The following is a 121,896-nucleotide window of genomic DNA, read 5'->3' as shown; positions in this document are numbered from 1 at the left end:
GCAGCTCTACTCTCCAAATTTCTTTCAATAGATTTTTTTTTTGTTGCTTCAGTTCACCTCACTACAATCTGGTGAGAAGAAAAATCCATTTTTTTAACTGGATTGTATGGGAACTGTTGAGTCATAGCCTGAACCACTGATTGCTCACCTGAGGCAAGCACTCAGCCATGGGAGCACAGGTGAAGGCGATTCAGCTGTGACCGAAGGGGTGGAGCCTGGCTGCACCTCCACTAGACCCCATTTAAGGGCTGACTGCCACAGGGGAAGGGTCTCTTGCTGGTGGAGCTTTTGTCTGTGAACCTGGAATCTTCTATATGGGTAAGCAGTCTTTTTCCTTATAGCACCTTTTCATTGTGCAGATCTTCCTGTTGTGTTGGTCTGCCCAATTGCCCCAAGGATGCATTATATCTGTTATGCTTCCCAAATGCTGCCAAATAAATTCATTATCAGTAAGCAGTTTTGGTGTTTTTGCAGTCAGGTTTGCTATCACTTAACTAGTTTGTATGGTAGAGTGTGTTTGAGTTTTGGCTTTTTTTAAGAGCTTTTGCTGAGAGACAGACTTTTTTTTCAGTTCCTGCCTTTATGAAGGTATCAGATGTGGCAGCATGAGTGAAGGGAAGGAGCCTGAGGTTGAACTACCACCATGATGGCAGAGGGTAGGGGGTGAGCTGCCTTGCAAACTGTGCTGAGTTGTGTTGTTGCCTGTGGGTCTCAGGTTGGACATGTCTGGTGTAACTGAAAGCATTGCAGAACCCAGACCTGCTAGCATCAAGCTGCAGCTCAGAGCAAGCAGGCAAGAAGGCTGCTTCTTGCTACAGTCCATGTGGGTGAGTAGGACAAGCTTTCTGCTTTTGCCTCCTGCCTTCATCCTTTCGCTCTGTATGAGCCTTTAGCAGTCCTAAAACGTTTTGAGAAATTGTTGTTTTAACTAAGGATTAATGCCATGGTTTGCTTACAGCTATGCATGTGTTATCGATGAGGCAGCAGGAATGATGGCTGCATCACACAGAAGCAGAGCTGGTCTGTGAAGTATCCTCTGAAAGAGAAGATCTTAGGAAAGATTTTAATTTAAAAAGAGGAAAAAAAAAAAAAAGGGAGGAAAGAGAAGGGCCAGTCAAGGCCATGTGGTGGCAGAGATTTCAGGTCGCCTGACTGCCACATAATAATGCCCAGTTCTGAAATACATTTGAAGTGTACATGGCTTAGCAAGTGCATTAAGACACAGCATGCAGGAAGCAGGATGTAAATGTCCTTAGTTGGAAAGGGACTCTCCTGAGAGCTTGTGCTTCTGCCTAAATGCAGCCTGATGTAAATTGTAGGTTCGCTTTCTCCTCTTCACATGAAACAGAAGCAAGCCAAAGCAAGATATGCTCCTATAGAGAAAGATAAGTACGGTATAAATCAGCAGATGATAATTATTTTGGGTGACAGGACTGAGCATTTTAGCCAGGTATAGCTAGAGCATGGCAGATTTTGGCAGAGAGGCAATAGGTACTTATGCTGGTAGAAGAGAGAATCTCATCTAGGTGGGTGTGTGACTGTACTTTAAGCCAGTGGAGTTGGCCCCATCTACACAAAAGCTAGATTTTGCTCATGCTCTGAGGAAACCTCTCTTTCAGAAAAAAACAAGTTTTGATATGGAAACAAGGTCATAAATTGCCCTTAAAATGTGATGCTGTGGTATGGAGCCATGCGAGCCATGCCCATGCAGTGCTATGAGACCTGATATCACACCATCTGGCAAGATTTTCTGAAGTTACTGTAGAAAAAGAGATTTGGGTACCACATGGATGGTGGAGCCTCTGTAGCTACAGGGTTAATCCATAGCTCTCACTTCCTGACTGTGTTTCATTGCTAAGGGTCAGACTTCTCAAAGACACCATTTGAACAGCGCTGAGGAGTTTAAGTCTAGGAAAGCATGTCACATCTGTGCCTGTTGTGAATTTTTGTTTGTCCACAATGACTTTGCCAAGCTGAGAATTGATCTGTGTGCAGCACCCTGCTGTTTCCTGAGCATTTTCTGCTACACAAGCCTTTCAGCTAAGGGATGCAGAAAGGAACAGAGACTTAACTTTAGGCAGATGTTTTGGTATCCCTACACTACTGCCCCAATCTTACAGGAGTTCTTCAAAACTAGAATGAGCTTGACAGGCATCTTTTCCTATTGGCATGTTTTTTGCTCATGAACTAAAACTCATCAGATATATCCTACAGATAAAGTCCAGGCACAAAATCTCTATTCCACTGACATCCTTTCCCCAGTTATTTTAAGGAGACTTGGGCTTGATTCTCTCTGATTAAGTTCTGGCTTCATTATTGTACTGGTTTTGGCTGGAGTTATTTATACTAACCTGTGTAATGCTATGCTTTGGATCTGTGACCAAAGCAGTGCAGGTAATTCACTGATGACTTCCCTGTTGCTGAGCAGTGCTAGACAGTGTCCAGGTTTCTCTGTATCTCACAATACCCCACCAGCGAGAAGCTGCCAGGGACACAGCAGAACAGATGACTCCAAACAGATATCCCATACCACATAATGTTGAGCTCAGCAATAAAACCTGGGGTAAAGAGGAGGAGGGGGTTGTTCAGGATTATGGCATTTGTCTTCCCAAGGAAGAATTCTATGTGATGAGCCATTTTTCAGGAAACCTGCCTGCTGGTGGGAAGTATTGAGAGGGTCCTTTATTTTAATTTACTTGCATGCAATTTTTGTTATATCTATTAAACTTTAATTCTTCCCATTCTCTTTTTCCTTCCCACCATTTTTGGGAGCTAAGAGTGAGTGAGTGGCTGAGTGAAGCTTAGCTGACAGCTGTGTTCACCCACAACAGTTGGTATCAGCTGTGGGCTAATTACACCCATTAGCTGTGGGGATGGGATGGCTGTAACCAATCCTTCCAAGAACTCATGGTTACTTTTCAGGAGGAAAGAATGAGAATGAGCTGAGTGGAGTGCTGGAGCTAGGTGCTGGTTAGTGCTGATTCCAGTTGTTATTGTCTCCCATGTTTCTGGTACGTAAGGATTTGTGATTGTTTTGGATCAGTTTTTGTGTTGATTCAACAAAGACGAGCTTTTCTACTGTAGTAAAAGGGGTACTGTATCAATCTGGATAGCTGTATGACATGGGTAACGTGCATGCTGGGGAAAAACTGAGAGCAACGATAGTATGAAGTTCCTGTATACCCAAAGCTGTTTCCTGCATTTGCACAAAGTTGGGCCCCTAGTCTTGTCTCCTGGTTCCCCAGTCATAGAATTATCACAGAATCATAGAATGGCTTGGGTTGGAAGGGTTCTCAAGGATCATAAAGATCCAACCCTGCTGCCACATGCAGGGTCATCAACCTTCCCATTTAATACCAGAACAGGCTGCCCAGGGTCCCATCCAACCTGGCCTTGAGCACCTCCACAAGGGCATCCACAACCTTTCTGGGCAGCTGTTCCAGCACCTCACCACTCATAGTAAAAAACTTCTCCCTGCTGTCCAACCTGAATCTTCCCTCCTTTAGTCATCTTAATACAGCTCGTAAAGACCTGGGTATGGATTATTGCTAAAATGTAGCCTGATCTTCAGGTCATGACTGTCCTCAGTCCTTGAACTATTGTACACTCAACTTCGTGCTTCACACAGCCCTGCTCCTGCCTGCTCCCATTTGTTTTGCCTCAGCTTGGCTGCCAGGCAGAGCCATCAGTTTCAGCAGTCTGCTGGTGTCTGTGTGTGTGGCAAATGCACTGCAGTTGTGGTGGGCTTCTAGGCTCGCCCACCCTGAAAGGTCTGTATTTCTGTATGATGAGTGCTAAAGAGGAGACCCTATCAGTGCAGCGGTGTATGAGGGCTGATAGTCAAGTGTCCTATTTTTGTAAAGTTGGCCTGTGATGTCAGAGGTGGATGTTGGTATGGAAGTAGGGGTTGAACCTTCCCCGACAATATTTTGTTACATGTTGCTGTGTGACAGACGGCAGCAGAGGGGTAGTCTGACAAAATGGCATTTGACACAGACGTGCATCTGAAGCAAATGTGTGATTTTGAATTCCTTCGTGTGGAAAAAATGGCACCCACTGATATCCATTGATGCTAGCTGAATGTTTCTGGAGACCAAACAGAAGATGTGTGCACAATGAAGCAGTAGGCATAGCATTTCAGCAATGACATCATCATAGCAGCTGTGAAACACTGGGACAACTGGGCTCCTACAGGTTTTTGAGCTCAGCATGCAGGCTCTTGTTCACTGCAAGCAAAAATGCACAGCTAATGGTGGTGACTGCATTGGGGAAAAAAATAGTGTTTTGTATCTGAGCATTTTCTCTATCAAATGGTGTTATTTTAGTATCTGTTTCTATGGGAATAAATAGGAGGCCTAACTTTTGGAGCAGTGTACATTAACACAAGTGTGTGTTGTCATTCTTCACAGTGCCCTAGCAATGGTGACTTATAAAGAACTAGCGTGTTCTCCTTTGATTGCTATTCTCATTAACAGTGGTCTGAAGGTTATTTTTTTCCTCTTGCTGACTCCCTACCAGAGCTATGTGGAAGTTGTTTATTTTCGTACTTTCAGGACTTCACTAATGTCCCCTTCTGTGCCTGTAGGAAACCTAGTGATAAATGTCAGACCGTATTTCTGACTAAGCCCTTTTAAAATTTACTATTTCCAAGTTTGTGAGTCTGAAAAAAGATTCTCCTAATATTATGGAATAGATAAAATAGTCATATAAATGGTTAATAACTCCACACATCTAGACTGATTAAGGTGGCAGCTGGTGTAGCAGAACAGCAGACCCTATGCTTTAGTGGTATTCAGGTGTGTTTAATAACTCATACTGGTTTCTGAGGTGTTTCTGCCCTGTGCAGAGAGCTGGCAGTTGGCAGTTAGGATGGGTTCCAAGGCTTTCCTCATGGTCACCAATAGCAATCTGAGGAGTTACCCAGTACAAATCTGTGTAAAACTAAGATGCAGAAACTTGGTCGTTTTGCCGGCTTATTTTAATGCACTCTGTTTTTTGTCAGGTTATCTACTTTAACTTCTGCCATGTGAGGGCACACATGTACAGCCAACTGGAGATTCCACAGCAGAATGTTTTCTCATTCAAAAGTACCAATTTGTCAGGGGTTGAGAGAAGTTTTAGACTGAAAAGAAACAAAGCTTCAGGTATCCCCTAGCAAAAACAAAGAGAACAACAACAAAAAGAACTAAAACCAACAGAAAAGCTCCCAAAACCTGGGCAGCTTTCTGGAAACAGGAAACTAGAGAACACACTGCTGTTTTTAACTTCAGTTACATTTGTCATAGGGTTTTAAAATTCCAACTTATAAAAAAAAGTCCAGACCAAACTACTATGAGGGAGTTGTTTTGGGATGCTTATTTTATTGACTTCTGTTTGATTTTCTTTTTTCTGTGATTTAAATCAGAGGGGCTCTGGGGAGTGTAGACAATATGAAGATCCTGGAGGTTTCTTGTATCAAGTAGGGTTATGTCTCTGCCTTACTGAAAGAGGAATAGCCATCCAAAAGAGGAATGAAGGACAAAGGGCCTTTAGTTGGCCCTTCTCTAGAGGAATACTTCCTTGGAGCAAGGGAAGCAGTGAGGGTGAAGCAGGGACAGGCATTGCTCCTGCAGATAACAAGAAAAAGTGGGGAAGGAGTAAGTAGCTCTTAAGGACCACTGCCTCCCTTAGCAAGGAAATCTGCATATGGGTATTGCAGTTGAAGGACCATCCCTTCTGGCTCTGGTAGTTTTTTGAAACAAGATTCACTTATGACATTTTTCTTAGGAATTGCTACCTGGGACTTTCTTTTTGTATGTAACCTTTTGTACCAGCTGAAGAGTGAGTTCCTTGTCATACATTTGTCCTATGGCAAATATTTTCTTTAAATCTTCCAGCTATGACCTTAGGTATTCTCTGTAGTCATCATGAAGTAAAAATGATCTATTTCTTATCCAGCTGTCTGCATTATAGGAAATGAGTGTGCCTGTAATTGGGCATGAAGTATTTTAAATTGGGCCATCAAATAGAGTGCATCTGTTGTTCTTATTGTTATTCATTACTCATCAGAGCCACTGATGTTGTATTTTCATTAATTTTTCTATTAACTTTCTCCATCAATGTGATTAAAGATTCATTAATCTGAAGCAAAGAGTAAAACAACCTGCTGCCACCCTGCATGCTGGAGACCACATCAAAAACATCCTGCATATAACATTAGGCAAGAACTAATTCAGCCTTATAAAAAATGAGATATCTCTGAAAACAGATCTGTTAGCAAAGGATTAGCTGTTCAAATGGTCAAGTCAAACAAGTCATAATCAGGGTTATCTTCACACCTTCTCCTCATCTCACTTCTGCCATCTATGATTTCATAGTTCTTTAGATGGCAGTTCAACTTAGTATCAATTATCTACTTATTTAATTTAGCTGTGTAATTGGCAGATATTTCCAACTTGGATAATTTTTATGTGCTGTGTATTTAATGTAATTGAAGGTTGTTTTGTTTTTACTCCCTCTTGTTAGTGAGTATTCCTGACTCATCTATTCCTGACTGCTATAATGTTGCTTTTAAATTTTGAGAAATACTGTTTTTAGCAACTTGTAAGAAATGGGAAAATGATGGAGGCTGAAGTCAGAATGCTTTCAGACATTGTATTTGTGTGTATTTAGTGACTGTAGATTTTAGGAACCCATTAGTAATTCTAGTTTCACTTCATTACTGTGCGAATAGCAGTCATGCCTTTTTCCTCAATATAAGACAATCTTAGAAAACTGCTACTATTCTCCTGTTTAAGCCACTCTAACTAAAGGTAATACAGCATTATCAGGCAATATTCTTCAAAAGTAAATTCTGGTCTTGCTGTTCAATTTTGAGTTCAGCTCATGTTTAAGCTTGTCTTTCTCAAAATCCTTCCCAGTCTTCACTGCCAAGCTAAGTTCACGTCAGTACTTTGAGGGAAGCTGATTAAGGGTTGGATGTGCTTTGTCTGAGGAACTTCTGGTGCTCACTGAGTTCAATACAGGAATTTGGGCAGGGATGCTAAACTTGGTTCAGAAGGCTGCTACCATGAATGGTAATGTTAATGCTAACAGCATTTTCCTGTTGGAACAGACAGCACAGAGCTCGAACTGGTAATACATGGTCAGAAATTGATCAGTGGATGAGCCATGGGGTGCCTGGGATTCCACTGAATCACCTGAGAACAGTGATTTCAGTTTCTGTATGACTGTCCTTCCTGAAAACGGGGACTTCTAGGTCCTGTGGTTGGTACCAGCCCTTTAGAAACGCTTGAGCAGATCATCTGTTAAGACTAAATGTAACTTGTTGTGAGGCAGAATCAGCAGAAATGTTAGACCAATAGGCAGAAATAACTCAGACAGACGCAAAATGTGTGTAGGTGCATATTCTGCAAATTACCTCTAGTTTCACCCTTCTAAAAGCCCATGGTCTGTGATCCAGGTCTCCAGCGAAACTTCAGTTACGGTTTTTTTATACTGTTTTTGTCAACTGGTTTGGGGAGAATTCTCTGCCTTTTTCTCTTTGGAGAGGCCTTCCGAGTCTGTAATTCATAAAGACTGTATTTAATTTAGTCATTGGGAGAGGTAAGTGAGGGAGCTTGTTTTGTCTCCCAGTCTTTGTTCCCAAGTATGTTGATTGTCCCTATTCAATTTTGAGAAGAGAAGAATGCTATTGTCCTCCAGGCATGGCTGGATAGAGCAGTCATCTAGTTGGGCAATTAAAAAAATACATTCTCTGAGTGTTAATGCAGCCTTATGATTGGCTGGGCAGTAATATGGCAGTAACAGCCTGTTTTGTACAGATGAATAAGTGAGACTTACGTGTGCCCTTTGTTCCTCTTTCTTGATAGAGGATATGTATGACAGTGGTCCAACAACTTTGAGGTGACAGGTCCTGCATGAGAAAATTCTTTAGCTGGCCTGATATTTAGACATGAAAGGTTATGACATTTTGGAGACAGATCTGTCTGGAAATCAAATAAACCAGGTCATACAAAATGACTTCAACACCAGCAGAAAACTTGTGCTACGTGAATCTCAGATACTAGAAAGGCTGTTATAGCCAGCAGTTGTAGGCCAACGTTGACTGAGATTATATGCTTATCAGTTTGGGTATTTTTAAAATGTTGATCTTGTAAGATCCTCTGCATAAATACTTTAAGTGAGGTCCAGGTTTGGATTTCTGTATGTATAATCTTCATTTAAACTTTTTGAGAAAAGCATGAGCCAGGTTTACTGGCAATGCTCAGTTTCACTTTGTACAGACTACTTTGTACCAGAGGTAGTGAAGCACAGCATGCCTGGAGGAAGTGCAAATAGATTTATCTAATATGGTGCTATACTGCTTACAGTGATGGAGAATAATTGTCTAGAAACTCTTAATTTCACTATAACTGAGTGCCAGAAGAAAAGATACGCTGACTAGCTCTGAAGTGGAAATGCCAGAGAAGTTGGTTTTATATGTACACATGTACAGTTTTAGTTCATCTGAAGTCTATGGGTATACTTGGTGCACAAGCAGAGCACTTCATAGCACGGTGCTGTTAAACTGGAAAGAATGGTTTAAGGCATAGCATCAAGGAGATGAAATGCAAACAAAACTGTTTGCAGCTCTGAGGAAACAACTAACACTTGGATGATGAAAAGTGAAAGCACGGATTTTAAAAGGAAATATTGCAGTCAATAGAGATATTGGTTCCCCTGGAGACAAATCAGAAGGAGTTATCCATGTATTGCCCTTCAGAGATGATGCCTTAGTCTATCTTGAGGAAAATGCACTATCTGAAAATAAGATGTCCAACTGTGACTCTTCTAACAAGACTGTTCTCTAGAAATGTGCTGTCTAAATTCTGTCTGGACCATTTAAGTCTTGCTGCTTGTTTTTCTTTAATTTATTCTAACTACATAAACACTATGTGGTACAGACAGCTGCAAAGGGATTTAACATGCAGCCGTGCAGGGAAGGAGTCCATCTTGAGGAGCAGAGGCAGGAAGGGCAGCTCAGTCCATTGCCAGAGATAGATTAATAAGGGATGAGGTACGGGGTGAAGCCTGAAAGCTAATGCTGACTAGAAATGGTTTCCCCATCAGATTTAAGAGCTTTGAAGTTAGCATCCAATTGTTAGCATGCATAACTTTGTTGGGATTGATTGCTTTTCTACGTGGAGCTGCAAATGAAAAAATGCTGGGACCTGACATTGCTGTGTTTTAACAGACAGTGAAAGAAGACCTTGAAAATGCTGCATCTTTAATGTTCATAAACTCACTTCTACTCCCCCGTGCTTATCCATCCCCCCTCAGGGTTTTAGCAATCAGATGCCTAAACAAACTTGTTATTTGTAAGTGCAGCGTAAATTACCTATTTCACACAAGTAACACAGAAGGGCTCATGAATTCACAGAGATTATTTTTGTAATTTCCTCAATTGAAAGCAAATTGATGAAATGGTTTGGCCCAACTCATTAATTAAGTGAACTGACCCCTGAAGGTTAATGTAGAGCTTCTGAAAGTGTCAGAGCAAAGAAAAAGGAAAGACAGTATCAGAGCAGCTATGACATGTGCAACAAATTACTGCCTTGGTGCACAGACAGCTGTGGGATGGGATTCAGACTTCTGTTTTTCCAGCACTTCCTGAATTCCAGAATAGTTTGTGCTCATACCCCTGGTGATAGTAAGCAGCTCTTTTCACCTATTCTCAAAAGAGCCACAGGCCTGAAAACTGAAGTGATGTTCATAACAGGGCAATGCATCGTTCAGTGGAAAAAAAGAAAAACAAACCACATGTAAAATAGTAGCTGTTAAATACATGTGGTTAACAAGTCAACTGGAGCCTACAATGGGTCTTTCTCCTCTCACATGTACCATTTCTTACAGTGGTGCAATTCTGCTGTTTGCATATACTTGAACCATTCTTCTGAGTAAGTTGAAGAGCAAGCTGGTGCCACTAGTATCATTTGCCACACGGATATTTTACGATGTGCCTAACAAAATATTTTTTTCTGCATAGGAGTTATTTCATGCAACTTGAAGTTGTCTGACTTATCTGGCCCAAGGAAGCGATCACCTGCCATTCATATGGGAAGCTCTTTAGCAGAGAAGACACCATCCACTTGTTTCTGTGGTCCCTAAAAATAGTTCTCAATCATCCATATAACAGGAAGAAAGAGTCAAGAGAGTTATCTGCTGAGATACAGCACCTGCTTAAATAGTTGCTGGCTCAATCTAGTTTGCAGAGAGAAGGGGGTAGTGTGGGAACAGCGACGAGCAGCCAGGAGAAGGGAGGTGGCAATGTCTCCAGCTGCTTGAAGAATTTCTGCCATCAAGCGTGTAGCTGAGGTCTGCAGATAGGCTTTGTAAAGTGCACTTCATGTTGATTTCTGTTTCACTTAGGCTGATGTTCAGTGTCGACAACAAGCTGTTCTGTAGTAGCTCTTGTTATTTTCCCAGACAGCACCCTTAGGACTGTGTAAATGGCAGCAACAGGAAAAAAATATTGAGAACATCATTATTCTCTAAGTGAGTTTCTGTTGTTGTTACAGAACATGGAGAGACTGGAGCACTGGGACTCATAAAAGTGTCTTTGATTATTAGTTTTTACAATTTAATCTCTTCTGTTATGTTGGAAATGAGCTGGGATCCTGACTGAAACATGCACTGAAGTTGATGGTATTTCCTTGTTTATGGAACACATGCTACCATATGATGAACTGGTATAATGCATTTATTTTGAGTGCTCAAAAAGATAGAAATCCTCACTTATTCTGCTCTTAAATAAAATCAGAGTTAGTTTAGAACCAAATTTAATTCCTAATGTTCATGGTTAGAGAAAACTTTGAGGGAAAGATGTTTCTTTATTTTTAACTTCAAAGCATTGAGAAAATGATCTTTTCAAAATTTAGAACTATACTAGCATCCTCTTCCATGCAAATCCAGATGTAGAAAGTACCTTTTTAATGAGTCAGCCTGCCTGTATTTCCAGATGTCACAGCTACAGTCTAAGATAGCTTGAGATGATGTGCTTATGGGCCAGTATTACTGATAGCGTGAATGTAATTGAGTACAAAATTTTATTTCCTGCTTGCAAAGGATTTAGGTAACATAATGCTGAGCAGGACACCAAACTTGTTCTTGCAAGAAAATGAAGTGAATTCTGAGGGGCAAGGGAACCACCTTCTGTTGGGTGGGACTGGACCTGCTCATGGGCACCCCGTACTGTCCATAACACCTCTAAACACCAGATGACATCCAGGCTCTAAGTAAAGACTCAGAGTACAACATGAGCCGTAACTGGGCTGCAACTTTCTGTACCTTCACTTCTTATCAGCAGCACCTTACTGTTCTTCAGCCTAGCGGGAGAGTACATAGTTGAGTTCCATCAACTTTTGTGTTCAGTCTCCAAGGCTTAGTGCTAAGGTTAGCCCATTGTATGTCAATGAGAGACAGGTTTTTTCACCTCCTAAGAATTAGCCAGGTCTTTTTTAATGCAATGTACTGAAAATGCATCATGAGTTTCTCCTTGCTTGTTTTAGAACATCTTGTATCTGAGTCAATCTGTAGAACCGTGTACTCAAGGTACAGTTAAGTAGTTACACAGTCTAAGGCTGGTCAGGTTGGACTGATGCTCTTAGGGCCTACCACCGCAAGGAGCTGTGAACACCACCAAAAGGCTGACCTACAGACATGGGGGGTCAGAAGCTTTGCATGGTAAGATGTCAGGAGACGCAATGCTCTGTGCCAGAGCAAAGTTTTCTTCCTATTTCCGGTGTAATGTTTTTATACACTGTTTTTAAAACCACTGAATAAAAGCCTAGGTGTCTAAGTTTTGTCATCACTAAGTTCAAATTTTTGTGAGATGACTTTGGAATCAAGATAGAGAAGTGCTTAATAACCTTTTCCTTCTTGTTAAAATGCAATCCTTTCTTTTGAAGACAAAGGATTCAGCATCTCACCTTCTACTCAAAATAGCAATACTGATCACCATTCTGAGACCTCTGGCTATTAAACTAGGCACCCACTTCTGGTTTGGATGATGGAATACTGTGTTTCTGTGTACAGTAATCAATGCTGAAGTAGTGTTATTTGCAGTGTCACTTCCGAGAATCCCATGACTGCTACAACAACTCCAAATACTATGCTAGTCTCTAAGGTAATCATCTTCTCCTTTGTATCATGTGCTGGGTTACTTTTTAATTAGAGAAAAATGCTATTTCTTATAAGCAAGAGGTTTCTGTCGCTAACACTGTGTATGTGTCATTGGGCGTTTGGTCCCAGGTTAATTTATAAGCTGAAGCAGGAGCTGTCTCGTGAGCAAACTTAGGTTTTCCTTCTGTCATCATGAAAGATGTAAAACACTTTCAGGAAGGTCCCACTTTGAGGTGGCCATTAATACTGGTGATTTCTGCTGCTAATCCCTTGTGCTGCCAAGAGATCAGGTTTCAATATGCTTAAATAAGAGCTCATTCACTCTTTCAGGTCCTGACATTGCACAATTGGAATGCAGGTTCTGCTTGTTCTTTTCCATCTTTGGATACCTTAAGCTGAACCTTACGATGTCTTCTGCTTTCTGTGCTGTTCTTCTGCCACCTTTGGTCTCCTACTTTTTTTTTCTTCAGGTTGCAAACTGTTACGTGCCTACCTCAGCTTGCTTCCTCCCAATTTCCAGAATGTTTAGATGTCTCCTGTTTACATCTGCCCCATTTTCTGTATGGTCCTACTCTTCCGTGGCAGAATCTACTACCCTGCTCTGTTCCAAGTTTGTATGCAGTTGTGACACCAGCAGTATGCTTTGCTCAGAACCAAAATTAAGTCAAAATATTGGGTCAGTGTGTCTGAGGAAGGTGGGTTTTGTTCCTCAGCCATCTGATCATGCTTGTACCATCCTGTCTCCCAGGAAATTCAAGTGGAAAGAAGCTAAGCTGCAGTGGGAAATCACCTTCCTTGTGTAAGATGGAAATTATTACGCTATGATTAAAAACTACTGTACTACCTGTTTGAAATGTAAACCAGTGTGCTTTGCATGCAGCTCATGTTCTTTGACATGAATCTCCATTTATCCCTTTCTTGAGATATTGTCTTCAGACATTTGGTTTCCTTTGCATCACTTGGCATTAACAACTCTGCAGCTCTGAATAATTTTATTACTTATTACTATGCATTAATGCTAATGAATTATGTAATTTCTATGCCTTTATTTGTTATTGTTCCTCATTAAAATTGAGACACGATATATTGGTATTTGAAAAATATCCTGCTACTTCTTAGAACTTGAACTGCATTTTATTTGGGTGTTTAGATCTTCAACTTTTCTTAACTTTATATGGTTCATCTGAGGGTACATTTCTATACCCTAAGAACTCTTTCATTTGGAAGATGTATAGATTATGAAACATTTCAGATGTTGTCCAGATTTCTCCAATGCATTTCCATCAACTCCAGTGATGAAGAAATGCAGTAATTTTCAGGAATAGTTCTTGGAGTCATTCAGTAGACGTATTTAGAGAAATACACTAGAGTTGCTGTACAGGTAGGCAGCTTGAAGCCAGCAAAATTATCCTATAAGATTTTATAGGATTCCTCTATATATTTAAGAACCTTAGAATTAACCAAGTTCTTTCATCTCAGTATTGTCCTCTGTTATTGTGTTCAGATGCCTTGTATTTTTGCTTGTGGCATATCATGGAATATCTAATAGCTTATTGCTTATTCAGAAATCAGGATCTTAAGTCAAACATCAGTTATCTGGCACTTCTTGGCATGTGTCACCCTTCTTATATCATGAACACATTAGGTTTATGGTCTGCATTTATCACAGAAGGCCTTTATTCTGCCTTTACAGTGGTATGAAGAAAGGGGATGAATCTATGTGCATATAAAATGACTTAATAACTACAGTCATACTAGTCTGAAACAATAAGGATACGTTATTTTTGGTGGGAGGTAGGAAGAAATAAATTCCTCTGCCACTGTAATAGCTTTCTTGATTTGTTTTGTTGTTTCTTAGTGTCCTTCATAACTATATCATTTGAGCAATATTGCTAGTAAGAAATCAGCATGCTCAATTACCAAAGTAGGAAATCCTGTTAGATTTGTTGTGTTGGTAGTCATAAATGGAATGAAACACTATCCATAAATGCAAGAAAACACTGCCATGAAAAGCTTGGCTACTTATGTTTCCATGCAATTTCAGTTGATAATGCCACCTCAATAGGTATTAGACTTGAGAATGAGTAATTTGGACAGGGGAGATAAAGTCAATAGAATTTAGTAGGTTATAAGGTTATGTAGGACTTGCATAATTTGTCTGGCAAGGTCTATTGTCATATAATCCAATGCAGAAGGGGTTTCTGAAGAGAATTCAAATGATCTTCTTCAACTTGTCAAGTCTTTTAAGAGGATTAATTGCTTCATCAACAGTTGGGCCTCCATAAATGCATTCCTACCTAGATCCTAGCAGTGGGTTTGAGTTTAGGACAGATATCTTTTATTCTAGATGATTGCAGCATAGCTTTAAACAGTTGGCTTCTTCCCATATCCAAAGCAATAAGATAGCATTAGGTACTGGGACAGGGCCTAGAACATGAGTTTTGAACTGCCTCTTGGCTGCCTTTCTCCTCCCAGCTAGGGTCTGCAAGGGCCTCTTTCTCAGAACTTGGCATTTGCAGGATCAGACTTCCCTTCAAACTTGCAACTTACCACTCTGTACATCCTGATACCTGACCCTTTCTAATTCACTTGAACTTGCTGTGTGCCTCCTTGATGTTTCTACCAGGCTACTTATCTCTGAGGGCATGTCAGTCAGTTTCAACTAACTTCCTGTAGTTCTTGAGAGCTACAAGTTCTTCTGTTTAAAGCTAACGTTGTACTCCTGAGAACAGAGGTGGAAACAAAGTTATGGAAGAAATTTTTAAAAATACTTATTAATATTCTGCAGTGTCTCAATATTCTGTGACAACAGCTGATAGATCTTTTTCCTGCTGATGCCAGCATCCTATCTTTTTTTTTTTTTTTTAATTTGGGGAGTCTGAGGAAGTAATTAACCATGTAAGATGGTCTTCTATTAGTTCTCTTAGCTGCCATCTAGGTGAAGCTCCCAGAAGTCAACCCTAAACCAACTGAACATCTAGTATTTCTGCCTAATGAGGAGGAACCTGAACTCTCACTTCTCCTTTTTCAAGACAACTCACTTTGTTTCCTTTACAAATCGTTTACTTATCTTTTTCCTTGTGCTTTCATCCTACAGAAGTATAGTTGAATTGACTTTATACTATGGATTGATTATGATGGCTTGCCTCTCCTCTTTCCCTCATTGTCTCAGCAGTAGGATTTTCTTGTTTGTCTTGATTAATCAGTCTATTTCTCCATATGTTCATACAACGTTTTAATTTTTTACATGTTTAAATGATTGGTGAAGCTTTTCAACAGGTTTGTTACGAGTTCAGGAAATGAGCTGATGCATCTTGAATGCACATTGTAGGGAGAAAGGCAGTTCATAGTGCGTAACTTTTTTGTCTATGAACACACTGCTTCACTTGTGATTTATCTTCCCAACACTCAAATATCCCTCTCTTCAGTGATAATTGCTCTCCTTTCTAAAAAAAACTCTTGAGAGACCAAGGGAGGTGCAAAGTTAAATGAACAGCTTAAAGAAGTTTTTTGTTCTGGTGCAACAGAAACGTGGCGCTTTAAGCTGAAGCTGTTCGTTAATGCAAGCTATTAAAACATTTGTCAGCACTTGACAAGGTGTACTGCTTTAACAATTTAATCATATCTACTTACCCACCTAGCTGCACTTCTCCTGGCTTCCAAGAGGAAGTTACACTGGCTTCACACAGCAGCGTGATTCTTTAAAAGCTTATGTTGCATTTCTGTGTATCCTGCTATGAAATGGAAGAGGTGGGAGAGATATGCACATAGTTGCGTATCCCCTTGGCCAGTTCTGGGTTTACCTATAATATAGGCTGAGCACAATATGTTATATTATAATGTAATATATTTAATATAAAATATATATAATATATTTATACTATAATATATATAATATAATGTGCTCAGCCTATATTATAGCAATCTCTTAATCATTCTACTGAAATTTCATCAAGTTAAAAATGAATTCACAGCTGTGAAGCTCATGATTTTTGAAATTCTCTGAAAGCATGAAGAAAACTGTATACCAAACTATAAATTCTTTCAAATTCAGTGAACTTCTAATTGTGTATTGGCAAGTTATTATGTAATTTAGTCCTAAATGAAAGATTAAGGAGACCTGCAGCAAATTAGAGCTAGAACTAAGTAAATACTGCAGCAATTAAATAATTGCACTTGGTTGTTCTTTTATTTTGTTCTTGTTTTCTTCTAGCTATATCCTGTTTGGCTTTTTTTGGTTGGTTGCAGGCTTTTTCTGTGTGTGTGTGTGTGTGTGGTGAGGGGGAGTCAATTTCTTTTTTTTCAGGCAGTGTGAATAGAGCATTTCCCTTCTCTTTCAGGGATATCACTTAATTGTTCAGTGTTGTGCACTCCCTTTTTTTTTGTCCTTCTTACTAAGCATGTTAGCAATGAAGGCAATATTTGAATTCAAATAGGAAAAATACCTTAGTCTCCTTTTAATGTCCAGAGTTTCAGTATAATGCCTGTGGAGGTATTACTCTTACAAGTACCTGTTTGTCAAATACAAGTGTTTTTTGGCAGGAGAGGTATCTTAGCACTTTTGTGCATTGGCTTCTCAGGTTCAGTTTCAGCAGGAAAAAGGAACAGATGAGATCTTACATCTGCAAATGAAAGGAATGAGAAATTAAGGGAAGTGGATTAATTATATATGCAGGGTGAATGCTATCCAGAGAATTTCTGGACTGTATATCAGAATTAGGTTTTTGTCAGATGTGGTTAAAAAACATAATAGAGGATGTCTGAATAAAACTAGACTTGGTTAATGTGTTTGTAAATGCTTTGTCTGGAATAATGCTTCATTGGGCTTGGCTGGTTGGATAGTTGGAGTACCTAAAAGGTTACATGTTTGTAGCATTTTATTTTTATTGATTTCACTTTTTACTCTGTCAACACTAAAAGCAGTAGGACATCCTGCTGTGATGTGTCTTCCAAGATAGCAGCTTCTGAAAGATGGGAGGGGTAGGAGGGGTTGCAGAAATAGAGTTATGGTTTAATGTTGGCTTTTGTGTAGTTGAAGCTCTTGCATGGCTGTTCCCTGCCCTCTCAGCCGTGCTGATACTGCTGATTGAGGGGTCATGCTATAAATACTGTTATGAAACTGGACTATTTCTGGAGAGAGGATGGAAGACAGCAAATCTACGCTTTCTGTGCCTCACCCTGGCTGTCTGGCTTTTAGATCAGTGAAACAGACGCAATAGCAGAGCAAAATACTGCGAGGAGACAGAAAAAGTCACAATTTTCATTTGATATGATAATCTATGGAGCCTTGTTGTTTTACGTTTTTCATTTCCAGCTCTTTTATGCAGGTCATTCATTCTACACATCAGATCTACCAACTCTTCCTGGAAATTTTTCTAAGTCTAATGTTTGTGAGAATGTACTGATTGAGGAAAAAGTGTTCTCTAGAACTTCTCTTCATATATTTCATCTCTGCTTCTCTCTGGTGAATTCTGGCATCAGGAATGTCTGGGTAAAGTACTGTAGCTGTCTAGATAAATGGAACATTGTATTGAAGCAGCAATATTATTCTGGCCTCCTTGACTTGAGTTTTCTTTAATCAGGAAATTGAATTGGTACACAACGGCCTCCTGCTCCGAAATGAAAATCTCATCACAAATGCAGTAGCAGAAACACCTAGCAATGTGGATATACTCACATAATTCATTAAATAACCTTGAATACTGATATCTTCAAATTGTAAGTATGTACTTCATCAGACAAGAAAGGTTATTGAAGCAAATGTTCTGTGAATTTGTCATTTAAGTAATAAATGTGTGTCAGCTGTAGCTTCAGCACTAACATTGTTTCTCTTGTAAGAGAGGTCTTGCATGTCTTGTATGCTTTGATGGCTGCTAGATCCTGGATGTTTCCTTATGCTGCAGAGCTAACAATTTTACAGAGCACTCCTGGATCTAGGAAGGTGCCAGAACCTCAAGATGTGCCTGGTTCCTCTGTCCAAAGATTAAAAAAGGGAGGCATTTCCAGACTTTGGAATCTCATTATGTGGAAGTTACAAAAAAGGGTAGATGGTAACTCTGCAAGGTTGTATGATGAAACAGTATGAGTTGACTTTGATAATTTGGACTTTATGTCTTTCTGTTCTCTGAGGCCACTTATGATCAACTTGCAGCCATAGAAAGTCTACTAACTATCCCAACAGCTCTGCAGACTGAATGAGCATCCCAAATATGGTTGATTTTAATGGACTTGTACTTTGCTTTTGGCAAATAAAGCTAGAAAAAATCTTGCCCTTTTGTAATTGAGAAGGGTAATGCTTTGTCTTTTTTTGAAGGGTGACCTCAATCTCAGGATGAAACATGTTATCTTCTTTCCAGCTGTACCTGTTTTTTCTTTGTTTAAGATTTCCTTTTTCCCTTTTTTTTTTTTTTTTTATTTTTCCTTGCAGGCATCTTCTTACTTCAGTGTCTTCCTGTCCTTAGAATTTCATTTCACTGTATACAGTTGTAGTATTTATAGTAACAGCAACATCCAGTGAGCTTTTTGGGTTTCAAAGGATCTTATGTATGTGGGTTTTTTGAGTACCAAGAAGGTATCGAGAATTTTGGGTACTTTAGTGTTTTCATTTATTTTTTTGTACTGGCATCACAGATTAGTGGCTATCTGTGAAAATGTACACATTTCTTTCGGGGAAAAAAATGTAATGTGTCTGCTTCTCTCTTGATTAGGAACTTATTTTCATGCATGCCCTTTGTCTCCCAGCACCCCCTGCAGTGTCTTGAGCACCTCCACCATTTATTTCCACTGTCAGCCCATAGGAGCCAGTCTTTGCTATTTCCACATTGTCATCTTTTCCCTGGCCTCCATCCCTGAGGATGGGCTGCTGCAGCCAGTGCCCTCCATGGGCCCTACAGGGGTCTGTTCCTGTCAAAGCTGGCCCAGACCTGCTGTATGTATGGGAGGTCCTGCTCACACAGGACCTTAGCAGCCTCCTGCCAGCAGTTGTGCTTCCGCACACCAAAACAGACTCAATGTCTTGTACTGATCTTGTCCCATACTGACTTTGTTGTTCTGGTACGCTGGGCTGTGTCAGCTGCATCTGGGTAACACCATGAGAACCCCAAGGAGTTCTTAGCCCATGTAGGAAGCCTGCTACTGTTCCTTTTTCTCACTTGCTTATTCATCTTCCTCATGCTCTGGCTGTCCTGAATGGCGGTGACACAACTGGCCAGGTAAATGTGGAAGACATACATGTGCTCCTACTTCTGGAGTGGTTGTGGACTGACCTGTCTCAAGAATTTCTTGGCTTTCCGCAGTTCAATGAATCATGCCTGTGATGGTAGATGTGGGTTACTTGCAAGTCAGCTATTTGCTACTGTTGAATATTTTTAATCTCAGCAACAGTTGCCCGAAGCATATAGAAGAGTTCCTCTGATATGTAACAGGCAATCAACATAAACACAGGCTATTGTACGCTCAGTATTAAAACAATTTAGTTTCTCTAAAATGGATTTCCCGATCACATGTGTAATTCCACAGTTAATACTAAACTGAAATGATTTAAGAGATAAATTAAACAAAACAGCCAAATATACTTTAAGTAAAATGGGGTTGAAAGGTTATTTGACCTGATGACATAATTTGTGTTTAACAGCAAGGTCAATGTGGGCTTTTTATCCATCCCCTTATCCTTGGCAGCTGAGAAGACCACCAGGCTGTACAGCTCCCTAATTAGTGTGATGGCGTTGCCTTGTTTTTTGTTCTGCAACATGGCTGTGATTTGGAGCTTGTCAGCTGAGACTGCTCCATGGAACTGTTGCTCTTTAGTCGGGTTGAGCAATCAACTTGACAGGTGAGCTAAATGTCATTAATTTTTTTTGTCATCTCTGTTATGATAGAGAGTTGTAGAGTAAATTTTATGCTTGGCCTGATACATTTTCATGACAGTTTTGCAAGGTTAATTTAGGCCTGTAGCTGCAATGAATGAAGCAGAGCTGGAAATCAGCTTTCTCCTTGCTGAAGCATCTCTTCTGCTGGGGTGTTGTTACCTCTGCCAGTAGATCACCCTTGCCTCTGATGTAACAGGAGTTTGACAGCTGACTCCCTGACCACAGAAAAGCTGTAGTTTGTCTAGAAAAGGCTTTTAGAACATAGTGGAAACAGTCCATTTCTTTTGCACAAAATATAAAATATATGTAATAGCACTTGCTTCTTCAATAGACTAATTCTGGTTTCCTATTCAAGACACGTAGTAAATATTCAGCCAATACTAAGGATGATATATATGTAATCTAGACATAATTGTGATGTTGTAGCACATGCCAATAGAGATCTCTTTTACTATATCTGTGAGATGAAATTTATTATTTGCGTCATTGAAGATATTTACTTTCTGCCTTAGGAGTTTAAGATACCGGAGTTGTCTTAGATAACCTAATCAGAATAAAATAGTTGGAATACCCTCATAATATTGTATTAAGAATGTATGCACAGGCAATAGGATAATGCAGGAGCAGCCATCAGTTACTTCATGTTTATGAAATAATAGGCTGTTTCCCTGATAGAGGGCTTGGTTTCTCTATTTTTGCTGTAACCATGTTGTGTTAATCCCACTGATGGGAGTGCGGGTAGGAAAGCAAAGATTCCATCAAGGATGTGGGTGGTGTATTGTGCCAGGCTGCACATATTTATACTTTCCCAGCTACGGATATGAGGGGTCAACTCAGAATGAGGGCTCTTAGGCACTGGGTTAAGCACTTTTTTTCAATTTAGCAAGCACTGCATGCCAGATTGAAAACAGCATTGTTCATGTGCTGGGTTCCAGATAAACTGGGTTCCACATAAACAGGGCCAGCAAATATCATCCAGGCCATTTTCTTATATGTAGCTGCAGGAATAAATTGCCAGAGGTAGACAGCGTGCTACAGCCCTTGTTCAGATAGCAGAATATGGATAAATTGATTATGTGGGCGCAGCAGCACTATGCTGTCTTTCATTGGCATCTTTCTAAGGTGTATATAGGGGCAGACGTGGTTGAATTTTGCTCTGTGCAGCAGTATATGCATTGAAATGGTTAGGGGCAGATGCTTACCTGGTATAAATTGATGCGGCTTCATTAACTTCAGTGAGACCATGCTGATTTAGAGCTGCAGAAGAGCTGGCTCTGTGAAGCAGTCAAATTTATAAATGACTGCATAATCTACTAGAAAGTCAAGTCAAGCCAACCTCTGTGCTATGACATTTCCTCTGAAACTCACTTTAATAAGGTAATATTTTCTTCCAGTTCCATAAATGCAAATCAGCTGAACTGCACTTCTCATACTTTTGCGTTTAATTAGAAACTCTTGGTTCAACTATACTGCAACTGCAGGTGAAAGTGAATTATTCTAACAATTTTTCATTTTAATTATCTTGATTAGCTTTCCCTTCTTTGCAATTTTATTGTATCTCATTTCAGAAATGTCCTTTAATTTAAGATAATAAATAAAGTTTTATTTAGCAAGTAGAAACTAGAGGATGTGATGCAAAGAAGATTCAACTCATTAAGTATTAATGTTACTAATATTCTTACACTAATTATTCATTAAGGTGATTGTCTTAACAGAGAAGTAGGCTTGACTTCCCTTGTGGATCATCACATTTTATTTGCTTATGACACAAAAAAATGGAAATAGCAGAGCTTCACAAAGTTAATACTAAAATACTTCAGAAGCCAATGCACTCAGCGGTTCTCACTACTAGATGCATTTAAGGACTCTCCTTTGGTTTGGGAAACAGTACAGATATATCCTTTTATAGATACTTCAAGATGAAGTGATGCCTTTTCACAAGGATGTCATTGATGACAGCTGTAATGGTGGAAGTCTCTAGCACTGGACAGTATTAATCACAGGAAGGCTTGCATCGCTGCAGTGTGCAACTAGGTTGCACATTTGCCTGAGAAGTGCAGGACTAAAGTTCATTGTGATCAATTGTGAAGTTGGTTGTGAGCAATGAACTTCAGACCTGTACTTTGACAGCGACTCTAGGACAATGACAGAACTGCAGTGTTCTTTGCAGGCTGCTGGTGATGGGTAGCACACTTTACCCAGTTCCTATAGTTGCTCCAGGGACAACTCAAGAATTGAGGCCAGACAGTGAGAAAACAATATAGGCTTCCCAACCAGAGTTGAGCATTTCTATTGATGTAAAAACATGGTGATACAAATATAAGCTTTACCAATGATCTGTGATCTAAGGATAGATTTAAACTGGAGTTTTCAGCTTCCCACATGAGTGCTTTGACAACAATCACATTTGAAAGTAGTCACTACCACAGTCAGATACATTTTTAAAAGGAGACAGAATCCTCTGTAGTTCTTCAATAGAAAATACATGGAGATTAACCATTAGGGAATGGTCCTGTCCTGGTACACTGGGGGACTGTGTGGTGATGGTGGGTCTTCAGAAGTCAGAGGTGACTAAGTCCCAGCTGTCAGGGATGAAGACGTGGCTACGTCCAGGGTAAATCCTACTGCCTAGTCTTGCATTGCATACCAGCAGTCCATATGCTTTTGAGAGAACTGTCTACCCTTACCTATTGCATGGGGATGCTAATGCATCTCACTTTCAGTTCTTGATTTTACTCCTGGGAAGGATTGAGTTTGGTAACTTTTTCTTGGCTGCACTCATCCACAGCTTAAATAAGAATTTTCTGAAGAATAGGGCAGAAGCTGAAATCTGAAGGTAGAAATTATCAGTTGAAAATAAGGCACAACATAGTTCTGTGAGAATATGCAACTGCTGGAACTATTTGTGATGCCGCAGTGGGATTTCTGTGATAAAAGGTCTTTACTTTAAACACTGGATGTCTTCATAAATGGTCTGTCTCTCTGAAATGATGTGCTGTTGGTGGCAAGTTCTTGGCCTCTGCTAAAACCTCATATCAGAACTGCTGTGGAAGTGTTTATTGTTATTTTTTCCCACTATTTTATGCTGTTTGGCTTCTGAAATGGAGGTTCCTGGCCCTAAGTGTGCACAGGGTGAATCAGAATTGTACTCTCCTGCAGTGTTGTGTAAGGTCTTCATCACAAGGTGCTATTTACTGTGTCCGTGAACAAAGACTACAAACCCTTATTTGAATCTGTTTTTCTTTCTTGTTCTGTAGTTCTGAAGTCTTTGGGGACTTTAAATTGGTTCCCTGAGCTACAATACAAGGTCTGGGCTATATGGCAAAAGTTTCAAAACTCTTATCTGTTTATGACAGGTGTGCACAAAGAGGTACTTGTCTAATTTTAGGGACAGAATAAAATAGTCATGATGCAGAAGGAGAACCTGACTCAATCTGCATTAGAGAAGCTTCTCTAAGTAGAGGTGCCCTTGAAGAATAGGAGAGATGTGGGATAAACCATCTCAGTAATAAAAAGCACGTCTTACCCCTTTTCAGACTGGAAAAGTAAGGTGCTGATCTTGGTATAAGAAAATGCTCAGCAGCTGATGTTTGAGTCATTTCTGACTTTGACTCCTCATGACTTTTTGTGATGCCAGAAATCCCACATTTTGTAAAATGCTTTTCGTTTTTGTTTTTTTTTTTTTTTCATAAAGGAAGACGAAGTGCAAATCTGATAATTAAAGGAACTTAAACTGGCACTGATTCAAATGCTGTAAATTACGTGCACTTTCCATACTAAATCTCCCTTCTTTCCTCCCACTTTAAGCATCCTATCCTTAAGAAATCCTACCACAGACTGTGTAAAGAGCAAATTGGAGAGAGGCATGCCAGTCTTCTACCCTTTCTTCCATTTCATTTGTCATGGCTGGAAGCAGAATAGTAAGTTATTGGCTGAGCTTCTCTTTGGCTCCTCTGAGACCACTTGTTTCTCAGAGCTATTGTGGGAACCAATGCGTGCGAGATTGCCCAGTGTTTCAGATTTTTGTCCTGTGTAATTGATACCAATGATATACTGGGACCAAGCAGGCACCTAGTCCCTCTTCTTTGAATTATGATTTACTGAGTAAAACAGGCTTTCGGTGACAGTGTTGTTGTGCTTAGTGGCCTATCAACATTCACTTAAACACAAAGCTCATCAGACAAGTTTGAGTTAGGCTGCTAATGATTCATGGAAAGGGCAGTCTTGTAGCTTTTTCCCTCTATAAAACTTGGCATGCTCAAGCAGAAGAGACTTGAGACCACACAGTACAGAGTTAAAGAGTGTGGAAAGTGGAAGTGTTGTTTCTGCATTGAACACTGAAAAGGGCAATTGATCTGAGTAATTAAGCTGTAACATATCCTTAGAAATAGCTGATGTGGAAAGTAAGAATACCATATACATATTAGTAATATATTTTAGAAACATAGTTACCTAATTACCTAACAAATACTTTCTCACAAAGCTGCAATAGATTTTGAATGTTCTAAACAATATGGGTATATATTCAACCAATGAGGAACCAGGGGAGAAAGAGATAAGCAGCTGGCCATAGGGGCTAAAAAATGGAACTCAGTTTTCTTGGGATGTACATGTATTATGGAACACTTAGAGGGATTGCATTGCAAGAAATGATGGAAATTAGGGAAACAAATGCATGTTAGTGAGATCAGAAAAATTTCTCCTTTCTTGGTAATAAGTCAGCTTGCAGAAGGGTAATTATCTAAGGAAAAGCTGATTTCTAGTATTTTAGAAGAGCAGTATTTACTAAGTTCTTATAGTGGATAGTGCTGATGGCATTAGGAGCTCTAGTGAGGTAGACCAAATGTACTCATTATAAGTACAGGTTAAGTCCTTAGCAGAAGACAGGTTTTCCTGTGAGCGCTTTCTGTTTGGAGAGGCATCTCCCCTGGGTTGAGGAAGGTTTTTGACTTGGTCCTCAGGTATTTGAGGAGCCTCACTTGTGTTAGGTTACCTGCTTCTTGCATCAGATAGCCTGGGACACACACTGCTTTTGTCTCTGAATTTTAATAATAGGAGAGTTTTTTAAAAATCTAAGCAGCCTTGGTTTCTGTGGAAGTTAGAGAGAGCAAATGAAAGTCATATGTAGAGGCATTAATTACTGATTTGTATAGTTTAATCTTTACTACTTGTCTTTGTTTCTTAGTCTTCTTCCCTTTGACCTTGCTGCTGATCTTTTCTTCCACTTTTGTCACTTAAACCCTTCACGATTATAGTGAGAAGGTGGCTGGAAAAACAGGAGGGAGAATGGCTGTTTACAAGGATGGAGAGTGATAGGACAAGGGGGAATGGTCTTAAACTGTGACAGAGGAGGTTTAGGTTAAATATTAGGAGGAAACTTTTCTCACAGGGTGGTGACACACTGGAACAGGTTGCCCAAGGGGGCTGTGGATGCCCCATCCCTGCAGGCATTCAAGGCCAGGCTGGATGTGGCTCTGGGCAGCCTGAGCTGCTGGTTGGTGGCCCCACACATAGCAGGGGGTTGGAACTGGATGAGCATTGTGGTCCTTTTCAACTCAGGCAGTTCTATGATTCTGATTGACCATTTTTTCTCTACAGAGTGGCCAGTGAAGTGGATGTGTGACCACGTATTGTCTCCTACTTGTTGCCCTCCTCATCAAGCTAATTTTTGTTTGGAACCAGTTGGCCGCTGAAGGTGAGAGTAGAGCTCAGGAGAATTGCATTTCCCATGCAAATTCATTCAGAGCTAGCTGTCCTCTTTTTTTTTTTTTCGTATTTGACCTGTTTTTATATGATGAATTTCTTCTGGAGTTTGTGAAGGATTCCACTGCAGCAGGAGTCTTAGGAGTAACTTCTTTGCTGTTAAATTTCACTTAACTGCTATATTAATTTCTAGGAATGTCTTAAGTATAGGCTTTGGAGCCATATATTCTTTATGGCTCCTTGAGAACCTTCTTAATTTGTTAAACACAACCTTATGAGTTGTAGGGTTTTTTTGAGAAATCCTTTGAGGAATACCTGTGTGTCACTGGTGTCTTCAGCTGTACTTCTGCAGGGAAACTGCTTTGGTTGCTGGGAGCTTAGCTGTGTGCCGGGGCATCTCAGCCTGTTAACTTCTTAGCAAATGGAAAAAAGAAACTTCAGCTCCAGACATGCTTTGCTTTTAGAATTGGGCTGTGGAGCTGGCCAAGGCAGCAATTACTTGTATTTTAGCTAGTGCTGCACATTGACTGTGGATACATTAGCTTTAGTGGAGATTATTTAGAGTCTCAGTAGCTTAAAAGCAGAAATCACTTATATTCATATTGGATATTATTACGGATTCAGGGGAGTTGGCCATAAAAACACTTAGCTTCCTGTAACAAAAGGACTCCTAGCCAAGCAAGTAAAATGTTAATGAGACAGCGGGCACTCATTTTCATGCCTGTAGCCTTTCCCTTCAAGGTTTTGCTGCTTCATGCTGAGGTTCATTAGAGTGGAAATGGTTGACTTTAAGAAAGAAACACCAGCTAAATTGCTAGGGTGTAGAATTTCCTTTCAGATCATAATTATAGGTGATCAACAGAGTGTATAATTAGTAAGTTGGGTGAAGGATATTTCCAGAACAGTCAGCAGCAATTTCTTCCCTACTGTTCTTTTCTCTGCTCTGAGGACCTTTTGTCTGCTTTGGTAGGTGTGGCTCTTTAAGCTCAGGAAAGAAAGATGCAATGTAAGTTTTGATATAAGTGATGCTAATAATAAAACAAAGTTGTGGAGAAATATTCCATCTTCATAGTAATAGGCCTCAGTGACTTTCATCATGTTTCTAACCCTTGAATAAAGATAGTGGTCTGTAGAGGAAAACAGGCTCATTTCTGGCCCCTTGACAAACCTGTGAGACTCTCTCTGGCACCAGGATTTGTAGTTGCACAGCAAAAATGTGAGAAGCTGTCATTGTTTTCAAATATAATATGAATGCCTAGGCTGTTTCCTGGTACCATGAATAATTCATGGCATAATTCAATGAATCTGTCCAGCTTGGCTAAAAATAGCTGGGTAAACTGAGTGCTTCTGACCTTAAGAAACAAAATCTGTCTCAAATATAAAATAAATAAATGAATAACCATAGAAAAATTCTGCAGAAGCGAAGATGTCAGTCTATAAAGATATGCTTGGTATCCTGAAATGAAGTAAGACTTTTTTTTTTTTTTTTTTGGGAAGAGATTTTCATCTATTTCAGAGTTGTTTGGCTATAAGAATGAACATTTCTCTTAATTAGGATGGGTCAAGGCTTTTGGATGAGTCTCCCTGCCCCTTGCATTAGCTAGCACACAGGCATGGGTTTGCTGTGCTGTTGACTAGCAGCCATCTCTTCCTCTCCTGCTGATCCCCAGCAGATGAGCACTGCAGGAACCATGGCTGTGAAAGCATTAGGGTTGGCATCCAGCACAAGGACCTTAGTTGCAGCCTGAGCTCCCTATGTGCTGAGACCTAGAGTGTTAGGTCCTTACTGTCTGGTGTCAGGGCTGTGGCTGCATCCAGAATGGGTCCCTCTTTCTGACAGCACTTGCTTTTCCAACCTTAATGATTCTGTGATGCTGTGTGATGAGACCACACATTAATTTGGTATTGTGCTCTCCTTAAAGCTTTTCTGTCTGGTGACTACCTGGTCTTTCACAGTGCTTGCAATTGATTTGGCAGTATGGGAATCATCTGGCTTTTGTAATCATAGAATCATTAAGGTTGAAAAAAATTTCTGAGATCATCTTGTCTGACTGTCTGCTTTCCACCAATATTGCTTACTAAACCACATCCCTCAGTGCCACATCTGCTTGGTTCTTGAACACTTCTGGGGACAATGACTCCATCACCTCTCTGAGTAGCCTGTGCCAGTGCCTCACTGCTCTTTCAGAGTAGTTTTTCCTAATAGCAAACTTAAATCTCCCCTGGTGCAACTGGAGGCCATTCCATCTCATCACTGTTACATGGGGAAGAGGCCAACCTTCACCAGACGGGGATAGCAAGAACTGTGCAGTAGTAAGTGATGCACAGAGCTGGTTGGAGCTGCTACGGCCTTGTAGCAGGTGTGCAGGACACTCATATCCAGAACCAAGCACCTTCAGCAGGGTAACATCCTCAAACAGGTAGCTTTAAACTCTGCTCATACAGGACAATCTCAGTCATAATCATCAGGTACTGTCATCTAGATAACACTAGCAACATTGCCTCAGAAGTATTTTTCTGTTACAAATTTGGGCAGAATTCTGGGAAACAGTAATGGCTATTCAATTCAATGCAGTGTGGTAACTTGTGGTAGAAAGTGAGTTTGGACATGAGGACTCTAGATTTTGCATTTTTCTATTGGTATAAAGGCTAAATTATGCTATAGCACCAGCTGAAAAGGCAGAAAAAAATAAATCTCTGATCTGATACTGCAGATTTCAGACTTCTTGCATAGGCATGGGTTACAGGAAATCCACTAAAACCACTAATACTGTCCTGATCCTATCTGTTCCCTTCCTATCATGTACTGAACGCACAGTACTCTGACCAACCACAGGTATAAACAGCCATGATGATGGTTTTTTGCTGGTGCCTAGAAATAGCAACAAAGGAAGCAGTGTGGGTATGGCTGCCCCACTATGCAAGAGGACTGCCCAGCTGCAAGTGTGAGCATATTGCACCCTTCAGCTGGCTGAAATGGACAAAATTTTCCTATTAAACATTAATGCAATAAAAATAAAATGGCATAGAAAATGCCTGCTTTTTCCATATGAGCATATTTTTGGGGCTTTCATTGAAAACCTAGATTCCACAAGATCTGTAAGTTTAGACTAGACTGGGGGGAATTTTACTTTCTGTTGTTTATATGCTTAGTTTTGACATTGAAAGCTTTCAGCACACTTAATGTCTTCTGAAGAAAAGGGGAATAAATGATGATTTGCTCTGGCAGAGGAAAGATGGGGCAGGGAGGAGTTACTCTAGTCATCTGCTCTATCTTTGTGCTGCTTCTGACAGGGATTTTGTTCGATGCAGCAGATAAGTAGAGCTGAGTGTTCACCCTATAGGGCTTCCAAGGGAGAGATTTTAAGTATGTTTTTAAATAAATGGTACCTTCATAGTTTATTCACAGTTAGCATGCTAACAGAAAATAGAAGGAGCTATACCAGTTATTTCAACAAAGCTTTGGTTGTTTTCCAATTCAGCTCCTGTCAATAGAAAAATAGGACTCCGTAATTTTGTCCAGATCTTTACCCAAATGAAATGTTTACTTAGTGAATGCTATTGGATTTAAGTATGAGTGCTTTGTTTTCACATGTTGCTTTTTTTGTTGATTTGCACTGATAGTTAAAACTGTAAATTTGGGATGTGCTTGACTCTACAGCATAAATTATATCTGTAGCAGCTACTGATCGTTCCATGCAATGTGGCATTGTGAGTTGTTTTCCTTTACTGAACTCCCTATGAGTCTCAGTCCCTCTGCCACTTAAATCATAATTTTTTTTTTTTTTTCTCTCCAAAGGGAGCACGTGTTTTACCTGTTTCCCTTGAGCTGAAACTTCAGTACATGACAGAACTTGGCTGTGTGATTTTTCTGGAATTCACAGGTAAAATGTTCATGTTCCTGAATCTGAGACCTGAGCTGTCACCTCTGACTTTACCAAGTGTCAGAGCTGGTGGGCTAACATGAAGTAATGCTCAATGCCATTTCATTAGCTGAAACTGATTTTGGAGAGATCTGCCCATCTGGTTCAATCTCTTGGGCTGGAAATTTCCACATGGAGGCTTGGGTTACAGTCTATGATATATAGCCAGTGCTTTGAGTAGGATGTGTTTGTTCAGAGTATCAGGGCCCAGAAATGTTGCTCTGGGAAGGAGCCCATGTGGATGTGGTATTAGTGCCAGGGACTCTGGAGATGGGAGTTTTGCTTCTGGTGTTGTCCTGGGCTGACTTTGTGGACCAAGTGCACTAACATCGCCTCGAGGTCTACTGTGCAATGAAATGCTCCCCTCTAAAAAAGGCCTGCTTCAGAGCTCCCTCTTCCATGCACTGAACCGTGGGGAGCATACAGTGCACAGAAGATGCCTTCTGAGAGGTGTGCCTGTGCCAATAGCTGTGGTGTGAGTGGCCAACTCCTGTTTCTTCCTTCCTTTATAAGCTGTAGAGATTCTCAGGATGTGGTGTTCTTTCCTTCATTCCATCTTACATGTTAGGAGTCCTATGCTAGTGGGAGATTTGCGACTCCAGCTGAGTTCAATGTCTGTTTGGAGAGCTGATGTGTTTTTAAATGGCTCTTGTGAGAATGCATGCCTGGTGTAAAAGCAGCTCTGCATCTCAAACCAAAAACATCTTCCTTGTTTAACAAGTAAGAAGTGGTGTCTGACTGCCTGAAGCCTGCGTTAGGCCTCTTGCTTCTTTTGCTTCTGGTGGCGCACACAAAATTGTTGCTCTGTAAAAAAATGAAATTGCTGTCTATTTCTCCAGGGATTGCTGAGTGCCTCGAGTATCACACTGAGCTTGCAGTAGGCCAGGGCTGTAGACAGGATGGAGAACTGATGCCCTCTATTGTTGGAAAAATAAAAATAAAAATCTGCAGCATAGCTTATTTTTTTTTTTCTCCATCCTTTCTTAAATTTCTAATTTTTTTCTTTGTTTTAATGTTTACCTTTTCATGAAGTTGGCTGTATGCAACTTCACTGCTAACAGATGGCTGGTTTCATCTGGCCACCTGAGGGTCTCTGTCACCAAGCAAATTCTTGTCACAAGTGGTCAGCAGGGCAAGGCTTCTCATCTCTGCTGTCCCCCTGCCAAGGCATGAAGCAGAAAATCAGCCATGCAAATCTTTGTGCATTATATGTCCAGCATCGCTGTGTGCTGACAGAGTTCCAGATGGCTGAGGCATGCATCCTCTGGCTCTCCAGCACCTAAAGGGCAGTGTTGCCACCTGTTTTGTGAAATACAGGTTGGCTACTGAAGTCTGGTTTGCAGAGATTATGCTGTATGGAGGCTATAGTAAGATAATGACCTCTTGCATTCTTCTCCCATCAAGTGTTTTGTAGTTACTAACTAGTTTCACTGTAGAAAAACACTGCAGGTTTTTTTTCCACCCCCACCCCCCCATTTCTGATCCTGCAGCTTCTTTGCAGAAAGCTCTGTAGCAGCTTTAAGTCATGAAGCCTCACTTACTCCTATTTTATTCTGAACACAAAGCCATCCAGTTCATCAGCATTAACTGCTCCTGATGCATCCCAGACAATGAAATGATGGCTGTCGGGGCTATTAGGAGAAGCCTCCATGGGCTGCTAGATGCAGAATTTATGGTCTGTCTTTAACCTTTTGGAAATGGAGAAATGTCTCATTATCTAAAATGATAGCATTGTACACTGGAGAGTTTTGCTATTTGAACTACTTAACCAACCCCACTTCCAAGATTTTTTTTTTTTTAATACTTAAAACCTGAATCTACAAGAATTGTTATTCCTGTAGGTGAGAATTCTTCTACCACACATATAGAGGAGGGGTATAAATCCATGTGGCTTCCAGTCTGTCATTCAAAGTGATCTGCTCTCTTGTTGCACCCCATACACCTTCTGTTAATAGTAGCTCTTTCAAAATTTCACCTGCGGAAGAATAGCTTTTAGTATTGTGTGTTTCACTTGGTAGAATAGAAGGGTCTGCCTTGTACCCAAGAAAAGGCAGAGATAACTGAAAAGGTTATTACATGAGTTTGTTGCAGAACTGATCTGAGGAGTGGACTTGCACTCTTGAGGGAATTTCTTGGGCTGTTGTTTTGATGTAGTGCATGCTCCGAGGCAGCAGTAGTGAATGAGAACAGGTCTGTGTGTTGCTTGGCTGACTTCTGGTTCTGGTCAGAGAAAGTATCAGTAATAGTAATAAAGGATTAAATAAATAAAGCCACAAAGTGATTTACCCCCATCTCTCAGGGAACATAGTTCAGTATTGCAGAAAAAAGCTCATCCTTCCTCTGGAAAGCTAGCTTGTCCCCACGTGCAGTGATGCCAGACTGAGGTGCTCTGCTGTTTTGCCTTGAGGCAGGCTGTACCACTCAGGGCACAGCACAGATTGGCAGTGCAGCTCTGTGACCTGTTCTAGGAAATGCCAATGAGCAGTGCAACTTCAGGCCCTTTCTTTTCCAGCTCCTTGGATTTATCCTTGACCGGTCTCTGTACCATCTTGCTGTCCTCAAAAGGGTCATAAAAATTGTATTAAAAACCTGTGCCTTAACAGAAAGGTGTTCAGACAGATCATACTGCTATTTTAACTGGCTTAATTTTATACATTCTTTCCCTTTCTGTGCTGCAAGGATTTCTGCTTTGTGGGAATTCTCACACAGCCGCATGTTTTATTGTAGTGCTAATTCTCAGGGGAAGTTTTCAGGAGCTGCAAGAATATTTTCCCTTTCTTTTAATCCACTATGAAGTCAGCCCTTGAAACTGATTTGCTCCCAGACAACAATACCACTTGGGAGTGATACTTGGAATGAGGTGGGCTCCCATTGCAAAGCCATCCTGCTAGCCCTGTAACATCAGAGATACCACAGTAGATGGGAGTCAGTACATATCAAGGTCTCCTTCACAGATGCACAAAAATAGGTAATTGTTCATAAGTTGTTGTTACGCTGCTTTGATTTCCTTGCTGAGGAGCTCTTAGCTGAGAAGGCTCATACTTAGAGTGAAAAGAAAGAGGATAATGTTATGTTCTGCTGGGTAATACAATCAACTAGTACTGCAGGTGCGTGGTCAAAACTGATAGGTTTTCTTACATGTTCAGAGGACACTTCCTTGATACTTGCTCCTTACAGGTCCACCAGGCTCAGGCTGTCTGCTAGCCATTTTAAAGCAGATGATAGAGTTGTTTACCTTCTGAGACTGTGAAATAAATAGCGTAAGTGTTTTCAGTGTTGAAGATGAATGCCATGTGCGTCAAATCCGAATACAAACCTCCCACCTCTCCAGACCTGAATTTTGATCGCATTAACTCCCCCAGTGTGAAATAATAGCTCGGCAACTGCATTAAACTCCAGTTGTTGCAACAAGCAGGTACAGAATGGGTTCATATTGCATTCAATATATACGTGAGCCCACACTACACAGAGCTGTACCGTGTGGGTGCTCTAAGGATACAAGTGGGATTTCAGCCCACGTTATTCCTGGGAGCAGTTGGGAAAGTTGACTCTTCTCCAGCAAGTAGATATACTCCCTCAAGAGGGTATGATCTCCCCAGTAGGGTGGTACTTGGTTTTCAACATGCAAGTGCAAGTAGGGCACACTTGTGCCTCTTGAAAGATTTAAGATGCTCAGCGTAAGTCATCTTGCCTTTGCTGACAGGCTGATGGAGTACTATTGAATAACTGGCATCCATCCATCCCCATTGCCGTTTATGGGCAGATAAATTAAGCCTTTAGGATACTCTTTCTTTGTGCCAGCCTGTGTAGCACTCAGACTTTTCCCATTCATAAGTCAGATGCCTTGTGTTAGAGTTCTGTGTAACAAATGCTATTCCAGTATAGGTTAAATGCTGATATAAAGGCATCCAGAGAGACTGTACAAAGGTGAGTGATAAAGGCAGCTGGTGTGTAAGGAGTATAGGACACTACTGGATGGCTATGAAACCTTTCACTGTGATCCAGTAAGTACCTGCCGTGGTTTGCATTCCAGCTGTGAATTGAAGGACACCCTAAACTTGGTCCCCCACACTGAGGAATCTGAACTTACTTACTCTTGCATTCATTCAGTAACCAGGCATTAAAGTGTTGAGTTACTTCCATAACTAGTGGAAAGACTGTCACGAAATCAAGTTAATGTGCATTTATTTCTGTCCATGTTTGAATCGTAGGTCTTGATCATCATCTAATGCTCTGGAAGCATAGCTCATATTTTACATATTTTATTACTAACAGCGCAGAGGTCATACTAAATGGGAATAGGAGCCACGATTTCCCATGCTGGCCTCTGCAATACAACGTATGAGCAATCTGGTGGCTTCACAGCGCAGGTGGGATCATGGGGAAAGCTGTTTTGCATTTGTACTGCAGCTCCAAAGGACAAGAAACTTCTCTGCTCAGGATAAAGAGTGCACCTTCAGAATTTCTTGATGGGAGTGGAAGGGGTCACCCACATCCCCATTCTTATTGCTCAGTTGGTAGACCATTTTGAAATACAGTTGAATCTTTATTCTGTTAGTACAACCTCACCTTCCTATCAGTGTCTTGATTTCTGTATATACCTTGGCTCTCACTCTCTCATTCATTAAGTATACTGTCCTTTAATCTTGACTGTAAATGTTTATCTTCCTTTTCAGAGTTGTACATAGAAACTCCTTTCTGCCATTCTGAATTGGCAGAAAGAACTTCTCCCCTGCTTTCCATGATAGGACAAGTTTTTTACTGCAGATGACTTGGAAGAAGAGTGAAACGATGCAGTCTAGCCTCGATTCTAAACTTGTCATTGATACAACACAGGCTGCTTGAATGGGAGCAGAGCTGTCCCTGCTTCCTCCTTTAAGGAAAATGTCCTGCATTTTGATCTAATTAGGTTATTTTTATTACCTTTCTCCTTATGTTAAAACATGTTTTATCCTGGTTTTGCTGCCCTCCTGTAGGTACTCTCTCAGGTTTTTGCAGCTTTCCAAGTATTCAGGGAATGCTTCACAAGAAGCAGTTGTGCAGTGTCTTTCTGCATAACTCCCTACACACTTTCACAGACGCATCCCCCATACTGTTTTCTTTTTCTCCAATTTGTGTCAGGATGTAGCATGACAGAATGTGGAAAAAAGCGTGCCTCTGTGTTGAGAGTGGTAAGAGTACTGCACCCCAATTTCCCAATTCCTTTTGCCTAGCTGCAATGGCAAACTTTCTCTTAGAATTCATGGCAAAACTCCAGTTCAATTTCACAGGGTATTTATAGCAGGATAGCTGTGTCACGGGAGCACCCAAACTTGGCTGTATTATGGAATAGAAGCTTTAAAGCACCCTGTAAAATGGCAAGCAGAGACAGCAGCAAAGTATATAGGACAGACTTCCATTCTAACCATATAAAAGTTTTTTTTTTGGGGGGGGGGAGGGGGGGAGGAAGCTGAGAACAGCCTACACCATCAGGTAATAATCTTTTTTTCTAATGTTCTGTCCCAGCAAAATAAAGTGCTACTTAAAGGTGTACATAAAGAGGATTTAATTTTGTAGACATAAGCTTCAATTTTATTTCCTCTTTGCAGAGACTCTAAAACAGCAGCTGTGAGGTGATGGTGGTGGTGGGTGGCTTTTTTTTTTTCCCAACGTTTTTTTGGAGTGAGCCATCTGAGAGCTTCTGTGTGCAGAACAGGAGGTGGAGCTGTTTCCTAGCAGTAAACCAATGCATTCTGCAATTTAATTAATGCTAGAAGTGGTGGCATGTTGTCCTTGATCCTGTTTTTCTCTCCATGATTACAGCCCCCCTCTAATACCACTCTACCCCTGAAAATAACCTCTTCATTAAGCCCAGCAGCACATCAGGATGATGCTTAATTCACTATCTGAGTTTGTGATTAATGGAATCGATAACCAGCAATCCTTTGCTTATGTCACTGGTGTAAGCAGCTCTCAGAAGTGACAGCTGCTTGTTTTGAGGTGAAAGAAAGATTATGAGGCTTACAGCTGTGTGTACATTTCAGTCACAGGCAACAGAAGAATTTGTCTTCCTAGCTTCTACTACTTTATTTTTAGTCTCCCCTCTGTAAGTTCATATATTTATTCTCAGATATCTAAATTAAAAGCAACTGTTTTCTTTTCTTTGTCTTCATAAGAAAAGGTGGCCTATGGGGTAATGCTCCATGTGCGCGTGCATGTATGTTGTTCAGCCTATGGTAATTGTGAACTACTGGTCTATTCTAGTTGCACTTGGTAGAAAAGCAGAGGTCTTAACAACAATTAGATTCCTGCAAGTGGTGCAGAAATTAGCAGCTGGGTAATAGAGGAAAAATCTCTCTTGACACTCTTGGAGAGATACCGTCCATGTTCATCCTTTACCAAACATGACAAAATCGACTTAGAAATACATACCTTTTGGGATAATTGCCTCATTGATTTTGTTGTTCCTGGAATTCTTTTTGTTTGGTTGTGTACTTAAGAGTCATTTAAAAAATACAAGTAAAATATTTTACTTGTGTGCTAAGAAATCGAAGGCTGTTCTGCAAGGAGAACCTGCACTGGAATCAGTGGTGAGTTTTTGGGATTTTTTTGTTTGCTTGGAAGATGTACTAAATATAGAAATCATGCCATCCACTTCCTGGTTCTGGTGGGAAGCAGAATAAGAAAGAGAATCCAATTTTCTGACTACTTAGAAGCAGGGATGTGGCAAGTGAGAACATATATTAGCATAAAGCTATCCTATCTCATCTCTTTTATTCCCAAGAATTGACTCACATGCACTGAAAGTATTCGGTAGGTTACCTTTATTCCTTACTTCAAACCACATGTGGGCTACCTGATCTACAAATAAGATGTGAGCAGTGTTTGGCACAGGTTTCCCATCCTTTTCACTATGTTCTCATGGTATGCACTGATAATGTGTTATCATCAGTGCACTGATGTCTCTCTCCACACATGGAGGTATCTTGCAGCATGGCAACTGTCAGCGTGGCTGCTAACCCAACTCATGTTGCAAACAGCGTGATGTTTGCCCTGAGCATGACTTTGCTTAGTAATGGAAAGACCTTTAGGCTTGTGGCTTTTGAGATCTGACCAAAGGAAATGCTTCAGGTTGTCTGATTACTCCATCTGCTAGGAATGGTCAGCCTTGCTAGTAAAGGTTGAGTCCACCCTCCCCTCCATCCTGGGCTGAGCTAGGAGCTAAGAGCAGAGTTATATCAATGTATTCCAAACAGGTGTGTGCTCCAATGAAAACCAGAAAATGCCCCATGTAATTAATCTTATTGTGAATGTGAATTATCTGGTTGCTCTTTTTCCCTCTTTCTGAGTGGTCAGCTAGTTCATGGAGTCAAAAAATGTCGTGTTACTTTGGATGCATCTTTGCTCCTTGTCTGTCAAGGCTGAGCCATGTTCTAGTGCTTGATATTTTGCACAGCCTGTCTGACCCACTGTTGTTTTTTCAGCATTGTCCTCAAATCTATCTTCTGCCATTTACATTTTGCTGACTACCACATTTGACAAATGCAACAAGAATTGTTCACATGTCATCTAGTGTAATAAGGAACAGTCGTCATATCCTATACACTTCAGTCCTGTTAAATTGAAGACCAGTCTACAAATATTACTAGATGCTTTCTTATTCAATTTGTTGCAGAAGCAAATGCAGCATTTTTAATGGAGCCTTATACTGTGAAGGTTATTCCAAAATACTGACATAATATAGCTAGACTGTGTGTGCGTTTGTATATGTATGTGCATATATAGTTTATCCTGAGCCCAAATAGCTACCTGTTCATAAGTTCATGGGTCGCATCTCAAATGTATTATCTGAAAATGCAGTATGTGCAGACAGAACGGCTGAGCAGAAGAGGTAGCTCAGGAAACAGTGCTTTGGTTTAGGCTGCAGTTTCAATTTCTGACAGAATTCTCTCATCCTTATGCTGTATGTTTGTGTACCAAGCTCTTCTTGAGGAGGGACAGTCCTAAATTGCAAGGGAACAAGGCTTACTTGCTCTCCTGTTTCAAAGCTCTAGGCGCTGCTGTGATTCAGGTGAATGGCTGTGGAGTTGCACTTGCTTACAGGAATTCACTGTTGAAGCAGAGTGCACACAGGCTGCTGTCCCACCCTCACAGCATAGGGCTGGGCCTGTTTGTTCCTCCATCCTCACCTCTAATGCAAACATGGAGGACGTCTCCTTACCGCTGTCACCACCACCTGGGTCTCCCAAACCCTTTCCACCATGAAAGGCTGGTCCACCTGCTCCCTGTGTTGAGCTCTGCCCAGCCTAGCTGTGACAGGGCAGTCTGGTTTCTTGTGTGCAATGTTGGCTTCCCACCCTGCACCTTTGCTTGTTCCAGGTTCACAACACTATAAAGGATTGTATTTTCTAATAGATGGGCTGGATGCAGCACATATACTCAGTGTGACTATGGGTTTTATGTTTACCATGGGCTTGAGGGGTGGTTGTTTTGGTTTTTTTTTTTTTTTTTTTTTCGTTTTGTTTTAATGACATCTTGGGATGCACACCTTTAAATATGGGTCATTTAAAAAAAAACCAACAACCAACCCAACTCCCAAAATCTGCTTGAACAGAGGAATGTGTACAATTTCAGCATTATTTATTAGCCAATTTATTTAACTGTGAAAAACTGCTGAAGACATGATGAATACGTTTTCTTGAAAATTCAGTGGAGATTATATAATGAGAAGAAAAAGAGCATGTCATCTTTTTCTTCCTAAGAAGTATTTTCAGTCCTTGCTTCCATGAGTGAAGAGGCTAACAAACTCTTATTTCATGGAAAAAAAAATGCTCTGATGTATTGTAAGCTTACTGTAATGGATGAAATCCTAATAAGTGTAATTGTATATTAAGCAATAGAGTATGTACTTTCAAATATTTTGAGGTGAGTTTTCCTTTTTCTACATTTGTGAGGTGAAAGGATATCTTCGCTAATCAGAATGGCAAAGACCTCACTGGTATGTATTGCCAGTAATGAAGTTTTCCAGCATCTTTTCCTGCTCTGGAAATCGTAGATACTTGGTTGAGAACAGAATTCTTATCTGCTACTGTTATGCTCCCTAGGAGTAGATTTATGCTAGAAGTGATCTGGCCTCGGAAAGGTTTTCATATGCTCTGGAAGGAGACAGAAAATGCTGCTATGTAGATATTATTGTAGCTGAGAAGGAAGTCCTGAAAGCTGGCAGATGTGGAAACCACATGTTTGAGTTGTTCTATCTCAATCCGGTGTGTTTTAAACAATTTCCTTTTTTAAATTTTTTTTTGTTAAACTTTTGGTTTGGCAAATGTATCATTTCTCAATTTGGCTGAACTCTGTGCCATGAGATTTGATGTGAGATAGACAGGTCTAGTTGTCCTAAGGGGAAGTAGTAGGCTCTGCCTACAATAAGAAGGATGAAAGCTTTCCAAGGAGTGGTCTGTCTTATGAGATAAATCTGACATGTAGAGATGTCTGCCTAAAGAACAGAAACTTGGCGTTTTTTAAGTTATGATCTAATGTGCACAAACATGTGACTTAAATGAGGCAATGGAATTCATATCATGCTCTTAGTCTAGGTTCCTAGAAAAGCTTGTGTCTGTTTCTTGATTCTTTAAAGCAGGAAGAGTTCTGCTCATATGTGATGGTAAATCTGTCTCTGTGGCAAACATCTAGTCATTAATGAGGGACCTGACCATCATCAAATATGAAAAATGTTTTGGACCATTCTTCAAAGCACACTGATATCCTGAAGTCTTAAACACAAATAGGTCCGAAATCTTCTTAGATTTGCATCTGCACAACTGAACTGAAAATGTATGAGATTGTCCCTGTCTGGAGTGACTGAAACACTGGCTACGGGGAGACTGAATGGTCTTTCAAGGTTGAATGTACCTGTTTATAGCACAGAGCAAGTTTAATTTTCTTGCCTTCGCATCACCAAGGTCAGCAAGTTCATGCCGTTAAACACTTCTGCCACATGAAAGCACTGGCACACAGTAAGCAAATTACTTCTCAGTCTTCACTTTGATAAATCTTCTTAATCAACCAAGTACTTTTGCAAGATGCTTCTATTCTTTTTCATGTTTCTGCATTCTTCTCAGGTGTGAACACCAAACTTAGACAAACTAATCTGGTGCTGTACAGAGACCAGCCCAACTCCTTTTTTGATAGTAAGATAGAGTAAGAATGTGGTACTGATCTTCAGTTCATGTATGTATGAGTTGCACCATTTGGGATAAATGTTTCTTATAAAAAAAATGTTTAATACAAAAATGACTTTCACTGGATATATACATTCCTCAAAAACAGACTAGTGGAAGCATATAGGAAATGAAGAGGAAGAATAGAAGTTATATATGCAACGATAGCACAGTCAACAGGTTTAAAATTAAATTTTATTTTTAGTGACCAAATTAGTAGCTGTGAGAAGTTCAGGTACATTCCACAGTGTCACCTTAAAATGTGAGTGGTGTCATCTGAGATTGTTCTTGTTTCCATACTCGAGTAAGTAATAATAGCAATGTATCTTATAATACTAAAATATCTTATTTAGAGTCTGTCAATTCTAATTCTTGAAATGAAAATTTTGGTACTTAAAATCTTTATTTCAAAAGTATTTACTGTGATGCTTCACTTCATTTTTTTCACTTTACATAAAGAGTGGTGAGGTGCTGGAACAGCTGCCCAGAGAGGCTGTGGATGCCCCATCCCTGGAGGTGTTCAAGGCCAGGTTGGATGGGGCCCTGGGCAGCCTGGGCTGGTATTAGATATGGAGGTTGGTGGCCCTGCATGTGGCAGGGGGGTTGGATCTTGATGATCCTTGAGGTTCCTTCCAAACCAAGCTATTCTCTGATTCTATGATTTCTTCAAGAGGGATCAGTAGAGGTTTCTTGTTTTGTTTTGTTTTTGCCATTTAGTTATATTTGCTAGAAACCCTACTAGAGTAATATCTAGCTCAACAAAGCAGTGCATAAAATTGAGCTAACACCTACTTTTGTATCTTCTGGTACCACTCTTTGTATTTTTTCCTGAAGTGTCACAATGAAGGAAGGGGCCCCTGTTTCCATTCATTAACTCTGTGTTGAAATATGGCATACGTCTTCCAAATCTGCCACCTGAATCAAACTATTTCCTCAGCAGATTTCTGTACTATTTCCACCCACACACAAAATTAAATTAGACTGTGCTTCCTCTTGTTAATTACTTCATTTGAGAAGGAGAGGAAGTGTCTTTTATGCTTATTATTATGTCTGAATTCTTACCCTCCCTAAACTTTTCATAAAATCTGTTTTATAGTTGTCTCATTTGTAAGTAAAATAACTGATAGTAGAGGTAGCACTATTGCCTGATAGCTGATAGCTACCTTCATGGCTTTTCCTGCTACCTATCACAGCCACAAATATTGCATTAGTTAGCAGCTTCTCCTCTCCCTCCCAGTTAGGAGGAGTTGTCAATCATGCAACAAATGAATGCTGCAGGAAATCCACATTGTGTTCAACACAATATAATTTCCTCATCTAAACCCTTCACTCTTAAGGAACGAACATAAAAACCACACAAAAACCAAAATCCAAACCACTACCCCTTGGCCCTCACTGCCCTGAAAACAAAAAAGCTTGCACCCCTGTCTCATGTTCTCAACCTTCTGTCTTATTCTTGTGGTTAGCGTGAGAGGACTTAATCCAAGCAGCTTTCACAGGGAGAGGTTTTGTGACTATGAGACTTAGAGGAAGCTGAAAGCCCACAAAACGGCCCCTGGGAGGATACAGAAGAGGCCATGCGCATCCTTTGTTTTGGCTTATTGTGAGCAATGGGAAGGATAGGCTTTGCAGAATGCGAGGGCTGTTCAGTGTCAGAGATGGAGGCAGCTGACTTACAAGGGAGTTTTCGAGCATTTCCTGTTGAACCAAAAATGAAGCACCTGGTACTTGAAAGATTTCTTGAAATGTGAAGTCACTGTGCCTCCAGAAAGGGGGGAAGTGAGTTTGTTTCTTCCTGCTGCACATTAGTTATATCAGTCACTATTCAGCCTTAAGTTAAAAGGTATTCACTTCCAGTGTGAATGTAGTTTTTAGTGGGTCTGTCCTACTATTGCAGCATACTGCCCATTTGTGGGTTTCCTTCAGGAAGGTGAGCTTCCAGATGCTGCAGAAAATCGGTCTAGTTTGAATGAAATGTAGAGGGTGCATTCCTGAGCTGTGTTTGAAAATACTTGTATTCATTAGTGTAATGCTCTGTACAACTCCTTTTTGCCCACTGCAGCATTTGACTAAATATTTCAAACTTCAGTCTGTCCCCTGCAGGGGAGTTCAACGCTGAGAGTTGAATCTCCGAAGTCTGATAAGTGCGTGCAATTGTTGGGAGGGGATATGTTACAGGTCTTTCCCTCTATGAATGCATCAATAGGGCTTCTGGTTCCCAGAGGGCTGCCTATTTTCAAGAAATCAGTAGGAGTTCATCTTTGGTATGCAATGAGCTAGTTAAAATTGTCAGGCTAAACCATGTTACTTCACCTGTGTTCATTTTTTTTAATCTTAGTAAGTTCTCTCTTGCTCCTGAAAGTTGCTGATTATCAAAGCAGACAGAGCAATATGTTGTACAGCAATGTGGGTGTGCAGGAAAGGAAGGAGCTGCGTTGCTCAGTGAAAACTCAAGCTTCACATTCACAGCTTAGTGATCTATCTTCTTCATGCTTCCAAGTGAGAATTTTAGGAAGTAATAACCACAGCAAGTACCTGGCACAGGTAAAGACAATCCCTATTTGCATGTGGAGAAACAAAGCCTAACTGCTTTGGTGACGAACTCAACTGAATCCTGGTATGTCTTAAAGAACATCACACGTCATTAACTGTCACCACATCTTTCTCTACCAGAATTATTCTAACTGGAATTATTCCAGTATCAGATTGACTGTTTCACTAAGTTGTTAATGAGTACCTTCTTGTACTGAAAGTACATTAGTGTTGTTTTCTGTGTTTTCCCATGTTCTTAAGGCTTTGAATGAAAATTTTAATACTTTTTTCTGTAAAAAGATTTTAAATTAGGTTATAGCAAGGGTGCTAATTAGTAAAACATGAAAGTGCGTTCCAATGTGTTGCTTGCACTGTTGTTGTCCTCAAGTTGCACACTCAAATTAGGCAATTATAATCACTCTTCTGTATCATGTGGGAGCTGTCTAGCAGGTGATGGCATTTGAACTGTAGCTCATTTCCTTTTTGTGATTCCTGATATGCCTTTTCTGACAGTATAGGATAAAATGTACTTCCTCAGTCTGTTTCTTGCAGCTGTAGACATCGTGATTCTACCTGAGAGCTAATCCTTGTGCAGAGGCAGCTAATGTTTTGTCTCAGGACTGCTCATTAAACAAAACTGATCCCTGGACAGCCTGAAGTACAGTGGGGCTCTGGGAAGCAGTGTACTTCAGATCCTGGCCAAGAATGAAAAATGGTAAAGGCCCAATTGCAACTATGATTATCACATGATGCATTATCCAAAAAGAATCATAGAATGGCCTGGGTTGAAAAGGACCACAGAGATCATCTAGTTTCAGTCCCCTGCTATGTGCAGGGTTGCCAACCACCAGACCAGGCTGCCCAGAGCCACATCCAGCCTGGCCTTGAAATGCATCACTCCCCCTGCCTCTCTCCCCACTGCCCCTTTCAAAAAAAAGAATAGTGTTAGTGAATAAGTGAAGACTTTTTTTGTAGTAGAATTCCTTAAGTGTGTAAAATATCAGAAAGTAATGCCTCTTATTACGTTGGCCCACAACATCAAAACATCAGAAGTGGATGTTGGTGGTACGGCAGCAGAGGTTAAACTTCCTCCAGTATTCTGTTAAATTTTGTTGCTGTGTGGCAAGTGGCAGCAGTGGGCAGTCTGACAGAACGGTGCTAACACGGAAATGTATCTGGAGCGAAGTTGTTTGTCACTGAGTTCCTTCATGTGGAAAAAAAATTGTACCCACTGACACAGTGGATGTTATCACAGTGAAGGCTGGACTATGTGGACAATATCTTCCTAGTAATTATGCTATCACTGCAGCTGTAGAAGAGTGGTCACCTCTACTGATGCAGATTTTCAGGAATGTAGCAGGCAGACTTCAGTTCATCACTGGTGAAAATGCATAGTTAATGGTGATGACTGTTGAAAAATGGTGCTCTGTAACTCCGAATTTGTTCTATCAAATAGCGTTGTTGTGCCGTTCGTATCTGTTGTAGCTTCTGTGGGAATAAATAGGAAGCCTAGAATGACCTGCATAGCATTCACTTGCAGAATAATGTCTTATCTTGTTGTTTCAGGCTTTCTTTTGCCTAACATTCCAGTTCATATTCTTAAAAGTTGTTTTTGAAGACTATTCTAACTGAATGGTAACCTCTGCTGTCAGAGGAGAGGCAGAAGCTATTACAATGAAGTTAAAATATGTGTCTTATCGTTAAGTCTGTATTCAGTAGTCAGCTGAAACAGCTTAGGGATTCTCTTTCCACTGAATTTTGTGTGCTAACAACAGTAACATTGGTCAGTCTTGTGATTTTATAGTGGAAAAAGGTAATTGGAAACAGATATCACACATTTCTGCTTGCTATTTATTTTTACTGAGCTTTCTCCCCTTCAGAAATAACTTCTCACAGTAACTTAGATTAGCTTTTTCTGATGTTCTTTGTTCTCTTGTGCTTTTTTTCCATTTGGTAGCACTCAAATCAAAGCCATGGCAAAGGCAGGGATGTGGAAAAATGAATTCTACTAGAAAAAAAAAAGTGTGATTGGTGTAAGGGATGCTTTCCTGTCAGCGTGGAGTGAAAAACAAACACGTTAGCAGAGAGCTCAGGCTTTCAGTCCAACCGCCTGCTATCTAGTTTGGGTATTTATAGGCAGATGTGGATAAATGCTGCCTTCCAAAAACGAGCGATGATTCAGCTTCTGTTCATAACTTCCAGGTTATAACTCTCAAGTAAAGCAAGAAAACTTGTCACTGAAAGTAAGTAGTTCACATTACTTAAGCAAAGTAGCAAAATCTGTAGTAACTAACAATGAAATATTGCCTGTGTCAAAATCGGTAAAGTAAGCAAATTAGTTTCAGTGCTTGATTGGTTAAATCACCTTGCTAACAGTGCAGAATAATTAGTCCTTGCTGCCCTTCACTAGGGAATCCTACAGCAGTATGTCAAACCTTTAACTGTGATCTAGTGAAGGATTTTCTCCCATATCTAAGGGAGCTAGCATGATCTTATCAGAATCAGATGTCTTAAGTTACACTGCAGTCTTAAAAATATATATATGTATCCAATTTGAGGTAGCTATAAAAACATCTAAAGAAATTTGCTAGCGTAATAAAAACACTCAACATTTGTTCAACTACCAAGTGAAAAAAGCCTGCAGACTGTTAGTTATCCTGACAGGTACTAAAGGCAGCGTTCTTACTGATTTTGGTAAACAGGGCAATTAAGAATAGCATATTTTGCAACACTAAGGCAGAGAACCTCAAATCTTGATAGAGAACATCTACCTATTAAACATGACAAGATGAAAGCCAATAAACATTTGAAAGAAGTTAAATTTTGTAGATTTACATGCTGAGTGTTTTCATCACAGTAGATGATGTTTCAATGTGTACAATAACTTTTAATTTTCCTTTGGTTTAAAAAAAAAAAAAGTAGATAAATACGTAGTATCTTGGTAGGTCTTGCATTTCTGGCAAATCACAACTTTTTTCTTTTTCCCTTGTCAGACCCTCACTTTAGCATGGGAAATGATGATATTATCTCACATAGACTAGAATGATGTATGTGTGTTAGTCAGTAATTGTGGAATGCTTTTACCACGATCTGTAGAACAACACAAAAGATACCCATTCACACAAATTTCAATAAGAGGCTCAAATACATTTTTCTTACATCTGATCTGAAATTACAGATTTAACATTGAGAGCCTACATACTGTATTGTCCTTTGTAGGTAGAATTTCAGTGAAATAAATGCTCGCATCAGTATATTATGCAGTAACTCTAGCTATAAATTATCCAAGATCCAAGTTAAGTAAGCAATGATTGAAAGCACCTAGTAGTGTGCTGCAAACCAGTTGATCACGTATTAAATGCATAGCAATGATCTGTACTGCAGACTTCAATGCAGTGCTTTGTACCACAGATTTTTTTGAATCAGCTGAAAGTTTTTTTTGATGGTAACAATCTGCCATTTTCAAAAGCAAGTAGAGCTGCTGATATATCCAGTTTATGTAGTCTTATGTAGTTATGTAAGTCTTCGATGTAATTATTGCTGCTTCAACTGGGGGTTATAGTTGAAACGATCTTAATAAAGCCTGAGTTCTCCAAATTTACTAAAATAAGAGATTTAATTCATCCCATACATACTCATTCCTTCTGAACTAAGCAATCATTTGTAGTTTTGAAATCTGAATGTAAATTATGTAATTGAAGAATCCTATTCTGAGGGTGTTCTGCTTATGCGTGCTCACAAGCATGATCCCAGAGAAGTGCTGGGCAGCTGAATCTGAGTAGCGAGCAGCATCTCTCAGTTCCCTCCCAAATACCGGGTCTAAGAAATCTTAGTGGGGGAAAAAGAGCTGCAGTAAAATTTTGTCATATTTTTGTCAGACATGTTGTGTTCTGTGTACTCTGATTTTTAAATTCTGTGAAACTCCTATGAGACAACAATAGTTACTGTTTGACATAAGGAATTTGATGAAGTCTGGGTATTTTTTTGTTATACCTTACAGCTCAAGACACAGATGAGAGGTGACTTTGAGACATCAGTTCTAGCAGACTAGGTACAGAACCAGCATGAATTGATTTAGAGTTTCCTGATGTCTGACTATGTTTCTAGATTCTAGAAAGAGATTGAAATTATTGCCTTTTGGATTTTCAAAAACACCCAAATATTAGTTTCACCCAGAAACTTACTTAAAGTCACACAGGGAAAATATTCCACTGTGATCAACTGGAGGGAAAATGTTACTTGGATCTTGACTTTTCAAAATATTCCACTGCAGGAATATGCTGTAGAAGTTTAGTTTCCAGAGAACTAGTTTTCTACTTGACTTTGGAAGTTGTTGGTGGAAGTGGTTGACTCCTGATACAGATTTTCTGCTAATATCTATCCTTCCCCTCTCCTCCCTCACACTGACAGCAGCCCTGATGCTCTGCAGTGTCAAATAAGGATGAGGTGCGAACTCGGATTAAATGAATGACAAGCACTGAGATGAGCAGAATGTTCTGTGCTTGGAATCGGTGTTGGTACTCAGGTAGTATACTTTCTTTTCAATGTGCTTGCATATGATTACAAAAAATTACATCCTGGCTAGCCACTGGAAGTCATTGATAGATAATTTAGGAAGGAAGCAGGGGAGTGAGGAGGGCAGTCCTTCAGCTGGCATAAACCTACCTTAACTCTTTTGTCATAAGTCACTGATTTTACTACCGTGACATCAGTTCATTGAATTGAGCATCTAAGCCTTTCTTAAAGAGATTATAGTGGCTTTAGTGAAGCTGTGATTTTGTCTGCTCAAAACTGCCCTCTGTAACCATATCTGCCTTCTCATACTGTACACACAAGAACCTGCTTGAAATAGAGCTTCTGCTTTATACCTGAGTGTAGAAACGTGAGAAGCAGCAGCTGAGCTGCAACCCAGTATCTCAGTACAAAGCCTTTTTTCTCTAGTCATAAATGCTTTCTCAATTGCATCTCAGATTGCATACTTTTGCTTTGACTCAGAACAGTTTTCCACAAAACTTCAATTAGATTTTCTTCTTTCCTTGAAATCAGTAGTAGTCATGGATGATTAGAATAATTGATTGTATCAAACCAGTGTGCCAAGAAGAGTTGAAGGTATTTTAGTGAGCTTGTGTGACTGGATTTTATAGGCATGGAGGGCTGAGAAGAGCCCTGGCTCATTTAATGCAGCCTTACTTTTCGTTTCTGCCTCCCCGTACTGCTAAATGAGGCCTGAGTTTAACAATAATGGGTAAACTGCTCTCAGTTTACTGATTGCACTCCTGTATGTATGGAACCCAAGTGGTGATACAGTGGAAATGTATTTATCCTTCACCAACATTCATGCCTTGGATGTACAGTTCATTTCAGTTCTGCATCTAGTAGCAGTCAATAACATTCTAAGCCCAATTGTTTAAACATACTTACTGCAAGTAAGATATAAAACTTGCTGTTGTAAAACTACTACTACTACAAAAACAGCTCCTGACTTCACAGGGTTGTGTACTCCTGCTGGAAATGTGGATTTAAGCAAGGAATATTGAATATAGGAGCTAACTGTTAGGACTGCAACGCTTTTTACATTTATAATGCAGAAAAGTGGAAAAGAGTTTGGAAAAGTGAAAAGAAGCTGTGTAGTTGTTGAATTATTGATGCCTTTCAGAGGGTCTGGGATTACTGAATGAGTTTGCTGATATCTGATTGCTTATGTAATATGGATTTGTGGTTAGTAATCTCTTTTTTTCCAAGCGCAAGTGAGGATGCTAAGCAAATGATGTGCAACGTGTTCTATCAAAACTGATTTCTTCCCTTCTCGTATTTTTTCAAATGCAATTAATAATTGTTTGGAAGTACAGCATTGCACTGCATTCTCATCTTTTCAACTATTTGTTCAAAAGCAATTAGCAATAAGCTATATTCATTATTTTCCAGCATGTTTACAAAAAGTCTCAGTATAATTATTCTGAGAATTCTGTAGACCTTCCTTTGTAGCTTTGAAGTTATTCGGAACATCTCTGATGCAAAAAGCAATATAAATTAATATTGCTTGTAGATAAAATGTTACTTAGCAAGTGCCACACTTTCTTCTCATAATAAGCCTCATCCCAACACTATTTGCATAACAGTGTTGTTTCTGACTCCTCAGAGAGGAAGGATTTATAGCAAGTTAGAGATACAAAATTCGAAACAAGATAAAGGTAAAATGTGGAGTTGCTGAAGAAGCAGATTATTCACTGACTTTTCCATCAGAATGAAGAAACTTTAGCTGATTCTACTTATTGTTTGACTGTTAAAATCCAGAACATATTCTATAATGCTCATAGAAAAAACAAGTAGAGCCTTTTTCACCAGGTCTCTCAATAGCTTGTGCGTGGATGTTCTTCAGATAACCCTCTTTCTTGTTGTACGGGAGGGAGGAACAGCTCTGGAAAAAGCTGAAGGAGTCAAAGCTTGAGCTATGAACGAAACTCTTCCCTTTCCATAAGGCTCCTATTATGCCGCCTGTGTTATGTTGTGTTATGGCCCTGATAGATGCGTAGACATATATATTATATTTGAGCAATATAAGTTTTCCTCATTAAACAACCTCAACAAATTCTCGTATTGGTTACAATTTCAGTACAAACATGCATCTTGCTGAGAAGGGAATGAGTATTAAAAAATAACTAGAGTGGCTTCCGTGAGATGCAGCCACCTTCCATATTGAGATGGAGTGGTGAGAATTTATTTAGGCCAGCATTGTAGCTATGAGTTTTATCAAGTTTCAGTGATAAAAGCCTGTATAAAAACTAGATGCAGATGATCTCTTTTTAAAACAAACAAACAAAAAGCTTAGACTTAGTATTTTTTTTATTCCATAACAGTTGTATTCTCTTTCACAGTGAAGTGTAATCAACGTACATTTACATATTTCATGTAATCAGGAACTGGACGCAGGGTCAGAGCACCTAGCCTCATCTTGGTATAGTGAAGCTATCCATGAAAAACAACTGCAGAAATATCTGAAAAGCATAACCTGCAGATTCTTTTTCATTTGTTCTTGAATTCTTTTATATCACAACCTTAGAAGCACTGATTGGAAAAACACCAGTTCTTGCTGGAAGGATAAACTTACACAGTCTACTGTTAGCTCTGCCAGTTCTGGGAATGGAAAACACACAATCACAGAATTGTAGGTGCTGGAATACTGGGACCTCTAGAAATCATCTAGACCGACCACCCTGCTAAAGCAGGCTCCCTACACCAGGTTGCACGGGTAGGCTCAGGCAGGTCTTGCATATCTTGAGAGAGGGAGAATCCACAAAAGCCCTCTGGGCAGCCTGTTCCAGTGCTCCATCACTCTTACCATGAAGTTCTCATGCACATTTGTGCAGAACTTCTTATGCTTCAGTTTGTGCCCATTTCTCCTTGTCCTATTGCCACATACTGCTGAAAAGAGTATGGCTTCATCCCTTTGCCTCCCACATGATAGATATTTGTAGACACTGATGAGATCTCCTCTCATTCTACTTCGCTCAAAGCTGAACATACCCAGGTCGCTCAGCCTTTCCTCATAAGAAAGATGCACCAGGCTCTTTATCATCTTCATGTCCCTCTGCTGGACTCTCTCTACATCCCTGTCTTTTTGTACCAGGGAGCCCAGAACTGGATACAATACTCCAGGTGAGGCCTTTCAGACTGATCCATGTTAATAAGTGTATTGGGCCTGAGGAATCTGTGATGTTTCCTTCTAATGGCTTGGTTTCCTGTGCTTTGAAACTACGTTATTCAAGAGGCTAGGACAAAAATGGTTTAGTGTGTGTGTGTGTGTGTGTATATATATATAATATATATTTGTAAATATGTATATATTTATAAAGAAAATCTATTAAAAATATTTCAGAAAATCACAGTTTGCAAAGGTCACAAGAGTTGAGAAACTCTCATTTGACTTGAAAAGTCCATTCTGTTTTGAAGTCTGCAGTGTACATCTTGACATTTAGGTAAACATACCTCATCTAGGTGATAGTTTGAGTCCACAGAGTACCAAATTTAACCTTTCCCCATCTCTTCTTTTTTTTTTTTTAAATGGAAGATTCCTCTGCTTTTTTTCTTTTGCTGTCAGCAGGAATGCTCCATCTCTTCAGTTTTGGCATCTTTGAGCAAGACTCAGCTTTACCACCTGCTCCTTACAGCTTATTTCATGGGTAAGATCATGCCAGGGCCCTCCATGCTTACTTTGTGAATATACGTCATCAGTATGAGTCTGCACTCCCAGTCCTAACAGAAAACAGCTCAGCTTGTTACCATTTCTAGCATCTTCATCTGTTCCTTGATTTACCACAGCTGTACAGTAGCAATTTCCTTCTATTTCTAAGAGGCACAAAAAAGAAGCACCATTACGATTTTAAGCCACCAGAAGTGATTCACATCAGCATTATGCTGTGTTTTTCCCTTTCTCCATTCTTCTGTTTGTCAAAGCAGAACATCTTCTAGTATAGGAAGAGACAGTACAGCAAAGCAGTGTGCTTACAGCACTGACTTCCAGTAACTGCAAGCAAGGAGTTGACTTGCTCACTTGATGGATTCTCTCTTGAACAATGGAATTATGGAAATAGCATCCTACAACTGTCCCAAAGCTCACTGACCCGAGGTATCAATTAGGAAAGTAAAAGTTCTGACTGAGGGTTTTTCTGTGTTTTGAACACGAGGGTGCCCCTGTGGGTTCTCTGCTGATTAATGAGGTGCATTCTTACAATCCAATGATTTCTTTGATTACAGATTCCTTTGCAATCTACCTGTTTGTTTTAATGAAAAAATTCAGTGTGATTGAAGTATCTCCTCAGTCTAACTTCCTTAATAGTCAGAGAAGGGACAGGTGAACAAAGAAGGCAAGATCCTTTCTCCAGTGGGTGGGGATCCCAAAAGAAATCTGAGTTTTCTGGATCTAGAAAAAAAGTTATCATAGTATTGGATGAAATTATATGGCTTAAATGTAACACTTGAGTTGTATCTTATAGAAGCTTGTCAGTTAAATCTCTCTTCAGTATAATTCAGCGTCACCAAATCAGCTTTTACCGATGAAATTTTCCAATAATTTATTAGAAAATATTGACCAGTTTTGATCTTTGTCATACATCCAGACAGGCGAAGAGGGTATTGCTTTTTTTGAGAAGGGTGATCTGAACTTTTTCATGAACGTGTTCTGTTCTATGTCAGCTAGAAGGGAGGATAGAAGCTATTAAAACTAGTTGTCTTAAATGAATTGAGGTGGGCATGATCAAAATGCCTTCACATCTTTCTTCTGGAAAAAAGAGTTTTGTCTGTCTCCACTTTCTTTTGTTGCAGCCGGAAGAGAATGTTTTTCTTCATATTCAGATCTGTCTTAATTGCTATGAATCACTGAATCAGCCTGCTTTGTTTTAAACTTATTTTTTGTTTGCTTTTTTTCCTCTTAGTCTGCCTTATAAGTAGTTTGTGTGCTGAGAACTGTGAGTTAAGGAGTTGTTTTGATTCTGTTCTAGCATAAGTAGATTTTTTTCATTAAAACTAAATGTTAAATAAAGAGCAAAAGGTGACCAGTCATTCCTAATAGTTAGCATCACTAAATGCAATCTGTGATTCAATTAATGTTCTGTTAGGAAAACAAAAATCCAAAACACACTGACCCAGGGAACATCAGGTACTTGTTAGTAGTGTTAAGCTGAACATTAATAATATAATTGTGTGTTTGGAAACTATGACAACAGTAAGGAGTGGCAATAAAAATAATATTCTATTATCTATACATATTAATTTTTTCCCATATCTTCACTTGATCCCATTGGCAGATAACTCACCCTAAAACTATGTGTGTGGCATGGAAAGGGAAAATGTGTCATAGGAGAACTGGGGAAAGTGAAGCGTGAAGCCAAGGTGAGACACCCCCCCCCCCCCCAAGGAGCTGCTTAAGCTGAAGGTTAAAAATAAAAAAAGCTTGGAAAATTTTAGTCATAATGGAGGTACAAAAGTGTCAGCCAGCTGTCTTCAGGTTCTGTAGTCATTAAAAGCTTCCAATAGGAAATCAGAGGCATAGTTTACCTTGAGAAGATTCTCCTTTACTGGGAGTTTTCAGGAACAGCGTTTGCTGGGAAGACTTTTCTTCTTTGTGGTATGGACAAGGAGGATTACAATGGGATAAAGTCATCAACAACATTTATTGAAGATATAATTTGGATCTCTGGTGCTCTCAGTGAAGCTGAGCAATAAACAGGGCGATTTTCATCTCACAGTTGACTAATTCCAAATGTGGCCTAAGCTGGTAACGCCAGTGGCGTGAGTAGTCGGCCAGTTTATTCTTCCAGAAAGTCATGGTTCTCAATAATTGCTTACAAATGACAGTCACCTTAAAAGGTTTGTAGCAGTAAATATATTTGTGTTTGCAGAACTAATAATACCATGAAGTAGTGAAATAGAAGCATCCTCTGAAGTGTAGAGTTTGTACCTGGAGAAACGATGAGTCTCAAGATGCTAACCAGCCACTGCAGTGTGCAATGACTCGTTCTGCACTATGCAGGGTTTTCTATCCTACAGCCATTTTAGCAGTATATTTTTTTGGCAAATCCCAAGTATTCTGACTCTGAGAATCTATATGATCATGAGTCTCAGGAAAAAAAAAATAATATCTCTGCTAAGAATGCTATAAGCAAACGGTCAAAGTGGTCGGCTTTTAATTGTGTTTGATTGCCGGTTTGTGGATAATTATTTTATTTCCTATATTTTGAATGCCAATTGTGGATATCTTCTGTTTTTATATCCTTGGTAAATGCATAGTGGCATCTTAATTCAGTTTCTGGAGTGTGGTCTGAAGACTTACAACCTCCATGCTCCACCACCTCCCCCAGAAAAATGCATCTTGCTGTTTGCAAGCAGTCTGGTCTTGGCCTGATGTAAAGCAGCATTCCTAATGAATTTGTGGTGGTGAACTGTTTTACAATTCAGCCTGTTAAAATACCAGCTGAAATCTGGCGACTTGCTGAACTTCTTTTTACCTTCTTTGGGCCCTCTTGCAATTTTGTTCTTCAAATTAATGTATTATTTAGTTAATATTAGAACAAGCTGAGTGTAGTGTCCGAAGATATCACCCTCCAGTAATCACACTACCTTTTTCAGTAAAAGCTGTTTTTGTATACTCCCCTTTCCTGCAATTTGAATCCTACTCTTAAAGGATGATGGGGGGGGAAAAAAAGAGAAATAATGACTTTTCCTCAGTGTAACCTCTTAAGTGAAATTCAGGACTGTTATGATTCCAGGGGGGAAAAAGGTAGAAACGCAATGAAATGCATGTAACAAACAGATCTGTGGCAAAGTGCTAATGCTGATTATTACACAAAGTAATTCTAACAGGAAGATATTAATTACTGACAGGTGACTTTAGGATATCTTTCCCAGCTAGCATTTTTTTTTAAATAATGGAGTTATAAAGCAAGCTAGCTTTCTGATGTACAATTGGATTAGGTAGCAGATGGCAATTTCAACAGTCTCACATTTTTTTGTGGCAAGAAATAGTCATTCTGTTCTACCTCCAAAACCTTGCAAGCTCAATCCATGAGTGGGAAAGTACCTACAGTAGAAGGAGGGCTGCATCCATTGAAGGCCCCTTTAGCACAAGGTGGAAGAAGGAGCTCTGCTCCAGAGTTAGAGGCAGTGGGTGAAAAAGCCAGCCCAAGGAATGAGAGAGATGAATTCCTCCTCTGCTTTATTGCAGCAAATGTAGAAGAAAAAAATATAGGAATGCTGCTTTGAGGACAGTTTAAAATTTTTGAGGCAAGTAATACTTAAATTGAGTTAGTCTTTGAATTGTGAGGATGTGTTTGGAGCTAATGTGGGGCTATATAAAGTTAATAGTAGTGCCTTCTGTGCCATTTGACCTACCCTTTCTCCCTCATACCAGTACAAGGACAGTCATAATCAAACGAAGTCTAAGGGTTGCAGGTGTCTAGACCTGAATATGGGAGCGTTGCTGAGCATGGTATCCATCACTACCTGACTGCATGGCGCTTCTTGTTTTCACAGATTTCCACTCAATTATTTCTGTGTTTTCTGCCAAGGAAAGTGATTTGTCAAGTGTATGTCTGATCCAAACAGCAGCTCTAGCCTTTAACTGAATATCCATATGTTTCAGATTCCTCAACTGTGCACCGAATTCTCTGTCAGCTGCACAACACCGTTTCTTGTGGCATTATCTATAAAGGAGTCATAGATAATGACTATTAAGTTACCTTAATCTTCCTGTTTCCCCAGCTGGATGCTGCAACTATACAAGGGATAGGAAACACTGTGCTACCATTCATCCAAAGGGGAAGAGTCAGAGAACATCTGTCTTTGTCTATCCTGACTGAGAAAAGGAAAAATGTTTTAGCTTATGTGGATGTGGTTGTTTTTTCTAGGAGATAGATGAACAAGGAAGGTAGCTGTTAATACTGCCAAAGTATTGCATATCATACTAGGAAGTGGACCTTTTGGTGACAAGCTAAAATGACGCTTCTGAGGCAAACGGTGTAATTTCCCATTGAACTGCAGAAGAAGCTAACATGGTAGCAGCTTTTTTGTGGCATTATGTAGTTAAACATGCTGCAAGCAGTCAAAGATTCTGTTTTGGTTGTTAGTCTTGCATCTATAGTTAAATAGCCACTTAGTCTAACTGCCCCCTTTTGCTTCATATTCATTTGAACATCCTACAATGCCTTTTCCTTTAATTCGTTTTCTGTTCTCTCAAATTACATACGAAAGCTTCAGTTCTTACTGAGGCTTCCATGCAAGTATATCAGCAAGCTCTGCTCTCATTCACTGCAGCTATAAAACCTTCTTGTGTCAGTGGCTTCCTTTTCTTATTTTTAGTTTCACTTGGGTGATACATGTCAGCTTAGCTCATTTCCACAGCAGCTAAGCATACTGGTGTATGTTTCACTAGTCCAGTTATACTGTTGTTAAAATTTCTGGGTTGTTTTTCTTATTTTTTTTTTTCATGACTTCATTCTGCAGTGGTTACCTGATGAAAAATATTTAGATGTTAGCTACATCACTGTACCCTGCAGCCCAGGGACTTCAAAGATTTGGAGCTCCACTGGAAGGGTGTGAACTGCTAAAATATTTTATATTAGCTGCATGTTCTTCTGAGACGTGATTCACCTAGGTAGAATGTTTATATTCAGGAGAAAACTGTTGTAGCAGTGGTTGACGTGACAAATGGTTTTGTAAATGCAGCTCCAGATGGATCCAACAGTGGGTAGAGTCCATCTGAATGAAGGGTTTGTCAATATAATCATTTGTTCTGTGATGCCATTAGTCACAATTCTGTGTGATGCTGTGAGTATGGAGTTTGGAGGTGAGATAGTTTTCCAAACAATTATAAGCAATTTGGCAAAATAATAAGAATCCTGAAGCCATAGGAAAAAGAACTATATATCAGCCTATCTGATGATTTGAGAATAATTAGGGATTTAGAAATCATTTAACAGCTTCATGTAGGCAACATGTCTTCTAAATCAAGTCTTGCTTATATCTCCTACGCGTTTTGTTTCTCCTGGAGAAATTCTTTGTACTTCAGACAGAGAAGTCATGGGACTTCCCAGTGGTAGTGATTGTGGCTGAAATACACAGAACTCAAGAGAGGCTGCAAGACACATTGAGTGCATCCTTTCTAACAGAGCTGCATGTGCACTGGACAGATGCTTGAGGGGAAAAAAAAAAATAGATAGGACCTGTTGGGAGATGCCTTCATCGCATTTTTATTTTTTCATTCCCTGGGCAGTGCTGACCCATATGCTGAAAATGGATTGTCTTGCTACTGAATTGTCTCCTAGTATAGACATTTGATAGGAGCTGCCCCATCTAAGCTGGACAGTAGTCAACTGGATTGGTGGTGAAAGAAGTCTCTGGTACAGTTGTATCTAGTCAGTGTTAAACTCTACCTAGTTCTAGTAGACCAGACTTTTTTTCTTCTTTTAAATTGTCCTGTCAAATTCTGCTAGATCCTCAGCAGATCTAAGTCACTATTGTACCTCTTATAACAATATACTACTATAGTTTTTCCCAGCCAGGCATTTGTCACTGAATGTTGAATCTAAAGATGTAAGAAAAAGCTGGAGAACTCCTCTAATTTGCTGCTTCTGATCCTTGTTAACTTCCATTGGCTTCGTGATGGCTTGCACAGTCACATCAGGAAATGGGTGTGCAGGGAACTGGGAAACATCAATATTGTCTAGATAATTGAGAGGCGTGCCAATGTGTGGGTGTTTTATAAAGGATTATATGTGAATTGGATAGATAGGGAGTCTTCGGCAGGAGGGCAGGAAAAGCAAAATAGTTGTTCAGATCCCTCCTAATAGCCAGATTTGCTGCTGTTGGAGAGGATTTTGTTCACTTAGAGTAACGATAGATATGTTTTTACCACAGAAAGAGATCAGAATACACTTATCTGTGAGACTGGCCATCACAGTGAGAGCTGGGAAAAATAAAAAGACCTACTGCACATGTTCTCAGACTGCCAGAATTGGAGTTTGTCCCCATAGCCATAATGAAGGCCTTGAAATGAAGGCTAATTACAGCTACAACTTGGACACCATCACTTCAGAAGTGTTTCTGGAGAGCCAGTCAGTTGCACTTGGTAAGCTAAGCCATATACTGATTTGGAGAATCATGTCCTATGCCACTGTGTCCTATCAGTGCTTTTAGAGAAGCGTTTGATGGTGCCAGGCTGGATGGGTTCACTTAGTGGTACAGTTTGCAGCAGCAGGGCTGTCACGTACCAGTTGGTGGCACAGAAATGGAGGGAGTGGCAAGCATTAATGCTTTGAGAGCAATGCTCCTGGGCTCTGAGCTCTTGAGGGCTTTTCAGCTGGGATCTCAAAGGATAGGTTGGTACATCTCAATTGAAAGTACAGAATTCATTTTGAAGGGAAAGCCAAATATAAGATGGGAAGTGTTCAGGAGTCCAAAGGAAATAGGCAGAATTAATTCAAGCCTTTCCCAAATCATTGCATGACTACCATGTATTTCTTCTCCACAGAGAATCTGGGATGAGTCAATGCTGAAGGGTGAAGAGCTGTAGCCCTCTGAGAGGAGTGGGTGGACGTGGTAGGGAAGAAATGGGATTTCATTCCCATCTGTAGTGATGGGAATATTGTCTGCCTTTCTCTTGGCAGAAGATTCCTGAAATTTCCACCTCTAATGAGCATGGAAAAGTATTTATCCCTTTCTCTGTAGAGCTAAATCTCGAAGAGTTTTGTCATGTCTCTCCCCAGTTGTCCTTACTTTAAACTAAATAACCCAAATTCTTCAACAGTTCCTTATGGGATATTCTTTTCCAGTTGTCTTAAAATTTCTCTTCATTGTCTTTCAGACTCTCTTTAGTTAGACTTTATCCTTCTTGAATTATATTAATTGCATGCTAGCCAAGGCCTTACTGATAAAGCAGAATTGCTTCATCTTACGGACAATAATTCCACTACGTTCCCATATGGACTTTTAATGCAAATTTTAGTCTCATGTTTGGCTTGTGATGATGTCTCAGTTTCTTTCTGGAGTAACAATGCTAATCATTCCCCATTTGGTGCGTGAACAGCCAATTATCCCTGTCTTTGTTTTTCTCTTAATGGATTATACCCTTTTTCTTATGCTAGACAAATGGTTTTACTTTCAAGATAGCTTTGAATTCACTTCCTGTTCTGCGGTATGCTTCTAACCCCTCTAACTTGCTGAATTTGCAGATTAAATGAGCACTTCTTGCTCATCGTCTCCAAACCATTAATGTAAATTTGAATAGCCTCAGGCCCAGAGCACACCTCTGCAAAATTCCTTAGATGTATCCCACTAGTCTCAATCTCAACCTTTGATAGGTACTTTCTAAATGCAATTCACTGCTCATTTATGCACCTGACTGGTAGTGTTACCTATTAGCTTTTATGTGGTAATTTCAGGCATACAGAGAGAGCAGTAATAGTTCCTCTAAGTTGTCATGTGACCGAATGGAGCATTTGGTCCTCTTGTAAGACAGACTTGTATTTTTTCTGAATTTCTTGTTGCCCTTCTCTGCTACTACCTCAGTGAAAATGCATTATTTTCCTGAATATGAATGGCCAAAATTACAGTCATTATGCCAGACGTCTCAGGATGCTGATTAATCTTTCTCTTTCAACTGGAAATACATTTCTAATTACATCAGGGATCTTATTTGTCTTGTTCGGGGGTAAATCCAATCACTGGATTTACCAGTCATTCTGTGATTGGTAACAGGTGGTTCTTCTCCTTTGGTTTTCATTTCAGGAATGATTTGTTTACTAAGCTGTAATTCTTCTTTCCTAGTCGTGGGAAGAAGGGGGTTAAAATAATTTAATGATGTGATTCAGTTTTCATAGTAGCATCCCCCAGGATAGATTATATTGGTTAGTGAGAATAATGATCTGAATGCTCCTAGACTTTGTTTTTGCTGTAATCTTTCGTCTCCATTTAAAGACGCTGTAACGACTGAAAACTAAAACAGAGTTGACTGATACCTTGATATTGTATGAAAAACCCTAAGAGCTAAATGGGAACAAATTTAAATGCCCAGGTGACATCTTTAAATTTTGTTGGAATAGAAAGCATGATGGAAATGTTATACCCTGCAGCTAAATTAAATAGTCTCTAGTTTAATAATAGTAGTTTATTAAAATGAGCTAATTTAAATTGTTAGCATGCGTATCACAGGTTTAATGCCATGACCCTTGTAAGGTGATTTAAATGACTCAAGTTACTCTCCCTAGCACTAGTCATAGTGCTGACGTGATTTAGACAGGCTGCTTGCTAATGGCAGAGCACTTTCTTCTGCCGGCTGCATCACTAGTTCTCCTGCACTCATCAGGATGAACTGCAACAAAGGCATGATAATTCCTTCCCATTGCCCAGTCCAGACTGTGTGCTGTGGCTTGGATTTGTCCAGCCTGAAAGCCGGATCTTCTCAACAGACAAGAAGTGAAAATTTTGCAGTAAGCTACCATGGTCATAAACTGCTGCGTGTCGTTCTTGTATTTATTGGACCAGCTTTTCATCTGATACTCATTCCTCAAGTAATGGAATAGCAAGCACTGATTTTTCTCTCCTGAGCTATGTTTGAACAGATTAGCGAAGGTTCCATCTGGAACAGCAGACACTTGCATTTTATATGCAATAACTAGTCCACATTGATTGTTATTTTCTCAAAGAGATACAACCTGATCAACCAAGAACCAAAGAGCTTGGCTGCCATCAACTTGCTATGGGATACTGAGCCAGATCATTTTAGCTCCCTGTGTTTAAGCTTGTTCCTATGTAAAATAGGAATGATAAAGCTTTTGAACCAGTGGATAGAGCTTTGAAATCTACGAAGGAAACACAATTATGGAAATAAAGTAGTCTGTACGTACTTTTTGACATTTAAAGAGTTATAAACATGAGAAAAATATGAAGCTCATGTATTTACATGAGATGCTACAAGTTAAATTATGGGAAAAAAGGAAAGCCCATTAACTGGAAATGAAGCTCACTGTAATGATATTAGCTCTTTAGCAGATTAAATTGTGGGATTAAGTTTGGCCATTTAAGAATTAAATTACCTTTTATTGTTAGCCTTGTTCAATGATATAATTTAGGACCTAGCTCCCTCCTCATTTCTTACTCACTGCCTTCTACAGATATGTGCATGGGAGAGCTGTTCTCCTTAACATGAAAACACGGCCATCTCCCACTCTGATGTATATTGTACATTTAGTTGTACTCTGACTTCTGTCTGAGTCATTTACCTGCATTTCCAGTACAGCTCCTCAAAACTACTTTGAGGAAGATTTCTGAGTGCTTCCAGGGAGACAAAAGGGATTAGAGGATGTTGGAGAGATTCAAAGCTTTGGAAGTGAAGGAGCTGGAGTATGGGAAGAACTGTGTTAGTTTCCCCTAACCAACATCAGCATGCAGGAATGAGCCTCTGTTTCATTTGACACTGCCTTCCTGGCCAGCTTTTGGCATAGTTCTTGGGGCCACTTCCCATTGTAGAAAGCTGCTAGCTCCAGGGAAGGAATTAAGCTATCAGAACTGGAGGAGTACTGCTGGATAACCATTTTGCCAAGAGGCATAATGGTTGCTACGTGTCACTGCTTTATATAAAAGTCGTAAATCCATTTTATTTGATTATTTTTTCTACTACAATTAGCAGAATACTTAATTTTTCCTGTTAATTTTATAGGTGTTCTTTTCCATGAGCAATGAATAAGCTCACAGGGTGGTAGAAAAGTATGGCAAAACGCAAGAGAGCTTCATGGTTTCAGAAATGATGTTAATATATTCAAGTCTATATTCTGCTTTGTGCCTGAAGTGTATAGAGATAAATCCGTCACTCCCTGTTCTGCCCTGAAAATAATTAGAATGTGTTTTATATCAACAGAGTAGTGAAAGATGTGCTAATGTTTTAATTCTGTATCTTGGGAATTAATGGCACACTTTTTGTTACATACACTGAGGAGACTCTTCTCACAGGTACTTGGTAGCGTACTGTGATCCCATAAACTTTTACCAAGGTAAATAACTTGACAAATAGCTTTTACTCTCCTTTAGAAGTGCTTGCTGGGTCCAAATCTAATTGCCAAAGTTGTCTGTGACTGAAGAGGAAGGATGAAAAGAACAAGCAAATTGACATTCATTAATTTACTGGGACTTTGTCCAAAAAAGTGTCCTGGATTTTCTATCCTGAGAGGGGAAAACAATTACAGAAACCTTAATGGAAAACAGATCTTTGCAAAAAGATTGGCATTTCTGAGATACATTGGAGTTTTAAAGATTGAGTAAGGCATTTTATCACTGGAAACCAATATAGGTGGGCTGTTCTGAAAGTAATGCCTCCTATTTTGTTCTGTTGATCAGTGATGTCAGAGATGGATGTTACAGAAGCTGGCACAGCAGCTGTGAAGTAGTGTGTCACCTACACCAGTGCAGATTTTTATGAGCATGGCATGCAGGCTTTTGTTCATCGGTGGGGAAAATGCATAGGTAGTGATGACAACTATGTTGAAGAAATAGTGTTTTGTAGCTGAGAATTTGCTCTATCAAATAGTGTTAGTGTGCTCTTTCTGTCTGTTGTATTTTCCATGGAAATAAATTGGAGGCATTCCTTTTGGAGCGACCTACATATTTCAATATCATCACTAGGAAAGTGGTTGTAATACAGTGACTGTATTCTGCTAGAGGTGGTGATGAACATCACGCACCCAGAAAATAAGAAACTGTGGGAAAGGGGTACAATGGAAGAGTTCATTTTTGGTTTGTGTAAGCTCAGAAATTTAGCAATAGCAATCAAAAGAGCGTGAAATTTACCTAGTGAACTCCAGTGGCAGCCAAATTTTAGGAACAAAGCTTGCAGCGTACAGTCAGCTTCTGTGCAACTTTTCAGAAAGATAGTGGTACCACTAAGAGAGCTGTTGCTTTGCAGTAATTCCTTTTTATGTAAGTAGTCATCAGTGAGGCCATGTAATCTCCCTCCGCCCCGCTGTTCTTCCACTCAGCAGCACTCTGCCAGTCACCCACACAGTGACTCACCCGAGAGCCCTTTCTGCTATATACTTAGGAAAAGGTTAGAAACATTAAGCTGTTCCTTTCCTGTTCTCTCTCTCCCCCTTCCCTGTTCATAAAATCACTCATAGATTTTTGGCACAGCTCTTTTTGTTCTCCCTCGGAAAACTTCTTTTTCCTATAAAGATAAATACCTTTGAAAGTTTTGCTTTGAAGTCATGAAATTGCTGGCTCTACTAGAATTCAAGACCAATGATTTTACCTTGTTTTTAACAAACTGATCCTTCAGTGATCATAAGAATGGATATTCAACTAGAAGTTCCTTCTGGCCCTAATAATTGATGACCACAGCCTGATGATTTTGTTATGAAACTGCTAAATCCTTCTCTTAATTTTTAATGGAGTATAATGAAGAAAATAAGACTACGCTAATGAAGTGTGATTCCCCATAGGCAGTGGAGGATTGTCATTTTTTTCCTGGAGTAGGCATATAAATATTACTGGGGAAAATCCTTTTCCCCAGAAAGAAATTCTCGGTGTAACAGGTAACTCAAATACCTCGTTCATATTTCCACAGAGTCTGCTTGTTCCACTGCTGTTAGACCATGATGAGTTAATACTGAACAAACAGCCTGGTAATAAAGAGATGGTGAAAATGAGAAATGGTGATTTTGGCACTCTAGGTATTAGATGCTCCTCCGTAAGTCCTAGTCTAGTAGGTTTTGGAGGTGTAATGAAATAAAGATTAGTTGCTTATTCCTGGTTCCCATCTGCTTATGTATTGATTTTTACATCTAGGCCGTAGCTCCTGTGAAAATGCTTCAGCTAAATTTTTATCAAATTGCTTGGTTTGTTGTTTCCTAAATGTTCTTTTTGTGTTTACTTACAAACGAAATGTTAAACAAAATGACAGAGTTGGAAAAGAGGAGATTTATACAGGATTAAAGCTGCTTATGTGTGAGTACTATAAACTTTTATCTTAACAGCATGACAGGCATCTCCTAAGACCCCAGTGCTCATATAAGTTCTATGAAAGGAAAATAACATGGAGGTATAAACAAAGGGAGAGTCATTTCCAGAAATGACTCTTGATGTCAAATCCTGACCAGGGCTTACTTACTGCTGCATAATGGATCTGTGGGATACTAATGAGAGATGCTTATAAGCAGTTTTGTAGGCAACAGCAAGTCAAAGTCTACTTCTGTTTTGAAGGAGCATTTATACAATGAAGGCAAATCAGTATGTTGTGCAGAAAAAGAGTTTGATTCCAGGAACAGTTTGACCCAGGAATTTGAGCATCTATTTTGCTTGCAGTGATGTTAGAGATCAAAGAATGTTCTGCAACACATCTTGTTCTTCACTGGCTCTAATGAAATCTAATAAATGTACACAGATAAATATCTTGTTAGGCAGATGGAGACTTGCTTGGTAAAAAGAAAAAAAATGAGCTGAGTTTTAAGTTGTGACCAATGACCCCATTGGTGCTTCTTAGCTCTCTGGCTTCAGGAGCCCACAGTATACTCAGCCTCATTGCTCAGTTGAGGAGCTCCTAGCAAAGTGTTGTCTATAAAGCCTTTATGGATCAGCAGTGTCCACTGGCAGTAGAATCTTCCCTTTCATTAGTTTATAAATAAGCTTGGAACTCTTTGCTTTTTGCAGATTTGGTGACCTGGGCGCCTGCCTCCTCTGCTCAAGCCCAGTTTTGTTTTTCCTTCTGTCTCTGGGAGTCTCTTCCTCTCTCTGCTGCTTTTTCCAGTCTGCCATTTCCATGCTAAGATAAACGAAACATAGATTTCTGGGAAACTTTTGAGGGAAAACAAGGTCTTGCGCTCTGCATGGACGACTTTCTTTGCAAGTCCTGTGCACTTTAATGTACTGTGGTACCAGGAAATGAATGATAGCCAATGGGATACTTTGAATAAAGGTAAAATTTAAAAAGCAAGTCAGCATTTCTTCAAGGACAGCACAAATTAAAACATAAATTGGCTTAAAACCCACGAGTTATCAGAATCTCCACAAGTTCTACCAGTAGCATTCATTAGTATTTATTACCTAACATGGCTCTGTTGTACCCCCAAGGCCCGGAAGTGTCCCCAGCTCAAGGCTATGGGTGTCCCTTTTATATATACATATATATATATATAATACTCATATTTGAATGGAGCCTTGCAATGGAGCCTCCCAGAAGGGAGGTTTAAATCCAAATGATAGCTGGGAGCTATCCTTTGGCTATCCTTTGGTCCTGACTAATCTTTAATGCAATTTGAACCCTCTATGCCCATGCAGGCCTTTGCAGAATCTCCTGCTATTTTATAGAATTTTTCTTTTTGTTCTAACCCTGGGGGTTTCATTCTGCCAAAGTGATAACATCGTATTTTCTGCAGTACATGGAAAGTTGGCAATGTGTTGCCTTTTCAGTTTCTGTGTGTGTTCACCACTTGTTGTGTTTATCTGGATGAATGCAAAGAACAAAAATTAGTAGTCATGCATGCTCCTTTCGGTTTGGTATAATAAAGTAAGCCCTAACAAGTGGGAGATGATTTTTCAGAGCAAAATACTGCTTTCCTTTCCTAAACTTTTTTTGCAGATTTACTACTCTGCACTTTTTTCCTCCATCTCATATTTAGACGTGTGGTAGGCTTTTTCTTCTACCCATAGCCACAGGTAGCATCACTTCTGCTTCTTATTTTCTCCTGTGCTTGGCTTCAGAGGAACCAGCAGACTGGCAGTACCTCTTCTTTGGGAAGGGTTTTCTTATTAGAATCTTGCTAACTGTTCCTCTAGTGCTGTTTGTTTTTTCTCCATGGTTTGCAGTGTGTTTTTTCTTTTTTTTTTTCTTTGTAGGTTTTTCTTTTTCTTAAAAAGCAATAAGGAGTGTTTGAGAGTTGAGTATGAAATAAACTTTTGTTGTAGTATATTTCCTAAATCTAAGGTCTTGTCCACTGAAAAGGGAAGAACTCTTAAACACATACCAAGCAATAGTAAAAGCTTTGGCAAAGATAAATACTGGTATAAACTTGGGGAAATTAGATTTTATGAGAAATGTGTTAACTGAGATGAAATATTTTCATGAAGGAGGTTGGCTAATGTCCTATGGTTGTACTTCTCTGCAGTGGATGTGTGCTGTGACTTTAAATTTACTCCTGAATGTATGCAACTGGCCCTTGTACCTCAATACTCAAAAGCTTACAGGAAAAACAAATATATATGAAAGGATTAAATAGAGCTCAAGTTGCTTGTGGGATTAAGAAGCTACTGGTAAAAAAATTTCAGGTGCTTGTGCAGAATATCTGGACAATATCTGGTATTAGAGGCCTTTTAGATCTCTTTTGCTTGCTTGTCTTCTCAACTATGTAAGTATTTCTAAGACTCATGCACATGAAGAAATATTTTTCAAATGAGAATTGTTTTCATTGAAAAATAGTCTCTTTAGTGAAAGGAAGATTGCCTTTGTTCTGATAACCTGAGCTTTGGATGGAAAACTGTTCACTTTTAGTGCACTCAGATTCAACACTTATTTGGTTTCCAGGGGGTGAAATAGATAAACTTTTAATTATGCTTTCAATTTTTTGTTGAGCATCTTTCATATACAATAGCCTTCATCCAGCTTGGATGTTACTAAAATGTCAAATTCATATTTAATCTTTAAATTCCATTGTTAACATACCAGTGTAGTACTAAGTTCAAATTCATTTGAGACTGGGCTTAGCAGTCATTATCTAACATGAAGGAGATTAGTAAATAAATGTTTGCTATGACTCTTGAGGTTTCTACTTCTCCTTCTGCCCATATAGCACAAGTGATCTTTCTTCACTCAATTACTGTAAATACCTTCATATTCTGTGATATATTATTTCTAATTTCTTGAGGCATTGAAATACAATGTGATTATTCACACAATCGCTCTAATTCAGCGATTGTCCACCTGCTTTTTTTCTTTTTCCTTTACTAAAAAAGCCCTCAAATTTACTTTTTTTTTTCAGTGTCATACATACTACATCATTTATTTTTACCTGAAATTCATTAATATATCATCATGTCTCAGTGCTAGCAACCGAACTCTGTACACTGTTAATTTACCTTGAAGTAGTCAGTTCCCTGAATGCAACTGGAATGCTGTAGAATAACTTTGTGAGAGTGTTAGTCTTTGACTGTTTTGATGCAGTAATATTTGTTTAGACCATCTCTTACGTAAATTCTTCCCTAATCCTTTTCTTTACTGGAAAGCCAAATTTTCATTATCTCTGACACCCACCTGGGAAGTTGCTGTCATTAATTTAAATAGAAATGTTGTGCTTTAGCTATGTGTTTCTGCTGGCAAATGCTAATTCTTGTTTTCAGTTCACGCATCACTATTCATTAAACACTATAAGCTGTTGAGCAGAAGTCTCTGTATGTTGACTGAATTGCCATCGGTGTGCCAAGAGAATGTACAGACCAGTGCTGAACCAAGACCAGAGCCAGTTGTATTCACATGTCTGGTCATGGCTTGCTGTGCCTGTGCTAACATGGAACCAGGTGATCCCTGTGCTCCTTTCTCCTGGATGTTTGCAGTGTTTTGCTTTCACAGCTTGTTTAGATGGCAGAGGCAGCAGCAATTACTAAGCTGCCCAGTGGGCTAACAGGGTAGGTGTCCCCTCTCAGCCAATTAGTAGCTTTTCTCCCTTTGGCTCATTCCTCTTTGTGAAGGCCTCTGGTGCAGACAGCACCTTTAGATGGTTGATTGCTGGTGCTGTGGGTTTGATTCAGCCCAGCTCAGTTAAGACACCCTGGGGTGCCGGTTCTACATCTGAGCACCCTCGTGGTTGCAGTTCTTTCCTTTTGCTTGACTTGGAGTTGTCCATGCTCCAGTGTGAACCCGGTGCCTCTGGTCCTTCCAGCACTGAGCACCTGGGGGAAAAGTCAGCTTTCACCTCCTGTGCATGCAGCAGGCAGCTGTAGTCAATGCTCAGATCCTTCCTGAGCCTTCTCAAAGCAAAGCAGAGGCCTCTCCTTCACTCTGCCCTGGGATGCCGTGTGCCCTGGGATGGGCTCATGGACTGATGGATGAAACAGGATAATGATGAACCCTGCTGCTTACTTTGGCTTTGCCTGTCCAGCTCAGGAAGAAGCCTCAAAAATGGCATCAGATTTTAGGTTATTTTCCCTGCCTGCACTGAAGCTGCTGCTCTGTTTCTGAGCTACTGTTCCATTGAGCTACATTTGAACTACTGGTCTTGTGTCCCTTTACAAATGGATCCTTCTTCAAGCAATCCTATGCAGTTCCTGATCCATCTGAGGAGCAGTTTTATCTTTGTTTGTCCTTCAGTAGAAATAGAGGATGTTTTCAGAGTCTCTCTTCAATCTGTACATCACTCACCTTGTCCTTCTTCCAGCACAGGCACGTAGATGTTAGAAATCTTATCTGAGAAACTGTACAATCATCATCAATAATACAGGGTCTGCTCTGAAAGTAATGCCTGCATTTATATTATGCGTGCTGATGACTTCAGAGGAAGATGTTGGTAGCATGGCAGTGGAGGTTGAACCTTCCTGCTAATATTGCATTATATTTTCTCGCCATGCAATTGATGGCAGCAGAGGGGCAGTGTGACAAAATGGCATCTGACTGAAATAGGAGGCATTACTTTTGGAGCAATCTTCATATTATGTCAATAATCAATAACAATTATTCTTTGGTACTTTCGAGGCAAAAAGCTGAGTAATGCTCTTCGGAGAGGAAGAGAGAGGAAAAGGTTTGCATTCCAAACACCACTCTGAAACTTTTATTTAGACTTGATAAATATACAGCTGGTTGCTTTCGTATTTTATTTCCTGCAATGAGTTTTTTGTTCCATTTTTGTTTTTTGTTTTTTACAATGAAAGACCTCTGTTATGCATATTATGCATGTTATGCATATTATTTATTAATTAACATATATAGGGAAATCAGGTATGCTTTCTCCCGCTGCTTATTTTCTTAGGGAAAATCAGTACTTTGCTGATAAATTTATTTAGGCTACCTATTTAATAATTTACTGAAGTCTCTTCAGCTACTATGATTTGACTCTCAAGCATGATGTGAATCACTCATAACTGTAAGTATTTGTTCTCACTGACAAGCATTTGTAGGTTTTGATTTTCCCAGTTTCGAGGTCTCAACTGAATATTTTGAACTTTGATATATGATGTTGAAATCCCCTCCTGCCATTAAAGTGTGATGTGTCCCTTCTTTTTCTTTCTAACTTTAAATCTGTGCTCCACTTATTGCTTTCTTCAAATAGATTGTCATTTTTTTCTTTTATTAGCTATCTATTGGCTAATCTATTCGCTAATTTCAATTGATTTCTATTGCTTGTACTAGACAGAGTTACATTTAAACTATGGTTTTTCCTCCTGCTCATAGGTGTCATGAATCAGGTAAGCACTGGTGCCATAATTGCTTCTAATGTTTTCTCTTTTTAAGAATTAATTTTTGAATGCCACTTCCCCTGGCTTTCAAACACCTGTTGTCATAATTTGTGTGCAGAATTCAGCACATCAGTGCAGATTTGTATACATAATTGTGAGCATTTTCAAGTAAGAGTTGGCAAATAGTTGTTTCTAATGAGCAAGTAGACTGTTCCATCACTTGAGCCATCTTGATCCTTTTGTAATGCTTCTATATGATCATGCTGTGCTGTTTTATTCCTTGGTATTTTTAAGGTAGTGGAACTGGAATCCAGCAAAAATTAGAGAGGAAACCTATTATTGTTTTATTGACTTAGAGGTACTCTGCGTTTATATTCCTCTTTATGGAAAAGGTCACTTGAATCAGTAGTGAATACTTCTGAGTTGATAAAATAATCTTCATGGCTTATCTGAATAGCAATTTGGTTCAGATGAAATTGCCTTAATTGGAAGAACATGCATTTGCAGCAAACTGCACTACACACTGGAGAGCTCCAAGAGGAGAGCTCTCTTATCTAGTCTGACGATCAAGAACTGATTGACAGAACTAGGATTGCATCTTCCAAAGTGTGATTAAAGGAACACACAACAGGACTGCTTAAACACGTACAAGGGTGATGTAAAAGAGAAGACAGTATAGTATTTAGAAGATCAAGTAGATGGGGGGTAGATTTAAGAATGATTCAGATTTAACAGTAAGAAATTCTTCCTAGCAGTTGTTGTAATGAATGAAGCACAAGGATAACTTGCCTAAGGATGCTATGGGAGTTTTAGTACTGAAGATACTGAAAGTGGAATCATAGACTGATCCAGGTTTAAGACAGCACGTGACTTCTGATGCAAGAGATGAATTAGATGTTCTCCTAAAAACCCTTACAGCCCTGTTTTCTATGCTTGCTCTTGCTCTTAGATTGCAAACTTGCTCATATTACTGTATGTAGGTTGCTCTGAAAGTAATGCCTCCTACTTATTTCTGTGGAATACACGGGAGATACAGAGCACAGTTAACAGTTTGATAGAGCAAATTCTCCGCTACAAAATACTATTTTTCAATGTCATCACCACCATTAATTATGCATGTTTGCTGGCAATGGACAAGAACCTGCATGCTGCACTGGTGAAAGTCTGCACCAGTGGAGGTGACTCATGGTCACTGTCAGCACTGCTGAAATGCACCACCTGCTACCTCACTGTGTTCACATCCGCTGTTTGATCCTCCAGAAATGTTCAGCAAGAATCCATTAATGTCAATGAGTGCAATTTTTTCCACGTGGAGGAATTCAGTGACACATCTTTGCTTCATTTGCATGTCCATGTCAGGTACCACTTTGTCATTCTGCCACTCTGCTGCCATCTGTCACACAGCAACGACATGTAGTGGAATATTGGTGGGAAGATTCAGCATCTACTGCCATACCATCAACATCTGCCTCTTGCATTGTGGACTGACATAATCAAACAGAGGAGGCATTACTTTCAGAGCAAAGCTCTCATGTTTCCAGAAAACATAGTTTTGTAAAAAGCCTGGAGTGAGGTTTCTGTCTATTTTCACTCAGCAGTACAAGGTTAGTTTGTTTTTCAAACTCTTAAAACCACTGGTACCTTCAGAGTATTCTTATTGCTAGCAGCAATAAAGGTTTTGTCCTGTGAGTCTATGATGCCTTCTGAAATAGTCTTCCTAAGTCTGATTCATCTCAGTTTTAGGTTAGATGCCTATCTTTCAATTAGCTGAGATTGCTGTCTGCATACCTACCATAGCTTATAGTGAGAGATGCCACTTATCCTGCGCTCAGAGTGTTGCTTTAAAAGAGTAACATCACTTCTGAGACGAAATAAAGCTTTTCGGGCAGACATTTGTTTCCTATGTATGAAGTTCACTGAACTAATTTTATAACTTCTGTACCTTTGGAGAAGTTACAAAGCCATACGAGAGTAATACAAGTGATGCTCAATCTATGATACTGCTCACTGCTTTGGAAAATATGCCCTGCTTTTCTCCTGATTTCATGAAAGAGGTTAATGTGTAAACCTGATTTTTTTCACAGTTGTGACATTCCCATTCACTGTGAAATAGGATCGTACAATTTTAAATAGAATCCAATCACAGAAATTAGTTATTGTATATTTGAAACTAGTGCTAACAGATACTCAGCTCTCCTAATAGAACAGACTTTGCTAAGACTGAAGAGGTTTTCTAGTTCTGACCAAGTTCAGCTCTTTGTAAGATAACTGCCACTGATAGCCAACCTGCTCTAAGTGTTTGTCTCTATTACGGCTGTTTACAAAGTATTTGTTGCTCTAGCAGTTTGATGAAGAAAGCATATACAACTCTCCAGTTGATAAGTATGTGGCAATAAATCCACTGGGGGTGTGATGGAGGATCATAAAACAGCCTCTGTAGAGCAGTATGATTGGATCCTTATGAGAAAGATGGATTTCAGCTCATATCTCCAGCTGTGATTTCTTAAACTTTTTTTTTTTTTTTCTGGAGTTGTTCCTTCCTCCCGTATTGCAAAAAGAAGAGTTACTTGAAGAGCACTCATCTCCTGCAGTGCATGCTTGTATTTTTGAGAAGCGGGATGGGATTTCTCCTGCCCACTGTTCAGGAATGATTTCCATCTTTAGGTAGGCAAGTGCCCAATTCAACCAACTAAACCAAGAATTTCTACATGCTGATGGAGATTTTCACTTAAATGTTAAAGGCAGGTGAATGACTTCTGTAGTGTTTCCAGATTCTACCAGCATCTCACATTCATATCTGTATTTCTTGTTCAGTCCAACTTTACAGTGAAGTCAAAGGGGATTTAAAAAAAAATCAGTTCTTTTCCTGAGACAAAATGCATCACTAGTTAATAAGATTCAGTATATTGGTATTGCAGGAAGGCTCAGGGGATTTTTTCCAGACTAGAAATTAGTAACAGTGAAAAAGAACTTTAAGAAAAGTGGCATATATAGTGAAAGGTAATAAATATACCTTAAAATCCATTACCTTTGAACAGACAGCTCTGAAATGCAGTAATAAAGTGTTTCATTGTAGAAAGGTATGTGACATTAAACACTTGTTTTAGTGCTGGACAATGAGAAATCACACTGGGGAAAAAATACAGGGATGGAAGGAAAACAGGATGTAGTACATTAGCCTTCCTAAGCATCATTACATCTCTTAGATAAAAAAAAGTATAGACTTTGTCTCTATGCTTTGAAATAATCAGTTTACAGAGAATAAAAGTATTTTTTCTGTTCTTCTCAAAAGAATCTTATTTGATAGTCATCTATAAAGTGATAGAATTATGTAGTAAATGGACTGTAATATTAACACGGGGTTTTATCCGTTAAACTTAACTTCCTTTTCCATAGCTGCAGCAGGATCTCATTGCCAGTAATCAAGACCAGCTTCTCTTCCAATTAACTGTCTGATTTTCTTTCTAAGCTCCATAGGGTGCACCTCAGGCTTGTTTAGGAAATGGAGCTGGATTTCTGTCTGTGGCCAGGTTTTTCAGTGGCTACTATTCAGGATTGAGGCAGCTGGCTGTGTATACAGCATACGTGGTGGTTTATTCCTGTAAAGAAAGAGGGCCACAGATAAAAACCTGACTGCAAAATCATGTGAAAGTTTTATGGTGTTGACCTGAGCAGTGTCTTGCTTGTAGTTTGAATGCCAAAGATCAATTCAGGGCAAATTCCATTTGCTAGTATGGTATCAGAGTGCACAAAGGTCTTTTTCCTCCAGCAGTGTCTGTGCCATGCCCTGCTATAGGTTGATTCCAATTGCGGAGGTGGCACAAACTTATTTTCTACCATGGTTAAGTGCGTGCATGAGGATTCCCCTATATCACTAGCCAAAACCACTTATTTAAACTGCATAAGCTAGCCTTTTTGGCTTTATCAGCAGGGAATTACGGAACTAAAGGGGGGACAGTGGACTGTCCTACAGTCCTTCATGATTATGAATCCTTGTCCTTTTTTCCCTAGATTCTTGTGTTAATTCTTTTTTGCTCTAAGGTGTCACCAGGCTGTGTGGAGGCCAATACTGTATCTGTTTCCATAGTAACAAAGACTTCAAAAGATGAAATGAGCTGCAGAATAAAAAAAGATCAAGGTGTAAACAAAATAGAAGTGAATGGCAGAGACTCAATATTTGATGCCAGAGGTTGTGTGGCTCCTTCTTTGCAGTGACCCAGGGTAATGCAAAAGTGATGTTGTGTTCATATCGAATGCACTAAAATGTGCTCTTCCTAGAAGTCCAAATCACCACAGCTGTGCTGACTCTTTCCCTATGCTTTGGTTCTGTTTCTTTACTACTTTAGTTTCTTTTCTGCTTAAGCTCAAGGGTCCAGAGGTATCTGGAGGTGTAAACTTTGATGTCATCAGTACTACCCCCCAGCCCAGTATAATCCAAATGCAGGACGTGCTTGACATATTGATGCAGTTCCTTTCAAAGATACTTATTTACACATTCTAAGTATTACTTAGCAGTGCGTTGGCAATCTTTTCTTGTTCAAGTCTGCTTTACATCAAATATACATACAGTTAGCAGCAATATGCCTGATGCCTGAATATTGTAATATTCTACAGTGGTTTGTTGTTTGGGTGTTCTTTTTAGTTCTGTGAACTCTCCTACTTGTTTTGAAGTATTTCAGAAGAATTGCTTAACATTTTGCCTTGGTGCTCAAAATACCTACGCTGAGGAGCATTCTGTCTAAATAGCGTATGCTGGAACGTTCCTGAAAATCATTTTTGGCTTTGCAGGAGCATGGTGTTACCTGGAATGAGTATGAAGTTCCTTAAAATATGAAATGCTACATGTAAGTGGCCGGTGGTGGGGTGAAAATGTTTTCTATTAGTGTGCCCAGAATCCCTGAGAGAGTATTGCATCTCCACATGAGAGGACAAATGCTCTTGTGCCAGGAATCCAGCTCTATTTCAAGGAAATGAGTTGGTGAAGATTTTTGCCCACTATTTCTGGAAATCGCTCTGGTGGTCACCCCATCAGTCAGCTTCAGAAGCTGTGGGAGCTCCCCCATCTTAGGGCTGTGTGGACTCTCCAGCTGAAACTCCCAGACGCATACGTGCATATCTCAGAGTTAAAATGTAGTTCTTTATGGCTAAACAGCCTGTAAATCCTTTTTTTTTTTTTTTCTTTTTTTTCTTTTTTTTCTTCTCCCTCCAGATGGTAGTATTTGTGTAATCGAGCATTTGGCAATGTTGGCATAAGTAACCATACCCCTTTTGGAGTATTTTCAAAACAAACACACAGTGAATGTGAATAGGGTGATCCGGAGTCATTGTTTTTCTGGGAAAGGGTGGGTTTTTGTTTGTTTGTTATGTTTGCTCCTTTAATGAAGCTCAGCCCTCAGTGGTTGTTTCTGCCAAGACTGGCACTGAGATTCGTGAAGGGTATTCATTCTGTCTCTTCTGTGTAGGGACAGGTATCTTTAGCAAAGGGAAAGATAATTAAAAAGCATCGGGTGTGAGAAAGTTGTATCTAAACTTGACCTGGCTTAATCCTGTTCAGTAGTGATTGCCCTACCAAGGCTGGGAGATGGGGTTTGATTTGTACCTTTGTCACAGAAGACTGTGTTAGTCTGTGGACAGAGGGATTAAACCACACCTGATAACAAGCCTTTCTCATACATCTATGCGCTAGCACTTCATGCACGCTGGTAAAAATGACAGGAAGTGTAAAGAAGCGACTGGGAGACCTCAGAGTTGTATTACTTGCAGCAAAGCTTCATCAGCATGAAGTTGGATTCAGCTCTTCACAGAAGTCAAAGGAAGGAATAGTTAGATGATAAGTACCTTACGGATTTAATGAACTCTGAAACATGGGAGTAAAGTTCTCAGTGCTGTGTGTCCAGTTTATCTCAGCCCACTCTAGGCTGCCAGTTACTTCCTATGTTTCTTAAAATGAGAAAACTGTACAATATCAAGGCCTTCAGCGTAATGACTGTTGGCATGTTGCAACTTCCAAATGACTTACTGTAAATTAGTTATTAGATTACTTTAAATGTATTTTGAGATGAGCTGTCTGGCTAGGTTAAAATTGGATGCCTTAAAGAGCAGAAACCACACTGACTTGAAGTGTATTTTGTAGATTGTTCTTGGAAGGAGAGAGGGCCAAGAGAAAGGTGTCAACATAAAGCACGAGAGGAAGAAATTTGATAGTTGAATTTCAGAGATCATTCTGTCTCACATATTTTTAAATATTGGCAATCTCTTAGGAATGCTACTTAAAGCTTTTTAATCAAGAATGTGTAGAGTTTCTTTAGGGAAAAAAATTTAATGCTACGCTTTTCTGTTTGGTTGGTTTTTTTTGTGTGTAATCCAAAAAAGCCCCAGTTCCTGATGTCCAGTTGGACCTGGAAAGCAGTTCTTCAGTCACCCTACTAACTAGTTAATGGTGTTTTACACAGCAGTACTTTCTGTTCTTGTATGTGTGTTTTTGGCCACTGATATATATATATAATATATATATAATATATATATAATTTTTTTTTACTTCCATCAGAACTCAGTCACCTCACTCTTTAACAAATTTGCTTTAGATTTGAAGGCCTTATACCTGCCTTGTTTGAGTGGCTTGTGTAGAAGCCAAGTCTGCTAAATATGACACTATAACCACTCAAATTTCAGTGCATTTGGTATTTTACTCCAAATTTGAGAGTTGTAGTTTTATCCTACTTTAATGTGGATCAACTTGGTAGTTACAGGAAGCTTCAATCAGCTGCATTTTTTGGGTTCAAAAAAATGTTGAGTCAATTTTGTTTGGATTTTTCATTGCAGAGTCGTGTGTCTGTATGAAGTTCTAAGTGAATAGAGGAAACAAAGCAATGAAACAGTAATTACGTTGTCTTTTGACCTCATGAAGTACTCAATCCCGGGAAAATTTTAGTCTGTTTCCTTGGACAAAGATGGTTAGATAAAACAAAGATAGAAGAACAGTCTGAACCGAGTCTGCAATGCTCTTCAATCTCATTTTTCATCTTAATTAAGTTATTAAAGTCACATGAACCTCATGAATTTTCTTCTACGTGTAAGGGAAAAAGGGTCAATGAAACAACCTGTGGCTTTGAAGCTTGTGAGGGAGGCAATGTACTTTGAGAAGTGGGGAAATTAATTTTAGCCATTTTTTTTTTCTGCTAACACTTAAATTCAGTCCCTTTGTGGTGAGGGTGGCTATCTGCACAGCTCGAGGAAGACAGCTGTATGCCTCCTTTCTAGCTCCTCCTCCTGCCCAGGTGGCTTTATTTTGCAGGATGCTAACTTTTAGTAGAACGTGTAGAAACTGGCTGACACAAACGATAGTCTGTTTGACACCGAGTTTGATATGCAAAGTATAAGAGCCATTTGTAGGAAACAATGCCAGATTCTGCGTTTCTTGCTAGTGAAAACAATTAACTTAATATCTTTGACCATGTCATTAGCTGGCTCTCAAGTTAAAGGGCTAAATATCGTGAATATTTACAGAACAACCATTAACCTCAGTGCTGGTGCCTGCCTTGAAAAAGTATCCTATTATGTCATCCTAGAGGGAAGCAAACAAGAGCGCACCAAATGTTTGATGCATTATGTAGCACAAGGAGTATTTTTCCTTGACAGTTATAATCTCCGTGCGCTGTCTTGAATGCCTGAGAGGATTGCCTTGCTGTTAGCACACATGGTCAACAATGCCACTGTAGCTCTTGGAAATAAACATGTCACTAGGCAGAACAAAACAAGGCACATTTTTTTGTTTTCTTCCCAGCTCTCCTGGAGAGTCAGTGACATTTTACAGGATTTTTATCATTATGGTGTTCTGGCTGATGGTCTATCGCTGAGATCCCTTAATCATTATATGTCTGTGGTAAAGTGAGGGGAGGTGTGCATTGTGGAAAGAAGATGCTGCAGATCACATTCTTTTTTTTTTTTATCCTGCTGGGGGGTTGCTGTTCTTTTCATCTAATGTTATAATGGGAATTGCACAGCTATAGTGACCTTCTCCAAGGATCTTGTCCAACGTAGTCTTAGAGTATGCTGCAGTGGGGATAATCAGGTCCTTGAACTTGGGAGTTCTCCCTGCTATTAACCTCCTGTATCCGCTATATAACTTCAAGATGTTATTTTTCATACTTGTATGTTTCTGACTACCTAATTTAGAAGATCTAACACACCTGTCTTCAAAATAAAAGATATTTTACAAAACCCAAAATTACGTGGCAGCCAGTGCCTGATCTCCTGTTAATGGGGCCCATTAGTACTTTGGCCAGGATTCCCTGCATTGGGTTCTCCGTCTTAATGCTGCTTTGTGGCATAGACTGATTCTGTTTTGAAGAGCTGCATCGATACATCTTTTAATGCTGTCCTGCTTCCCTTCCTTTATTTTCTCCTGAATTCAGCTGGTGCTACAACTCCATCCTTAAACTCATCTTGCCCCTAAATACACTTCACAAAGAGAACTACTACAGACCTTTGGATTAATTCTTGCCAGTTTAGTTGCTTGGTTTTTTTTTTTTTTTTTTTTTTTTCTTGGGGGGGGAGATTTTTTCTTTGGGGGGTCAATTAGTTTTTATTTGGAAGCTGTAACAGGGATTTGTCAGTTGGAGATACTCCTTAAATGCCCTTGTGCCTCACTAACCAGCTGACATTTATTTTTGTGCTTTGATTCTATTGCCTGTACTTCTTAGAAGATCATATTATTAGAATCAAATTGTGTCATCCCATTTTTTTTTTTTTTCTTTTTCCAGCCTCTAGATTTGGGTAAGATTGGAACAGGAATGCAGAGGAAGGGGATTATCTTGAAGAGCAAGTCTTCAAGCAGTGCTCGGGGAGAAGGCATTGATTGTTGCTCTTTTGAGGTTTGGTCCTAAATATTGGATGCTTTGAGCTAGCTGTTTCAAACCTCCCATCCAAGCCAGAAATGCAAGAATTTCTGAGTTTTCTTCTGGGTTCATCTTTTGTAGTGTCTGTAGCTACAGAAAAATAAATCTTTGTGAGAAAAGCTCGTGCCCCAGGAATCTGTCATGTCTCAGTCTGTAAACCTCACCCAGCCTTCTCTGTCTTGCAGAAAATAATACATTGCAGTGGCTCAGGTGTACTACCTTGGTCCAAATATCTGTGTATTCTGTAGTAAATGTGAGAAAGCTGGCAATAAAGCGTGGCTTTTATGCAGTCTTAGGGACCAGTTTTGGCCTTAGATACTTCATTTTACCTGCCTATCTGGTTTATTTGGAAGCTGGATGAACATGCATAAAATTGTACCAACTGGTCCGTATTCTTCAAACTTACTAAATCAAACTTCTGTATGTGCACTTGTGAGCTTCTTTCATAAAGAGAGCATGCATAAAGATGCCGATAATTCTTTCTCCTAATTACCACTTCAGCATGTTGGGTTGTTAAACTACAAGAAAGATCACAAGCTAACAGCAGGGCTGTACATCAACCCTAGCCCCTCTGAGATTATTGGGATGTTCTTGATGTTTCCCGTGAGTATAATTCCATTTACATACTTGTCTGATATTCAGTTTGTGAGGCTGCAGATGTTTCAGTTCAGATATCCCTATGCTTGCCTGTGAATGTCATCTTTCTCTTTGCATGGATTAGGTCTACTTTAGTAATTGTAACCTGATGGAGGCTGTTGTGGGGAGGTAGGGAAGAGCCCCCAAAAGCAACAGATCTCAATTGCCTCCTCTCTGAGGAACTATCTAAAAACAGCTCTGATCATTTTTCTCCAGTTGTAATTCCTTTCTCTTCTAACCCACTTCCCTTGCTTTCGTATAAAATATTATGGAGAAACAACACTGCAGCTATTGATTCTTTTGAGCTCGTGTTAGTGACCCAGCTCCTTCCTCAGGTGACTCCATATTATAGTTGTTAATCAAATGCCATGGCCTATGAGCATACGGTCTTTCTTCATTGCCAGAAAGCAGTAATTGGCAGCAAAGTACCAGTAGTACACCCTAGAGAGAAATTTTTCTTGAAAGTGAAAATGCTGTTCTCCTTTTCCATGCTAGGAATCGCTGGAGTGCATATGTGCAACTGTATATAGCCTGCCCTTACAACAGTCATTCCATTTGTAATCCTCTCTTGGCTATAATGCTACAGGAGCTTGGATTGCAGCGTACCATTTTTAGCACTTATCACATAGCAGCAGACAGCTGGGTTTTTACATTACAAAATAGTCACTGCTACAGCAGTGGCTTAGTGGTACTGAGGTACTGTCCGTAATGTATGATCTTGAACAATGTCTATGTAGCCAGAGTAAAAGTCCATTTGACATCTCTGAAGACTAAATGCAGCTGAATGGGCTTGTTAAAATGGGCTATAACAAGTGAAGCATGTTGCAGAGCCAGGAAAATACATTTGCTCTTGGGCAAGCTTAATTGCCTTTCTTACAGATTACTGCTGGGTTTTAGAGCATAACGTTACAACTAAAGCAGAGAACACAAAATGGGGTACCTAGCTCATCTCTCTGTCTGACAGTTGCTCCATTAGCTGTATCCCAAATGACACACAACCTCTTAATGATTACTTGACCAGTGTGCACTTTATTATTCTTTTGCTTTGTTACTCTTTCTTAGCAGTAGCTTGTGTGAACAATTAAAAAAAAATTTTTTTTTAATGTTTTGAGATTTAATGACGTTTTGCAAAAATATTTGGTTTTTCATATCAGACTTGATGCAGAGGTAAGCTATCTCCTTAAGACAGTTTATTTCTGTTCACCATTAGCTACCCAATTAAGGAAACTAAAACAACGTGGCTGATCATTTAGTTAAATAAAAATGTGAAATGGTTTTGGCTCAGAAATTCTCAAACAATTAGAATAAGAGGCATTTTGTCTGAATCAAAGAAAAGAAGAATCTAAATCTGTTACAATACAAGTGAAACTCCTAAATCCAAAATTGTTTGTTTTGTAGTGGAAATGCTAAGTCAAGGCTTGAAGCAGTGATGGAGCACCTGGTGGGAGTGCAGGGCCAAACCAGGGGAGCTCAGGTATATGCAATGCACCTGAGTAACCAGAAGGGGTGAAGCCCTCATTTAAGGGCTGGCAATGGAGGCAAGGGTATCTTCCTAGGAATCTCAGCTTACATGAGGCTTTCTGGAGGTAAGCAGCTTCTTTTCTTTATTTCTGTGCCTTTAGCTTTTGTGTTTGAAAAAATTCTCCCTTCCTCTAGCCTGGGGTCTTGCTGCTCTGCTGTAATGGCTGTGCTTTCCATTGTGTTGCATGCACATAATACTTAGGAGACATTACTTTTGGAGCAACCTATTTATTTCTATGGCAACTACAACTGATACAAAGAGAACAGTATTTGATGGAACAAATCCTGAGCTATAACACTGTTTTCAACGTAGTCACCACCACTGATTATGCCTTTTCCTTAGCGGTGAACAAGAGCCTGCGTGCTGTGTTTTTAAAAATCTACACCAGCAGAGGTGACACGCTGTTGCATCATTGCTAGGAAAATGTTGCCCGTGCAGTCCATGTTTCATCAGGTTGAACAGAGGGAAGTCAATAGGTGCCAAATCTAGACTATAATGGGAGTGCTGCAGGATGATCCAGCCACAAGGTGCACAGTGCACCTCAGTCCTCAGACTGGTATGGGGCCTGGCATCATTTTGTGGCAAGAGGAGAGGTCGTTGTCTTCTCTTGCCTGACTCTGGAAGTTTGAGCCTTCAGCTCTGTCAGTGTCACAACATCTTATCACTACTAATGATGCAATCCAATAAACTGTCACCTTCAGCCTCATATTGACAAACTCGTATACTGTGTTCTTTCTGTTCCTGTGTGAGCATTTGTAGGATTCACTTGCTGCAAACTTGTCGTATTCCAATATTGTGACCATTGTTTTCAAGGCATTGAAACCAATATTCAGCTCCATACACAACTTCTGGGTTATCCACTGATTCAAGAAGATCAGCTGATTGGGATGCTCTTCGTTTTGTACTGTGACATCTGTGTATGTGACTGTCTGGAGTGTGGTTTGTCTTTTACACTGCTGTCAGCACTGTTGAATGCACCACCCACTGCCTTACTGTGCTTATATCCACTCGTTGGTCTCCAGAATCTTTCAGCAAATATTAGTGTATGTCAATGGGGGCAATTTTTTTCTGCATGCGGGACTTTAATGATGCACCTTTGCTTCATACACACTTCCAGGTCAGGTAGTATTTGGTCAGATTGCCCGCTCTGCTGCCTTTTGTCGTATGCCAACAAAATGTAATGGAATGTTGGCAGAAAGGTTCTACTTCTACTGCCATACCGCCAACATCTGCCTCTGACATTGTGGGCCAACGTAATGAAACATGAGGGTTGCCTCCTATAATCGAATAGTCTCTACCACTCCAGTGAGAGAAGCAGATAGTGATTTCTAGGTCGTGATGGAGGATTTCACTTAGCCTTCCTTGCTTTGGGCAAAACTTCGCTTTGGAGCTCCATCTCTGGTACTCAGAGGAGTTCCGCATCTACAGGGAGCCTGATTTTCAGTGAGCAGATCTGGTTCAGTTACAACCACGGAGACCCATGTTTTGTCCACATGTAGATTATTTCTCAAAACCTTACTCCTAAAATAAAACTATGGCCTTTCCCCTCAGGCTGACCTCCAAAGCATCTTTGCTTAAAGACTTCTAGTTTGCTCTTGCAGCTAGCATGACTTTCAAGCAGTGTTGCTTTGCTTGCACAAAAATGCAGTTGCTGGAAATGGAGTAGAGAAGCTCAGCTGGGTTTGTGCCAGCCTGCTGCTTTGGGTTCTTCATGGATGTACACAAACTGACGGGAAGGCTGCTAAGGCAAAAATAAACTGATTCTACTACTCTGGGGAGAAACTGCAGTGGAAGCTTGGGAAGGAAGGGTTGGTGGGAGGATTTGTTGCAGAAGCACAGTTGAAAGTAGGTTTTGTGAGAAAAGGCAGTTTTGGAAATAGTGTGAGTTGAACAGCTTGAACTGAGGAAAAGCTAAGCACCATGAAAGGGTATGAAGATTCCAAATAAACTTGAGAAGTTTGGAATTTGCCTGGAGGGTGTAGTTTGTGCAAGTGCTGGGTGCCATGCCAGGTATTTGGTATTAAAAAGTTGATATTCTTCCTTGTTATAGGAGCATAGAATTAATTGTCTAATTTGAAGAATGGTTTTCTGGAAATCACACTGAATTTTTTCACTACTTTGGGTTCAGCTTGCTATGCTCGCAACTCCTGGAAAATGCTCGAATATACTTCAGTGCTTGTGCATTTAATATGATCTAGAATAGAGAGTGAGAACAAGGGACATGACAAATTTGAATCAGAAATTAATGTAGATTTCTGTAGAAAGACTCTGTGAGGCTGCACAGCTGTAGCTGCAGACAGCTGCAGCGGACTGTGGAGAGAAAGGTCCATTTTCTGTGGGAGGTAATCAGATTCCAGTGGGACATGATTGAAAGCCCATTGCAGTAAACATGAGCCTTGTTATCAGTGGATGCTCTGGATCAAGCTCTGAGTTCCTTGGTATATTGCTCAAATCAGAATTTTTCATGGTTTTCTGTTGTGTTGAACTCAGAGTTTGCATTTGATGCACGGTGCTAACTGTTCGTCAGTATTGCTTTTTCATATGCAAATACATCTCATTTGTAAGATGTTAATTTTAGGAAGTTTTAACCAGCTGTCTTCAAATGCAGACATTTCTTCTGAACTTCTGCACGTGTAGCTAGAGAATACAAATCTGGAGAGTGAGAAACATATTTTTAAATGCATCTTCTCACTCATAACGCTGCAGGATTCCTATTCACTTATGAAGCTCATCTGTAAGTACAAATCCTGTTAAGGTATTAATGCACTTAGTGTAGGATTTTTTCTTTTTCTTTTTTTCCCTTAGCTTTTCTTGGTGTTCTGCATATTGTTTTTTAATTGGCTGTTTGTTTGTTTTTTTTCCCTTGGAGGATCAAGTAAATATAAGGGGTGTGTGTGTGTGTGTGTATGCACACAAGAACGCAGAAAAGGAAAGAAGAATGAAAGGCTACAATTGGATACAATAAGTCTTTTACAGTGAGAGTAATGAGGCTGGAATAGGGTGCCTAGAGATATAGTTGATGCCCTGTCCCTGTAGACTTTCAAGGCGAAGCTGGATCAAGCCCTGGGCAACCTGATTTACCTGTGCGTGTCCCTGTTCGCTGCAGGGGAGCTGGACTAGAGGATCTTTAAGGATTCCTTCCAACTCTAAAGATTCTATGAGTCTACGAAAAGTGATTTTAAGTTACAGTTTTAACACATCTGTCCCTTCTTTCTTCATTGAGAAAAGCAAATGAAGCTAAAAGGGCCAATGATGGCATGCACAAGGCCTCCTTAATTTTTGGTGTGGGCTCCTCTGAGTGCTCTAACGGTCCTGCTTTAAGCCCCATTGAAATCAGCTGTACTCCCTTATCACCTGCAATTCATGTTTTAGACCTGATAAACCTATAACTACCCAGGACAGCAGGACACCTGGTAGTAGAGGGATTTTTCTTTTTCCAAGAGTTATGAGTACCTTACATCGTTTGTAATAGATGGATGAAGGCTACCTTCTCCCTTGGAAGTGGTCAGTGCAATGATGTCTACACCAGGGCAATGAAGTCTACAGTTGGCAATGCCTGTGAACAGCCCTCAGCTTCCAATAGTAACGAAAAAATGTACAGATATTTGATCTAATTTGAACATTTTGTTAGCTTATGACGTGCTGAAAGAATGAATTAAAAAATTACTCCAACTTTCACATCTTCCTCTTAGTTCTCATGGCTGCTTTACTAAAGAAGCATGTAAAACAAACTTATCACACCTGGTTCACATTAAGTTCATTGGTTTCTGCATTAATACCATACTTTCTGGTAAATCTAGACAATGCTTCAAAAAACTGGGCTCTTAGAGGACAAATGATTGCTCAGCATCAAGCATGGTATAGTCTACAGACACCTGGCTGATTGTATGTGTCCTGGATAGCTGATTTTCAAATGTGCCTTAGAAATCTTGAGGGTCTCCAGCAAACAGCAATCCAATCAGATTTATAAAGCTGGGATCTGCAAGGATTGCTGAGTATCATGTGAAAATCAATGGCATTACATTCATTTCTCACAGTATATGAGTGAGCTGGACGAAGGTGAGCGATTAGGTGAGCAATAGCTTGATTACAGGCTGAGAAGAGCGGGGACAGTGATGCTAAAACAGGGGTGAAGCTGTGGATGTTGTAGGATGAAGCCTTTAGGTGGTGGGTGAGACAGTGCTTGGGAAGTTTGCAAAATAGCTGAGTTCATCTCTGCTAACTGCAATTCAGAGAGAAGGAACAAACCCAAGGTGTTTATCTCTGTATGAGGGGGAAGCCATGAAATATTAGACTTGATTTCTCACAGCCATTTTGTTTATGTGGTGGTCCTGTGAACATGGCTGTAATAAGTGGTGCAAGTGATCCAGGAGCTGTACTTTCTCTAATCTGAATTGCAAAAGTACTTTAATGCTTCCAGTGTATCTCAGTAGTAGGAAATGCTTTTAAACATAAGAGTAGATACCTTACTCTTGTGTAACATGAGTATCCCAGATGACACTGAGTGATGGTAAATTTGCTTGTTAGACTACACTGCTGGAAAGAGGTTTGTTTTGGCTTGTTGTTGTTTTTGATGAATGGAGAAGTGTTGCAGAACTGAATAAGGAAAATCAGCAAAAAAAAACAAAAAAGGTTTCAGATATTTCAGAATACCCCTTCAGAATTAAGGTAGAGGTAGAAGTTTTCAATGAGTTTTGTTGTCAGAAAAGGCATTCTTAACCAAATAGTTGCAAATTCTGTTTTGGTATGAGATAGACCATCATGTTTTGTCTTTTTCAATAATTCATACTGCATTTTTGTGGTAATGAATGTCAGTTGCTATTTAGAACCTTACATATTTCCTCCTTGAGCTGCATATCTTCAGTGTTTAGCTCAAAATATTCTACTTATTTATTGCTGTAGAGCAAAATAAGCTCATTTTGTTTAGGTATTTTGACATAGAGCAGAACGAAGTGATGATGCAGACTTAAAATTGCCAAGTGAGAACAATCCAACGTCACATTATGGAGAATTCAACTTCATGGAAAATTCAGGGCAGGGAAAATAAAACAAAAACCAACCAACCTCTGGTCTTGGTTAGAATAAAATGAAATACTGTGACACCAGAATTTCAGGTTCTCAGGGCTGTTGTACCATACGTTGATGTTAGGTAGGTGCTGCTGTCTTTACAAAGTATTCAGAAGTTGCTCATATCCTACACTTGAAGCAGTAGTTTATCACTCTCCTGTGTTTGTAAGCAGCAGAACAAGAACTGTGGGACTTGTATCCCGGGGAAGATACTAAATGAAAACTGGCTTTGTGTCAGGGGATTTTGATGAGAATTAAGTATAAAAGAGAGCTTGACCTTATACAGCTCTTTGCCTCTTACTTTACTTGCCGAAAGCCAGACAAAATCACAAACACTCAAACATTATGGTATAATCATATGGAATTTAAACATAGGTACTGATTGCTATAAGAAATGCCTGGTAATGTTAACGTTGTAGCAGTTAGAGTACTATTAGCTGTAGTCAGGACATGTCTCTAACAGAACGTGTATGACTTGGCTGCCGTATCAGTAGGCTGGAGCTGATCAACTGCCGGTATTTACATGCATTGTGTTTGCCAAATGTCTTATCTCTAAGAAGGAGGAGATGCCACAATTGCTTACCGAACGCAAATTTGCCGAACGAAATTGCTTACTGATAAACAGCAGATAATATTGCCAGGGTTTGGGAAACAGACCAAGGCAGCCAGCAACGATTTTGCCCTCTCTGCTCTTGCCCTGTGACCCAGGGTTGCCCTGGGCTGTTGGTGAAACAGGCATGAAGCCGGCCGTGACGTGGCCAAACACTTACCTGTTGTTGGTGTATTAGCTAGAAATTTCCATGGCAGCTGCGTGCAGTGTTAACCAGCACCAGCAGATGGAGCGGTTACAATGCCTTGAGCCCGCAGCACGTCGTTACTCACCAGCGTGTTTTCCCATGCAGAGCTCTGAAGCGTATTTCTCGTTAGGAATCAGCTTTTTGTGGTTAATGGTATTACTGCCTATTGTCTGGCTTCGTTTGGCGATCGCTGCTGATGTGTGAGGGTTTGAGGCACTGTTTTTCAGGGCAGTGTCCCAAGGGCTGCATCCTGACTGTGATTTGTGAAGCAGTGCAGGGTGGTCCATAGCAATAGCAGTAACAGAGAGACTTCCTTATGTTAAACACTGCTGCAACTACACTTTGTTTTCTAAGTACCCTGTTATTGGGTGTAAGAGAAGACAGCCTATAGAATACTCACACTCTGGTTTTCTAAGACTAATTGTGACATTTTCTCTTTGGAAAATGAAAGAGGTTTCTCGAAGTTCAGACCTCTTGTAGGAAGGAATGTGTTTTCACTTTTATGTACCTTTAAAAAAAATCAATGTATCAGTTGATGATAGTCTACAAAGAATAGAGAGTGCTTCTGCCATACGATATGATAAAAACTGAGTCTGTTGCAGACAAATGTAAAACATGAAAACATTTTTTGACTAAGACCTCAGGTGCTCATGCTCTAGGATTAATATTCTCTATGAAAACACTACAAAAATCTATTTGGAAACATGATACAGCTTAAACCACTGAGCACCTTTGAGTACAGCAGCGCTCTATGATGGGGATAAAGGACTGGCAATCAGTTTACCATATAAAGTGGTTTTTCTCCATTCATTTCATTTGCTAGCTCTGAAAGGCAAATAGTTGTCATAGAAACAGTAAAATAAGAAATCCATTTGTTGGGATTGGATGATATGCTTCCTTTGAAAATGCAAATAAAGGTTCAGCAGATAGATTTATTTTATTTTATTTTGTCAAGTGTATATCCTGCCAGAACTTTTAGCTTGGAATAATATGCTTCTTGTTGTGCTTGTTTCATTTAAATGGCTAATCCTTTCTATGCTGGTTGGACTTCTACAACATGCTGTTCTAGTTCCTGTGATTTCATATTGCAACTTGTAATCTTACAAATTTCAGACCTGTGTCTTCCATCCTACACCCCCCTGTAGGAACTTTTGAAAACTTGCCCAGAAACAAACATGTCAGGACCTCTCAGGATTCATTTCACTCTTATGTTCTCATCTGCTTTATGAGAGCCATTTCACCAGTCAAAGGCACACAGACTGCAGCTGGGCTTTGCAAGCTTGCAAACTTGTACTTCTCCATCTGTACTTCTCCATTCGCCATCCAAAATGGCGAACAGTAAGCTGCTGTTTAAGACATCTCTAGTGATGGCACTAGCATTGCTAGTCTTTGGCTCTGCCTGTGATGTTCTAGTGTGCTAGGAAATGAATGGCTTGGAATGCATGGGAAGGATGCACCTAAATTGCTTCACTTATTCTAATACAAAACAAGAGCTGTGAGAGCTTTGTGTTTGAATTGAGAAACTAAAATTTTTCTAGCCTCGGAATAGAGCAGAGCTAAAAGTACAAACTGAATGTGGCGATAGGCAGCAATAGTGCAGGTATGTCTGGTATTGAATGGGGGAGGTTGGTGGCCCTGCATGTGGCAGTGGGGTTGGAGATTCATGACCTTTGAGGTCCCTTCCAACCCTGGCCATTCTGTGATTCTGTGATGTCCAAACTTGCTTTGAAGCAGCTCAGTTTCCAGCACCAATGTCATGGTTGGATTTCAGTGCAATCTGACTTACTTTTTGGAAAGCGTTCTGTGCTTCCTTTGTCAGATTGTTATTGGGAATCAGGCTGCTAGCATGAAGCAAATCAAACCTTTACAAGACGTTTTGAAGAAGGCAGCTCAAGTCCCTCAGAATACCAGAACACCTACTGCAGCTAGCATGTGCTGTGGTTACCAGCTGGCTGTCAAATTGCACTCTGAAGTAGTTCCACTGCTTTTTGAAAATGGTTTATGTGATAGTAGCACCCTGAAAGATTGGGAATACCAGAAAGGATCGTTTTAGTAGGGGACAGATGACTCAGATTTGTGTGGTTCTAGGCTGATCTGGAATCGTGTATATACTTTATTCTGAAATGAAGGAATCTATGGGCAGATTCCCAGCACAAGCTCCCAACTGTACCACAGTTGGTCATGTTTGAAAACTGAAACACTGGCTCTGACCTATGCACAGATGTATGCTGGGGTGTGAGAAAATCGTACCGAGTTCTGACAAGTTTATCGAGTAGTTTTGAATCGGTGAATTAGGGGCCTTTTTAAGACATTGACAGTAAATAGTTTGACAGAGGTTTCAAAGACAAAAGAGGCCTTCTGACTGAAAGGAATCAGTCATGCTTTTACCACTGATTTTAAGCACTCAAAAACTCCACACTAAAATGGTCCTCAAATTATGGAAGCTGCATTTTTTGGGGGGGAGGGAAATAACTTATGCCTGTTATTTGAAAAGTAAAATATTTTACCTTCCTGCCAAGCTCTATTTCTGAGTCTTTTGCAGCGTTTTACATATATCTCATAGAGACAGGAAAAGATAAGTAAATTTAGCAAGTCTATTTAAAAAGCTATAATTCCTTGATATGTAGAGTAATAATAAAACCTTGAGAGAGTTTCTTATTGCTATTTTGTACCCAGTTACTAACATTAAAGGAAATGATTACCATTCCTTTAACTTCAAGTGGAGAATTCCAGCAAAAGAAATATTTCATTGTTCCACATGTATAAATGCAGATGTCACAAAATGTTTCTGAAGTGTAGCTTGATGAAAATATTTGCGTCATGTGTTCTTTAATTTTTCTAAATCTTTGAGTTTGAGAGGCAGGTTGTAGCAACCTGGGTTCTTCGCTTAAGAGTGGAATGTGAAAATAGGTAAATAGGAATTGTTGGGTTTTTAAGAGGATAAGAACATCTGTCTGTTGTTTTTCAGAATCCAACTTGTATCTTCTTGAGTAAAATCTTGTTTAAAATGTGCTTTTTTTCATCTGCTGTTATTTTCTACATGGCTATGGGTTTTTTTATATGCTTTGGCCAAGATTATCCACAGTACCAACGTAATATTGTAAGAGCCGTACTCCTGAGACTTCCTTCCTAAGAACTGCAGTGTTCTTGTTTCTTAAGCAGAACTGCTTAATAAACTTGCTATGGAGAGGATTTAATGCCAGTGTTTTGGATGAAGAGAACTGAAAAACAATTTGGAGAACCCTTTGCATGTTGAGAACTTTTAATATTTAAAACTGTAAATCTTCCAAAGTTCATTTTTTACTGGAGCACCAATGCACTTTCAGGAGAGCTGCCCCAAGTGATGCAACGAAAATATTCCCATTACCAATTACAGCACAAATTGTAATGCTTTCTTCAAGAATGATTTGTTTCAGGTGTGCTTGAGGATTAAAAATTTATATGTATGTACTATAAAAGTTGGAAAATATAATTCCGTTATCTGCTACGTTTACAATGAAAGTATAAAATGATAGAGAACAGGCAGTATAGTCGCACAGATAAAAGGGGACAGTGTGCTATGTGTTCCAGTGAAACCATGTTGTTCCACTTGAATATTTGGCCTTTGACGTATTGCTGATAAATTATTTTATATCTGTCTTCTGGGAGAGTGTGGAGACAAAGTGATGTTTTGTCATCCTCTGTTTGATATTCTTAGGGAATTTATTTATACGGGAGTGGGGTTTTTGTTGTTGTTGCTGATTTTCTTTTTAAAAAATAATTTATTTTTATGCCTCTAGGAACTACATATATCTGAATCTGCAGAAAGCTTAGAGGAAGGGCAGTTGTCGATTTTTAATAGAGAAGCTGCTTGCATAACTAAAGAACAATGGAGCAACTGGAGGGAGGCAACACCATCTGGAGAAAAAATTGATAGATTATTGAAAAGCCAAGGGTCTGTGCAAAAGATGTCTTTAGGCTGCATAATTAACTTGGTATTCTCTTTCTTTATGATGTGTGGGTTGTGGGTAGTTCAGAGACCAAGGAAAATCATTCAGTAGTCTTTGAAGGCTGGAGAGAGAGAGATGCTCATGGCTTAAAACAAAGAGCTGTGATATTGTCTTTTCTTTTTTTTCCCCCTGGAAGCAAATGTCTTTGAGTTTCCTGGAAAATGAAATAATTCTTTGTCTGAAGTTTTCATCACCCATGTAAAACCCATCTCTCCTGGGTTTGCTGGTTGCAAACAATCTCATGATTTGGCAGATGTTACAGCTGCTCTTCATACTTGTCATGGCTTGGTGTGACCTCCAATACTAAGAGGAAACAAATAATCGTCTATGCTAAAACGTTTAGTTCCTTTATACAAATTGAGATTACTGTGCTTCACTCCTCTTTTTCTCATGCTGGTCATCACCTTATTGGGGTACTGTATGCTCTGTGGAATATTTCCACGATGCTAAGAGCTTTGCTTCAATAATTATGGGGGACAGGGAAGTTAGTGCCATCCAACTATCATCCAGATGTTCCTTTATCTTTTCCATTAAATTTGTGTAGAAACTTGCAAGAATAAAATGCTATGTGAGAAATAAAGCTAATTTCCATCAAATGTAATCCAGTAATCCCACAAACACTATTTTCTTTAAAATCAATGTTAACAATTGGCTTTCTGAATCTTCTCTCTTCCATTTTTTTCTGAAAGTGAACTGTATTAAATAAGCATTCTTTTGTTCAAAACTTGATTCTCCCATTGACTTTTTTACTTCTGAGCTTTGAAGTACTATATTTGTAACTCAACCGTGTTTCCCATAGTGAAAGAAAGATGAAAAATATATTCTGGGGCTACAGTGCTAAACTACGAAGAAGTATAGGTAGATCTTAGGCACACGTTCATCATTCTTCTTTTACATCTATTTTTAATATTTTACAAAATCCATCAAAAGGAGTTTGGGGAATTTCTTATTTTTAAGCATTCTCCTCAGATTTCTTGTAGTGTAAATGCCTTTAAGATAAGCGTATAACTAGGGGAACAAAAATTCACCATTTGGTCAAGGGGAGTAGAGTCACAGAATCATTTGAGTTGGAAAGGACCCTTGAATGTCCTTGGACACTGTCCAATGTCCCAGTGATAAACAGGGGCACCCACAGCTAGATCAGTTTGCTCGGAGCCCCATCCAGCCTGACCTTAAGTCAGAATCTGCATTAGCTAACAACTCTTGAATATATATGAGAATGTAGGATAGATTCTACTAGAACAGGGGCAAACATCAGAAACTTCAGCTGAGCTTAACAGAGAGGATCCAATTGCTGTTTTGGGTGTGAAATTAACGTGCTGTGTTAGTGCAGAGCTGGTGTAATGTGTAGAATAAGCCTGATAGATTTTACTGAAGTTCTACGAGAAATGAATCTAACATAAACATCAGAAATGAAATCTATCAGAAGTCCCTCAAGCACAGGCCATTCAAGGTAGCAGTTCCTTACTAGGAAACATGCAATCCTTTGCTTCCCAAACAAATAAAAGCTGAGAACAGAGTTGGTAGCTGCAGCTATAACAGTAGGTCATCTTGGTGAAGATTTTACTTTGAGGAAAGCCCAGTTTCATGAGGCACTGTTGCAACTGAAGTACTTGTTAACAGCACCTCAGCGGTACCGACTGTCATCTGGTCACTGGCAAACTGATAAACACACCCCTGCACAAGGCAACGCAACTTCTGTGTTGTGGGCTTAGACTTCAGCTGTAACAGTTAATGCATCAAATGTGTATTTCTGCCCAGCCTGGAGACACTCTTTCATTATCATAAGAAAGTAGTGATGTTTTTCTCTTTAGAAAAAAAAGGAGTTGCACTGTCAGAATCCCAGTGATGTTAATCTGGCGAATGTAGTCTGATGAAGGAAAGCGGTAGGAACTCTGAATGAGGGTGGAAGGAAAAATGTTTTCTGAGCTGAAAGTGAACAGCTGAGAGTGCAACTTTAGTTTGGGCAAAGAAGGGTTAGGGGTCTATTTGTGTGCATATGTACAAAGTTGTTTTTTTCTGATACATCGTATTCCTACAAGCCCACATTGGCTATTAAAACTGGAATAAAAAATGGTGGGAGTGCTTGCTGGCCTCTGTTGCAATGAAGCTGCCTCACTTTAGCCCTTAGAAAAACCAAAGTTGTATCCTCTGTGTGTGGGGAACAGTGCCTGTTGTAAGTAAGAGCACAGTGAAAACAAAGGAAGGTCTGACAAAAGAAGCAATCCAGCACACTTCCTGTTGTTCTTGAAGGAAAGAATGAAATGGGAAGAAGCCTTTCTTTTTCCCCTTTTTCTAGTGGCCTCTTAGTCTCTTTCCGTAGTAGAACCTGCCAGCTCTAGGGTATCTCTGTAACTGTGTTACCTGCTTGCTCAGAAAGTATCTTGGCTAAGTAGTAATCAGTGGCTCTCCTTGAAATAATTAAGTGCTTTGCTTCTGCTGAAACTTTTCTGCATTGCTCTGTGCAGAAATGAGGTACAGATGGTGCTTTTTCCTTTATGTGAAAACTCCTAAATATCATAATGTTTAAGAGTGATACATGGATATATATTTCCTTCCTTTCTTCTTCCTCTTTACTCCCCCATACATGTGCTGGAAGTAGAATTACAAAAGGTCCTTACACAGGCCTCACAAGGCAAAGGATGAGTGCTGGGGTTTCTGTACGTGCTCCCTACCTCCTCCTCCTCCCCTGCATACCACCCACCAATAGACATGCCTGTTTGCTTGCCTACAAGCCTATTGCAGCCTGCTTCTTACTGAAAATGACTTTTATTTTTCATATATATGTATTCAGAAGGTGTTGGGAAGGCACCTTCCCTTATAATTTGCCTGATGAGTAATTTTCGGGTGCATTTAGGCTGTAGATCAGTAAGGTGCTGGAAGTTGGACTTTGTGTTTTATTTGCATTATTACAGGGTGGCTCGTGATAGCTATTTAAGTTTTAAACCATTTCAGCTGCTCTGCTGTAAATGAAAGTCTGACTTCCTATTAGAGGAGAGCTTGTAGAACAGTGTAATCGGGAATTCAAAGGTGTTGTGCATGCAGTTGTGTGTGACTGAAAAGTCATCTCTCCTAAAACCTGAAGAGGAAGCAGTTCCAATGCTCAGGCTGTTTCCATATCAAATTGGTTCATAAAACGATTTATAAAGGTTAGACTCAGGGGCAGCCAGCACCTCTCGAAGGTAAGCACAAGACAAATAGCTGCTTCAATTAGGAGTATTGGTCTGTGTTTTTCTTTAGAAAAATCTGACAATGAAATTACATTGCTATTTTTAGGCAGGAGATAAAGTGGAACACTGGGTTAATGGAAAGCAGCCTGCGCAAGCTGAGCACTGTGGAATATTCAGCAGAATGCAGCATATGCACAGTAGGCTATATGTCTGAGGGAAACACACACAGTCCACCTGCTCCTCAACTATGCCTTTCATTTTTTTGCCTGAGAAGAAAAGCTGTCTCTATTGGCAAAACAGGAACTGTAGTTGGAATCAACTCTGAATCCAATCCTCACTTCCTAAATTCCTTGAGCTTATTTTAGAGGCGAGACAGCATTAATGCTGCCAACTGAATGCAAAAGATGTTGAGCTGTTGGAGGGGAGGAATGTGACGTGTGCAGTGGTATTCATGGTGCCCTTCTGCAAATAGGCTGCCTGCTTATTCTGTAGCACATTCCCTCAAAAGAAAATGTCCTGAATTTTGCAGCTCCTTTGGGCCCTCTCTGTATGCTACACAACATTTTGAAGCGTTCTCTGTTTGCAAGTGTTGTGATATCATTTGTGCTGTTTTAGGCAGACGAGTTGAATGAACAACTGAACTTTTTGTGGCTGTCGGAGGCTCAGTTTCAGATTCTAGGGATGATTGGTAGATTCTTCTAGGTCAAAGTGATTGCTGCTTTCAAATAGTTGCTGATTTTGCTTGTGCCATTTAAAGAGAACAAGCTCAGCTCAAAAACATATGTAGTTAACATTAGAGTAAGATTGCTGAATTAGCATGATTTTGTTATACAACTTAAGGTCTGTATGAAAGGAGCTTTGTCAAGCTTCTCATTTTCATCAGCTAGTGTTAAATGTGGTGGCCTGGACACAGCCTGCTCCATATAGGAAGCCCCTAGATACCTAGTTTTGGGAGATCATATCAGGAAGGGCAGTATTCAGTGCTGGCCCTGTTACTTTTGCTTCTCCCTGAGCATCCTTCCTCCCAGCCATTGTCAGGGGCTTCCATCTCTAAACTGGGACGTTGTGATTTCTGGGTGATGAGAAGAAGCCAAGGGGGAATTCTCTCAGTCTGAAATTACAGTGAATCATTGTCTGTAATGAGGCAGTTCATAGGCTTAAAGCAGAGCACATACCAAGCACCTCGCTGAACCTGACTGAAAGTGGGGCAGCGAGAAACTGTTGGGTTAGGAAAGAATTTGGGTGGGAGAAAAGGGCTTTCTGTGCAGCTCCCCCATTCTTTCAAGACCTAACATGGATGACTTAGAGACTTTAGACACAAGATCATTTATACGATTTCTCTTTTTTCTCCAAGAATGAATGGATTAAGGGTTGATTAATTTGTGATGATTGTCAGCTTAATGAGGAATATAAAAATCACAGGGAGAAACCAAGCTCTTCCTGACTTACAGGGTCTGATTAGAGCAGTCATCTGGAAAGTATAAGCTATGATGGTACATCTGTATTTCCAAGAATAGATTACTAACTAAATTGGCTGTTCTGTTATAGCCTTTCTAACAGCTACACGTTGTCTACACTCTAGGTATTGTGCATTTTCCAAAGGCTGCTGCTCAGCCTGAAGTCCAGCATGGGTTCACATTCTTTCCAGCTGGAAATGGCCCTGTTGAGCTGTTGGGTTGGAGCAGGCATCAGCTGCAGCCTCTCAGAAGTGTTGGGTGGGAATCAGAGGGTTGGGTGGCTTAGCTGGGGAGCACTGGGGCTGCTGCTCCTGCATACGTGTATATATGTTCCTTGTGCTTAAAGTTTGCTTTTAGCTAAACACGTTCTGATTGAACTGATAACTGAAGGGTATTTCTGCTAAACCAATAGTCAGAAATAATTTTGTCCTTACCTACATGTTTTGAGATTGTGTTTTTCCACCTATGACCTGGTTTAGCTGCCAGTGAACTTTTACAGGAGTTGTTCTGCTGGCTCTATCCAAAACCAGATCAGGTCACAAGAGACTAAATGATAAATTACATTAATAAGCTGGAAGCTATCACATGTATTGATGAATGCACATGTGAATTTCTGCCCAGGCAAGGTTTGCAATTTGGCTTGCTTCCCTCAGGAATACCAGGATGCCCTCTGTGGGGCAGGGAAGGGCACAAATCTAAAGCTACACTGGATTTTACTGCCCTGCTCAGGATCTACCTGGAGCAAGTATTGAGAGCTTGTCAAAGGAATCATAGGTCTATTGCTGTGGAGGTGCCTGGCCATGAGTGATGGTCCTTTTTGCTAAAGTTTATTACATTTTGAGAACCTGTCCTTTCCCTTTTAATGCTGTCACTTATAAAATCTCAAAATTTTACAGTGAAGATCATTTTTAATTTAAAATCATTAGTTCTTTAGTAAAATGGTGTGTTTAGAGGGAGGTCTGAAAAAGCATGTAATTTTAGAATTCTTTATCAAACACTATTCCTTAGTTGATTAAATACATCTTATGAGATCTTCTAAGCTTTCTTTAACCTACTAAGACCAGATATTAAATGTATTTCAACTTCAGAGTAAGGGTAAAAATATCACTGAATATATAAAGTGATGCTATTTTTTTTTTAAATGAAAAGCATGACTATTATCTTTCTTTTCCCAAGGTACATTTTCCCCATTATTGTGCCTTGACAAACAACTATTCTCACATAAATAATTCAACAGGAGAAGACTCCAGAGCTGTTTGTATAAAACTGGCATATATTAGCTGATGCCCTCACTAGCCAGCAGGTTTTAAGAACTCTAACCCAGGTGAAATGGCATTGTGAAATCTCCAGACTGTCCCCTACATTTTTGGTTCTCTTCATTTAGAGGCTGACTGCTCCACCTGAGAAACAAGGGCGAGAGTAAGTTTTGCCTTTTTCCCTCAAAACTTTGCTCTTTCAGAATTCGTTAAGGCTGTCTGAATAGCATAAACAGTTCTCCAAAATTCATCATCTCATCCGAGATGAGTTGAGCTGTCTTTTCGAAATTGTTAATGTGCTTTTTCTTTTCCCTTCTGAAAAGAGACATTTTATATGCCTGATAGGTTAAAAGAGGAAACAGTGAATTGTCTGATCACCACAGGGAGACACTGTACCCTGTGCCCAAAGTATTTGTGTTAAACTGCATGTGGGTAATTAGCACTCAACGTATGTTCTTCAAAGCTTGAGGGTCATACTAACTTGAGGAGAGTTCTTTATCTTGAGAATCTTTGCTGTGAAGATTTTACTTAAGGAATGAAAAGGTTGGGAATAATCAGTATTATGCTTTCACCAGGTTAGCTACTGTAAGAGAGAATTGTGAAGCAGGAGCACTGCGAGCTCCTTAGCCCTTCAGAGGCTCATCCTGTGCTTGCATACCTCTGGCTTTGGTTTCAGCTGTGCAGCTCAAAGCAAGCTTCGAGCCTTCTGAAGGCTTAGTGGTAATTTCCAAGTGATGAAAGGTATACGTACAAACATATTGCAGTTTAGGGAAGGCCTGCTTTTTAATAATGGTTTTATCTGTAAGAGATAAAGCTTCAGCAAAATGGTAATGTTTTTTGTTTGGCTTTCTGCAAATGGAGTTTAAGCCTTTGTGAAACTGTGAAGTCAGAGCAGAAATTGGTATGTACCTCTTCTGGACTCACTGTAGTTAGATTTTAATACAGCATTGTCTTCTTAAGAGTTTTAGGTGTTTCTTTTCTTTCTTTTCCCCTATTTTTTTTTCCCCAGTAACACATAGAACTCTCAGCCCTATCCAAGACTACATCACTTCACATGCCTAAAACTATAAGATCTTACAAGTGAGATGTACAGAGGATGGTGGGCAGGAAAAGATTGTGGTTTTTTTGTTTGTTTTGTACCAATGGAAGGCTGAATAAAGTGAAGTCATTTACACAAAGTCAGATCTCTTGAACACATTTGTTGTTTTCACTGTCAAAGAGTGTTTTTAACTTTGCTGGTTCTGTGATAGTGTTTCAGTAGGTATGCTCCTTAGCTGTAGCAGGAGAACATTGGAGGAAGACGCTGGCTAAGGCACAGGGAGCTGACTGTCCTGTGGACTGCTAGTCTTTGTCATCCTGGCAGAAGTTAAGGAAGCCACATAGAATCTCTGCAGCATCTGAATCCAGCCAAAGCCATTCATTACTGTCTGCTGTGGATGACTGGGATTTCCACCAGTTTTGACATTTTTACAGGGATTAGAATGAGTAAAGATAAATCTTGTAAATGAAAGTCCCTGTTCTGTTGTAAGATGTAGGTAGTGTATAAATAGCAAAGGATGCCACCTTTTTGACTCGGATGACTTGTAATAAAAGAAAGGCATTAATGCACATAGTTGTATACACATATATAGGTGCCACTCATAACCTGTTATACTTTTTATCTAAAAACAAGACCGAGCAATTTGCATCTGAGAATACACAATATAGCTGATCTAGTGTTGGTTTTTTGTTGTTGTTTGTTTTTGTAGTACAGCACAAGCAGTGCCGAGTTTCTGGGTTCAGGAGCTTGCCCTTGTCTCGCACTGACCCTGTGACCCAGCAGAACCAGGACCACATCCACCAGCCCATAAGATTCTGGTGCATGGGCCAAAGAACTGCAGAAAGGAAACAGAATATGGGGCCAATTTGAGAATAGAACTCAGACTGAACCCTAAACTGAGCCCTGAATTATTTCACTAGTGAGTTCTGAAATGCACCGTCCTGGAGGCTTCAGAATACACCACCAATGAGTTTCTGGTTTTGCAGAATTGATTCTAAGCAAAAGTTTTTGTTTGGAAGTAATTTATTTTTCATGGTAGAGGCAGTGAAATGAACAAAACTGATAACCTCATATCAGTTATGACTTGCATTTTCAGTCAGTCTGTAAGGTTCCTTCTGAAGTATTCATGAAGTATTCATACGGAAAGGTTTGGGGAGAAACATGATTTTTTGTTTAATTTGTGTGTGAACATTGTCCAATTTTATCTAGTACTATAAAGATTGATCAAGTTTTGCTTGGTGTTGTTGTTGATTGGTTTTCTCTTTCACTTTCCTCCATTTGCCTCTCTTCAAAATGTACACAGAAGAGTTCTCTTGGAGAGATAAAACCCAAATTGCCATCATTCTCCCCAGTCCCTCCCATCAGTAAGGCTGTGGATCAGTGATGCGTGGATAGCTCTGCTCATCCTCCAGTCTTACAGCTCTCTTGTGGTGGTCAAGTTGCAAAAACACACAGCCCTGTAAGGACTCAACTCACATAGCCAGGGCTCATGGCAACCCGCAGCAAGAAGGCAAGGCAGTCGGGAGATTTCTGAAAAGTCTGCTATGTCCTGTATAAACAACTTAGAAACCAAATTATCTGTCTGTAAACATCAAAGGTTGAGATGACTTCCGCAGGAGAAGTTCTGTAGGTGGCCCTGCTACGTTACTGTGAAGGGCAGGGTTGGTGAAAATCATCTCTGGCTGTGATTTACAGATGCAGAACTTACACTGAGCCATGTGCTAGAAGGAAGAAAAAAAAAAAAAATTAAAAAGCTGAAGTGAATAGAAAACATCAAGAGTCTGTTTGGACGTTCTTTTTTTCAGAAGGTGCAGTTGTAACCCTCCTCAAAGGCACTCAGGGATGTAAGAGAGATCACCTTGCAAGTCATTCATTAGGAATTCAGTTCTAAAGTTAGTCCATACATGAAACTTCCAGTATCGTTTCCAGAGATTTGTGCTTAGAGATTCTTACAGCAAGTTCCCAGCTCCATAGAGCTTTGTTTTGTTTTCTAATTAAAAAAAAAAGAAAAAAAAAAAAAGAGGGGAAGAAATACATGTAATTTCCATTACAGTAATGGACTAATAAATGGCCTAAACTCTGTTATCCAGTAAATAAATGTGCTCTACAGTTCTTTCAGACACTAATTGTTGTGTTACTACTCTTATTGTAGCAAACAAATGGGCAAAGCAATACTGCAAAATATTAGTCTTTATTAAATATATTTTGAGATGTGCGAGTGGAAAAAAAATCTTTTGGATAAATATGATTTCTTAATCTGTGATTAAAAATTGAGTCTGACAAGTATTGTGATATCTCTCAGTAATGGCAATTAAAGAAGCCTTGCCTCCTTGGCAAATTCTGTCTCTGAGATCCAGCTCACCTGAAGCGCTGCATCTCCATTCAGCCAAAAAAGAACAGGAGAGAAGGTACTTGACACTGTTAAATCTTTCCTGATACTTTTTAGGAGCTGGACATGTCCTCTTTGCTCTTTCTTTTTGCTTCTGCCAAAAGCAGGAAGAATGCTCAAAAGTTTCAAGTCTTTTTATCAACATTTCTAAAGGCAAATGGCAAGTAAGCATTAAACTCCCTGAAAGACCAGTTCCAGCTCTTGCTCTTATGTTGCAGAAAGACTGCAGCTCTTTCATCCTTCATCATGTGCTTCCATGTGTCCTTCCACAAATCCTATCTGAATCTTCACTGTAAATCCTCAAGATACCCTCTTAGTTTCAAGTTCTATCTGGAGGTACCAAAGCTCATACTTTTCTAATGAATGGTACTTAAAACTGTGCCACTAGGAGGGTATATCTCTGGAAGTTAAGCTGCAGTCTGGACTTTCCTCCTACATGTCCTGCATAATTACATGGATTGGGCATCTCCTGAGCACACCCACAGACTTGTCCTATACAAAGCAGAGCGTTTGGTGATGTTGCAGTTGTCATCTGCCTTGGATATTTGCTGTTTGAAGCCTGTTTCTCCCTGTTAGAGGGGATGTGCATCAGCATATCTGTCTGATCTGAGAGCCAGCATAGTCTCATCTGGGGAAAACAGCTAGATTGCTCTGCCCAGAGGCTGTGGATGCCCTGTCCATGGAGGTGTTCAAGGCCAGATTGGATGGAGCCTTGAGCAGCCTGGTTTATTACTAGATATGGAAATTGTTGGCCCTGCCTATGGCAGGGGGGTTGGAATTTGATGATCCTTGAGATCCCTTCCAACCCAAGCCATTCTATGATTCTGTAGCACAACTTACCCTTACCAGGATGATGCAATCATTTCTGAAGGCATTCAAGTCTCTACAGGTGCTGCCCATGGAGGCTAAGCACAACTCACTGCACTAAAACCTGTCATTTAGTTTCAGGAGAGCTAAAACCTGGATGTGATAACAGTCCAAAAGAAAGGAAAATTTTGTCTGGAAGTCTAGTTCAGCGATGGGATGATTTGTAATCACTGATAATGACCTGGAGGCTCCTAAAGATACGATTAAGAGAGCCAAGGCACTCAAGATTTTCTTTTACTCCTCCATTCTTTAGAGGTTTTACCCATCTTCATTTATTCATGTAGGACCTAGGATGGACAAGGGAGGAACATATCAAACAGAAGATTTGTGAAGATCAGGAATTGTAGATTATTGCCTTGCAGAAGAAGCAAGGTTCAGAGACATGAATGCCAATAAATGGCAGAGGAAGAACTGGGACTTGGAGGAAAGATGGGGTTTTATGTAGCAGTGTTTGTTTTTGGGTTCACTCCTGTTTTGGAAACAGTGACAAACTAAGGGGAAGAATTCAGGTACAAGGAAATGCTAGTAAGGCTGTTAAGAGATTTTGATAGTCCATGCTTGCAAAGTATAAAGTCTAGCAGCAAGCAGCTCTTACACAGAGTTCTAATGCATCTTTTATGTTCAATTTTATGATGCGTGCCAGACAGATCCAAAATATGTACGAGTGCAGATGTGCTGAGCAGGGGTGAGGAGCTGTGATAAATATTTTTAATGTGTTTGAAAATGAAAGAATGTTTTGGGAGCACATTAAAAATAAAACATCTGCCCTATGATGATGCTTAACTCAATAAAACAAGAAGCAAGAAATGGAAGATGTTAATTTATTTTTTCACGGGATAAATAAAAAGGAAAAGTAGTCTCAATTCATCTGTCCTTGAACTGCATCGTTTTTACTACAGCTATATCTTCATTGTGATTGCAATTGCCAGCTAGCTGCTGGCTTTCTGAGCAAGGATAGCATCCCTAAAAATAACTGTGTTGTTACAGTTTGGTTTTAAAATTTGACCCATGCAACTATTCCTTGAAAGATCTGTTCAAATTGCAGGAGGAAGCAAGAAAGGTGAAAACATTTAAGAAATTTCATCTCTCTATGACAGGAAGTCTCTGATAACCCTGTATCTTTTGTGCATAAAAATGGCATGCTTATTACCTACCTATCTCCACAGGAGAGGGAGATGAAAGTTGGTATCTGTCAAAATGGTAGGTGATTTGGAGCTGTGTGGTATTAAACTTGTACATTCTTTTTCAAGTTTACTACTGCGTATTTTAATGGAGAAAGAAGTATCTTTGTGCTTTTGTCTCAAAGTGATCTTAAACCCTGAAGGTCTAGATAGTGTGTGTCAGGATATTGGTGCTGCCATAAACAAATAGTAACAGAAATGCCACAGTTGTTCAGCACAGAAGGAACAGGAGAGCATAGATTAGATTAGCTCTGTACCAATGATGTAAAGCTAGTATCTTTTAAAGAATCATAGAATCATCTAGGTTGGAAAAGACCTTCTGCATTACCAGATCCCTCCATCAGCCTGGCCTAGCAATTCCACCACTAACACCAAGTCCCTTAATATTTTGTCTGAGTGTCTCTTAAAATCTGCAGAGGTGGGGACTCCACTGTTTTCTTGGGCAGCCCATTCCAGTGCCTGATTACACCCTCCATCAAAAAAAAAGCCATCTTCCTAAATACGAGCTGACTTTAGGCTGGGGCGTTGTTGCTGGCTCTCAACAGTTTGATTTATTTTGTCTTTTATTTGTTAAATGAACTGTTAATCTCTTAATAGCTAAATTGCTGAGTCTTCCCTTTGCGCACAAACACACCAACTCCTCCTAAAGCCTAAGAGTGAGGTAGCTTTAAAAAAATGACATAAAGGAAAAAAATATGCGCTTCTGTTAGTTTAGATTTAAAAGGGTTTAAATATATTTAAAATTAAAGAGGGGAGTTTTAGAATAGGTATTAGGAAGAATTTTTTTACTCAGAGGGTGGTGAGGCATTGGTACAGCTTCCCAGAGAAGCTATGGTTGCCCCTCCATGGAATTGTTCAAGGCCACCTTGAATGGGGTCTTGGGCATTCTGTTCTGGTGGGTGGCAGCCCTGCCCAGAGGAGGAGAGTTGGAACTGGGTGGGTGATCTTTGAGGTCCCTTCCAATCCAAGCCATTCTATGATTGTATGAAATCACAACATCAGCAGCTGTAGTCTGTATGCTGGGAAACAGTATATACCATAAAGGGAAAAACTTGTAATTACAGATTACATCTTGTGGTTATAGAACTGCCTTAGTAGTTTTTAAGGTCCACGTTAGTTTTTAAGGTGCCTACTCTTGTCTTTTGGTTCTTGGCATTGCTGGCACATATTTTGGAAATCATTAAGTAATAAACCAGGTGCTTGGCACTGCTGTATTTTTGCTCTCTGGGTGAAAACCTTTTCCTCTGATTTTCACGTATAATGGAGAAGGCTCAAAGATCTGTTTCTTTTTTCTTCTGAGGAGATGCCCTTAATTATTTTAACAGTTTGTGTTTGATATCGTATGTATTTCCTGACAGTATGTGTGGTTTGAAATGTCTTTGTAATTGTCTGAGACAAGCTTGTGATACTCAGTGTTGGTTTTTTTTTCACCTGTTGGAGACCAATTAACACTGCTGCTGACTGAGAGATTTCTGAAGATGGAGTCAGTAGTATGTGGTATCAGTAGTATGCCTACTCATCAACAAAATAACCCAACAACTCCTCTTGTATTCCTTTGATTTCAAGCAGAAGGGAAAGGAATCTCCTAGTTTCCCTATTTCCTTCTGGCATGCAAACGACAGATCACCTCTAGTCTTGTGCTACAGCCTATACTATCTGCTCTGCTTTGGCCAGTAGCTTTTCCTGACTGCTATGTAAGATGTGGAAATAATACTTTGTGTTTCTTTGGGATGAAGTAACAGCTTTTTCTACAGCTACTGTATTGTGGTATAATATACAAGTGAATGAATATCTGGGAGTTGTTGGAATGTACAGTGATGTAATCAAAAACTTTCTTTACGGCTTTACATTTGTAAAGCAGAAGGGCGAGAAAGATAAATTATTTGACTATTTGCAACATGATGCTGCAATGAAGATTGAATCTGTGGAGTTACAGCATAAGCAGTGGATTTATTGTATATACAAAGTGACTGTTGAAAAAAATTGTTTCTTTCCATTTCTCCAGCTGTTAATTACTTGCCAATCTTTTACACAAATCCCGCACTGAACCATGACTTCACCACTTTCTGTTCTTTCGCATTCTTGGTTGTTTTAATTCTGAGTAACTAGAATAATTTAAAGACTACAGCAACAAAGATAACTGACAGCAATACAGTTGTAAACAGGGAAATGCCCTGCAATGAGAGGAGGAAAAGTTCGTGTTCTTGCCCTGCTTCATTTTGTCTTGTGTAAATTCCCTGTATTGATATATATGCCTTAACAAGTGAATGATCTTGATCTCAAAACTCAGATAAGTCAGCACAGGGGTCCCCTCTGTAGAAATACCTGTCAGAAGGAGCTTTGTGTAAGGATAAGGACTACAGCACAAATTTCTCTGCACAGTGAAAACAGTTTTTAATGCTCTTATGTGTTTAAATGCTCTAATCCTCTCATCTTGTTTTTCAGATGAGAGCTTAAGCCTGCGTTTTGCCTTTTTAATATCCGGGAAGAGCAGGGCTGTAGGGCTGCTGTGAATTTGGAAAGAGGAGTGAAGCTGTGGTTGTTTGTGCTTGGGCAATAAGCCCCTTGAAATCCTAAACCAAATGGGTCTCCAGAGGTCTGTAATGGTAGTTAGTCCCAAGATGACTATTTGTGCTGTGACAATGTGTCCCAGATTGTTTTCTCCCCAAGTTAGCACAGAAATGAGGATGAATTCCTTAGGAAAAGCAGTGGCAGTTTGTGTTTAACACTTGGGTCCTTTCCTGGCTGTACCACCCAAGGGATGGTGATCTTCATGCAAGTAAAGCTCATGTATTGTAAAGTAAATGCTGCTATTTTGTAGAACACCACAGCTGGTGGTAAAGGATAACAATACTATGGATGGGTGAAGTGCATAACTTCTTGCAAGTAGTGTATAACCACTTGTAGTGGTGTTACTTTTTTGAGGTGACAGGAAAGAGCCCCTGGTGAGACGACTGGGACAATGGCCACAGTCAGGAGACTGTTCCCTATCTTCTGTCTTCCATCAGGATACACAAGGAGTTGTGAAAGGGATCCGAGCAAGGACACAGCCCTACCTGCAGCAGGCTGAGCACCAAGCGGGCTGGCAGGAGGGCAGCAGGCCCCATTCTCTCAGCTGCCAAGGGCACACCATGTCTGGCTGCATGGTGTTTCCACAGGGACTTTCCAAGTCCTTAGTTCACATGCTTAATTTCACCCATGCGTGTATCTGTGGTGGACTGAGGCACGGGTGCACACTGTCCTCTGTCCCTTGCAAGGTGTTGTTTTCATGATACGGGCAGTTTGGTATAACAGCTAGGAGGGAAGGACAGCAGGCTCAAACCAGCCCATGCTTATAAAGGGATCTCGCATGAAGCTTGCACCTGAATAAGCCTTATGCTCCTTTATGGGGGGAAGAAGTCTCCAGAAAACTGGCACCATGGCTGTTTTATTTCTGGCTCTGAAGGCTGACAGCGGTGCTGACACTGGGAAGAAGTGCTGTCAGACCCCCCTGCAGGAGCACACAGTTGTGAAGTAACATTTTCCAAGTGACTCTGGAGTCCAAATGACACAGAATTACCTTCTGAAGTCATTTTTGAAACTGTTCCCTCATAGTTCTGGTAACGGGCCTCCTCGTCCACATCTTTATTTTGGAAATATTGCCTCTTCATGCCAATTCATGAGGCTGTGTCACAGCGCTGTGCCTGCTTCATCTCTTGTCTCTGGGGGCTGTGATCCATGTGCAGCCAGTGGCAGTAGCTGGAACAACAGCCTTGACCCCTTTTTTTATTTATTTGGAAAGTCAGTCTGAAGTTTATCCTCGCCTTTGGTTGGGCTCCAGCTACTTAACCGTAAGTGTGCTGATGGAAAGCTCTCCTATACAGGTCACAGAAAGCAGCCCCTGGAGAGGATTCTGTTGTGATTGCTATGATAACTGCTGTTGTTCCCACATTTAGAGGGGATGAGTGGGGGATTGGTTTTTTTCTTCTTTCCATGTTTTTTTTTTTCTTCTCACTTAGCCTTCCTGTGGGTTGCTCTTTAAATTTTGATAAGAAAGAAAGCTGATGGTTAAAAGCAGCTGTTTTTTAGCTGCATGCTCTTTACTGCATCTCCTGTTCTTTTTTTTTTCTTTGTGTATATTTTTAACTTTTCTCATGTAAGCACTTTCTTTATTCTTGAAAACTCAGACCATAAAGTTCAGATCCAGCGGGAAAATTCAAGTTGTACAAGTGGCTGTTCCCATGATGTCCTAAGCGTGTATTTAAGCCACCAGTGTCACAAGCATTTTAAAAGTTTGTATTCCTTCCATTCCATGTGTATATCTAGGAAATGACAGAAAAATAAAAAAACAGTTTCACAGTTGAACATCCTAAAAGGTGTTGTTTGCGGTGTTTGGGATCCATTCGGAGCCAAACCCTCTGGCAGGGAGAAGGTGACTTCTGATAGCTACATTGAGCTCCTCAGTTTCGTTCATCTACAGTCTGCACTGTGCAACAATAATTCCCAAATGGCTATGGTGAGAATGCCCAAATGCAGTTCCCCTTCCATCATCTGTAGGTAATAGTAATAATATATGATTATGATTCATAAATAAAAGTAGATGAGCAAGCTGCTACTGAGCAGTTTTCTGCATAACTATTCTACATAGGAGTCGGCAGCTTGGCTGCTAACTAAAAGCCTCTTTGTTCTGAATGTATTTTGCAGTGATGAGCTGATGGGATCCCAGTGCCCATTGGCCAGGTCCTTTCCCTTCTCTTTAGGAATTCTGGTAGTTGTTTTTTTGCCTTTTCCCCTAAAAAAGTATCCTTTTGATTAGTATTCTCTCCCATGATGCTTCTAGTCACTGAAGTGTAACTTTCGAAAACAATTAGCCAACCCTGGGCCCTAAAACAATAAGCATTTTGCCTTTCCTATCTCATCATAGAAATGTGAGGTCGTAGGCAGAGGATTTTGTCCTGTTTTCTGTTGAATAGATTTTTGGCAGGTGATACTCCGTGCTTCACTGGTGCTGTTTTGAAATGCAGCGATGCTTAATTCATGTAAATTATGATGTACGTGGATGATAGCACTTTAAATATTGCTGGACAAACTGGGGCATGCTAGGTATTTGATGCCTGGTGAGAATTTGTAATAAACCCAGTGACTTTTCAGCCTATGCTGTCTATCGCTAAAGGCAATTGAACACAATGAATAGATTTGCTTGTGTTCTGCGAAAAAAAATCCTGTGGATGTTTATAAATATATTTCTCTTCCAGAGCCAATTTTGCCCATGATACCGACATGGATTTTTTTTGCTTGACTTGGCCTGTATTTTTGGCATACGTGACAACCCTAACAGTTTCCTCAATTTTTCTGTTCATCTGAGGACTCATAAAAAACATACTTGGCCCCTTCCCTAAGCCTATAAATAACCTCTCTATCATTTATAATGTGTTCTTCTGTAACATCTAAGGAGTCAGAATTCCTCTAGCATTAAACAAAATCCTATCTAGTCCCTAGAATGGCTTTTTACATTGATAATACCGTGGAGGCATTTGCTTCTCTGACCACCCTGTGCTTACAGAAGGAATTAAATTCCTCAGGCTTTCCTCCTCACTAGAGGTCTGGCAGTCATAACTCACATGCCCTTTGAGACTAGACTTTTTTTGTTGATTTCTTTCAGTACAGAAGAAGATGTACTAATCACATTAATGAAACGCTCCAGAGAGCGTGCAAGTAGTCACCTAAAATCCCTTGTTTTGGGTTGTCCTGTTACATGTTTGAAACTGAAAATACAATCCCTTCATTCTCAAGGGGCGGGAGATTTTGCTGTGCCTCTCCAAGTGCTTTCGTGTATCTGGTGGGGTACTTAACTGCCCTGTCCTCCCTCTAAGGATATTCCAGTTGTTTGACTCCTGGTCTCCAGCATTCTTCAATAATCACTTGGAGCCAAGCTGCCTGGGAGAGCATGGCTTCCTGAGGTGCATGACTGCCCGGTACGGCATGGCACATACTGCTGCATAGCAGGGTGTCCAATTACAAACTGTCTTCATCCTGGAGGTTTTCAGTTGCCCGTATGTATTATTTTGAGAAAAGAAGCAATGCATTTTAGCTTAATATTTCTGCTGTCAAAACACAGAGAATTCTCTGTGCCTTTGTGAAAATGAGGTCAGTCAGCTTTGCTGATAGAAGATCTATTTGTATTCTTCAGTTTGGGAAAAATAAGGCTTAGATATCAATAGAGACATCAGAAGAGATCTTAGGAGTATAAAAGACCTTGCGTTCAATCTTTTTCAGTTTTTTCTTCTTGGTGTATTCAAAGGACGTTCTTAAGAGCCTGTATTTTAAGTGTTACTTTAGTTCCCCTCATGCTTAAATTGCCAGCAATCTCTGCCCTCTCTATAATGCAGACGTAGTAACTTGCTGTGGCTTTGTAAAAGTCTGAAAGATATGAGCGTGTGTTTCAGTGCTTCTCCTTGATTTGTTTAAATTCACATAAGTCACTCAAGTAAACTCATATCCACAAAAATAAGATTGGGGAAAAAAACTGAAATAAAGCCTGACAAATCGCATTATTTGCTACAGCAACAAGAAAAGGGCCTTGATTATGGTAAATAACACAAAAGGTTTTTGTCTCTGAAGCTACATAACACAGAGACAAGCAGTGATTGCTGAACAATAGAGTGTAGAGTATTCACTTTCCGTGTCCTCAATATAGCAAAATGTAATGCATCAAAATGGTAAAGTTCTGTGAGTTTCCCAGTCCAGATTTTGCTGTGCTGAAGATGGAAAATGGCATGAAGGCTGTGCTGTTGTTGCTATTGTTGTCATCAGCATCATCACAAAGCCAGCTTCCAACCACAGGCCCAAGATTTACTTTGGGAAGCAAATCTGTCTTAGACTGGTTTAGTGGTATTATTATTATTTTTTGCCTTGCAATATGGGGCAGGAGATGGAGCAGCATGATTCACTTTGTGGGAGGCAGTGGAGATGCTGACTGATAGATTTCTTGCTATGACCAGATCTTGTGATGCTTCCTTTGATCTCTTTGGTTTTCTACCAAAACCAAATGTGGCATCTTATTAAATTCTCTTAAAAACAAAAACAAACAAAAAAACCTTTTTGAACCAGTACTGCAATATATCATGGTAGGGGGTGCTTTGTGGGCCAGTGGTATGAGGGAGGCACACAACCCGCTTAGAGTAAATATTGCTTCTGTGGGTTAGCTGCAACAGCCAAGGACTGCATTCCATGACCCATCTGTCCTTCCTAGCACTGATATCCAAAGCAAGTGGTGTTTTACGTCAAATAAACGCAATCCCCAGCCCCCAGCTATTTCTAAACAGAGCATCCTGCAAGCTATAGACTCTGACATTTACTATTTTACAAGGAAGTCCTTGGATACTTTGGGGATGGATCGTGATAAAAAGTAAACAAATGAATAGCTCTGGGTTGCAGTTACAGGAGCTCTCATAGGAAAGACCTGTTAGTTATTGCAAAGGGTTCCCTCCTCCATAGTGCGGCATTGCTGCCTAATTATATATCATTTAATAAGAATGCATTTGTTCAGTCTCATTTGTGAGGCATCTGCATCTCTAATAAGATATTTGCTCTCTTTTGTGCATCCACAGTTATAAACATGGCAGAATAACATGATATTTCTTCTCTTTAATGAGGGGGAAAAAATGGGTTTTTTTCCCCCTGAAGGCTTATAAGTACAACTTATCACTATTGTTGTTATTCTTGTTATTTGTGATGTTTGCAGAATTAATTTGAATGTATGCTTGAAGCCATTGGAGCTCTAATTTCTTTTTCTCAGTGAAAATCTTAACAGAGTGGTTTTAAAAAAAAATAAAATAATGTGGTGTCTGCCATTGGTGACATGATGTGGGGAGAAGGTCAACAAATTGAAGGAAAACCTGAGTCACAGCTCATTAGGAAATGATTAATAGTAGGGATTCCTCGCAGTTACTTTGTTCTCAGGATGTATATTCTCAAAAAGTTCCAATTTTATGAGTTCGAGACACGTTTTTCATGTTGCTCCATGCTGTGCTCATGGGATGTGAGTGCTCTGTACCAAGGTCTTGCGCAGAAGATGGCTGTGGGAATGTGCAGGGAAACTAGTGGAAAAATCTGATCTCATGTGGCATCTCAAGAAAATATAAGTTATACTTCAGAGAAAGCTGTTCAAAAGTTTAAATTCTGCTGTGTGAAATATTGAAGTAATTTTCTTGACAGGAGACTAGGAGTTTGACATGGTTCAGAATGTTTTAATCTTGATATTTATAAACCTGGCTGCTTTTTCTCTCAAAAATGCCTCATGTTATGAACTGGCTTTTCTATATTCTAGTCATTGTCTAACTATTATACACACAATATAATACATTAATAACTTGGTAGGAGCTCAGCATCAGTGTTCAGCCTCATGGAAAGACCTATATCTTTTTCTACTTCATACAATTATGTACATGTATCAGGTGTATGCATTTTGATTTCCTTTCTCTTTTTGCTTAGAAACCTGAGGTACCTAGGGATATGGCAGTAGGTACAAGTGAGGAGTTAATTTGTATTCTGTAAAGATTGGGAGGAATAGAACTTAGAATTTGTAATTTAGAATGTTTTCATTCTGATATTTATGAACCTCACTACTTTCTTCTCTCAAGAATGTCTCTTTTATGAAATAGTTTGGCAATATATGAGTTATTATTTAGTTTTAATTTTATCCAATGTTCTCTTTATTCCACCAGCAAAAAGCAAAGATGTCTAGTTGACTTGATATTTAAAACACCAAATAGGTTCTGAGAGCCTCCCCATCTTGCCCTCTGCCCCCAGCTTGAATATGCCTATTAATCTTACTTTCCCTTTACTGGAAATCTTCCCAACTTTCTTCCCTTTATATCTTGTGCTGATCTCCTTTTTGGAATACGCTTGGCAAATTGTATGCAGTAGTCAGTGCAGGGGTGGAGTGCTGTCTTTATAATAGCAAGGAGGACGTATATTAACACTGATACTTTGTATTGGTTCAAATACCATTTTTTTTTTTATAGGCTGGCATCTTGTTTTGTTCACGCTGCCACTCTTCGTTGGTTTTCTTGTACAATCCAATCTTGTACAATCTTGTACAATGTATAATCACCTTAGGTGATTACAGATGATAGATGAATCACATGTAGCAATCATTGTTTCCCAACATTTTCAGTGTGTTCTTTGAGGAGAGATTTGTATTCAGTCTTGGCTCTGCCTTCTTGTTCTGAAGAAGAGTCCTCCCCATCCTTGCTATATGGAGCTGTGTAACTGTGCAGATCTCAGGCTTTATCACCTTTTATTCTTCCAGAAAGTTTAAAGCTCTGGTACAGTCCAAGTAGTTATTTTGTACTGGAGCATTAAGAAGTATTTTTTTATGCTTTCTGGTCCCGCTGGTGCATTAGCAAAGAACTGAACCAACATCTGAAACAAAAATAAATAACCAGTCAAACATCTGGGCTGACCCTACTTCAATGCTTTCCATGTTTTGGTTCAGTTTTGCAGACTTATTTTCTAGAACAGGCTGAGAGATCACCCCTTTCATAGCCAAAGTTGTCCACTAAATTCCTCTGTGACACTGACAGGTAAATGATGCTATGGCCTCCACAAACATGGACCACAATACAGATAGGCGAAGATGTACTGATGAAACGTGCTATATAAGTGCATTCAGGATGCACAATAAGTCAATGAAGAGATGTAACAAATTTAAGGAGTGAAAGGAAAAAAAAATCTTTAGACACTGAGATCGTGAAGATAGTAACTTATCTGCTGATAAAAATTATGAGAAAGAAGAGAAGGCAACACAGAACATGATTAAATATCAGAGAAAGCCAGATGTATGTCAGGCAAAAAGCTGCACGTAATGATGGTAAATTACTGGGATTTCAAACTAACCAGTGCTGCTTCACAAGGGAATGCAAATGCTCACGTAAAGGGAGGTAGGAGGGATTTAACTTACTTTTATCAAGCGTCTGATGCTATTTCTAATGGCTGTAAGCAAAATATTACTTTTAAGTATTCTGTACCTTGTCCTCTAGATAAGACCATCCTGTAAATAGAGAACTTCAAAATGTTTGGGAAAATTACTCATTCCAAGTTATTATGACATCGAATAGTTTTATAAACAGTGAATATACCTTAACTGGTTCCTCTTATCACTTTGGGTTTTCATTTTGAAGATTGATCTTCTAAGAACTTGTTTATAATTGTGCCTCATTAAAACGTGGAGATGTAATACCCTGCACAGGGATGTTAAATTGTCAGAGTGCTAAAAGGAGTCATTTAATCTTCCTTAACTTGTCTGAGGCAAGCACGTGGTTGAATTAAAGTCAGAAAACTTTATCTCCACAGCTGATTTGCTATTGCTTAGAATGTTACTTTATGCTATCCTGTGGCATGATCTGTCCTCTTTGTAATCTCGTTTTACTGTGCAGTGACTGCAGTGTAGTAGAACTGAAATTCACCTTTCCTGGCAGAAATGAAACTTCATATTCTGTAGTCTCTGCAACACTTAAGAGTGCATCTCTGTGCAGTGAATTATATGTTGCAAAGTAACAGACCCAAACAGAGGAGGTCAATCCAGCTAAAACTGCAGACTGGTATTTGAGGGGTGAGACTTGGTCACTGTGGTTTTTCAGAATTCTTGCCTACAAGATCAGAAGAATTTAGCATTTCACACTGTTAAATGAATACCCAGCACTGTGACTTTTATCTTCTTGTCTGAGTTACGATTGCAATGCTTTGCGGAAGCCTGTGTCTCATATCACTGCCAGTGAAATACGGAGTAATTTCTGAGGTGTATAAAGGCCATAATCATTTTGTATAATGTTTATTTTGAGGACTAACACAAACTGAAGAGATACTACAAGCATGCATCCAGTCAGGAAGGTAGGGAAATGCCGCATGGATGCAGTAAAATGCAGCTCCCTGAGCCTGACCCTTGTCAAGGTGTAAACCATGATTTTAGATGGAGCGGGGGGGGAAAAAAAAACAGAAAAAATGCACAACCCCAATGTTGTGAAAAAATGAAACCCCAGTGAAAAAATGCAACCCCAAAAGTTTCACACAAATTGGACTAAGTGTTAAGTGTAGTAGATCCAGGAGAAACAGCTCAGGTTGGCAACAGTTGTGTTTTGCACTTCCTGGAACTTTGGAATTCTAATAGAATAAGGTGCTTGCAATGTTGCTTTTTTCTTTTAGTGAGATAATTTCTACAAATTAGTAGTCTTCATAGAAAATAAAACAGTAAAGATAACACATAACCTTAAATTACCGACTTTAGAGATTACTAAAGCTAGAGCAGTTCATATACCTAGCAGTAAGCACAATTAAGAGAACTTCAGAAGCCTAATGTCTTAGGGTGCATTACTACATCACTGTCTTGGTGTGACAGTAAAGTTACAGTGAAACTTCCCTGAAATGCAGTTATTTATTTGATAAAGGACTAACGCTCAAGAAAAAGCAGAAAATGAACAAACTTTGTTTCCCTTCTCAGATCTTTTGATGTGCATCACTTTAACAGCAAGTGATTAGTACTGAATAGATCAAAAACATGAGTTAAATTAGCATTGATTGCCCTTTAATCCAAGGAAAACACACACTTCAGAGGTGCTTTCTTTCTTCTCCTTCTCTTCAGATCCTGTTCAAGCAACCTATTGAGTGCCTATATAGTGACAGCCATTGAGAAATGAACCTTTTTTAAACCAAATCCAAGAGAGAGTGTACTGAGTCTACACAGTGTATGGATAAAAGCTGCTGATGCTCAGTGCTCAGCACAGAAGTACAGAGTGGTTCAGTGGGAATCTGCAGGCAGTGGGTTTTACAGGAGCCTGATCTGGCAGATTTCACTTCCATTACAAGAAATTAATCCCCTGTTCAACAGACCCAAAATAGAAGCTCTTTTGCCTGCCTGGTAATTAGTCTCTTGCATATTTGCATCTCATTGGCTTTTTCTCTATACTTAATGGTGCAGCTGCTTTTTGCTCATGATAAATTAGAGTGGGAATCAGGAAAACACATCCATTTGGTAGTAATGGTCTGTATAATAAACTTGTTGCCTCTTGAGTTTTACAGTCCTAATGGTAATCTCCTATTAGTTCCAGGAATGCTTCATTTCTTTCCTTCCTCCCGCTCTGTTCCCTATTAGTTAAATGCAGGTTTAATAAGATGAATTTCCGCATCAACCATCTTTTATTGAAAAGCTCATCTGTTGTTGAAATGCTCATACCTCACATCAGCCATTCTGAATGGGTGCCTCACAGACTGCAAATAAGAAGAAAGAGCAAAGTAGGAAGTAAATGGCCAGTTCAGTTTAAGCAAGGAGGAACATAATTTTGCTCCATTGTCCTTCACCTGCAAGCTGCATATAACCAAATTAATATTTTCCATGTAATGACCGAAACTCTTCTTTACGTGTCACAATTCGTATGTTCTCTGTTTAAGCCAACATGAAAACCAGGCAGCCCCTGGTTGGGCATCCTGCTGGTTCTCTCAGCCTTCAGTAGTGATAATGAGTGCAAAGGGCAAGTGAGCACACAGTGCTAATCCTCTAATTTGAATAGCTGCTGAAAATTTAGGATCTCAGTAGTGAAGAAATATTGGTGACAGTTATGTGCTGTGGTGGAACTCTACCAACTACCATTACTTACCAGTGTAAGGAAAAATCCTGTGTTGCTGAAGGCTTTGTTTGATTGTAAACCAAAGGGAAATTAAGCCAGTATAGGCTGTATGGAAACTCAAATAAAAGTTGGAATTCAGTTCCTTCTGTACAGGCTTGTATTGTGTAAAATCACTGCAAGGGTGTTCTGTCACTAAAAACCTAGCAAGAAATTCCATGACTGTCTTGCTTTAATAATATAGAAACTGCTGAGCAACCACAGCATGTTTACTTAGCTCTGTGCTTGCTGAAAGCTAAAATACGGTTAAGCTATAAAAGTAAGTTTTTATTGGGAAGATTGTCTTGAAATTTACATTACCTATACTCGTTTTTTCCTTCAGATTTTATTTCTATGCAAGTATTTATATTTGTTTTGTATTCTAAAGTCAGTGTTTCTCTATTTTCCATTTTGAACTGGAACTGCTTCTTGTGAGTAAGTTGCTGATGTCAGTGCTTAGAATTTGAGAGCAAATTATTTGCAAGAAGTAAATAGAAGAGTGTGCATTGATCCCTGTTTCCAGTGTATAACCTTAAAGTGACATTACTAATTCTTTTGATCAAACCAGTAAGGAATTATTGAAAATGCCTTGGCATTTCTGCTTTTTTCTTTTGACATTCATTCGACTAAATGAAGTGATGAATCTGTGGGTAGAACTAGCAGACTGATTACTTTAACCTTTCACCTTAGAATTTGTTATCATGGAAAGGAAGACGTTGCATGCTGTAAAAGAGGAGCTTGTTCCAGTACTGTGTGACACACTTAGAGTCTGTTGTGTCTGAATGGGCATAAAACAGTTTCCTGTTTGCAGCATGAAGTAGTGTTGGATCCTGACTGGAGCTCACAGGGACACAGTGTAGGCAGGCCAACTGATCTATCAAATTTCTGCTGGTGTCACCAGTAGATTGGATCTACACAACTGAAGAGCAAAATGACTGAAAATAAGGCTAATACCAAGTATTTAAAAGTTCAGAGAAAGCACAGCCAGAAGCTCTGTTATGGGGAAGAAACCCTTGGAGCCAATCATCAGCTAGATGAGCTGCACTGCTAACTAATTGAGCATATACACACAATTGCAATGACTACGTATTTTAATTTAGGGTTAGATCTTTATGTTTTATGACAGATTTAATGAGAGACTTCCCTCCAGGCACTCTAAAGACCCTTAGGTTTCTTTCTGTTTAACAAAGCAAAAATGTTTTTAGTTTAAAAACAACAACAACAAAAGACAGTTTGGTTCATGTGCAAACTCAGCAGAATTTCAAAAAAGCAAGAGGTGTGGAAGAAAGAGCCTTTAGATGCCTTGTTGGAGTTTCATCCCTTTCCTAGCTAGCAGCCATTTGCCCTTGTTTGACAGGAGACAGATATCCAGAGTGATTTAGCTGAAGAGGATCATGCAGTCCAGGAGAGAGCAAAGTAGAGCTGTGGCACAGATGAATCCCTGTGCTTTAACTAGCAGACAATTGTAATACCTACCATTGGTGTGAGAAAGGTAAATTAGTTGCTCTTTCATTTCTAATCAGAAAAGGTGAGTGTTTCACTGTTGCCTTCTGTAACAGCAGAGCTTTCAGCACTGAACTTCATTTCACTATTGAAGTTCAATAAGTTATTGTATGGAAGGAGAGAAGGAAAGCAAAAGCGCAGATCTGTCCCCCCTCACTTGCTAATTGCCCAGAAAGAAGGAACTTCACTCCTGCCTTCTTCATCCCATGCAGCTCTGTGATTGGGCTCCACCAGGGCCATACCACAGCCCTTTAGATCTTCTACTGGCTCTTGACTTTAGAAAACCTTGAAAAGAAAGTCTCTGATGGACATAAAGTATTTTGTTGTTTCAGGGTTGTGCTTTCATTAACACTGAGGTGTCTGTTTATGGCCTGGCAAAAGGGAACTTTATTTCTTGTTGCATACTGGGAGCTTACAAACATCATTTCCTTTGAAGAGCAGGTACTAAATTCAGAATATAAAGATAAGACTGATATAAAGTGGGATAGTGCATAGTGAGTGAGAGAAGCATTTCTTCAAATGCATAATTTCATCTGCCTCACTATTAATACATCTAATGTAGAGCTAGAAAACTCTCCTACTGTACACCCTGAACAGCTTCTTCTCATCAGAGATCCTAGCTTAATGGAAATGAGGAACTTTTACTAAAACATAGCTTTTCCCTATAAAGCTAATTGACCTAGCGATGGTCACAGAGAGTCCACCCAAGGACAAGTCAACCCAAGTGGATGAGGCCCTGTTCAACCTGCTCTGGCTGTCCCTAATTTGGGTGGGGTTGGAATAGAAACCTCCAGAGGTCCCATCCAGCCTCTATTACTTTGTAATTCTGTAATAACATTCAGTGCTTCGCCATCTGCATCAGGTGAAAGGAAGCTGATCACTGCGTAGCTTTGAAAAGCCTGTGTTCTATATTAAACCGATAGAGAGGAGGTCAGCCTGCCTTACTTGCCATCAGACCTTATCTCTGAGAACTCGTGTTATTTGTTAATGGAGTGGCTGGTGTAAATGCATTTGCAACTCTAAAAATGACATTTAATTTCAAAATAAGCATATTTTCAATTAAGGCCCTCCAGTCTACAGCAAAATAAGAAACATGCATATTAACTACTTATTGTTCTGCCATGGTAAAATATATAAATTAAACCAACAAATGTAAGAACTGAGCTCTCTATAGCACAAGAGTTAAATGTGTTAAAAGTGGGAAATAGAACAAGAGAACTGAAAATATGTTTAATGTAGGTTTGCTATCACACAAGGTGGCGTGGGGGAATGAAACGAGCAAGGTATGCCCCATCAAGAAGTAATACTGATTATTATTTTTTTTTAATGACACATCATTATGTATGGTATCTTTAGATTTGTATTTGGTCACAGCTACTACTTGATGAGAGAGAAACAAAGGCCAGATTTTTTTTTTCTTTTTTTTTCTCCCCAGTATTCTACAGACTTTGGGATGATGTAAGCTAATACTCATTCAGCTTGTGGCCATTACTGCCTGGGCCACTCTGGGTTGCTTTTGTGGATTTGGGTTTTTATTTTTTCTGAAATGCTTTGTGCTTCTGAAAAGTAAAACTTCAGTGTTTAGAACTAAGCTTTCAAAACTGGAAATAATCAAGATTACAGAGGCTTCTTTGACTGCTTAGAACTTTACAGCATTGAATACCCTATTTGCTGTAACTTATTTCCGTGGTTGTAATAATGAGAATAACCTTCATGATCTTTTTTGATGCAAATACGATTGAGACAGATGGTAACAACACTAAGAAACTTCTGTCTGAAAGGTTAATCTGATTCCTAACCAGGAAACCTCATTAGCCAAGAGCTGTCATTCTAACTCAAAACCTCGCACCTGTAGCAGTGGAAATTGCCAAGTGGCACATAGACTTGCAGACATTATTCACCCTTCAGCCAAGTGCCTGCTTTCCAATAAGTTTTCTTGCGTTCCTATCTCCTCTGTGTTGCTATGCATTGCTATGTTAATATTTGCTTTCTGCAGCCTAATTTATTGCCTATTTTATCTTCAATACATTCGGACTGAAGCTTATCTGCGTTCTGAAATTTGATCTACCTGTGCAAATAGTTACTTTTTTCCAGCTAACAAATTAAACTGGGTGATGATGTAGGAGGATATGAATGACCCTTACTGCATTGTTTCAACTGAGTCATTGCAGTACCAGGGACTATTCCATAATTCAGATTGAGTGACACATTGCACTAGCTCATGTCAAAATTCCATATACACTTTTTATGAACATTTGGATGTGAATGTTTATTTTCTCTATTCTCAGTCTTTAATACTCTTCTCAATAAATCTGCAGAAGTTTCATCTTTCTCCTTTAACACTTACGTTATTTGGAAGATATACCCTGACCACCATGTATTTTGTCATCTTACAAGAGGCGTGTTCACAGGTAGTGTCAAGAAGATGGAAAAGCATAGGACTAGTCACAGATACAAGGTGGGTGGACAGGCAGGCAGCCAGCCTCATCATGCTGAGATCATAAGCACAAGACGCTGCTCTCCCCCAGTGATTTCTCACCATGCCACCCATCCTGAACCTTTTCTCATAATACACAGCCTTGTAACACTAGCCTCTAGCCAAATCCTGGTGTCCAGCTTTAGCTGTGTTTCTTATCATGTTAAACATGTATAAACAATCTTTCTAAGGGTGCTACCAATGTCCTGGAATAGTTAACGAAGTGCTATTATATATATATATATACATATAAATGTTTATATACATAGATACGAACAGTTATTCTTTTAATAAATAAAAGTAGTACTATTAGGCTGTCCCAGGTTTTATACTTTAATTTGAACTGGATATTTCAATAGGTGCACAGTATGACTTCTTTTGAGGTTTCTTACTGAAGACGGGGAACGTTTTTTCCTGGGTACACTATGCTCAGGTTCTAGAATCATAGAATCACAGAATTGTTACAATTGAAAGATTGTCTAGTCCAATTCTCCTGCCATGAGAAGGGACATCTGCAGCTTGATGAGGTTGCTCAGAGCCTTGGGCAGCCTGACCTTGAATGTTTCCAGAGACATCCACCACATCTCTATCCAACCGCTTTCAGTGCCTTACCACCCTTACTGTAAACAACTTTATCCTTATATTCAATCTAAATTACCACTCTTTTAGTTTGAAACCATTTCTCCTTGTCCATTCTCAACAGACCCTGCTAAAGAGACTGTTCTTTTTCTTACAGCCCACCTTTAGACACTGAAAGGCCTTTCTCAGGTCTCCCTGGAGCCTTTTCTCCAGGCTGAGCAGCCCCAGCTCTCAGCCTGTTCTTCTAGGACCAGCGTTCTATCCCTTAGAGCATTTCTGTGGTCCTCCTCTGGACATACATCAGCAGGCCCACATCTTTCCTATAACGAAGACCCCGCATGTGAACCCAGTATTACAGATGAGGCCTCACCAGCTCAGAGTATAGTGGCAGGATCACCTCTGTTGCCCTGCTGGCCATGCTTCTTTTGATGCAGCCCAAGATACAGTTGGCTTCATGGAATGTGAGGGCATATTGCTGGCTCACATCTAGCCATCTTGCCATCCACTAGTACACCCACTGCCTTTTTTGGCACAGCTGTGTTCTACCCCGTCATCCCTGAGCATGTACTGATACTGGAGGTTGCCATGACCCAGGTGCAAGACCTTGCAGTTGGATTTGTTGAACCTCATGAGGCTCCCCTGGGCCCACTGCTTGAGCTTTTCTAGGTCTCTTTGGATGGAATCCCATCCCTCAGGCATGTTGACCAGACTCCAAAGCATGGTGTCAATTGCAAACTTGTTGAGGGTACGCTTGATCCCACTGTCTACATCATTGATGAAGATATTGAAGAACACTGCTCCCAGTACTCACCCCTGAGGGACAGGAAAAGCAAGGCTTTCCTTTTTGCAGTCTGTGGTTGACTGAGATCACTTTGTTAGTCCATCATTTCTGTAAGCATTAACCTGATGAATATTTGACATCTCTGTGCCTTAGAAACTCTATATAATATTAATGAGGTTGTTTGGTTTCTTTTAGCTGTAGAAACTTTTGTATCAGAACAACCCAGCTCTAGTGTGGATTTTTTTTTCTGAACATGAGTTTAAAAGATAATTAGAGAATCAATGGGAGACAAGTAATCCTTGTTTGTTCTTGAGAATTCATGCAAAATATCCTCCACTTTCAAATCTATTTTTCCTTATCATTCATCAGTTCTAGATGACTATAGTGATCTGAATGTGACCTTCAAAGTCAATCATCATAAAATAGTTTTTGTAATGTTGCTGCTGAAAGTGCTCCTGATGTTTCTTTAAGGAGTGCTTGTTTATTTAACTGCTTTTAACAGTGATGAATTTCCAGATGAGCTGGCCTGCTAAGCATTGCTGTGCTAAGTGCTACCAAGAATTTATTGTGTGCTTTCAGGGTATGAGGTTGGGCTACATCTTTGCTGGATAATCTATTAAGACAGGAACAGAATTACTTATGGGGGAAAGAGAGGTCAAGTAAAGATTTGAAGGATTGTTTGGGTTTTATTTTCCTCTGTTTATTAAAAGAAAATCATGGCAGGGCAAATAAGGTTGAAGAGAGGTAGGAGAGAAGTTCCCTTTTCCAGGAGGAGCTGGGACTCATGCTGGCACCTGCTGTTCATCCCAGCAAAGCCTGGGAAAGGCCCTCTTGTCCACCTGCATCAGCATGTTACCTTGTAGACATTTAAGAGTTTCTTAATACTGCTAGGAAAATAACCATTTGTGATCTTTATTGCCTCTAATTCATGGAAGTACTTTGAAGAATAACACAGTTGCTATAAAGAGACCTTGAAGAGGAGGTTTTTGTCTCATACCAACAGTTTCTCACTTTTATTGTCCATAAAATAGATTTTACACCTTGAGACCCATTAGTTTGTAAAATAAGAATTTTTGTGTGTGTGTGCATGCATGTGCATGCATGTTGTGTTCTACATCTTCTGTATCTTGTCCTTCAGAAAGAAATCACAGTTACTTTAACAGCTGGAAGCATTTCACTGGCAGTACAAATGATACAGCTAAGAAGCCAACTCTGAACTGCAGTGTCACTCTTCTTTGAACAGATGTTACCAAAGCACAGCTTAAAATATTGTTGCATGTAGGAGTTGAATATCACTGTGGGCATACTTTTTCCCGTGCCTACAAAAACTTTTGCCAAACGATGACACATGGTGCACAATATTCTGTAGACTCAGAGATGAAAGAAAATTGAGAAGAATATAAGCAGGAAGTCAGTTTGATGTTTCTGAGTTTACCAGTGATCTTTGTCATGAACGGGAATAATGTGTCTGGGCTTTCTAGTTTGAAAAAGTAAGGTAATTCAAGCAGCAGCACAGACAAAATACTGCTCATGTATTGTGGCATCAAGACAGATTATTGAAAGAGTCAGGCTTTGTACCAATGATTAAGCTCAGATGTCTGGAGGGGAATCAAGAAGTCTGGTGCAGGCAAAGCTACTCTGTGAGGTCTTGTAGATCTGGTTATTGCTGATGAATAAGATGCATGGAGTTGTCTGAAATGGGCTGGCTACATGTTGGAATGGACCTCATTTGTCAAGAGAAACCAGTAACTGTCACAGAACATTCCTATTCTAAGAGCAGAATGGATAGGTATTTTAGGTGCTGTATTTGCAGCATTGTAAGTTTATATACACAATTTGTCAGTGCTCTTGAGATCTGCTGGACTTTGCTGATGAGTTTTGTGCTGCAGTAGCATTGGTTTCCCACCTGATTTACTGGAAGAAGGATTTGACTCCTTCCTAGCAGAAGACTGCATGATTTGGGCAAACCACATGTTTTAATATATCCCTACCTTTTTTATCTGCAGTACTGACTTAGTAATAAAGCAGTGTGTTATGTTGTCCCTTAGCCATCATAGAATACCAAGGTTGGAAAAGACCTAAAAGATCACCCAGTCCAACCGTTCACCTATTCCCAATAGCTCCCACTAAACCATGTCCCTCAACACAACATCCAGCCTTTCCTTGAACACCCTCAGGGTCGGTGACTCCACCACCTCCCTGGGCAGTCCATTCCAGTGCCTGACCACCCTTTCTGAAAAGTAATACTTCCTCATGTCCAGCCTGAATCTCCCCTGCCGTAGCTTGAAACCATTCCCTCTGGTCCTATCACTAATGACACGAGAGAAGAGGCCGACCCCCAGCTCACTAATCGAATCAAAGGATCACCAAGGTTGGAAAAGACCTAAAAAATCATCCAGTCCAACCGTCATCTCCAAGCTTGTATCATGTCTTCCTCTTAATGTAAGCAAAGAATTTCTCAATGCAAACGTGGCACTTAGAGTTCTTGTTAAATGATATTGTAGGTGTGACAGGCCCAAGTGAAGAAAGCTGCTCTGAACTTAAACATGGTTTCCTAACTTCTCATTTCTTGCTGCACTGAACTCTCTGAAGCAGTGTGCTTAAAAATATTTGACTTGCATCCCAGTAAGTCCTTGTAAAACCTGAAAGAATAAACCACATCGTGTAATTATATATACATGTATATATTTAGTACACTAATAAATTGGGAGTTCAGCATCAGTTTTCAACATCATGGAAAGACCTTTGTCTTTCTACACTTCGTACGCTTCTGGATATGTACCAGGTTTATGAGGTTTTGCTTCCCTTCCTTTCTTTTTTTGTTTAGAAACCAGAGGTACCTGGCGATATGGCAGTAAGAATAAATGAGGAGTTAATTTGTATTCTTATAAGGCTGGGAGGAATGTAAACTTGTAATTTATAATTGTCTGTAAGACACTTAGAAAGCTGGAGTCGTTTTTCATTTGACTTTTCACAGTGAAATTCTTCTTTAGGCTCTGCTTCAGTTTGTGCTGTGGATCCCACCCTAGTTTTCCCAGGAAACTTCCAGCAGTTAAGGACCCTGAGGGTATGATCAGATAAACCCTGTCTCTCAGTGACAGGATTTGCAAAAGGCTGCTCTCAGGAGCAGAATAAGCAAACACAGCTTCCCCTGCATTTCAGTGGCCTGGGCATAACATGCTGTTAGTCAGTTGTTCAATTTCAGCAGACCTTCAGAAAATTCTTAAACAACACAAGTACACATTCTAATGCATAATCCAAATGTGTTCTTTCAACCAGTGTGCCTATGTTCATTAGAGCTGTGCGTTGTTTTGTTGCTTTTTTTTTTTTCCTGTTCCATAATTGATTAATAGTTCAGTCCAAGTAATC

At 39.7% G+C, this 121,896-nt stretch overlaps 1 long non-coding RNA gene across 4 annotated transcripts; it reads left to right on the top strand.

Moving 5' to 3' along the window:
- Positions 1 to 282: 282 nt before the first annotated feature.
- On the top strand, positions 283 to 77,259 carry LOC122189676. 4 transcript variants are annotated; one of them, XR_006181926.1, is made up of 5 exons: positions 283 to 318; positions 23,704 to 23,762; positions 25,608 to 25,704; positions 29,512 to 29,596; positions 77,046 to 77,259. It is a non-coding gene; the product is annotated as an uncharacterized LOC122189676 (long non-coding RNA). The 4 variants fall into 4 exon arrangements; XR_006181924.1 differs by lacking the exon at positions 23,704 to 23,762 and adding an exon at positions 17,724 to 17,859 and having other exon boundaries at positions 284 to 318; XR_006181925.1 differs by lacking the exon at positions 23,704 to 23,762 and adding an exon at positions 73,072 to 73,127 and having other exon boundaries at positions 285 to 318.
- Positions 77,260 to 121,896: the final 44,637 nt, after the last annotated feature.

Source organism: Lagopus leucura, unplaced genomic scaffold (genome assembly GCF_019238085.1).
Source record: "Lagopus leucura isolate 7727_CA_CO unplaced genomic scaffold, USGS_WTPT01 Super-Scaffold_100157, whole genome shotgun sequence".
Taxonomy (NCBI): Eukaryota; Metazoa; Chordata; class Aves; order Galliformes; family Phasianidae; genus Lagopus; species Lagopus leucura.
The sequence above is the reverse complement of the archived record's forward strand: the minus strand, read 5'-3'. Positions and strand labels throughout refer to the sequence as shown.